Below are 121,649 nucleotides of genomic sequence, written 5' to 3'. Positions count from 1 at the left end.
AAGCCCACAACCCAGGCATGTGCCCTGACCAGGAATTGAACCATGACCTCCTGGTTCATATAGGTCAATGCTCAACCACTGAGCCACATTGTCTGGGCTAGACCGTTTTATTTAAAAACATTTGTTTGTATGATACATTATATTTTTGGAATTATCTGGTTCTCAAAAAATATTTGGAGAAATAGTTTTTGCCTATTTAAATTCTAATTAAAACTAATATTAATACTTTCTTCCCTATGTCAAGTGAGAACTGTGGTGCAGACACACCCAAATAATTTACTTTTTATTTAGAAATGTATAATGTAACTTTTGTAGCATTATAACCTACTTTCTAAAGCTTATTTTCTTTTTTTTTAATAAAACTTTATTGTTCAGATTATTACAGATGTTCCTCTTTTTTCCCCCCACAGCTCCCCTCCACCTGATTCCCCACCCCACCCCATGCCCTTACCCCCCGCCACTGTCTTCATCCATAGGTGTAAGATTTTTGTCCAATCTCTTCCCGCACCCCTCACACCCCCTTCCCCCTGAGAATTGTCAGTCCACTCCCTTTCTATGTCCCTGATTCTATTATATTCACCAGTCCATTCTGTTCTTCAGATTTTTTATTCACTTGATTTTTAGATTCACTTGTTGGTAGGTATGTATTTGATGTCATTTTGTTGTTCATAATTTTTATCTTTACCTTTTTCTTCTTCTTCCTCTTCTTAAAGAATACCCTTCAGCATTTCATGTAATCCTGGTTTGGTGGTGATGAACTCCTTTAGCTTTTTCTTTTCTGTGAAGCTCTTTATCTGACCTTCAACTCTGAATGATAGCTTTGCTGGGTAGAGTAATCTTGGTTGTAGGTTCTTGCTGTTCATCACTTTGAATATTTCTTGCCACTCCCTTCTGGCCTGCATAGGCTTCTTCGTCTTCTGGCCACGTGGCTTCTTCATCTCCCAGGCCGCAGCCAGCCTCAGGCGCTGGCACCCGACTTCTTTGTATCCCCCAACTTCTCCATCTCCCACAGGCCCAGAGCGGCTGGGGCGGGGATGCTTGCGTCTCGGCTCTGGCCGCCGCCTTCTTTGTTGCATTAATTTGCATATTCCCTCCTGATTGGCTGTGGGTGTCATGGAGTTACGGTCAGTTTGCATATTCCCTCTTTATTATATAGGACTAGAGGCCTGGTACATGGATTTGTGCACTGGTGGGGTCCCTCGGCCTTGCCTGCAGGGATTGGGCAAAAACTGGTTCTCTGACATCCCCCAAGGGGTCCCAGGTTGCAAGAGGGTGCAAGCCAGGCTGAGAGACCCCTCTGGTGCACAATCGGGGCTGGGGAGGGACTATGGGAGGTTGGCCAGCAGGGAGAGACCACGGGAGGGCTCCAGGGCATGTCCGGCCCATCTCGCCCAGTCCCGATCAGCCAGAACCCAGCAGCAAGCTAACCTACCGATAAGAGCATCTGCTCCCTGGTGGTCAGTGCACATCATAGCGACTGGTTGAATGGTCGGACACTTAGCATATTAGGCTTTTATATATATTAGGTATCTATATATATAAAGGTTATTTATTAATTAATTTATCATAATTAATAAATAACCTGAGAGGATGCAATGAGACCATATGAATATCCTGTTTCTCAACAAATTTACACCCAATGGTTTTAACATGCATTGATAATCCTTGCTCAAGTTAATTATTATGCTAAGAATTTCAAAATACTATTTCCTAATTTATCATTTTTTTTACTTATATTAGATGGCATTTTTCTGCCAAAAATAAAAAAAAAGCCTTTTTCCTGATTCTTCTTTCTCCCCCAGCATCGAGTGGTAGTCTTTTGAAATTTAGTGTGGGATTCAGTTTCCATCATTACTCTTCTTGGTGCTCAGTTTGTTCCAAATTCTAAGTTTAGTGTTCCAGACTAAACTCCTGTCGCATATCTGAAAGCACTAATTTCTCCAAGGAATTCTGACTTCTTTTATTGGGTAATGGTTTTAAGAACCAAGTATAAGATATAGTCACTGCTACTGAGTTGTCATTATTTTCACGTTGTTTAAGTAAACAGAACTAAGAAATACATCTTATAAAGCAAGCATGTCAAACTTGTGGCCATGGGCTACATGCAGCCCACAATGAATATGTTTGCAGCCCAGCCAATATAATGATATGTAAGAAGTGTTTTAATAAAAATTTTGTAACTTAATTTTTACAATATCCTGTTATACATAATTATTAATAACGAACTACAATGTTCGCTAATGACTGATTACTATAATCGTGTTACATACATTTCCCTTACGTGCCTTATGCACAGGCACACCATTTCTCTCCACTAATACTAGCAGCAAATATTTTAGCAGCCGATTGCCATGTCATTAGTCTTGGACTGACTTGTTTGGAGTGTGCTATAGGAAATATTTCGCTTTCGGAGAACAAGCAAGATAGGTTTATTTGCATTACGCTTATAAATTCGTGCAGTTGTTCAGTGTCTGGTAAGTTAATGTCCAAGAAAAAAAGTTAATTTTTATTAAAATGTTCTATTATTTCATATTAATGATTACTCATTTATTTCAGCCCTTTGTATTCAGCATGTCTCTATCGAAATAAACCTACGTTTCTATGAAAATTGAAGCTTTTGTTTTTTTGCGGCCCACAGAAACTTAAACCTTGTTCATTTGGTCCGGGTCAGTCTTTGAGTTTGACATGCTTGTTTTAAAGCATGATTTCATACTAATACCTCCGATTCAAATATGAAATCAAAAGGTTATTTGATACCTTTCCCCATTTCAATTATTTGCATCTCGCTTCCTTTGCAAGAATTGCCAACAACATTTATTTACTCATTTTCTCTCATAATACACACAAAATAGTCTCAGAGTCACTATATCAGAACACCTGTTGGCAAGGAACACACCTAATTGATGAAGGTCAAGATTTCATTGCATCTCTTTTGTCCGTAGAATATGCCCCACTATGATTAAAATCAGAGTACTATGTTGAAAGTTTCATTAAATAATTTTATGTGTAGTAACTTTATCAGCTGATTATTCCCATTTGCGTTTGATTTTAGGGTTTCTTTTTTTAAAACTAAGGCATGATTATTTTATTTTTATTGACTTTATTGAGATATACATTATATACAACAAAATACACGCATTTTAAGTGTACAATTTGATGAATTTTGAAAAATGTGTACATTTGTGTGTAACTAATCATCATAATCAAGACACAGAACCTCAAAAAGTTCCCTTGAACCCTGGCTGGTGTGGTTCAGTGGGTTAGGGCATTGTTCTTTCTGGCCCCAGTTTGGGGCACACGCAGGAGAAAACCAACCGGTATTTCTCTCTCATATCGATGTTTCTTCCCCTCTCCCCCTCCCTCCCTACCTTCCTCCCTCCCATTCTCTAAAACCAATAAAAAAATATCCTTGGGTGAGAATTAAGGAAAAAAAGTTCCTTGTGCCCCTTCTCAATAAATCATACCCTTGTACCAGGAACCACTGATCAGCTTCCAATCACTATAGACACCTGTCCTTTTAGAGTTTCACATTAGTGTAATCATATAGCACCTAACAGTTCTTAATTCCTAATATAGCAACACTACACAATATCCCAGAATCGATTCCTGATCAGAGCACATGCCTGGGTTGTGGGCTCCATCCCTAGTAAGGGGTGTGCAGGAGGCAGCCAATCAATGATTCTCATCATTGATGTTTCTAATCTCCCTGTTCCTTACTCTCTGAAATCAAAAATAAATAAGTAAATAAACATTAAAATAGTTTGAAATTTAAAAGTTGGAAAGAGTTAAGCATAAAAAAGCATAAGTAATTGCTAAATGTATAGCAGACAAACATCAGAACAAAAAGAAACACTAAAAACAGTGATACTTAATAATGATAACAGCGCAAATATATCAGGCAGCTATAACTATGACAAATATATTTGTGCCAAATAATGGAGCCTCAAAATAAATGAAGCAAAAACTGAAACAACTAAAGGGAGAAAAAATTCACAATCATGATTGTAGGTGTAATACATCTCTCTCAATAACTGATAGAGAACCTAAGTAGTTAATAAGGACACAATATCTGAATGACATTTTAAACTACATTAACCTGACATTTAGAGAACACTAGAGGCCTAATGCACGAAATTTGTGCAAGGGGCTCGGCCCTCGCAGCCCTGGCTTTGTCCGGAAGATCGTCCAGAAGGAACGCCCAGAAGGTCATTCGGCTGTCCGGTCTAATTAGCATATTATGCTTTTATTATTATAGATTATACCTTACAATTTCAGGATACATATTCTTTTCAATGAACATCAACCACTTCCCGAGAAAAAATATATTTTGGTTATAAAATAAGTTTCAATACATTTTAAAAGACTGAAATTTCACATGTCCTGTGACCACAACAGAATTAAATTAGAAATTAATGTCAGTAGATATCCATGAAAGCCCAAAACATTTAAACAACTTCTAAATAACCCATGGTGTTGCTAAGCGAAATAAGCCAGAGAAAGACAGTATCACATGACCTCACTATTATGTAGAATCTGATGAACAAAATAGATACAGAGACATAGAAGCATGGAACAGACTGATGAATTTCAGAAGGAGGGTGAGGGAGGGTGAGGGGGGGATACATTAACCAAAGAACATATATGCATATATGTATATCCCATGAACACAGACAATAGCATGGTGAAGGACTGGGAGGGGGTGGAAGCAGGATGGAGTGGGTCAATGGGGAAAACAAGGGGACATCTGTAATACTTTCAACAATAAAGATAAATAAATGACTCACAGTGTCAAATAAAGAAACCACAAGGTAAATTAGAAAATATTTAAAATTGAATAAAAATGAAAACGCAGCCCATCAAACTTTGTGTATCCACTTACAACAGTGCTATAAGAAAAAAATTATGGTTTCAAATTCTTCCATTAGAAGAAAAAAATGGGCTAATGTCAATGATCAAAGCTTTCAACTTAAAAGAAGATCAAATTAAAGTCAATGTAATTAGAAGGAGAAAATAAAAACCAGAAAATAATGAAATAGAAAACAAACACTAGAGAAGAATCAACAAAAGCTAATTCTACGACAAGGTCCATAAAAATTATAAATCTTTAATTAGGTGAAAAAAAAGAGATAAACTATCAATATCAGTAATGAAGAGAGGACATGTCTATAGATCCTACAGATATTAAAAGAACAATAACAGAATATTATAATTCTATGCCAATAAATTCAACAATTTAGATTTAATAGGTGGCAAATTTCTGAATTACCATAATAGACATAAGAAGAACTAGAAAATCTAAATATTCTTGTGGTAACTAAAGAAATTAAATTTGCAATTAAAAATATGAAATAGTCATATTTATATACCTACATAATTTAAACTTTTATAAATTTTGTATAAAAATGCAATGTACCGCCGAAACCGGTTTGGCTCAGTGGATAGAGTGTCGGCCTGCGGACTGAAGGGTCCCGGGTTCGATTTCGGTCAAGGGCATGTACCTTGGTTGCGGGCACATCCCCAGTGGGAGGTGTGCAGGAGGCAGCTGATCAATGTCTCTCTCTCATTGATGTTTCTAGCTCTCTATCCCTCTCCCTTCCTCTCTGTAAAATATCAATAAAATATATTTTTTAAAAAAAATGCAATGTACCTAGAACAGTCAAAGCAATTCTGAAAAGAAAAAGTCAGAGGATTTAAACTACCTGATTTCAAGATTTGCTATAAAGCTCCAGTAATCACAACAGTGTGGTACCCTGTGGATGAACATATCCTATATAATAAAACCCTAATATGCAAATTGACCAAATGGCAGAATGACCGGTCACTATGACATGCACTGACCACCAGGGGGCAGACACTCAATTCAGGAGCTGCCCCCTGGTGGTTAGTGCGCTCCCACAGGAGCCGGGCTCATGGCTGGCGAGCGCAGCGGCGGTGGCAGGAGCCTCCCACCTCCACAGCAGCACTAAGGATCCTTTGGGGGATGTCTGACTGCCAGCTTAGACCCACTCCCTGGGGAGGGCGCAGGCCAGGCTGAGGGACCCCCCCGCCAGTGCATGAATGTCATGCATCGAGCCTCTAGTAGATCAATAAAACAGATAGCAATTCCCAAATTAGACCCACATATATATGACCAATTGATTTTCAACAAAGGTGCCAAGCTAACTCAATGAGGAAAGGACAGTCCTTCCAACAAATTGTGCTGGAACAACTAGATATCTGTATAGAAAAAAAAAAATATGAGCCCTGGCTAGATGGCTCAGTTGGTTGGAGCATCAACCCATACACCAAGAAGGTTGTAGGTTTGATCCCTAGTCCGAGTATGGGAGGCAACAGATAGATGTTTCTCCCTCTTTCCCCTGTTCCCACCCTCCCTCCCACTCTCAAATCAATAAAAACATATCCTCGGATGAGGATTAAAAAGAATAAGAAATATGAGACTCTTCCATAATGTGAGCTAGATGCGAGCCAGAACAGACATTGCTTCCCCATAAGCCCACTCAGAAACTATCATTTCAACCTCTCCCCTACTCCCTTCACCCACCCCACCCCCACATTACATGCTGATTCCTGGAACAGGCCTGCAAGGCATCTTCCCTTATCTGGGATGAATCATGCCCTAGTGCCCCATCCATCTTGCCCTGTTCTCCATAATTTTTTGGCGATTGCCAAGCTGCACGAAGGATATCCATTTGTCTTGCCTTTTAGGTAAATTTCTCTTAATAAACACTGTTAATTGCCTGACTCGAGTAGTCTGCCTCTTTCTTTGGTTTTTCCCTGCCCTCTGCTTACAGAGGTAAATTTTCAGTCATGGGGCTTTTCTCTGGGTCTGCATGTCATAATGGTTGTGTACCTTAAACTTATACATCTACAGTACTGTATGCCAATTATATCTCAATAAAAGTGGAAGAATATAACCTTGCTCCTTACTTCATATCCTATATAAAGTATAACTTAAAATGAATCATTGACCTAAACATAAAAAACTAAAAATATAAAACATGTAGAAAAAAATACAAGAGAAAGTTTTTTTGCAACAATAGAATAGGCAAGGATTACTAAAGCAAAACAAAAAACAAAAGAACAAGACAACATGGACTATAAGAAAAAATGTATAATTTGGACTTTATCAAAATAAAAGAAACACCTAAGAAAATGACAAGTTAGTCATAGACTGGGGACAAATATCTGACACATATAAAGGGTGTCCCAAAAAATGTATACACACTCTGAATGATGATAAAGTTAGTGTTTACTTACATACAGTTCATTTTCAAAACTTAAAAGCATCTACAAAAATGAGTAATTTTTTTTGTCAATGACCATTTTCAAACTGATGACCTTTCTGGTCCAGGCACTGCTGATAACCCGAAGCAATGGAATTGCAAACATCAAGAATCAGTTCGTGCCCTAACGGGTTTGGCTCAGTGGATAGAGCATCGGCCTGAGGACTGAAGGGTCCCAGGTTCGATTCCAGTCAAGGGCATGTACCTTGGTTGCAGGCACATCCCCAGTTGGGGATGTGCAGGAGGCAGCTGATCGATGTTTCTCTCTCATCGATGTTTCTAACTCTCTATCCCTTTCCCTTCCTCTCTGTAAAAAAATCAATAAAGTATATAAAAAAAAATCAGTTCGTTCAGTATTTGTGTGCTCTCAATTTGTCAACTGTTGCCAGTTTTGTGCCATAACTTTATCTTTTATGTATCCCCATTAAAAAGTCTAGTGGATAATTTTTCTTTGTTCAAAAATTAGTCTTGCTTCACCCATCATTTCAAATCAGTTAAACCTAAAAAGAAAGAAACATCAATTGAGCTATCCACTGTTAAAGTGTGTATACATGTTTTTGGGACATCCTGTATATGTCCTTTATACTAAATGTGTTCTTTATATATCCTGCATATCAGTACTTTGTCAGATAAAAAAGAAACTGTGGTTGTTTTTGATCAGTGAAAACTGGATTCTACAGTAAGTTACAGTTAACAAGATAATCTATATATATAAAAGGCTAATATGCTAAGTGTCTGTCTGACTGGTCACTATAATGCGCACTGACCACCAGGGGGCAGATTCTCAACACAGGAGCTGCTGTGACACACACTGGCCATTTACAGAGAAATGGCACCACGGACCTGGTGCCCACAAAGCAACACTTGGCTTCCCCCAAGTGGGACACAGGCCCGCCACTACCCCGGAGTGACACCCCACCAAATCGCAGCTGATGCTGCCAAGACCCCACCGTGCAAAATGCAGTCCTCAGCCCAGCCCAACCCGGAAAGAGTGGCTGTGGGCGCTGGGTAATGATGTCACATAGCAACACCTGGCTTCCTCTCCCTAGCAACTAGCCTCCTTGCAGTTTCTTCAGCCCAGAAACACGACTTGCTTTATAGCCAGGTCCAAACAGTATACACTTTAACCAAATGTCTGTGAAGCATTTTCCCATGCCTCATCTCATTTGATCCTTATAGAAGTCCTGGAGTCAGTAGATAGGAGACTTGATAGAATCCTATTTTCTTTTCATTAGCTGGAAGACGGGAATTTAGAAAGCTTAGAAACTTGACCTGACTAAAAAGAAGTAAGAAATGGTGGACCTTAAAAATGACTTCAGGTTTTCTCACTGCGCAGAATATACTGCTGCAGTTAAATATTTTACCCTTTGTTCTCCTTACATGATCTACAATAATAATCTGCTTTGTGTTGATATTTACTGCTGTGTTGCTGATAATTACCTGAAAGAGAAGTTGGGGTGCTTCACTGGGCTGGAAAAAGTTTAGCTACATCAGAAAGCAGTTCTAATTAAACAAGTTTATCTATCCTATATAATAAAAGCCTAATATGCTAAGTGTCCAGTCATCCAGTCGTCCGTTCAACCAATCAAAGTGTAATATGATAATGATACGCTAAAGCTGCTCAACTACTTGCTATGACATGCACTGACCACTGGGGGCAGGTGCTCTGACCAGTAAGTAAGCTTGCTGCTGGGATCCAGCTGATTGGAACTGAGTGAGATGGGTCAGACATGCCCTGGAGCCCTCCCACGGTCCCTCCCTGGCTGGCCATCCTCCCGCATCCCTCCTTGGCCCCAATTGTACACCAGTGGGATCCCTCGGCCTGGCCTGTGCCCTCTCACAATCCAGGACCCCTCAGGGGATGTTGGAGAGCCATTTCAGCCCGATCCCGCAGGCCAGGCTGAGGGACTCCACTGGTGCACGAACTCATGCACCGGGCCTCTAGTATATGTATAAAGCTGGCACCAATCGCACAAGTGTGTTTTCATCTGTCATTGTCAATCATGAATTTGGTTGACACTTCTATTATAGAGAAAGGGCGAATAGCGATATTAAAATATTTCTTTAATTAATTTCCTTTCCGTGTGCACGAATCCATGCACTGGGCCACTAGTATTTATATAATCCTTTACATTCACAAATACAGTATAAATCTGGAAATTTTAAGACAAAGAGTACTTGTTCTTCATAATTGTTTTTAATTTAATAATTTTTTATTGTTCAGATTATTACAATTGTTCCTCTTCCCCACCCCCCATAGCTCCCCTCCACCAGGTTCCCACCCCACGCTCTGCCCTTACCTCCCTGCTACTGTCCTCATCCATAGGTGTACGAATTTTGTCCAGTCTCTTCCTGCACCCCCACACCCCTTTTCCCTTGAGAATTGTCAGTCCACTCCCGTTCTATGCCCCTGATTCTATTATATTCACCAGTTTATTCTGTCATCAGATTTTTTTTATTCACTTGATTTTTAGATTCACTTGATAGATATGTATTTGTTGTCCATAATTTTTATCTTTATCTTTTTCTTCTTCTTCCTCTTCTTAAAGAATATCTTTCAGCATTTCATATAATACTGGTTTGGTGCTGATGAACTCCTATAGCTTTTTCTTATCTGTGAAGCTCTTTTTTTTATTTTATTAATTTTTTAGAGAGAGGAAGGGAGAGGGATAGAGTGTTAGAAATATTGATCAACTGCCTCCTGCACACCTCCCACTGGGGATGTGCCCGCAACCAACGTACATGCCCTTGACCGGAATCGAACCTGGGACCTTCCAGTCTGCAGGCTGACTCTCTATCCACTGAGCCAAAACAGTTAGGGCATCTGTGAAGCTCTTTTTCTGACCTTCAATTCTGAATGATAGCTTTGCTGGGTAGAGTAATCTTGGTTGTAGGTTCTTGCTATTCATCACTTTGAATATTTCTTGCCACTCCCATCTGGCCTGCATAGTTTCTGCTGAGAAATCAGTTGATAGTCGTATGGGTGCTCCCTTGTAGGTAACTAACGGTTTTTCTCTTGCTGCTTTCAAGATTCTTTGTCTTTTGCTCTTGGCATTTTAATTATGATGTGTCTTGGTGTGGTCCTCTTTGGATTCCTTTTGTTTGGGGTTCTGTGCGCTTCCTGGACTTGTAAGTCTATTTCTTTCACCAGGTGGGGGAAGTTTTCTGTCATTATTTCTTCAAATAGGTTTTCAGTATCTTGTTCTCTCTCTTCTTCTGGCACCCCCATAATTCGGATGTTGGTACGCTTGAGGTTGTCCCAGAGGCTCCTTACACTATCTTCAAATTTTTGGATTCTTTTTGCTTTTTTTTGCTTTTCTGGTTGAGTGTTTTTTGCTTCTTTGTATTTCAAATCTTTGACTTGATTCTTGCGGTCCTCTAGTCTGCTGTTAGGTCTCTGTATAATATTTTTTATTTCAGTCAGTGTATGTTTAATTTCTAGTTGCTCTTTTTTCATGTCCTCGAGGGTCTCGCTAAATTTATTGGCCTTTTCTAGGAAATTCTTGAAAAACCTTATAACCGTGATTTTGAACACTATATCCAGTCATTTGCTTTCCTCCATTTCTTTCATTTGTGATCTGTTTCTTTGTCTCCGCATTTTTGCTGCTACCCTGAGTTGGTAGAGTAGCTTTGTGTGGTAGGTGTTCTCTAGGGCCCAGTGGCTCAGCCTCCCCAGTTACCTGAGGTGGACACTCTTGGTGCACCCCTTTGCGGACTGTGTGCACAGCCTTGTTGTATTTAAGTCTTGATTGTTGTTGGTATCACTGGGAGGAACTGACCTCCAGGCCAATTGGCTGTGAGGTTCAGCTATGTCTACACTGGGAGAACTTCTGTGCTGGAGACACCCTTATGAGACAAGACTTGCAAAATTACAAAAGCCTCTGTGCTCAGCTTGGATGGGGCGGAGTCTCAGGGCAGAGCAGACAGTCTTGGTTTCCCATCAGCCCTGCCCTATGAGACCTCTGGGTCTCAGTGTCCCTCGGTAATCGCTGCAAGCACCTCTGAGAGAAAGCCGCCCTGGAGTTTCGCCCGCTGCCAGACAGTCCAGTTTCTCCCCGAATGAGTCTGGGTTCCCAAAGTCTCACCCAGAACTGGAGTTCAGTGAAGTTGGGAGCTTCCGTCTCCCTCCCGCTTTAGAAAGCCAGCCATGCACTCAGCCGCCAGTCCTCTCCACGTGCATCTCAATACCTCTGCCTTCTGCAGCTCCTCTGAGTCTCAGAGTGCTTTTCTCTTTCCTTCTAGTTATAGAATTTCCACTCAGCCAGCCTTCCTGTGGTTCTGGATGATGTCCATTTTGTCTTTTAGATGTAGTTTTGAAATTGTTGTGCGAGGCAGCAGTTTAGGTGTTCACCTATGCCGCCATCTTGGTTTCTCTGTTCTTCATAATTGCCTTTAGATATAATTGAGACTACACTACTATATATAATTAGGTATGCTGTTGTGTGTAGTTAATTCTAGTTGTATTTTATACCTACTGGTCATTACCAATATTTTATATTTACTGGTCATTAAGCTCCTAAAGAAATATCAAGCCAACAAACTGGTTGCATTTAATGTCCTTTAAAGGCAGATAAGCTGAAGAAAGAGTTAGCCTCTCTTGATATTTCATTTTCAAATTACTGACACAAATTTACCAGAGAAATAATTACATACCTTGTGAAATACCAGAATATCTGTAAGAAGTTTCCAAGGTTCTTTGAATATCCAAAAATAAAGCCTTTCTAATAAAAGCACTTACATTCCTAAGCTAAGTTAATATTAAAAATACAGTTTAGCTTGCAAGTGTGGCTCAGTAGTTGAGCTTTGACTTATGAACCAGGAGGTCACGGTTCCATTCCCGGTCAGGGCACATGCCCGGGTTGGAGGCTCGGTCCCCAGTGTGGAGCAAGCAAGAGGCAGCCAACCAATGATTCTCTCTCATCATTGATGTTTCTTTTTTTTTTTTTTAATATATTTTATTGATTTTTTTACAGAGAGGAAGGGAGAGGGATAGAGAGCCAGAAACATCGATGAGAGAGAAACATCGACCAGCTGCCTCCTGCACACCCCCCACTGGGGATGTGCCCGCAACCAAGGTACATGCCCTTGACTGGAATCGAACCCGGGACCCTTCAGTCCACAGGCCGATGCTCTACCCACTGAGCCAAACCGGTTTCGGCTCATCATTGATGTTTCTATCTCTCTCTCCCTTCCTCTCTGAAATCCATAAAAATATATTTTTTTAAAAGTTAGACATATACCTATAGTCTACTCATAGGAATTTATTCAGAAGAAATGAAAAATTGTTTACTGTAGCTTAATTTGTAACAGCCCCAAACCAGAAACAACCCAACGATCCAGGTGAATGGATAAACAAACTGTTAAACAGCCATACAATGAACATTACTGAGCAACCAAGTCAATGGATACATGCAACATTGGACAACTCTCAAAATATGCTGAGTGAAAGAAGCCAGACAAAAGAAGCACATATTCTGTGGCTCCATTTACATAACGTCTAGGAAATGCAAACTAATCTCTAGGTATGGAGAACAGATCAGTGGCGGCCTTGGGAGAGGGAGGGGCAAGAAAACAATTGAGGGGGGCGGTGATGGATATGTTCATTATCTTGGTTGAAATGATGGTTTCATAGGTGTATACACAATATGTCAAAACTTATTAAGCTGTCACTAAACATAGTTATTGCAATATTGACTATATCCCCTATGCTTTACTTTACATCCCTGTGACTATTCTATAACTACCAACTTGTACTGTCCCTTCACCTTTTCACCCAGCTCCCTTAACCCCTTCCCTCTGGCAATCATCAGTCTGTTCTCTGTATCCATGCGTCTAAATATGTAGTACAATTTATTGTATGTCAATTCCACCGCGGAAAAGCTGTTAAAAATGGAATAGAGCATGGCTGGTGTGGTTCAGTGGTTGAGCTTCGACCTGTGAACCAGGTGAACCAGGAGGTCATGGTTCCATTCCAGGTCAGGGCACATGCGGGGGTTGCAGGCATGATCCCTAGTGAGGGGCGTGCAGGAGGCAGCCATCAATTATTCTCATCATTGATGTTTGCCTCTCTCCCTCTCCCTTCCTCTCTGAAATCAATAAAAATATATTTAACAAAAAAAAAAAAAAGGAACAGATAGCTCTGGTCAGGCAGCTCAGTTAGAGCATTGTCCTGATATGCCAAGGCTATGGGTTTGATTCCCAGTCAGGACAAATACAAGACTCAATCAGTGAACACATAAATAAATGAAAAGCAAATCTCTCTCTCTCTCATATCAATAAATTTTAAAAATGGAAGATATACTATTTATAAAATATGTGTAGGGTATAACAAATAATGAAATAATAGCACATTATCTGTATCCATCGCCCAGTTTTTTAAAAATTAAGGTAGTCATTATTTTAAAAAATTGCTATGTTCCCCAACCAGCCTAAAGCTGGGGCTTTTCTTGTTAAAAATAGAAGGATGTTTGAAAATATATCTGAATGCTTGAGGTTTCCAAATGTGAATATTCTGGGGAACTATTTTTATCTAAGTTAGCTGAATAATGTGGTGCACAATTTGAAACTGAAACTTGCCCTTTAAAAGATGGTCAGCCCAAAACAGTGACTTAAAAATAACTTGGTTGAGTTAGGAACCTCTGCGAGTCTCAGCCCAGAATGCGAAAGGGAAATTTCTTGTTAACTGTGGCGGGTAGGCACGTCCTTCCAATTTCCTTTAAACAACGCAGTGCGGGCCGGGGTACGGAGGGCGGAGGGGGTGCTGGCCGCAGGCTTCCGGCAGAGATTAAGCAGGCTCCACCCACGGGTTCTGTCTTCTTGGCGAGGTCATTGGGAGACTGGGCCCACCGTGAGCGCACCGTGCGGGGAAAGCCTGGGCTGGGAACCAGCAGCAGTCTCCCACCAGAGAGGGGGAAGCGGGAGCAGACTCGGAACAAGGGGCTGTAAGCCCCTTTCCTTCGAAGGAGAAGCCGGGAACCTTCTCATTTGCTTCATAAAAACTAAGCTGAGTCAACTGTCGCCCACGTCTGTTGATTGGGTGACACTGGCCTCTTGCCCAGGATCCCAGCTCGGCTCCCTCGGAGGCTGATTGGCTCTGGAATGTGGCCAGAAGCCACCTCCTGCCCTTAAAGGAGTCAGCGCTCTAAACCGTGTGGGGTCTTTTCCTCTTCCGAGTGATGGCGCTTACCGTCTTCATCCTGCAGCTGGCCGTCCGCATCCTGGCATTCCCCCTGTACCTGCTGCACTTTCTGGGCTTGTGGAACGCGATATGCAAAAAATGCTTCCCCTACTTCTTGGTGAGGTTCACCTCAGTGTACAACAAACAGATGGCGAGCACGAAGCGGGAGCTCTTCAGCAGCCTGCAGGAGCATGTGAGCCCCTCGGGGAAGCTCTGCCTGCTGGAGGTGGGCTGTGGCACCGGGGCCAACTTCAAGTTCTATCCGCCTGGATGCAGGGTGACCTGTGTTGACCCCAACCTCAACTTCGAGAAGTTCTTGATCAAGAGCATCGCTGAGAACCGACACCTGCAGCTTGAGCGCTTCGTGGTGGCTGCCGGGGAGAACATGCACCCGGTGGCGGATGGCTCCATGGACGTGGTGGTCTGCACCCTGGTCCTGTGCTCCGTGGAGAACCAGGAGCGCATCCTCCAGGAGGTGTGCAGAGTGCTGAGGCCGGTGAGTGTCAGCATGTGAGGAGGGCTGGTTAGTAGCAACCACCATTACCAAGAGCGGTCCTGTCAATTTCAGCTGAATCAAACATCCTAATGTAAAAAGTAAAACTACTAGAGAAGACACTATTGATTTTTTTTTTTTAATCTTAGAGTGGGAAGAAGCTATAAAGGGAGAGACTGGTAAATCTGAATACACAAAATTTTTAAACTGCAGGGAGGACTGAAGGGTCCCGGGTTCGATTCAGGTCAAGGGCACATGCCCAGGTTGTGGGCTCGATCCCCAGTGCAGGAGGCAGCCATTCAATGGTTCTCTCTCATCATTGATCTTTCTATCCCTCTCTCCCTCTCCCTTCCTCTCTGAAATCAATAAAATCATATTTTTTTAAAAAAGAAATTAAACTGCATGGGAAAAAGTACTATAAACAAGAGCAAACTTAGAAAAAATATTTGCCAGGGACGATAGACAAAGAGTTAACTTTCTTCCTATTAAATGACATTACTAGTCAAAGGTCAGTAGGATTTTTTACAATATGTTTTTATTGATTTCAGAGAGAGGAAGGGAGAGGAGAGGTAGAAATATCAGTGAGAGAGAAACATTGATTGGCTGCCTCCTGCACACCCCCTTCTGGGGATCGAGCCCACAACTTGGGCACGTACCCTGACAGGGAATAGAACCAGTGACCTTCTGGTGCAGGGGCTGGTCCTCAACCAACTGAGCCACACCTGCCAGGTGGTAGGATTATTTTAAATCAATAAGAAAAACACAAGGAAAAAAATAGGCAAAGAGCAGGAACAGAAATATAAATAAAAACAGCCAATAATATGATTTAAATGCTCAACCTTACAATTAAAGAACAAATTAAAGCAAGATACTATTATACTGTCAGAGACTTTTAAGGTCAGTATGGTGTTGGGGTGCATTTGGGAGATTGGACACCCCATGCGCATTGGAGGAAGTGCTCTCCTTGGAGGGCAATTTGATAATATCAAATTATTTTACTTAAATTTATTGGAGTGACATTGGTTAATAAAATTATATAGGTTTCAAGTGTACAGTTCTATAATACATCATACATATTGCATTGTATGCTTGCCGCCCAAAGTCAAATCTCCTCCCATCACCATACATTTGACCCTCTTTACCCTTTACTACCGCCCCAACCCTTTCCTCTCTGGAAACTACCATACTGTGGTCTATGTCTATGAGTTGTTGTTTGTTTGCTCATTGTTGTTTTCAGTTTTATATCCCACATATGAGTGAAATCATACAGTTCTCGACTTTTCCTGTCTGATTTATTTCACTTAGCATGATAGTCTCAAGATCCATCCATGTTGTTGCAAATGGCAGTATTTCATATTTTCTTATGGCTGAGTAGTATTCCATTGTACAAATGTACTATATCTTCTTTATCCAATCATCTATCAAAGGACACTTCGGCCCTAGCTGGTTTGGCTCAGTGGATAGAGCGTCAGACTGCTGACTGAAGGGTCCTGAGTTCGATTCCAGTCAAGGGCACATGCCCGGGTTGTAGGCTTGATTACCAGTAGGGAGTGTGCAGAAGGCAGCCGATCAGTGATTCCCTCTCATCAATGATGTTTCTATCTCTATCTCCCAATTCCTCTCTGAAATCAATTGAAATATGTATATATATATATATATATATATATATATATATATATATATATCTTTTTTTTTTTTAAAGAACATTTTGGTTACTTCCACTGTGAATAATGCTGCAGTGAACATAAGAGTACATATATCTTTACAAACAAATGTTTTCAAAATTTTCTGGTAGATACCCAAAAGAGGAGTTGCTGGGTCATATGGTTATTCTTAATTTTTTGAGGATTCTCCGTACTGCTTTCCATAGTGTCGGTACCAATTTACATTCCCACCAGCAGTGAATGAGAGTTCATTTTTCTCTACAACTTCTCTAATATAGAAGAAAATATAGGTACTAAACTAAAGGACTTTGGTCTTAGAGAGGATTTTATGAACTTGACCTCAAAGGCAAGGGAAGCAAAAGCAAATATATAAAAATTTAAGGTGAACACACTATTTTACCCAGTATGAATTTATCCTGTATCTATACTGCACAAATGTGCAAATACTCATCCATTATAGTTTTTGTAATAGCACAAATTGGAAATAACCTAGGAGTCTTAAAAGCCAACAAGGAGGAGGTACCTATGTGGACATGAACAAATTCCCAAGAGATAATGTTAAATGAAAAAAATCGAAGTGTAGAATATGATGTAGAGTATAAACCTACATCAAAGTGTGTGAGGCAGGAAAGAATATACCTAAATATGTATATATGTTAATGGGAATGACAGACAAGAAAATATTAGCAGTGGTACCTCTTGGGAATGGGATAGAGGTGGGGAAGAATTTCTTTTCATTTTATACCTTTCTGCATAGCTTGAAATTCTTAATACCTGTATGTAATTTCCACATTTACCTTTATTTTTTAAAAACTAGTTTAAAATAGTTTTACTCTAAATATAGTTGAACACAAATATAGTATTGATATCTTAATATTTTAATTTACTTTTCTAGGAGAAAAGGGTGTCTATAATCCCCCATTTTATTTTCTAACTAAAGGCCCAGCTGGTGTGGTTCAGTGGTTGAGTGTGTCAACCTATGAACCAGGAGGTCACAGTTCGATTCCCGGTCAGGGCACATGCCCGGGTTGTGGGCTCGGTCCCAGTAGGGGTTGTGCAGGGGGCAGCCAATCAATGATTCTCTTTCATCATTGATGTTTCTATCTCTCTCTCCCTCTCCCTTCCTCTCTAAAATAAAAATTTTTAAAGTAATTAAATGGCAAACTGGGGAAAACGTTTGTCCCTACTAATTAGTAAGAAAAAAAACCCAACACCCTAGTAGAAAACTGTAAAGGCCATTAACAAACAAATTAGAAAATAAAAAATCCAAATCATCAGTAAGGTTTCATAAAAGATGTTATATCTATTAAAAATGTTAAAAACATGCATAGTATTGAAAATATAATACCATTTTGCCCATCAAATTAACAAAGATGTGGGGTAGGGGGTACTGATGAGAGTTTATTGGAAATGGGCACTCAGATCCACTGCTAGTATGAGTGTAAATTTGCTACATCTTTTCCAAAGGGCAGTATGACAACCTGCACCAACAGCTTTAAAAAGGCAAAGACTTTTTATTTCAATCCTCACCCGAGGATTATGTTGTTGTTTTTTATTGATTTTAGAGAGAAGAAGGGAGAGAGAGAAACATCTATCAGTTGCCTCCCATATGTGCCCCGACTGGGGATCGAACCCACAACCTGGGTATGTGCTTTGACCGGGAATTGAACCCACCACCTTTCGGTGTACACGGCAATGCTCCAACCAATTGAGCCACCCACCAGGGCAAACAGCAGAGACTTTTGGCTCAGCAATTCCACTTTTTAGCAAGTTATTTATTTGGAAAGAATTAGAGATGGTCACAAAGATTTATGGATTAGGATAGTCACTGTAACCATATTCATAATAGTGAAAAATTAGAAATAACCTAAATGAGAATAGTTAAATACCAGATGGTACCTACAGTGGTGTGAAATATTATGTAAAGATTTTTTAAAATTATGTTTTAGAATAATATTCAAATACATAAATAAATCAAGTGAGTTACAAAACAGAACATACATTCCAATCCTAGTTTTTGGAAAAAATACATATTCATATAAAAATGCACACAAAACCTTAACTGTAGTTATCACGAGGTGGTGGAATGATAGTTGATTTTTTAAAATATATATATATATTTTTAAATATATTTTATTGATTTTTTACAGAGAGGAAGGGAGAGGGATAGAGAGTTAGAAACATCGATGAGAGAGAAACATCGATCAGCTGCATCCTACACACTCCCCACTGGGGATGTGCCTGCAACCAAGATACATGCCCTTGACCGGAATCGAACCTGGGACCCTTGAGTCCGCAAGCCGACGCTCTATCCACTGAGCCAAACCGGTTAGGGCAAAATATATTTTTATTGATTTCAGAGAGGAAGGGAGAGGGATAGAGAGAAACATCAATGATGAGAGAGAATCATTGATCCGCTGCTTCCTGCACGCCCCCTACTGGGGACCGAGCCCACAACCCAGGCATAGGACCTGGACTGGAATCAAACCCAAGACCCTTCACTCCACAGGCTGATGCTCTATCCACTGAGCCAAACCAGCTAGGGCAATAGTTGATTTTTGTTTGTTTGTTTGTTTTACTTTTCTGAATTTGCTAAAATTTTTTAAATAAACATATTGGTGAGATAGTATTGCCAGCCTCTGGAGCCAAACCAGATTCCGACCTTTATAACCTGAGGGACCTTGGGCAAGTTGCTTATTTTCTGTGCTTACTTTCTCAGTTTCCTCATCTGTAAAAATAAGAATGATAATACTTCACGAAATAAATTTATTGTGCAGATTAACACGTGGTAGGCATTAAGGAAATAGTATCGCCCAGCCAGCGTGACTCAGTGGTTGAGTGTCAACTTATGAACCAGGAGGTCACGGTTCGATTCCTAGGCAGGCACATGCCTGGCTTTTGGGCTCAATCCCCCGTGTGGGGTGTGCAGGAGGCAGCTGATCAATGATTCTCTCTCATTGATGTTTCGATCTTTTGTTCCCTCCTCCCTTCCTTTCTGAAATTAAAAAAAAAAAAATGTGTGTATACATATATATATGTATTTCTTTAAAATATATATATTTTTGTACACAGTAACTGCTTTAAGTTTTAGCTATTATTATGTATTGCTTTTATGATCAGAAAATAGAAGTGTTAATAATTGCTTTAGCCGAAACCGGTTTGGCTCAGTGGATAGAGCGTCGGCCTGCGGACTGAAGGGTCCCGGGTTCGGTTCCGGTCAAGGGCATGTACCTTGGTTGCGGGCACATCCCCAATGGAAGGTGTGCAGGAGGCAGCTGATCGATGTTTCTCTCTCATTGATGTTTCTAGCTCTCTATCCCTCTCCCTTCCTCTCTGTAAAGTATCAATAAAATATATTTTAAAAAATAAATAAATAATTGCTTTAGAGTGGAAGCTCCGTGTAAAATTTGACAGATGAAACTATTGACCAAAATGATGTCTTAGTAACTTATCCATGTTTTCTCACGAAGTTGATCTCTGGGGCCACTGATATCTGACGCTTCAATCATCTTATAAATCTGTTTTCCCCAAACTAAAATCCTTAAAATGGGTTTTCTTTTCTTTTCCAGGGAGGGGCTTTTTATTTCCTGGAGCATGTAGCAGCTGAGCGTTCAACCTGGAGTTACTTCTGGCAACAGGTCCTGGAGCCTGTCTGGTACCTACTGTTTGATGGGTGCAACCTGACCAGAGAGAGCTGGAAGGCAGTGGAGCGGGCCGGCTTCTCCAAGCTACAGCTGCAGCACTTACAGGCCCCGCTGTCTTTGGTGCTGGTGCGCCCGCACATCTATGGATATGCTGTGAAATAGCGCCAGTGGGGAGCAGAGAGCTGAATGAATGGCTCAAATAACCTAAGGCTTCCGTTTTACACTTAAATACTAATTGGGAAAAGAGAAATCCTTTTTCAGGTGAAGCTGAATTTCATCCTAAAGTTTACCTTATACCCTGTTTAGCCATTTTCCATTGTCCCCTGAAGAATCTGTCCACGTTAGGTTGCATCGCTGTTTTCTTTTTTTTTTTTTTTTTTTTTTTTATATATATATTTTATTGATTTTTTACAGAGAGGAAGGGAGAGGGATAGAGAGCCAGAAACATCGATGAGAGAGAAACATCCATCAGCCGCCTCCTGCACACGCCCCACCGGGGACGCGCCCGCAACCAAGGCACATGCCCCCGACCGGAATCGAACCCGGGACCCCTCAGTCCGCAGGCCTACGCTCTATCCACTGAGCCAAACCGGCCTCGGCGCATTGCTGTTTTCTAGTTTTATTTAGGCTGCACTTGGATTTGAGTTTACTTCTACACATGTTATTTTCTTTTATAACACCATCATTTGTAAATATGTATTTCTATGAGCACTTTTTAAGTGCTGTTTGTTCTCCCATCATTGTATTCCCTATGCCTGGCATATAATAAGTGCTTAAGAGATATCTGTTGAATAAATTAGCTAAAGAAAACAAAACAAATACAAAATAGCTTTGAAATCTCCTTTAAAAGGAAACAATGAGCCCTAACTGGTGTGGCTCAGTGGATAGAGCGTTGGCCTGCGGAGTCCTGGGTTCGATTCCGGTCAAGGGCATGTACCTTGGTTGTGGGCACATCCCCAGAGGAGGGTGTGCAGGAGGCAGTTGATTGATGTTTCTCTCTCATCGATGTTTCTAACTCTCTATCCCTCTCCCTTCCTCTCTGTAAAAAAAAAAAAAAAAATCAATAAAATATATTTTTTAAAAAATAAAAGGAAACAGTGAGGCCAGCCAACAGTGACTCGGTGATTGGGTGTTGACCTATCTGTGAACCCGGAGGTAACGGTTAGATTCTGGTCAGGCACATGCCCAGGTTGTGGGCTCAGTCCCCAGTGGGGGGCATACAGGAGGCATGATTCTCTCTCATCATTGATGTTTCTGTCTCTCCCTCCCTCTCCCTTCTTCTCTAAAGTCAATAAAATCATATTTTAAAAAAATAAAAGGAAACAATGAGCTTTTGTAATTGAAGTCTACCATTTTCCGCAAACCTTAGTTTATTCAGTAACTTCAACTATCTTATTTAAGTTGTTACCCAACAGATTTGAATTTCACCCCCTCTTTGATTTGAGAGCTTGGTGAAATAAGTAGTTAAATCACTCAAAAGAAAACTTTGAGAAAGGAGAAATGAAAATACCTCAATGATTCGCAAACTGAATAAAGGAAGACTAGTTGAAAATTATACTTGACACTTTAGTATTTTCATGAAACTGTCTGAGGCAGTTAAGGTTCTTGGGTTCATTTTCCTTATTATCTAGCTAGCATATACTTTCCTGAATGCAGTCAATTGCAGGCAAGGAAGAGGCCCACTCACTGCTATTAGGAAAGCCTTGTATAATTAGGTACACTTTGTAAGAGCCCCTAAAACCAGACCATTTGTGAGCGTGGAAAGAAGTGGATGAGTATTTATTGGATTATGATGATCAAATTTCCACCGCCTCTCAAGATGATTTCTTAGTTTCTTGCAACCATGAAAACCTCTGAAAATCATCACAAGTGTGTTGAAAACAAGGGTTGGGCTGATCAGTCAGAGGGTTTAAGAGTAGAATTTTCAGAAATAGTTTGCATGTATTTTAATAAATTTAGTATATTTTCTGAGATGATTTTGCAAAAGGCCTATTTTAAATAGCAACTCAATAAATTCATATGCATTTTAGGAATGGAAATAAATAGTTTATATGTTTACTGGCTTGCTTTCTTTTTTCTTAATGTCTCTGGGAGGGCTTTCCTTCCTCGTGGAAAGTTAAGCTGTTTAAACATACAGAGTTTTCTTTCTCCAGCCAGGTAACTATACTCGTAAACACAGCTAGCAGATTTTAGAAAAAGCAGTTTTGGAAGGATCAGAATGTGCTTTGAAAAATTCAAGTCCGGAGACCCGGTGTGTGAAATCCAGAGAGCAGAAAGGAGGGAAGCTCAGCCGTCTGTGTGGGACATGAAAACAGTTACTGTTACGGTGAGGTTTGGACACTCACCTAGGCCTCCTGCGCAATGGAGCGTGACTCTCCTCCCACTACAGTCTCCCCAAAGTAGGAACCTTCCTCTACCCACCTCCCTACTGGCTGGGCCAGTCTAGTGAGGGAGAACTATGAAAAGCCACAGGGTGACATGGTGAAATGTTATTGCATGTTGGAAGGTAAATAACAGCCAAGTACAAAGTACTAGGCACATTCTTACCAATTCCTTCTTGTCTTAAGTGGCTTGGCAAATATTATCCTCACTTTTTCTTTCTTAATCCTCACCTGAGGATATGTTTTTCATTGATTCGAGAGCAAGAAAGAGGGAGAGAGCAAGAGAAAAACATCAATCAGTTGCCTCACACACCCCGACCAGGGATTGAACCTGCAACCTGGGCCTATGCCCTGACCAGGAATAGAACCTGGGACCCTTCAGTGTATGGGACAGCACTCTAACCACTGAACAACACCAGCCAGGCCTATCCTCACTTTCTACAGACAACACTAAGGTGTAGAGAAAGAAATAAATGAAGTTTCTTACATTCCACAAGTTAAAGAGGAAGTCTTATAAGCCCTGATTCCCAAAACCACAAAGCCTGTTTTGACTACAGCAGCCATATTATTTTCTCACTGCCTTCCTCCTCAGGCCCAGAATGACACATATTTATGATCATTCCAACAGCCTGAGGACTGAGTCTCAATAGGCTCCTATTGACAATACTGGGTCACAGCCCTTTCCTGAACCAATCATGTTTAGATGGGATGGGTTATGCAGATTGGCTCAAGTGTAGGTCCCCGTGTTCCATCCCTGGGGTTGAGCACACCCAGATCATGTGGACTGAGACAGAGGACTTGTGGATTATCCAGATGAAAACAGAGCCTGTGACTGGGGTGAGGGGGAATGGATGCTGGGAAGGCACACCACAAATGCCCAGGATAAGCTCATTGCTGCATTTAAAATTTTTTTTAAAAGAGAGAGTGGAAGGGAGGGGCAGGAGAGGAAGAGAGAGAGAGAGAGAGAGAGAGAGAGATGAGAGGAACACATCGATTGGTTGCCTCCCACACAGGCCTGATCAGGGCCATGTGTGGGAGGCAGGGTCATGTGTAACCTGCAACCCAGGTATGTACTCTTGCCTGGGAGCTGAATCTGGGACCCTTTGGTGCTCAGGCCGATGCTCTAACCATTGAGCACACCAGCCAGGGCTCATTGCTGCATTTTGATCAGACCCTCTGTCTGCTTTCCTGCGGTAGATCACACAGTACTGTGCTTACAACACTGGCTTTTCAGTGGGATAATTGCATACAATGAGAAAAATAAAAGTCAAATGACACTGGCTTTGGCATCAAAGTGACCGAGGTCAAGTCCTGGCTGTGTCATTTTCATTAACTGTGTGACCTTGAGCAAGTTTCTTCTCTTGTCTCACTTTCCTCACCTGCTAATGGGGATAATATCTATCTACAGAGATATTGTGAGGAGTTAATGAAGTGAAGCACTTGGTGCTTAATAAATGTTGAACTTCATTCAACAAATGTGAGTACCTACTGTGTACTCTGCTCTTGGTGCTTGGCTTAGAGTCCTGAATAAGCTAGACCTGGTCCCTCTCTCCTGAAGCATACAATTGTGATGATGCTATCTACGAGGGAGAAGCTCAGGAAGAGAACAGAATATGGTTTATCCAGGAGGAAGAGGATCAGAGGCGTTCTTGAGGAAATGACATCTGAGCGGAATTCTAGAAGATGAATAAGCAGTATTTCAGCCAGCCCTGGCCAATGTGGCTCAACTGGTTGGGGATCAACCTGTGCACTGAGGGGGTTGCTGACTCGATTCCTGGTCAGGTCACATGCCCGGTGGGGGCGGGTATGGAGGTGCTGATCGATGTTTTTTGTTTTTGTTTTTTTAAATATATTTTATTGATTTTTTACAGAGAGGAAGGGAGAGGGATAGAGAGTTAGAAACATCGATGAGAGAGAAACATCGATCAGCTGCCTCCTGCATGCTCCCCACTGGGGATGTGCCCGCAACCGAGGTACATGCCCTTGACCGGAATCAAACCCGGGACCCTTCAGTCCGCAGGCTGACGCTCTATCCACTGAGCCAAACCAATTTTGGCAACTGATTGATGTTTTGCTCTCACATCGATGTTTCTCTCTCTCTCCCTTCCTCTCTCTCTAACCAATAAAAATCTTTAGGAAAAAAAAAAGAGTATTTCAGTCTAATGTAACAGCTTGTGCCACTGACTAATGAAAAGAGGAAACACAGTATGTTCGTTAGGGGCAGGAATATTAATCGTGCTCTGTTTTTTTGTTGTTGTTTTTTAAAATATATTTTATTTATTTTTTATAGAGAGGAAGGGAGAGGGATAGAGAGAAACATCGATGAGAGAGAAACATTGATCAGCTGCCTCCTGCACACCCCCTCCTGGGGATGTGCCCACAACCAAGGTACATGCCCTTGACCGGAATTGAACCTGGGACCTTTCAGTCCGCAGGCCGACGCTCTTTCCACTGAGCCACACCGGTCAGGGCTAATTGTGCTCTGTTAACCATGATTGTTAGCTATAGTTATAAGAAATATTAATGATGCTCTGTTAACCATGATTGTTCTGTTCTGATTAGAGAAAGCATATTCTAACCTGGCTGATTTGTACACCCTGGGACATGGGAGTTAACCTGGGAATGTGGTCCATTCTCCTTATCCAAGAACTGCCTATTATCATGAAAGGTGAACAACTTTTGTTGCCAAAACAACAGAGTCCCAGAGGCGCCAACCCTTTGCAACATCCCCCCATACCCCTCACTCCAGCCTACATTGCCTGTAACCTGTAACCATTATACCCATTCTTTTTTTTTTCTTTTAATAAATCTTTATTCAGATTATTACAATTGTTTCTCCTTTTTCCCCCCATAGCTCCCCTCCACCCGGTTCCCACCCCACCTTCTGCCCTTACCTCTCCCCAACTGTCCTCATCCATAGGTGTATGATTTTTGTCCAGTCTCTTCATGTACCCCCTGAGAATTATCAGTCCACTCCCTTTCTATGCCCCTGATTCTATTATATTCACCAGTTTATTCTGTTCCTCAGGTTTTTAATTCACTTGATTTTTAGGTTCACTTGTTGATAGATATGTATTTGTTGTTCATAATTTTTATCTTTACTTTTTTCTTCTTCCTCTTCTTTAAGAATACCTTTCAGCATTTCATATAATACTGGTTTGGCAGTGATGAACTCCTTTAGCTTTTTCTTATCTGTGAAGCTCTTTATCTGACCTTCAATTCTGAATGATAGCTTTGCTGGGTAGAGTAATCTTGGTTGTAGGTTCTTGCTATTCATCACTTTGAAAATTTCTTGCCACTCCCGTCTGGCCTGCATAGTTTCTGTTGAGAAATCAACTGACAGTCATATGGGTGCTCCCTTGTAGGTAACTAACAGTTTTTCTCTTGCTGCTTTTAATATTCTCTCTTTGTCTTTTGCTCTTGGCATTTTAATTATGATGTGTCTTGGTGTGGTCCTCTTTGGATTCCTTTTGTTTGGGGTTCTCTGCGCTTCCTGGACTTATAAGTCTATTTCTTTCACCGGGGGGGAAGTTTTCGGTCATTATTTCTTCAAATAGGTTTTCAGTACCTTGCTCTCTCTCTTCTTCTGGCACCCCCATAATTCGGATGTTGGTACGCTTGAGGTTGTCCCAGAGTCTTCATACACTATCTTCAACTTTTTGGATTTTTTTTTTTTTGCTTTTTGCTTTTTCGGTTGAGTGTTTTTTGCTTCTTTGTATTTCAAATCTTTGACTTGATTCTTGTGTTCCTCTAATCTGTTGTTGGGTCTCTGTATAATATTTTTTATTTCAGTCAGTGTATGTTTAATTTCTAGTTGGTCCTTTTTCATATCTTTGAGGGTCTCGTTATATTTATCGGCCTTTTCTAGGACATTCTTGAAAAGCCTTATAACCGTGGTTTTGAATTCTATATCTAGTCATTTGTTTTCCTCCATTTCTTTCGTTTGTGATCTGTTTCTTTGACGCCACATTTTCATTGCTTCCCTGAGTTGGTAGGGTAGATTTGTGTGCTAGGTTTCCTATATGGCCCAGTGGGTCAGCCTCCCCAGTTAACCTGAGGTGGACACTCTTGGTGCACCCCTTTGTGGACTGTGTGTACAGCCTTGTTGTAATTAAGTCTTGATTGTTGTTGGTATCACTGGGAGGAAATGACCTCCAGGCCAGTTGACTGTAAGGATCAGCTGTGTCTATGCTGGGAGAAGTTCGGTGCTGGAGACAGCCTTATAGGATTAGACTTGCCAAATTGCAATAGCTTCTGTGCTCAGCTTGTATGGGGTGGGGTCTCAGGGCAGAGCAGACAGTCTTGGCTTCCTGTCAGCCTTGCCCTTGCGTGCATGCGCACGCCTTCAGACCTCTGCCTTCCCCGGCTCCCGAGTCTCCGCCCGAGAGTCCAGATTTCCCCCGTAAGAGCATGGGTCCCCAGGGGCTCGCCTGGAACTGGGGTTCAGTGCAGTCAGAACTGGGGCCCAGTGCAGTCAGGAGCCTCTGACTCCCTTCCATTAGGGAAAGCCTGTGCAACTTCCGCAGCCTTTGTGCGCACTGGCATGTGCGCGCCCCCAGACCTCTGCCTTCCCCGGCTCCCGAGTCTCTGCCCGAGAGTCCAGATTCCCCCCACAAGAGCATGGGTCCCCAGGGGCTCGCCTGGAACTGGGGTTCAGTGCAGTCAGAACTGGGGTTCAGTGCGTTCGGGGGCTTCCTTCCCCCTTCCGCCAGAGAAAGTCAGCCAGGCTCTCAGCCGCCCTTCCTCTCTGCGCGCACAAAGACCCTTTGCCGTACCTCCAATTCTCTGTGAGCTTTTCTCTTTCCTTCTAGTTGTAGAATTTCCACTCAGCCAGCTTTCCTGTGGTTCTGGATGGTGTCTGTTCTGCCTTTTAGTTGTAGTTTTGAAATTGTTGTGCGAGGCAGCAGTTTAGGTGTTTACCTATGCCGCCATCTTGGTTTCCTCCCCATTATACCCATTCTTATTCCTTTTGCCTACTTCCCCATGTCCGTAACTCCTTTTGCCCACTTCCTCATGTAATCTTTGTCCTTCTACCCAATATAAGCATCTGGCTATGGGGGAGGGGAGATTGAGCAGATTTTCTTGGATAACATGCTACTCTCCCATACTGGAAGCATTATTGGAATAAACACTCACATATGATTCAACCCTGTCTCTGCTTAATTGGCTCAAGTAGTGACAGGCAGCCTGGACCCATTGTTTGTCCAGTTTCATGTTCAAGGAACTGAAAAAAAGCAGGCACAGCTGGGTACCAAAGCCTGAAAGGTGGGTTTTGGCATGGCCACTATTTCCATCAGCTTCTAGTTAATTTTGTTCAGAACCTTGGCCCATGCCCTAACCCAGTGGTCGGCAAACTCATTAGTCAACAGAGCCAAATATCAACAGTACAACGATTGAAATTTCTTTTGAGAGCCAAATTTTTTAACCTTAAACTTCTTCTAACGCCACTTCTTCAAAATAGACTCGCCCAGGCCATGGTATTTTGTGGAAGAGCCACGCTCAAGGGGCCAAAGAGCCGCATGTGGCTCACAAGCCGCAGTTTGCTGACCATGGCCCTAACCAGTTTGGCTCAGTGGATAGAGCATCGGCCTGTAAACTGAGAGGTCCCGGGTTTGATTCCGGTCAAGGGCATGTACCTTGGTTGCAGGCACATCCCCAGTAGGGGGTGTGCGGGAGGCAGCTGATCGATGTTTCTCTCTCATCGATGTTTTAACTCTCTATCTCTCTCCCTTCCTCTCTGTAAAAAATCAATAAAATATATATTTTTTAAAAAGAGCTAATATGCAAATCGACCGAATGGCAGAACGACTGGTCGCTAAGACGCGCACTGACCACCAGGGGGCAGATGCTCAACACAGGAGCTGCCCCCTGGTGGTCAGTGCGCTCCCACAGGGGGAGTGCCACTCAGCCAGAAGCCGGGCTCATGGCTGGCGAGCACAGCGGTGGTGGCGGGAGCCTTTCCTGCCTTCATGGCAGCGCTAAGGATGTCTGACTGTCCCAAGGGCTCCGGACTGCAAGAGGGCACAGGCCGGGCTGAGGGATCCCACCCCCCAAGTGCACGAATCTCACGCACTGGGCCTCTAGTATATATATAAAAGCTTAAGCAACCTTTTGACAGTTCAACCATTTGACCGGTCGCTATGACGGGCACTGCCCACCAGGGGGCAGACGCTCAATGCAGGAGCTGCCCCCTGGTGGTCAGTGCATTCCCACAGTGGGAGCGCTGCTCAGCTGACCAATGGGCACCAGACGCCGGGCTCACGGCTGGTGAGCACAGCTGCGGAAGTGTAAGCCTCTCCCGTGGACACTCCCCCTGCGCACCCTCCCCCATCTGGACCGGTACAAGATCGGGACTAGCATCAGGACTGACTGGGCATGAGCCCGTGGCCAATTCTCGGTCATGGGCACACCGGTATCACCCTAGGATGGGTGCATGCGCGGAGACTACAGCAGAGTGGCAGTGAGCCTACTGAGCAGCAGCAGCAGCAGGCACAGTGGGGCCGGGATGAGCGGGAGTGGTGCAGCACCTGGCCCGGGCTCAGGATCCTCCCCGGTCACCTGCTGCTTCACACACTACTACATCCCTCGGGGGGTGTTGGACTGCCGGTTTTGGCCTGATCCCCACAGGCCACACCGAGGGACCCCACTGGTGCACGGATTGGTGCACCGGGCCTCTAGTATTATCTATAAACCAAGAGCTGTTGCAGTAGAACTGCTGTTTCCCTCTGTGACAGGAGGGTGCTTGAGGCAAGACCCTATAGAGGTCAGGGGTCACAATTACAGTGAGGGTAAAATAAATCCCACCCCAAAGCAGTATGGCTGTGTTGTCTTATGAAAGCCATAGAGGTTCAAGATTGGGAAATCACAGAGCTAAAAAACCTTGCAGTTCAGCACCATCTACTAGAAAATACCTCTTCAGACAAAGCTCCTATCAAACATACTTATAGGGAGAGAAGTGAGTAGGCAAAGAAGAACAGCATACCATGAATAATGACAGAAACAAGGATGACCAGAAAGAACATGAAAACTCCCCAGAAAACAAGCTGAAACAGATGGAAATATGTGATATAAATGACAGAAATTTCAAGATTGCAGTTCTGAAAATCAACGAGATACATGAAAATACGGACAGGCAATTCAATGCACTCAGAAAACAAATCAATGAACAAAATGAGTATTCTATCAAAGAGATTGAAATTTTAAAAAATAACCAATCAGAAATCCTGGAAATGAAGCATGCAATTAAGGAGATTACAAGTCAACTACTGAGTAGGGAAACCAAGATGGCGGTATAGGTAAGCACCTAAACTGCTGCCTCACACAACAATTTCAAAACTACAACTAAAAGACAAAATGGACACCATCCAGAACCACAGGAAGGCTGGCTGAGTGGAAATTCTACAACTAGAAGGAAAGAGAAGCACATTGAGACTCAAGGGAGCTGCGGAAGGCAGAGGTCCGGAGGCACGCGTGTGAGGAGAGGACTGACTGCTGAGTGTGCGGCTGGCTTTCTCAAGCGGGAGGGAGACAGAAGCCCCCAACTGCACTGAACTCCAGTTCCAGGCGAGACTCTGGGGACCCAGACTCATTCGGGGAGAAACTGGACTGTCTGGCAGCAGGCAAAACTTCAGGGCGGCTTTCTCTCAGAGGTGCTTGCAGGGATTACTGAGGGACACTGAGACCCAGGGGCCTCATAGGGCAGGGCTGACGGGAAGCCAAGGCTGTCTGCTCCACCCTGAGACTCCGCCCCACCCAAGCTGAGCACAGAGGCTTTTGCAATTTTCCAAGTCTTGTCTCATAAGGGTGTCTCTAGCACAGAAGTTCTCCCAGCGTAGACACAGCTGATCCTCACAGCCAATTGGCCTGGAGGTCAATTCCTCCCAATGATACCAACAACAATCAAGACTTAACTACAACAAGGCTGTACACACAGTCCACAAAGGGGTGCACCAAGAGTGTCCACCTCAGGTTAACTGGGGAGGCCGACCCACTGGGCCATATAGGACACCTAGCACACAAAGCTACTCTACCAACTCAGGGTAGCAGCAAAAAAGCGGAGACAAAGAAACAGGTCACAAATGAAAGAAATGGAGGAAAGCAAATGACTGGATAGAGAGTTCAAAACCACGGTTATAAGGTTTTTCAAGAATTTCCTAGAAAAGGCCAATAAATTTAGCGAGACCCTCGAGGATATGAAAAAGGACCAACTAGAAATTAAACATACACTGACTGAAATAAAAAATATTATACAGAGACCTAACAGCAGACTAGAGGAACGCAGGAATCAAGTCAAAGATTTGAAATACAAATAAGCAAAAAACACTCAACCAGAAAAGCAAAAAGAATCCAAAAATTTGAAGATAGTGTAAGGAGCCTCTGGGACAACCTCAAGCATATCAACATCCAAATTATGGGGGTGCCAGAAGAAGAGAGAGAGCAAGGTACTGAAAACCTATTTGAAGAAATAATGACCAAAAACTTCCCCCACCTGGTGAAAGAAATAGACTTACAAGTCCAGGAATCCCACAGAACCCCAAACAAAAGGAATCCAAAGAGGACCACACCAAGACACATCATAATTAAAATGCCAAGGGCAAAAGACAAAGAGAGAATATTAAAAGAAGCAAGAGAAAAACAGTTAATTACCTACAAGGGAGCACCCATACAATTGTCAGCTGATTTCTCAACAGAAACTATGCAGGCCAGACGGGAGTGGCAAGAAATATTCAAAGTGATGAATAGCAAGAATCTACAACCAAGATTACTCTACCCAGCAAAGCTATCATTCAGAATTGAAGGTCAGATAAAGAGCTTCACAGATAAGAAAAAGTTAAAGGAGTTCATCACTGCCAAACCAGTATTCTATGAAATGCTGAAAGGTATTCTTTAAGAAGAGGAAGAAGAAGAAAAAGGTAAAGATAAAAATTATGAACTAATACATGTCTATCAACAAGTGAATCTAAAAATCAAGTGAATAAAAAATCTGAGGAACAGAATAAACTGGTGAATATAATAGAATCAGGGGCATAGAAAGGGAGTGGACTGACAATTCTCGGGGGAAAGAGGTGTGGGGGGGTGTTCAGGAAGAGACTGGACAAAAATCATACACCTATGGATGAGGACAGTGTGGGGGAGTTAAGGGCAGAGGGTGGAGTGGGAACCAGGTGGAGGAGAGCTATGGGGGGAAAAAAGAGGAACAATTGTAATAATCTGAACAATAAAAATTTATTAAATTTAAAAAACAAAACAACAACAACAACAAAACAAAAAAACAAGTAAACACTGAGTGCCTGGCCAGTCTGGCTTAGTTGTTGAGCATTGACTTATGAACCAGGAGGTAATGGTTTGACTCTCCAGTGAAGGCACATGCCCAGGTTGCAGGCTCAGTCCCCAGTGAGGGCATGCAGGAGGCAGCTAATCAATGATTATCTCTCATCATTGATGTTTCAATTTCTCTCCCTTCCTAAAATCAATAAAAAAATTAATTTAATTTTTTTAAAAAGGGTGAACTACTGAGCATAGAAAACAAAGCCAACCTGAACCGCATCCAGCATGGCCAGGGGTGAACCTGAGGAGGGGTGGTGAAGGATTAAAGAAAACAGACAAGAGAATACAGTTGGGGCCAGGTGGATCACTGTGCCTGGATGAGGAAACAGTGACACAGCCTGTAAGCCGAAGCTTTATTTTATAGTCAGATCACACAAAGCAAAACAAGGGCAAGATGTTTACAATGTTCTTGCGAGTTTCAAATCTGCTTCTTTCCTGTTGTTGCCATTCTCTGAACTCTATTAAGCTTTGTTTAGGCAGCACTTGCTGCACACCCTGTAGCCCATAATCCCTTAGCTACCTAGGACTGCAGGGTCAGACTATAAGGTCAAGCTTACAACCATAGCCTTTGGCTATACTTGTGCTGGGAGGGCTTTGTCCTCCAAGCTGGGACTTGCATGTGGCTTTGCCACAAGTTAGTCTGAGGCTTGATCCTGTCTGAATGCTGTAGCCACTCTCCACACCAACCAGCCTAGCCAGTGTGGCTCAGTGGTTGAGTGTCAATCCATGAACCAGGATGTCACGATTTAATTCCTGCTCAGGGCATATGCCCGGGTTCCGAACTCAATCCCCACTGTGGGGCATGCAGGAGGCAGCTGATTAGTGATTCTCTCTCATCATCTATGTTTCTATCTCTCCCTCTTCCTTCCTCTCTCTTTAATCAATAAAAACATATATATACACACACATATATATAATATAAATATATATAAAGAAAAGAGTGATTCATGCTTAGAGGCACTGACTATTAAAACAAAAACAAAAAACAGAGCCAACCAGATGTTGCAAAGTATTAGTGATATTAAAGATAGGAATCTAGGAGAAGAAAGGAAGATGGCAGCATAGGTAAATGCCTATACTTGCCACCTCCCATAACCACATCAAAATTACAACTAAAATACAGAACAACCATCATCCAGAACCACAGGAAAGCTGGCTGAATGGAAGTCCCACAACTAGAGAATAAAAGAAGAAAGCACACTGAGACTGGTAGGAGGTGTGGAGGCACAGAATGGGGTGGTCTGGTACCCACGTGTGCTGCTTTTTTAATCAGGATGGAGATTGTCTCTGCAGAGACTGCCAGGAGGATCAAGGGGTCTCAGCCCCACACCAAACCCCCAGCCCAGGGTCCCAGAGCTGGGAAAAGAAGTCCCAATGAGTGGTAAGAACTACAGGCCGTAAAAACCAGTGCAGATTGGGGTTCAGTGACACAGAGGCTGCTGGAGACCCAGCTGTTCCTCATAAAAGGCTGGCACCACAAACTGAACTTACAAGGTCCCACTTCCTCTGAGCTCCAGTACCAGGGCGAGACTCTGGGGGACACAGACACATACGAGGAGGAACTGGATTATCTGGCATTGGGGCAGGAACTCGGGGACAGCTTTCTCCCAGATGGAGGTGCTCACAGAGATCATAGTTCCTATGCTGGGACCTCCCTGGTTGCAGGGCTGACTAGCAGCCATTTTGTTTGCTCCACCCTGGTGATTCCCTAAAACCCCACCTCATCCAATTTATAACCCCACCCATGCTCTGTGCAGCAGCTTTTGCATATGAATGGCCTGTCCTTGCTCAGGCTAAAATCTCTCAAACAAGTTGCAGCTAGGTCAGGGAGCTCCAAACCTATCAATAAAAGGCCCAAGACCTGGCACCAGCACCAGCCTGCCTTGCTTCATAGCTGGGCCTCATCTGGGCACTTCCAAACCCAATACAAAGAGGAAGAATCTGCAGATCTCTCTGTAGCTCCTGCTTGGTGGCCACAGGCAGTGGCTGATTTTGCACCTACCTGGAGACCCAAGAGCCAGTGTACCCAATGGTCAATGTCAGACCATACCAGATTACACTCCACATATACATAAACAACACACTCAAGGGGAATACTCAGTGAGCACCAAAACCCCACTGAAGCAAGTCCTGCTCCATAGGGGTGTCTCCTGCACAGCAGCTCTCCCACTGTAGTCTCAGCTGGTCCCCACAGCCAATGGGCCTGGAGGTCAATTACTCCCAGTGACACCAACAGCAATCAAAGGTCAACTACAACAAGACTGTGCTCACAGTCCACAAAGGGGTGCACCTAGAGGGCCCAGCTCAGGTGACTGGCTAAGCCACTGGGCCCTACAGGACATCTACTACACAAGGCCACTCTACCAGCTCAAGGAGACATAGCAGCTCTACCCAAAACAGAAACACAGGGAAGCAGCCAAAAGGCCAAGACAGAGAAACATGTCACAAATGAAAGAAATGGAAAAAAGCAAATACTGGATATAGAGTTCAAAACCACTGTTATAAGGTTACTCAAGTATCTTCTAGAAGCCTCCAGAAAACCTCCGTTGTAGGAAATACTCAAGGGAGTTATTCTACCTGAAACAAAGAACGTAAGTCACAACACTACAAGTAAGATCACCAAAAAACTTACAGCATAAACAGGGATAATTTGTGACAACAAAAACATAAAAGGGGAGAGGGGAAAAGTCTGAACTGGCAAAGGAAGATGAAGCTCAGATGTACTAAAAGAAAAAAAACTACAGTATATATGCAACTACATTTTTTTTATAAACCTAATGGTAACCACATACAAAAATCCCCAAACCAGGACACATAACTTAAAAAAAGAGCAAACAGGGCTTCTTCACAATGGGGTTGCCACCAGAACACAGGTGTCGTGAAAAGCACCACTAAGTCAAATCCAAACTGGGAAAGGAAAAGACTCACATCAACAGCATCGTCATTGGACACGTGGGTTCCAGCAAGTCTAAAACTTCTGGCCATCTGATCCACAAATGTGGTGGGATCAACAAAAGAACCATCAAGAAATATGAGAAGGAGGCCACTCAGATGGAGAAGGGCTCCTTCCAGTATGCCTGGGTATTGGATAAACTGAAAGCTGAACGGGAGCGAGGTATCACCATTGATATCTCCCTGTGGAAATTTGAGCCCAGCAAGTATTATGTGACCATCATTGATGCCCCAGGACACCGAGACTTCATCAAAAACGTGATTACAGGCACATCTCAGGCTGACGGTGTTGTCCTGATTGTTGCTGCTGGTGCTGGTGAATTTGAAGCAGGCATCTCCAAGAATGGACAGACCCGTGAGCATGCCCTTCTGGCCTACACACTGGGTGGGAAACAGCTGGTTGTTGGTGTTAACAAAATGGATTCCACTGAGCCAGAAAAGATACGAGGAAATTGTTAAAGAAGTCAGAACCTACATTAAGAAAATTGGCTGCAACCCTGACACAGTAGCATTTGTGCCAATTTCTGGTTGGAATGGTGACAACATGCTGGAGCCAAGTGCTAGTAGGCCTTGGTTCAAGGGATGGAAGGCCACCTGTAAAGATGGCAATGCCAGAGGAACCACACTGCTTGAAGCTCTGGATTGCAACCTGCCACCTACTGGGCCAGCTGACAAGCCCCTGCGTCTGCCCCTCCAGGATGTCTACACAATTGGTGGTATTAATACTGTCCTTGTGGGCCAAGTAGAGACTGGAGCTCTCAAACCCGGCAGGTGGTCACCTTTGCTCCAGTCAGTGTTACAACTGAAGTAAAGTCTATTGAAATGCACCATGAAGCTGTGAGTGAAGCTCTTCCTGGGGACAGTGTGGGCTTCCACGTCAAGAACGTGTCTGTCAAAGATGTTCGCTATGCAATGTGGCTGGTGACAGCAAAAATGACACACCAATGGAAGCAGCTGGCTTCACAGCTCAGGTGATCATCCTGAACCACCAGGCCAGACCACTGCTGGATGTGCACCTGTGCTGGATGGTCACACCGCTCACATTGCTTGCAGATTTGCTGAGCTGAAGGAGAAAGTTGATCATCGTTCTGGAAAATGCTGAAAGATGGCCCTAAGTTTCTGAAATCTGGGGATGCCGGCATCGTTGATATGATTCCTGGCAAGCCCATGTGTGTTGAGAGCTTCTCTCACTACCCACCTCTGGGCCGTTTCGCTGTTCGTGACATGAGACAGACAGTTGCTGTGGGTGTCATCAAAGCAGTGGACGAGAAGGCAGCTGCAGCTGGCAAAGTCACCAGGTCTTCCCAGAAAGCTCAGAAACTAAATGAATATTATCCCCAACACCTGCCACCCTGTCTTACTCGGTGGTGGAAGAACTCTCAGAACTGTGTGTCTCAGTTGGCCATTTAGGTTTAATAGTAAAAGACTGGTGAATGGTTACAATGCATCGTAAAACCTTCAGAGGGAAGGAGGATGTTCTGTGGGCCATTTGGTTCTTTTGTGTGTGGCAGCTTTTAACTTATTAGTTTTTAAAATCAGCACTTTTTAATGGAAACAACAGGACCAAAAATCTGTCAGAATTTTGAGACCCATTAAAATAACAAAGTTTAATGAGAGAAAAAAAAAGAGGAAACAGGAAAGAAGTATGAAATACCACCAAACAAAAACAAGTCAGAAATACAAAAGAAAATAACCAATTAAGGCACAGAGCTACCAGAAAACAAAAGATAAAATGGCTATAGAAAATCCTCATACATCAATAATTACCCTAAGTGTAAGTGGCCTGAATTCACCAATAAAGAGGCACAGGTAGCAGAGTGGATCAAAAAAACAAACCCAACTATATGCTGCCTACAAGAGATACATCTAAACTGCAAAGACAAAGGTAGATTCAAAGTAAAAGGGTGGAAATGAGTCTCCAAGCAAATAACATCCACAGAAAAGCAGGTACAGCCATACTTATATCTGACAAAATAGATTTCAAGATAACAAGAGACAAAGATGGACACTTTATAATGATAAAGGGGACGCTACATCAAGAAAACATAACACTTCTTAATATATATGCACGCAACCAGGGAACAGGGAAATATATAAAACAATTGTTCACAGAACTAAAGGGAGAAACAGATCAAAACGCAGTCGTAGTTGGGGACCGTAATACTCCACTGACAGCTCTACACAGACCAACCAAACAGAAAATCAATGAAGAAATATTGGCCTTAAATGAAACAGTGACTAAACCAAATGGACATAATTGACATTTACAGAACATTTCACCCCAGAACATCAGATCATACATTCTTCTCCAGTGCACATGGAACATTCTCAAGGATACACTATACATTGGGTCACAAAATTAGCATCAACAAATTCAAGAAAATTGAAATTATACCAAGCACATTCTCTGACCACGATGCCTTGAAATTAGAAATCAACTGCAAAAAAGGAAGTAATGAAACCCACAAATACATGAAGATTAAACAACATACTACTAAAAAATGGCTGAGTCAAAGAAGATATAAAGATGAGATCAAAAGATATATAGAGACAAATGAGAATGACAATACAACATATCAAAACCTCTGGGATGCAGCGAAAGCAGTAATAAGAGGGAAGTTTGTATCACTACAGGCCTAGCTCAAAAAACAAGAGAAATCCCAAGTAAACAACCTAACATCACATCTTAAAGTACTAGAAAAGGAAGAACTAAAGCAACCCAAAGTCAACAGAAGAAAGAAAATAACAACAATTAGAGCAGAACTGAATGAAATAGAGAACAAAATGTCTATACAAAAAAATTAATAAAACAAAAAGCTGGTTCTTGGAAAAGATTAATAAAATTGACAAACCCCTGGCTATACTCACTAAAGAAAAAAGGGGAAAGACCCATTATTAGTAGAATCAGAAATGGAGAAGTCTATACTGAGTAGGTAGAAAAAGAGGAGAAATAAAGGGAAGAGAGAAGTGACATGTTTTGAAATATATCCTTTGTATAGTTTTGATTTTTGGAACCACATCTTACACAACATATATAAAAGAATGTCTTACAGTCCTGGCTGGTGTAATGGTTAGAATGGTTAGAATGAGCAATGGTTAGAATGTTGGTCCACGCACCAAAGGGTCTCTGATCCAATTCCTGGTCAAGGACACATACCTGGGTTGTGGGTTGCAGGTTCAATCCCAACCCTGGTAGGGCACTTATGGGAGGCAACTAATTGATATGTCTTTCTCACACGGATCTTCCTCTTCCTCGTTCTCTCTCTCTCTCCCCTCCCTCCATCCCTTCCACGCTAAAAAAAAAAAAAAAAAAAAAAAAAAAAAAAAAAAAAAAAAAAAAAAATCAACAGGAAAAATATCCTCAGGTGAGGATTAACAACAACAAAAAATGTCTTATGTAAAATAAAATTTTTAAAGAGGGGATCCTAAAACGGAAAAATAGAAAACACCTAGCTGTATTCCAAATGAATACGAACCGCATTAAAGCAGACAGTAAAAAAATCAACCCAAGTAGCTTTTTTCCAAACAGCTTTATGGAGATATAATTCACATATCATAAAATGATACCCATTAATGTTTCCATGTACCTGAAGTATACAATTCAGTCGTTTTTGGTATATTCAAAATTTTACAACCATCACGACAACCTGTGGTAGGCTGAGAGACATGAGCGAAATAAGGATGGTGAGCCAGGTACAGAGGTCATCAGGCGGGACCTTGTCCCAGGGTGACTTTTCTCCCCTAGCATATTGCTGGTAATGGGGTTTGGACCAGGACCTCCTGACCTTTCCTCCCTAGAGATAACATCTAGGCCTCAAGTTGTATTTCAGCTCTAGACCCAGAGAAGCAACAGAACCAGCCTCAGGACCAGCTGCATCGAATGATGACCCGCTGTCCTGGTGCCAGCCAATCAATTAGTGGAGACCACTACCCTGAAATGAGACACCTGGAAAACTGCTGATTATTCTATTGAGATCTTCTCCTGGGACCTCCCCTAAAATCTCCACCCTTAAAACCCTTAGGAAGGAGGACCCAGCGCAAATTCCCGTGCCTTTCCCTCTTCCCTCTATTCCTTTCCCCTCCCCTCTCCTCCCCTCCCCAGGCACATTACCATTAGCTTCCTCACTCCCAAGCTCCAAGGGCCCTTCCTTTACCTCAATAACTGATTTCCTAAGCCCATTTTCTTCTAGGAATTACTTTTCCTACCTCTGTAATTTTATAAATAAATGTTCTCTTACAGTTTGGGTCTTGGCTCTGAATTCTTTCCTAGCCAGAACCCAAGTACTGAGGTTGTTGGACTCAGGTTTGGTCTGACCCCACCAGTGAGATACCTGGTGCCATTCCCACCACCTACAACAAATCTATTTTTAGTACATTTTTCATCACCCACCCTTAAAAGACTCTGTGCCCATTCGCAATTGGCCTATTTCCCCCCACTGCCTTGCAGCCCTAGGCAAACACTAATCTACTTTCTGTCTCTATAGATTTACCTATTCTGGACATTTCATATAAATGGAATCACACAATATGTGTTATTTTGTGACAGGCTTCTTTCACTTAGCATGGTTTTCAACATTCATCTGTGGTGTAGCATGCATCAGTACTTCATTTATCTTTTTAGCCAAATAAGATTCCATTGTATGGATATATCACATTTCTCCATTCATCAAATGATGAATGCTCGGGTAGTTTACACTTATTGGCTATTGTGAATAATGATGCTGCAAACATTTGTGTACAAGTTTTGGGGTAGACATGTCTCCTTTTCTATTTATTTTATTTATTGATTTGAGAGAGAGAGGAAAGGAGAAAGAGAAACATCGATTTGTTCTTCCATTTATTTATGCATCCATTGGTTGATTCTTGTATGTGCCCTGATTGGGGATCAAACCCGAAATCTTGGTGTATCAGGATGATGCTCTAACCAACTGAGCTACCCGGCCAGGGCCTACACATATGTTTTCATTCCAAGTGATTTTTGAAGACAGTATTTTGATTGTATTCCCGCTGACAAAAAGAATTATAAAAATATTTAATAGGTTTGTTTTTCACACAGGTATGGGTTAGAAATTCTGAAACTAATTTTTGTGTACTCTGCAATTAGCAAACACAGTCATACACCACGTAACATCAGGGATGCATTCTGAGAAATGCATCGTTAGGCGATTTCATTGTTGTGAGGACATCACAGATTGCACTCACACAGACCTAGATGCTATAACCTGCTGCTCCTAGGCTACACGCCCGTACAGCATGTTGCTGTACAAAATACCACAAGATTAAATCAAGCACAAGAGAAAATGACACAACCAAGAGACACGGTAAACATGAGATGTGTGAGGTAACCAGCTGTAATGCAGCTCACTGGTTTTTTGTTTGTTTTTAACATATTTTGTTGAGTTTTTACAGAGAGGACGGGAGAGGTATAGAGAGTTAGAAACATCGATGAGAGAGAAACATCGATCAGCTGCCTCCTGCACACTCCCTACTGGGGATGTGCCTGCAACCAAGGTACATGCTTGACCAGAATCGAACCTGAGACCCTTCAGTCCGTAGGCCGACGCTCCATCCACTGAGCCAAACCAGCCAGGGCAGCTTACTGTTTTACAGCAAACTTTTTTTGTGAGTAGAAAGAGACACTCTAAGATAATGAGTGTACTGACTCTATGTACTGACTCACCCCAACTCAAGAGAGGCACACCCCTTCCCAATTTTGTGTTCAGTAATGACATGACTGTAATGGGAATACTTGCACTGAAATCCGCAAGAGTTACAAATCCAGGCTTTTTACCCCTGGAGAACCAATTGTTAGTCATTTATAAGCATAATACTGCATCAAAATTACTACCACTGACAGTGCAGTCGGTTATTTTTTAAACCAGCATCGCCACAAACATGTGAGTAATGCATTGCACTATGACCTTAGGACAGCTATAATGTCACCAGGTGACAGGAATTTTTCAGCTCCATTATAATCTTACTAGTGGCCCGGTGCACGAAATTTGTGCACATTAAAAGGGGATTAATTAGAGGAAATAATTTAATATTGCTATTTGCCCTTTTTCTGTAATAGAAGTGTCAGAGATGAAAGAAAATTAGTAAAAATGTATATGAAAACCTTCCTCCTGTCAGAGTTTGGGGCACACCACGGGACCCAGAGTCAAGTCCCCGCTCACCCACATGTGCCTCAAAATCACATGAGACCCAGACCCGGCCGCTCCCTCACCCATTGGGCTAGATCCAGACCGGGCCAGTCCCACCCTTGTCAAGCCCTGCTGGGCAGGGGCGTAGCCTCAGGTCCCCTGGCCCAGTGCCAGGATGGGGGCATGGCCTGAGGTCTCCCAGCCCAGACCAGGGCAGGGAGCGTGCCTTGAGATCCCCCGTCAAGCCCTGCTGAGCGGGGGGCGCAGCCTGAGTTCCCCGGACCCAGCACTGGGGGTGCACCTTGAGGTCCCCCGTCCAGCCCCGCCGAGTGGGGGACACGGCCTGAGGTACCCTGTCAAGCCCCGCCAGGCAGGGGGGCGCAGCCTCAGATCCCCCGGCCTGGTCTCCGGGTGGGGGGCACGGCCTGAAGTCCCCTGTCAAGCCCCACCTGGTGGGGGGCATAGCCTTAGGTCCCCTAGCCCAGCACCAGGACGGGAAGCGCACTTTGAGGTCCCTGTCAAGCCCCGAAGGGCGGGGGGCATGGCCTCAGGTTCCCTGGCCTGGCACTGGGGCAGAAGTCGCGGACTGAGGTCCCCAGCCTGGTGCCGGGGAAGGGGGCGAGGCCTGAGATCCCTGTCAAGCCCCACCGGGTGGGGGGCGTGGCCTGAGGTCCCCAGCCTGGTGCCAAGGGCAAGGGACACAGCCTGAGGTCCCCTGTCAAGCCCTGCTGGGTGGGGTAGTGGCCTGAGGTCCCCCAGCCTGATGCCAGGGCGGGAGACACAGCCTGAGGTCCCCTGTCAAGCCCTGCTGGGTGGGGGGCAGGGCCTGAGGTCCCCTGTCAAGACCCAGGGGGCAGGGGAGGGCTTAGCCTCAGGTCCCTGCTGATTGCTCATTAAGGCTCTTTACAGGAACTTGGCCTCAGCTGTGGGTGCAGCCATCTTTGTGACAGAATAATGGTCAATTTGCATATTACTCTTTTATTAGATAGGATGGGACCGCCATCACATATGCGGTCTGTCCTTGACCAAAATGTCATTCTGCAACACATGACTGTAAATCAATATACTGAGGAAAATGGGGGTCAGGTCTCTCACAGTCAGAGAAAGAAATCACAGATATGAAAAGGAGAAGATCAGAATGAACCCTGTGGACTTGGACTGAAATTGGAGATATTATTATGAACTCATGGTTTTAATATAGATAGATATTGAGAAATAGAAATAGACACAGATATAAATCCTAACTCTGTCTGCTGAGAAGGCTACAAGTAATGATACTGCACTAACAATGAACACCTCTAGGGCCAAGAACTTGGCTTCTAAATACCATTCTACACTAAAATGAATCAGGGCTCCTTGAAGAAATAGCTGGGTGGGGGGTGGGGTTGGGGGTGGGGGATTTCAGCCTGCAACAGCATGTTATGTCAGGACATAAAAAGTGTTCGAAGAATGATGGAGCCATATGAATAGGACATAAGAGCCAGCTTGAAGGGACTCAGACTAGCCAAACCTGGGACCATTTGACCATCAAAATAAATAATTATAGTAATGGATAACCTACTGAATTAAATAGAAATTCATGAGTCCAAAGTGATATAAATAAATAGGAAATAAAAGAAAGCAATTCCTCATAGTAGAATGCCAACTGAAAAAATACAAAAGAAATTATGGCTTTAAAAAATGACCCTTTATTAATTGATTCAGGCAAGAATCATCAACGGATGCTGAAATTAATGGGTAAAAAGTCTGATAAATAACAGGATATTTGTACAATATTAAAGTATCTCATCACAAAAGACAGAAACTATAAAGGGGGAAATAGTAACCTTACTAAAAACGTGCACACACCACCTTAATCCAGGTGACAATGCAGCCGTGTGCTATTGCTGACTCACCCCAACTCAAGAGAGGCACACCCCTTCCCAATTTTGTGTTCAGTGAGGACATGACCGTGATGGGTGTATTTGCACCGAAATCTGCAGGTGTTACAAATCCAGGCTTTTTACCCCTGAAGAACCAACTATTATAAGCATAATAACCAGATCAAAGTTACTTCCCCAAACAAGCTGACTTTATGTGCTTTGTGATAGCACACACTCCGGACACAACATCCCTTTTGTGGTATTCTGCCCAAAATGCATACCCTCCTTCTAAGGATGAGAAAGCATCAGAAAGAATCTAAATTGAAAGACGTTCTACAAAATAACTGGACGAAAGGAAGAAATCACGTCTAGAGAAAAATGATCAAGCAAATGTGACTAAATGTTAACCATGGAGAACCTGGGTGCGGGGCATACAACTCATTGTACTGTTCCCGGAACTTTTCTGTAAGTCTGACATTTAAAAAAAAAAAATTAGTTATAAGGAAAAAACCGCCAACGCTACCTGGCCCTCTGCCCTCATCCTGCAGTCGAGGCGGTGAGCCGAGGCATGAGGCCTCAAGGTGCCCAAGGGCGCGGTCACAACAGGAGCGAAGCAGCGTCCACCAGCCACGGGCCCTGGAGCCACAGGAGGCGGCTCCCCACGCAGGCGCAGGAGGGCGGCCGGGCCACAGCACCTTGTTGCGGGCCCTCCCCGCCCTGCCGCGCAGGTGCAGTTTGATCCTCTGCAGGGACTGCAGGTGCGACGGCCTGGCCGCCAGATGACTGTGGGCAAGCTGCCCGCGCCTCGGCCTGGGGTTCCGGCCACAGTGGGCTGCCCCTCTGACAAGCACATATTCCTAAAAGACAGGAACCTTAGCCCTCAGATGGCTGACCCCAGCCCTACCACAAACCCGGTGTTGTCCTCTGCGCCCACTTTCCTCTTTATTTTGGGCCTTGGAGCCGGGTAACAGCACTCACAGCCACAGAGGGAAGTGGGGAGTTCCCTTGTGAAGACAGAATTAAGTAATGGCACCTCCAAAAGCCTTAATGTCTCCTTACTGTTGCCTTTGAAAGCCTAATGCTTGTGGTCCAGGTGCTGCTGCTGCTTTCCAGTGTGGCTGTGAAAACTTTGGCCAATACCAGCTCGCCACGCCCCCTGGGAGGAGGGGTGTTGATGGGCTTTCCCACTATCTATCCATCAGCTGGAAATTGAGCGGAGTGTGTTCCAGCCTTACAAAGCTGTTCTAATCTACTGCTCTCTGCTCAGGGGTCACCAGGAGACAGCAGGTGGTGGGATACGCCAAAGGTATTGTGCTTCTCCACTTACCCGTTACATTTTCTAATGAAAGCTGATTCACAGGATGAAGCCATCGTATTTGAAATTTTGAGATGAAAGTAGTAAGTTGCAGGGATAACAGACTGAGGTGCTGTTAAACCACGTTGGTAGTGACTATAGCTGCTCTTCCAAGTTCCCTCATCCATCCTGGGTACACGAGGAAGATTATTTCCATTGTCTAGTATAGCACCTGGCACATGGCAGGTGTTTGGTAAATATCAATGACTTATAATGCTCTGCACATTCTGTAGAACTGGAGTGCTCATTCTTCCATCCCCTGTAAATCTGAATGTATTGTTGCCTATATTGGCACTGCTGTCATTCTTTAAAATGGTATTTTGTAAAATAAACTCTGTGTTCTTACTGTTTGTGGGAGAGTTCTGAGGTTCCCAATGATCTCAAATGCTGAGCAGTGAAAAAGAGACTGAAAACATAATCATAAACTGTTTCACACTGTATTCATGGAATCTGATTATGTTTATGTCTCTTTATATATTTTCCTTTTACCCACTCCACACAAAATGAAAGGATCCCCTGATGAAAAGGGTGAAGAAAAGATGACTTTATTTCAATTGAGCAGACAGGCATGACAAACAAATGAAGACAGAACACATAATCAAGAGTATATTGGGAGCCCGGCCAGTGTTGCTCATTGGTTGAGTGTAGACCTATGAACCAGGAGGTCACAATTCGATTCCCGGTCAGGACACATGCCTGGGTTATGGGCTTGATCCTCAGAGGGGGATGTGCAGGAGGCAGCTGATCAATGATTCTCTCTCATCATTGACGTTTCTATCTCTCTCTCTCCCTTCCTCTCTGAAATCAATATATATAGTATATTAAAGTATACTGGGAGAAGATAAATGGACTCTTTTTAATGATTCACAGCAATCTCATTTATCCCCTACTGTTACTAGAGAGAAAAATGTCATCAGATAACCAGTGGTCAGCAGATGAGGACGAAGGTCAATTATCCCGACTGATCAGGAAATCTAGAGACTCCCCCTTTGTGCCTGTAGGTAAGTACAAGCCTTGACTGGATGCTGGAAAACTGTCCGTAATCGTACAATAATGCTTTACCTAGTATCTTGGAGGATTGAAATGTTTCGTGTAACTGATTTTTTTCAGATAATTGAAGCTAACCCCTTCTAAACATAAGCTACACTTTCAGAAGTTTCTAGTATATGGTGAATCACCAATAATGGTTAACTATTATTATTATGGAGCACCAGATTTTATTCTAATCCATCTTCATTAGAGGGTTAAATAAAATGATTAGATCCCAGCCAGTCTAAATGGAATTGATTGAATGGACTTTAATTTTCTGTGATGACTCAGTAGCACACTAAACGTCTATTGGGACTATGAAGATGGATATGTCTCTCTGTCCTTTAAGTAATGCCAACCTTTAAATTCTTGTGTCTGATGTTTACAGATTTTTTTGTTTCTTCCATATTATTGGGTACCACAAAAAACTTCTGCCTCTGATGTTCTCTGGCACTAGACCTAGATACCTAAACTTAAAAGAACTATGAGTCAATTCAGAGAAAAGAAGCTCTGAATGAAAGCCTGGGCCTTCCTGTACACCTGAGAGCTTGAACTTTGTGGTATTCATGCTCAGTGGCCCTTTTTCCTGGCTTCCTGATCTACTCCAGATGGTGAGGTTGATGGTTAAGTAATCTCTAGATTAAACAAGTGCTATTATAATTAGACCTGGAGTCTTGGCCTCTTTATCCTTTCCCAACACATATTTAGTATGTTTACATTTTCAACAAATACTACATGTATGTGGGCTTTAAAAAAAATCTAGGCACCAATATTGTGTTTTAAAATCTAAGCTTTCTCATGCCCGGCTGGTGTTGCTCAGTGGTTGAGCATCGACCTATGTGCCAGGAGGTTGCTGGTTCGATTCCTGGTCAGGGCACATGCCTGGGTTTCGGGCTTGATCCCCAGTGTGGGGCGAACAGGAGGCAGCCGATCAGTGATTCTCTCTCATCATTGATGTTTCTAGCTCTCTCCCTCTCCCTTCCTCTCTGAAATCAATAAAAATATATATATATTTTTAAATCTAAGCTTTCTCTTCTCTTTTGGATGCTTCAGCTGCCTTAAGCATTATTATTGTATAATGCAGCCATGCCTCTTTCCTTATAACTTTGAAAACTATTAAAATAACCTGTATAAATTAGATTTACATAAGTTTGTGATTAATTCCATAAATCCTTCTAAGTAGGTATGTCATATGTTTCCATTGTCACTGTAAGTCTAGCAACTTCATGTCATTATTCACATATCAACAAGAATTAAAGTTTTGCTTTATAGTAATATTGTGTTTAGAAGTTTCATTAACTTGAATGACTTGTAATAGCACCCATAACAAATCTAAGCAAATAAATTTATAGTGATTTATTCACCTTCCTTAGCATTTTTAACTGGAAAAACAATTCAAGACCTTGATGCCACCTGCACAGATCACTGTAATGAGCAGAGATTAATCACTGTGCCTGCCGTAAATTAAATTATTTTCCAGACACATTTAAGGTGATTAAAGCAGAAAGATTAAAGTGTTTCCAGCCAAATTCAATTATATACAAACTACAGAGACACTATATGGAAAACAGTAAAGGTTCTGACTTTAATCTCTAAACGAAACAAAACCAATTTAAGTAAGAACAGAACCTTGATTTGATAAGGGAAGAGAACCAAGTTTTTGCTAGAAAAATAATTAATGATAAAATTGGGGTATATATTATTGAGTAGTTTGTTTAGCTATTGTTATTTTAATAATATGTATTTCCTGCTATAGGATGGAGTGTCCAGTGCAAATAATTCATAAAACATTTTTTGTTATCTTCAACAACTTCCATCATTATAATCTATCTATATTGTTTAGAATGGTCCTATGATCACTGTTAAGACCTGTATATATAATATGTGCATTTAAACTGTGTTGATATATTGTTTTTGCTTCTTTCACTTAACATTTCATATGTACATTTCCATGTATTAGTACTTTCTATACTTACAATTTTTTTTATAGCTATGACAGATTTTCCTTTGTTTGAGCCATTGGGGCTGTTTAGTTTTTCCTTATACATAATGTAGCCATAAAATCTTGTGTCAACTTCTTAAATTTTCTTTTGCTTATTCCCTTGGAGCATGTTCCCAAAGGTAGAATTTCCAGAGCAGGAAGCATGTTTAATGTCACTTATTACATATTTCCAGAGTTCTTTCCAGAAAGATTTAGCTAAACTTACAGAGCTTTCAGCATGGTACCATCTCTCAATGTGCCTACCATCATCATTTTATTAGTATTTGCTTTTTGCTGATTTTATATATTTGTCATTTTTATTTCAATTTCTTCTTATTTTTATACTAGAGGCCCAGAGCACGAAATTCGTGCACGGGGCGGGGGGTGTGTGTGTCCCTCAGCCCAGCCTGTACCCTCTCCAATCTGGGACCCCTAGAGGGATGTCCAACTGCCCATTTAGGCCCGATCCTACCGATCGGGCCTAAACAGGCAGTCGGACATCCTTCTCACAATCCAGGACTGCTGGCTCCCAACTGCTCACCTGCCTGCCAGCCTGATCACCCCCTAACCACTCCCCTGACAGCCTGATTGATGCCTAACTGCTCCCCTGCCAGCCTGATTGCCCCTAACTGCCCTCCCATGCAGGCCTGGTCCCCCGCAACTGCTCTCCCCTGCAGGCCTGGGTCCCCCCCAACTGCCCTCCCTTGCAGGCCTGGTCCCTCCCAACTGCCCTCCCCTGCTGGTCATCTTGTGGTGGCCATCTTGTGTCCACATGGGGGCAGCCATCTTTGACCACATGGGGGCAGCCTCTTGTGTGTTGGAGTGAAGGTCAATTTGCATATTACTCTTTTATTAGATAGGATTTTGCTTTATCTTTACTGTTGAGAATATTACAGATGTCTCCCTTCTTTCCCCCATTGCTCCCCTCCACCCGGTTCCCGCCCCACACAACCTTCACCACACTATTGTCTGTGTCCATGGGTTATGCATATATGCTCAACCACTGAGCCACACTGGCCTGGCAGAATAGCAAGTTTTGATTAACCAAATTCTTGGTTAATCTCTGCCCATTCCCCATTCCCCCCTCCGCCCAGAAATCCATCAGTCTGTGCCATGCTTCCATGCCTTTGGACCTGTTTTGTTTGGCGTTTTATTTTGTTCTTTAGATTCCACGTGAATGAGATCACGTGATATTTCTCTAACTGGCTTATTTCCCTTAGCATAATGCTCTCCCATGTCCCTCCATGCTGTCTCAATGGGTCAAAGATCCTTCTTTTTTATAGCTGCATAGTATCCCATTGTGTAATGTACCACGGCTTTTTTATCCACTCATCTACTGAAGGGCACTTGGGCTGTTTCCAGATCTTAGCTATTGTAAATTGTGTTGCTATGAACATAGGGGTGCATATATTCTTTCTGATTGGTGTTTCGGAATTCTTAGGATATGTTTCTAGAAGTGGGATCACTGGGTCAAACAGCAGTTCAATTTTTTATTTTTTAAGAAAATTTCATACTGTTCTCCATAATGGCTTCACCAGTTTGCATTCCCACCAGCAGTGTACTAGGGTTCAATTTTATTTATTGCTAATAAGCCTATAAAATATACATGTTTTTATTTACTCTGGTCCTTACTTCCATTTGTTAAGTGGATCCTAAAAGAATAAATATAACCTTGCTTACCTATAAAGATACACATGTGCCAACACAATTAATCAAAACTTGCTATTCTGCCCAGCCAGTGTGGCTCAATGGTTGAGCATCTATCTACCTATGAACAGAGGTGGTCATGGTTCGATTCCTGGTCAGGCTTGATCCCCAATGTGGGGCATGCAGGAAGCAGCCAATCAATGATTCTCTCTTATCATTGATGTTTCTATCTCTCTCCCACTCCCTTCCTCTCTGAAATCAATAAAAAATATTTTTTAAAAAACCTTGCTATTCTGCATAAATATCAATTGCATTGCCCTGCTGGTGTGGCTCAGTGGTTGAGTGTCAACCTATGAACCAGGCAGTTAGGGTTCAATTCCCGGCCAAGGGAATTGAAATAAAATATCAATTGCATTTTTATGTACTAACAATGAACACATGGAAACCAAACTTAAAAACTTAACACCCTTTCTCAAAGTAGAAGAAATGACTTTTTAAAGCACATAATTTGTAAATTTGCCAAATTTTTTATTTAAATAGTATCACATAGTTGAAGTGGTATTGGAAATAATTTTGTGAAATAAAGTCCACTTAGGAATATTTGAGCAATGTCCAAAAAAAACACATAATACCATTTACAATCACTCCAAAGAAAATTGCTTAGGTATCAGCTTAAGAAAACATGTACAGAATCTGTATGCTGAAAATTACAAAATGCTAATGAAAGAAATTAAAGAAGACCTAAATAAATGTAGAGACTATTGTGTTCATGGATTAGAAGACTCAATATAAAGATGTCAATTCTCCCCAAACTGATTTATAGGTTTAGCGTAATTCCTATCAAAATCCCAGCAAGTTTTAAGTTCTAGAATGGTTAAAATGATACTAAGACATATAGCTACAGTAAACAAGATGGTGTGATACAGATGGAGGGATAAATGCATATATCAACAGGATAAAGGAAAAAACTCAAAATATAGACCCACACTTTTATCCAAGTTTTCTTCATTCTTATGTTAAAATATTACATCTGTCCTTGTCGTTTTAAGTCTACCTTACCCTCTTTTGGATGTTATAAGCATGCTAGCCTATTTTCTTCTATTTTTTGTTGTTGATATTTTTGTTTTATTTTTACATTTAATTCTAATCCATCCAGGATTTTTTTGTAGTGTCTGGTGTGAGATAGAAATCCAAGTTAGTTCTCTATACCAATAAATTGTACTCATTATGTTTATTAAATAATTATTCCTTTATCTGTTACTTGATTATTTTGATTTGTCATGGCTTATCACAGTGTTTTAAATCTCTTTTCAGGATCTTTCTTATTCAGTTGATCAGTTTTCTGTTTTAGAGCCAATTACATAGTATATTGATTGCCACAGAAATAACTTCACCCTTATTAATAACATTTGTAGAGAATACAGAAATATTTGTAGGGATTTCTGGAGTTTTCTAGAATCACAGTTCTTCCTGGAATCACATACTTCCTGTGCATCTCTCATTCGCTTAATGTCTCAATTTTACAGAAGATTCAAGTTTTATCACTTTACTCCATTTGCCCCTTATTTGATAACAAGTAGACAGGAATAAAGCCAAACACTCAAAAGCTATAGGACGTTTGGTAGGTCTACTCACTAAGGACTTGCCCAAAAGTAAGCCTTGCAGCATGCACAATTTAAAATCATACCTCAGGAAAATTAGAAATTACTAAACAAATTACTACACTATATGGTTCTGGTTTTCCTGGGAAAAGGCTAAACTGCAAATATTAAATCCATGAGTTATGAGTCCATTTTAAAATCTGGTGAATCAGCCCTAGCTGGTTTGACTCACTGGCAGGGATCCTCAAACTTTTTAAACGGGGGGCCAGTTCACTGTCCCTCAGACCAGACTATAGTTTAAAAAAAAACTATGAACAAATTCCTATGTGCACTGCGGGCCCGGGACGAGTTTGCTGCTAAGCAAGACAGGCAGCAGCACCCTGGAGAGCATCAGCCTGTGGACTGAAGGGTACAGGGTTCGATTCCCATTAAGGGCACATGCCCAGGTTGCAGGCTCGATCCCCAGTAGGGGGCGTGCAGGAGGCAGCTGATCAATGATTCTCTCTCATCATTGATGTTTCTAACTCTCTCCCCTTCTCCCTTTCTCTCTGAAATCAGTAAAAATATTTTTTAAAAATAAAATAAAATCTGGTGCATCAAATCCAGCAAGGTTCCTTTGCTATCTTGGCTCCTTATCCTCTAAGCACTAATCCTTTGGACAGTCCTTTATTCAACTCTCTAAGCTCATGCCAACCTGGCCTGCTACTTACATAAGCTTTTTTATTTCACAGGGATAGCGGGCTTTATGGCTGTGGTGTCCTATGGTCTTTACAAGTTAAAGTACAGAAGAAATCAGAAAATATCCATTCATCTGATTCACATGAGAGTTGCTGCCCAAGGATTTGTTGTAGGAGCTGTGACTCTAGGTAACCTGCTTAATTTGTGGCTTGTGTTCAGTTATCTTTGAGAGCATTTTTATTTATTTTATTCATTCATAGCTGAAGATGAATATTGGGTCAAAATGACATAATTGTGGAAGACTGGTAAGAAAAACAGTTCTTTACTTGGTTGAGGCTTAATTTCTTAAAATTTTAAACACTGAAAAAAAACCACCACCACAGTAGGCAGAAGGTACACATTTCCAGTTATAAAATAAACTAGAAGCCCGATGCACGAAGATTCATGCTAGAATGGGCCTTTCTTTCCCTGGCTACTGGCACCGCCTTTCTACTCTGGCACAGCCCCGGAGCCGGCTCTTTCCGCTCTGGCCCCGCCTTCCCACGCTGCCCGGAGGCCCTGAGAGACCGGGGGTGGGGCGGAACGCCTGCATCGTCGCCATGGCAACAATGCAAGCATCCCGCCCGCCCCATCGCTTGGTGCCGGTGTATGCAAATTAACCTCCATCTTTGTTGGGTTAATTTGCATATCACTCCTAATTGGCTGGTGGGCGTAGTGGAGCTGAGGTCAATTTACATGTTTGTCTGTCATTAGGTAAGATAAGTCATGGAATGGAATGTACAGATTGGTAACTATAGTTAACTAGAGGCCCGGTGCACGAAATTCGTGCACGGGGGATTGTGTCCCTCAGCCCAGCCTGCACCCTCTCCAATCTGGGACCCCGAGAGGGATGTCCGACTGCCCGTTTAGGCCCAATCCTTCCGATAGGATCGGGCCTAAACGGGCAGTCAGACATCCCTCTCACAATCCAGGACTGCTGGCTCCCAACTGCTCGCCTGCCTGCCTTCCTGATTGCCCCTAACCGCTTCTGCCTGCCAGCCTGATCACCCCCTAACCACTCCCCTGCCAGCCTGATTGGCACCTAACTGCTCCCCTGCCAGCCTGTTTGCCCTAACTGCCCTCCCCTGCAGGCCTGGTCCCCCCCCCAACTGCCTTTCCCTGCAGGCCCGGTTGCCCCCAACTTCTCTCCTCTGCTTGCCTGGTCACCCCTAACTGCCCTCCCCTGCAGGCTTGATTGCCCCCAACTGCCCTCCCTTGCAGGCCTGGTCCCTCCCAACTGCCCTCCCCTGCTGGCCTGATCGCCCACAACTGCTCTCCTCTGCTGGCCGACTTGTGGTGGCCATCTTGTGTCCACATGGGGGCAGTCATCTTTGACCACATGGGGGCAGCCATCTTGTGTGTTGGAATGATGGTCAATTTGCATATTATTCTTTTATTAGATAGGATTAGATAGGATAGAGGCCTGGTGCACGGGTGGGGGCCAGCTGGTTTTCCCTGAAGGGTGTCCTGGATCAGGGTGGGGGTTCCCTTGGGGCATGGGGCGGCCTGGGCAAGGGGCCTGTGGTGGTTTTCAGGCTGGCCACGCCCCCGGCGACCAAAGCAGAGGCCCTGGTATCTGGGGTTTATTTATCTTCTATAATTGAAACTTTGTAGCCTCGAGCGGAGCCAAGCTTCCTGCTTGCTCCGTAGCTGCAGCCATTTTTGTTGGGATTTATTTATCTTCTATAATTGAAACTTTGTAGCCTTAAGCGGAGGCCAGGGCAGGCTAGGGCTGAGGAAACTTGGCTTCCTCCATCGCCGGGGGCAACTCAAGCCTCCTGCTCTCTCCAGCTCCGTGGCTGCCGCCATTTTTGTTGGGATTTATTTATCTCCTATAATTGAAACTTTGTAGCCTTTAGCAGAGGCCAAGGCAGGCCAGGGCTGAGGTATGTTGGCTTCCTCCATTGCTGGGAGCAACTCAAGCCTTCTGCTTTCTCCAGCTCCATGGCTACCGCCATTTTTGTTGGGATTTATTGATCTTCTCTAATTGAAACTTTGTAGCCTTGAGTGCAGGCCTGGGCCGGCCAGGGTGTGCGGGAAGCTTGGCTTCCTCCATTGCTGGGGAAACCCAAGCCTCCTGCTTGCTCCGTAGCCGCAGCCATCTTGGTTGGGTTAATTTGCATACTCACTCCTGATTGGCTGGTGGGCGTGGCTTGTGGGTTTAGCGGTAGTGCAGTCAATTTGCATATTACTCCTTTTTATTAGATAGGATTATTAGATAGGATAGTACTGTATTGCATATTTGAAAGTTGCTAAGAGAGTAGATCTTAAAAGTTCTCATCACAAGGGGAAAAAAAAGTATGTAACTATGTATGGTGATGGATGTTAACTAGACTTATGGTGGTGATCATTTCACAATAAATACAAATACTAAATCATTATTTGGCACACCTGAAGTTAAGTAATGTTGTATGGCACAATTATACATCAACTTTTAAAAACCCAGTGAAGAACTAAGTTATAGGCCCTGTTAGCCTCTATTATGAAAGCAGTGAATAGTTCATACCTACAACAGCTGAAAGCAGTAGTTATACACCTGCCTTTATTGCTCAGTTAAGAGCAGCAGTCATAGTTCCCAGCCGATTTGAACAACAGATATAATTATTAAAGTTTAACTGGGATGGCGTTTTTAGAGTCCACAAGCCTTAATATGCTTGTTTTCCTTTTATTCCAAGTTTGAGCAATAGGAAATCTTTTTTATTAGTCTATAAATTAAGCAAAAAAGTCCATTTTGGAACCTAAATTATCTTGATTTTTTTGGGTCTGTATTCATGAGACCACGGCACAATGTTCTTAGCTTCCCCCTGCCCCTCCCCTCGGCTGTACAGAGTAGAATCAGCCTAAGAGAAAGTCTAGGACTATGGAGATAGGTGTGGGGCTTGCACACAGGGAGTTAAATGGTAATTATCTTATTACTGTGAACTGTGATAAGGGAGTCTTGAACAAAGTACAAAAAGAAACTTTACAAAGTTATAGTCCTCGTTTTTGTCATTCAGCAAATATTTACTAGGCATTTTCTATTTGCAAGGCGCGGAGCTGGTCTATAGATGTGGAGGTAGGACTTGGTTCCTACCCTCAAATACTGTTAGTCTCCTCAGGGAAAGAGACCAAGAACAGCAGGAGAAAATACAAAGTCAAAGGTGCTACGGCAGGGGTAACACGGGGGCTTTGGGAGCACAGGCACAAAGGAGGGGCATTTGACTGGCGCTGAGAGTCCAAGAGGCTCCTGTAAGGGTGTAAACTGTGTAATGAGCAGAGAAATGGAGGAATTAACTTGGCAGAGAAGGAGATCAGGAATTAACGAGGCAGAGGAAAAAGCAATGGCACTGGAGCATGGCACATCAGTGGAACTTAGGGCTTGGTGTGTAGGCGAATCAGTGTTTGATGAGAGAAGCAGGACAACTTGTATTAATATATGTATCAGGAGCTGGGCCCACAAGATGAGCAAAATCATGCTGTGGCCGTGCCTTCCTAGCAGAAAGAGACTGTGGCTGCTGCTCTACTTCTGCCTTCTGAATCTCCTGCAAAATGCCTCTGGGCAACAGAGCATGAAAGGAAAGGAATTCTTTCCTGGACGTCAGGCAGCTTTCAGGCCCCTCACAGGACCAGGAACTAGGAATTAAAAGCCCTGAGCCCACCATTTTGTTTTCCAGCACACTTAGAAGTAACCAGCCTTATACTCCTCACTCCTGCTTCCACGAAGTGCTCTATGGAAGCAAACACTTGATCAGCAAACGCCTTGCCTTTTATAGGCATCTGTTTAAGGGTATCTACAGGCGATAATTTCACAAAATGTTCTGCTGATGCATGCTAGCACCCTCTTTACCACTGAAAGAAATGGCCATTAATACCTTTAAGTCTACTCAGACCAGAGAACCAATTCCAGATAACCTGGAACCAACACAAAGAACCTATCCTCATGGTTATGTCTCTCTGGAAGCTCCTGCTACCAACTTCTGTTTCAATCCAGGTTCAACCAGAGAAGGAAAACTATTAGAGATGATATATAAGAAGGGATTTATTATAGAGAGATGATCTTAAGCAAATTTGGGAGCTGGTTAAACAGTCCATGTTAGGCTAGTTGCTTGTGTTTCTAATGCGGGGGCCCGCGGTTAACAAGGCAGTCGTTGGGAAGGCAAAATAAACTGGAATCTGTAAGGATGAACTGGAGCCCACCAAGACAGAGGGGAACTCGCGTCAGTCTCTTACTGACTCCAACCCTGATCGCGGTGTGAGCTGTAGGAGAAGCGGCACCTCTATCATGGAGCTCATCCACACCTAGCCTAGAGGCCAGATAAGATAGGGAGGCGACCCAGGTGAGCTGAAGGCACGGTGGGCCTGCTGCCCAACAACAGCGAGGTGAGCCAGCGGACAAGCAAGTGCACCTGGTGCCTGCACCAAGCCCTCCAAGTATAAACCGGACGTGGCAGCTGCTGCTTCAACGTTCACCTTCATGCCTCAAGGTCGCACGAGCCAAACTACCCCACAACTATGCAGGGAAGGGAACTCTGGAAAATATAGCGAGAGCTTAGTTAAATCTATATAAAACAAACCCCCAACAGATTTTTACGGTTGCGAGATGCGGAGTAACACGATAAAGTGAGCCAGTAAAGGGTTTAAACAGGGGAGTAACATGGACAGAATAGCCGATTAGAAAGATGCCTGCCTTATAGAAAGATCAGAAACAGGCAATACGGAACTGTTTGTGTAGGGCTACCAAATAAACAGTACCACTGTAAAGACAAGGAAGAAAACCATATCATAAACCTGTGGAAAAGAGGACAATATGGTCGGAAAGGGAGACCTGAGAGGCTTCTAGGATGCCTGCAATATTGTATTTCTTGACCCGTAACTACAGGTGTTCACTCTACAACTACTTGTTTATCTGGTCACTTAAGCTGTATATAGTGTTTTCTGTGTTTGTATATTTCAACATGAAAAAAGATGTTAAGAGGAAAATGATTAGAGATGATTTGCAATGGAGGGGAGGAAGCAAAGACAGTGAAGGCGGATGATGACTTGGCTCTGCATTAAGTGCAGTGGAAACAGAGAGGAGATGGCTCCTAGAAATACTGAGGACTCGGCAACGAAGTGACTGGAGAAAGAAAGGAAAGAGGAATCACAGTCGATTCCTAGGTTTCTGGATTGAGCAACCAGAAGTAAGGGTTGCCTTTCATTAATATAAAGAGCAAAGAAGAAGGAACTAGTTTGGTGGGAGGATGAGTGCGTATTGGACAAAACAATAATAGCAATACCTAATGACTGCTTATGATGTGCAAGTCACTCTGCTTTATATATTGTACTCTCATTTAATTTTAATAATACCTATTGACACCACCCTGTATGCTGCAATACAATTCAATACTGACGCTCACCACCTGGAACTCAGATCAGATGCCAGAGGGTAAAGGGCTAGTTCCCAAAAATAGTGCCCTTACTTCAGACACCAGCCTTTGGGGGTCCCCAGGGAATCTGCACTTCTGATAAACTGGCTACAAATTCAGGGGTCTCCAAGACTCCCTCAGGTTTATTTCACTACAACAACTTACAGAACTCGGGAAAGCAACATACTTACGATTATAGTTTTACTATAAAGTATACAAATCAGGACCAGCCAAATAGGGTAAGGTCTGGGAGGACCACAAGCTCAAAGCTTCGGTGCCCTCTCCCTATGGAATCAGGGCTTGTCACACTCCCAGAGTATCAATGTGCTTATCAATCAAGGAACCCCACTGAACTTCAGTGTGGAGGGCTTTTATTGGAGCATCATTATATAGGCACTAGAGGCCCGGTGCATGAAATTCGTGCAAGGGGCTCGGCCCTCGCAGCCCTGGCCAGCCCTCCCAGCCCCTCGGAGCCCCAGCTTCATCCGGAAGGTCGTCCAGACAATCGTTCTGCTGTTTGGTCTAATTAGCATATTAGCTCTTTATTATATAGGATGGTTGATTGAATCACTGGCCACGTGACTGAGCCCAATCTCCAGTCCTACTCCCCTCCCGGATGGTCACATGGTTGGTCTGTCTGACTAGCCACATCTTGAAGCTATTGAGGAGCCCATTGTGAATCACTTAATTAGCATAAATTAAAGTATGATCCAAGGGGCTCATGAATAACAGAGGCAATCCTGTTCCTTGGGAAATTCCAAGCATTTTAGATCTATACCAGGAATTCTGAGCAAAGACCAAAGTCTTTATTAAACAACAATACTCTCTGAGGTAGGTACTGTTATTATTCCATTTTACAGATAAGGAAACTGAGGTTTAGAGAGGGTAAGTCACTTGTTCACAATCACATGGACAATCTACTCCAGAGCCTGAACTCTTAATTTTATATTATACTGACTGAGATGCCTATGACCTATGTTTCCAAATTAGAGTACTCATACCCTACGAGATATATAAGGAGATCCATGGGGATATGCGAAGAAAATATTTCTAACTTAAAAATAAAAACTTTACCAATACATAGGCTGACCATGGGACATTTATACTGCTTATAAACAAATGTGCATCTTGAGGGGCATGCTCAACATATTTACTTACGCACAATTTAAGTTTGGAGACCACCTTCCTATGAAATGTAGAAATAACACGTATGGTACACTGAATATACATGGGGTCTCACACTCAGAAGAGAAATCTTAGCTCTAACTTGCTGACCAGTGAGGCAACAGGTGTGGAAAGAGTTGAGGTCAGAACCCCAGGGAACACAACATTTAAGAGGTAAGAACTCTGTGTGCCTAAAAAGCACAGGGAGCAAACAGGGAGAGAACGCCATGTAACGATGGAGGCAGAGGCTGGAGTGTGCATCAACAAGCCACAGAGCACAGCCGCTGTCAGAGCCAGGAGAGGTGTGGAGTAGCTTCTCCCTCGTGTCCTTCAGAAAGTAACAAGTCTGCTGATACCCTGGCTTCAGACTTCCAGTCTCCAGAATTGAGACAACGTATTTCTGCTGTTTTAAGCCAAAAAAGACGAGAGAGACAGAGAGAGAGAGAGAGAGAGAGAGAGAGAGAGAGAGAGAATTAGAAGCAGCAGCAGCACAGGGAAATGAAATGTCTTTTTTTTTTTTTTATATGTGTTTTATTGATTTTTTACAGAGAAGAAGGGAGAGGGATAGAGAGTTAGAAACATCGATGAGAGAGAAACATAGATCAGCTGCCTCCTGCACGCTCCCCACTGGGGATGTGCCCGCAACCAAGGTACATGCCCTTGACCAGAATCGAACCTGGGACCCCTCAGTCCGCAAGCCGACGCTGTATCCACTGAGCCAAACTGGTCAGGGCTGAACCTGAGAATGTTATTTCCATCGATACCACGATAATTCAAGTTAAAAATCTTTGTCTTGAGTTTTATGCATCTATGATAGCTATCATACTATTTCTTTAGAAAATGGTGCAGACATCTGCCTCACCTAGCTATCATGTTGAGATGAGAACAACTAGCTTCCTGACCCTTTATCTTCTGTGCACTCTTTAAAGATATTAACAAGCAGGGTCAGAAAGAACGGGGAAGGAAACTGCCGTCAAGGATTTAGTGTAGACAATCTACTAGAGAGGTGATGCCTTGATATTGCTATGGACAAGAGGGGGATGCGTTGTAGTTTAAATCTGACTCCTTAACTTGCTTTGGGTATAAACAGCTGCTGACACCCCTGGAATTCACTGGAGCATGTCCTCTGTTCCTCACCCTGTCCTACTTCGGCCTTTCTGCATGACCCGAGGACCTCATATTATGGAAGATACACACCTATCTCATCTGCCTAACTCACAGCTAGTTCACCCCTTAGACGGTAAATCCCTAGAAGCAGAGATTAGATCTATTCACCTTTGTTTTCCTCAGGATACTGAGCAAAGCAGACACTGAACAGATGTTTGCTATATTGAGGTGCCCATTATTTTTAAGTTTAATACCTAGCCAGATATTTTCACTTTCCTAATTTTTTCACCAATATTTTAAAATTCAAACTTTAGGGTGGCATAACATCCTAAATTCAGACTTACACTAATCTCAAATGGCTCTTAGTTTTGTGTGTGTGTGTGTGTGTTCTGGAGCTACTTGTATAACCCAAGCCAAAACTTTATAAGATGGGAAGTGTTGTCTGTGGATTTGTTTGTTTTAGATTGTGGGCTAGCTGTGAAAAAGATGCAGGTGGAAGAAATTCAGTGTTTGTTCCCATGGACGCTCTACTGATACACATCTTTTTGTTTCTAGGTGTTCTCTATTCTATGTATAAGGATTACATTAGACCTCGATTCTTCAATGTGTCCAAAAAATGAAGCTGCATACCGAAAAATACAAGAAGGCTTCTGAAAACTATTAGGAAGAATGAATTTTCAATATATAGCAAATTGTACTGCAGAAGTATTAGAGTTTTCACAGCCTGGTATAGTAAGTCTCAATTGTTTAAGAAGTTGACTTCCAACGTAATAATCATAGTCAACTCAAAAATATCCTTGATGATGTCTTTCAGAACCTAGAGCATGACTTTCTGACTTAAAATTTTTTATTTTTTAGTTAGTGACAGAAAATAATCTATCTTATGACAAACCAACCTTAAAATTAGGAGTCAGCTATACATAGTGGCTACAGAAATTTTCTATATCCATATCAAATGTGACAATCTATTCATTGCTTAATTCTCCCCAAATAATTAAGGCTTTCATAAACTCGTTTTTAGAATGGGCAACAATTACATCAGAAGAGAATGGTCATGTTATTTAAATTTGGTTCACCACTGTGCACCTCGCCCTTATATAGAAACTTGACTATTCTAAAAAGATGTATTAGACTGTGTTGAACTCATAACTGTCATGACTCAGATTTACTCCCTTCAGACTCCTAGCCTGGAAAAGAAAACAAACAGCCTGACTGGCATGGTTCAGTGGTTGAGTGTTGACCTATGAACCAGGAGGTCATGGTTCGATTTCCAGTCAGGGCATGGTCAGGGCACGTAGTCCACAGCCCAGGTTGTGGGCTCGATCCCCAGTGAGGGGGCATGAGGGAGGTAGCCAATCAACAATTCTCTCTCACCATTGATGTTTTTATCTCTCTCTCCCTCTCCCTCCCTCTCTTAAAATCAATAAAAAAATATTTTTTAAAAAAGAGATTAACTGAAATAAAATCAAGAATGCATTGTAAGTCCTGCCAGTGTTGCTTAGTGGTTGAGCATCAACCTATGAACCAGGAGGTCATGGTTCAATTCCCGGTCAAGGGCAAATGCCAGACTGCCAAACCTCAGAGGGAAGATAGGGGAGGGTGGGGGAAAGGAGAGATCAACCAAAGGACTTATATGCATGAATATAAGCCTAACTAATGGACACGAACACCAGGCGGGTGAGGGCATGAGTTGGGGGGGGGGGGTTTGGGGGGTTAATGGAGGGATGAGGACACATATGTAATACCTTAATCAATAAAGAAATTTTTTTTAAAAAAGGGCACATGCCAGAATTGCAGACTTGATCCCCAGTAGGGGGCATGAGGGAGGCAGCTGATCAATGATTCTCTCTCATCATTGATGTTTCTCTCTCTCCCTCTTCCTTCTTCTCTGGAATCAATAAAAAAAATATTTTTTTTAAAGGCCCTAGCTGGTTTGGTTCAGTGGATAGAGCAGATACAAACACTGCAGGGGAGGGCAGTTGGGAGGGCCAGTCCAAGACCCTTCAGTCTGCAAGCCCCTAAGTTAAGAACATTCAATCATTCTCTGATTTATGATTTAAAAATCTGGATTTCTATATTATGTGCGTATACAGATAATATATTTAATTTGAAGAACAGCCTAGATGTATACACTCACTCAGTCCCTGGGGTTTGAAGGGTCTCAGACTGGTCCCCCTCAGCTGAAAGGTCTCAGGTTCGATTCTGGTTAAGGGCACATGCCCAGGTTGTGAGCTCGATCCCCAATAGGGGGCAAGAAGGAGATAGCCAATTAATGATTCTCTCATCATTGATGTTTCTCTCTCTCTCCCTCTCCCTTCTCTCTGAAATCAATAAAAATATATTTAAAAAAAAAGAAAAACAGAATGCACTGTAAGACTTTCTGTGGTGCTGATTTCCTCTTCCTTGCTGTTTCCTGTAGTGGAGGGTTATTCTGACAGGAAGGTGAAGTCTAGTATTTGAGGAAGTGAAATGTAGGGATATCTGAAAATATGTCTGCATTCTAGGTATTAGCCCGCTGTTCTGTGTATTATATACACTTTTCTCCATTGGCACAAGTAATTATTTTAAAAGTTGTCATTTGTATCTATCATGAAGCTCTTCTAGTGCCACCAACAAATACACATATTTTGGTCAACACTGTCCTCATTGGAAAATGGGCAAGGAAAGAATTCAACTACTTTATTCCATTGAAGAATATATTCCAGCAACTATATCTAATATGTTCCATGAAGGTCAGGAAACTTGAAGGCAGCTGACACAGAATGCCATGCTGCAAAGACCCGCTTTAAAAAAAGAAATGTTATTCTTCATGTTGATTGCACATGAAAAGATAAGGCTACTGGAAAGATTCCACTCTCTCAATAAATACTCAGCATTAAAAATAGATTAGCTCAGCAGGCATGGCTCAGTGGTTGAGCGACCTATGAACCAGGAGGTCATGGTTTGATTCCAGGTCCAGGCATATGCCTGGGTTTCAGACTCCATCCCCAGTGGGGGGCGTGCAGGAGGCAACCAATCAATGATTCTCTCTCATCATTGATGTTTCTATCTCTTTCTCCCTCTCCCCTTGTCTCTGAAATCAATAAAAAAAATATTTAAAAAAAAATAAATGAACTGAAGTGTTTAATTAGAAATGTTTTTTCCCCCCACAAAACCCAGAAGGTTCCAAAATTAATCTTATTGAATTAAAGTAATATATTTATGCTTGAAAAAAGCAATGCAAAGTATTTATTTGAGTAGCCATACATGAGAACTCACCAATTATGTTATCACACATGGAAAAAAGTATGCAGGATACTGATTTACCACATAAGCTTGGGTAAAAAGGGAGGGCCATTGCAGGAAGACCCTATGAAGAGATGATATACAGTACCTGAATTTGTACAATACTTCTGGGGCAAAGCTTTGGTGGCTTAATATCATAATATTTACAACTGAGAAGGCTATTTTCACTGGCTACTGTAAACCTTAATGCCTCACTTATGAACGCCTTTTGTATTAAGTGACACACAGTTATGGAGCAGCAGCTGCTCTGTAACAACTACAGACAGTCCTCGGGTTACGTTGGACTTGTCATATGTCGTTCCTGGTTACGTCGCCATCTCCCATTTATTTATTAAAAAAAAAAAAAGTTCCGTCATTTCGATGTATGTACGTATGTTCTTTATAGTTTTTATTATTTACCACAAGTAAAGGTCAGGAATTGTTACCTTGCTTTTAATTTTTTTTCAGTTTCACTTCATTACTGCTGTGTATGTGCTCCATGTGAGTGACGTAGGTGCTTATGTAGGTGGGTTCCGACTTACGGTGAAAATTGCGTTATGTCGCGCAGTAGAAACGGATCTCTGACATAACCCGAGGACCTACTGTATTTAATCGCATTTTTTTTTGACATTCTGGGCACACAATGCCAGAGCATCATTTTACAAATTGACTTAAACCCCAGGGACTGAGTGAGTGTATACATCTAGGCTATTCTTCAAATTAAAAATATTATCTGTATATGCACATAATATAGAAATCCAGATTTTTTTAAATCAGAAATTAGAGAATGATTGAATGTTCTTAACTTAGCAAAAAAGTTGACCCAAGCCGAAACCGGTTTGGCTCAGTGGATAGAGCGTCGGCCTGCGAACTGAAGGGTCCCGGGTTCGATTCCGGTCAAGGGCATGTACCTTGGTTGCGGGCACATCCCCAGTGGGAGGTGTGCAGGAGGCAGCTGATGGATGTCTCTAGCTCTCTATCCCTCTCCCTTCCTCTCTGTAAAATATCAATAAAATATATTTTTAAAAAAAAGTTTACCCAAGACTCATCCTTTAGACATCAATCTCTTCAACTGGTTTTAGCATGATTCAGTTTGCTTTACTATTAAACTAGAGGCCCGGTGCACAAAATTCATGCAAGGGAGGGTGTCCCTCAGCCCAGCCTGCACCCTTTCCAATCTGGGAAATCCCTCTCACAATCCAGGACTGCTGGCTCCCAACCAATTGCCTGCCTGCCTGCCTGATTGCCCTTAACCGCTTCTGCCTGCCAGCTTGATCACCCCCTAACCACTCCCCTGCCAGCCTGATCGACGCCTAACTGCTCCCCTGCTGGCCCGATTGCCCCTAACTGCCCTCCCCTGCTGGCCTGGTCGCCCCTAACTGTCCTCCCCTATAGGCCTGGTCACCCCCAACTGCCCTCCCCTGCTGGCCCAGTCACCCCTAACTGCCCTCCCTGCTGGCCTGGTCCCCCCCAACTGCCTTCCCCTGCAGGCCTGATCGCCCCCAACTGCCCTTCCTTGCAGGCCTGGTCCCTCCCAACTGCCCTCCCCTGTTGGCCTGATCACCCCCCACTGCCCTCCCCTGCTGGCCATCTTGTGTCCACATGGGGGCTGCCATCTTGTATGTTGGAGTGATGGTCAATTTGTATATTACCTCTTTATTATATAGGATTTTCTAATTACAGGAGTCATAGGACCTGAAGGGTATATTTATAAATTTTTATAAACTCTAGTCTGTTCCTAGTAATATAGAGTTAAAGAACGAAGAGCTACAGAAACCCCCAAGTATATAATCTCTGTTTAACCACCTCATCCTTTTATGAGTTGCAAAACAAAAAAAAAATTTATTTGGCTTTTCTTTTCTTTTCCCAAACATGCTTGGGGAATGTTTCTACTGGGAAATGAAATTGTCCAGGGAGGAAAGAAAATGCAACCAATTGTTTCGAGTTGCTGTCTGTGCATAAAGAAACCAAAACCGTGAAACTCATTTTAAGTCTTTTTTTAAAGTGAAAGTTGCTAATTGATGTTAACTCAGTTTCATTTTTAAAATCAGAAGGACTCTAACTTGGGTTACAAGGCTGCTGCTCTTATCAGAAGTTGTAAGGCCCCTGAAGCAGATTTTAAAGTACCATCTTAGATGGCCAAATCATTATAAATGAAGATAGGCAATTATTTAGATTTTTAAAAAGTCTTATTGAAAGGAACTAAGTTTCAAAATAAGAGAGAAGTCAGAAATTTAACTTTTATGTTGAAGAAAATGATGCTTAAAGTCACTCAAAGGCTGCGGGGTTTACAAACGCAATGCCTTTGGGGCTGGAAGGAAATGAGTGAAGGGGTGTATCCACCCTGAAGCATATCCCACTAAAAGGGATAGCTCCTCATGGCCGGTGTATGCAGTAGTTAGCTTAGAGCATCGGCCAGCACACGGAATTGTCTCAGGTTTGATTCCCGGTCAAGGGCACGTACCTGAGCTTGCAGGTCCGATCCCCAGCCACAAATGGGCGTGTGTAGGAGGCAACCAATCTATGTGTCTTTCTCACACCTCTCTCCCTCTCCCTCTCTCTCGCTTCCTCCCTCTTTCCTTCCCTTCCACTCCCTCTAAAAATCAATGGAAAATACATCCTCAGGTGAGGATTAACAACAACAAACAAAGGACAGCTGTGCTCTGGCTGGTGTGGCTCAGTTGAGTGTCATCCCAGCATTAAAAATGTTGCCAGTTTCACCCGGCCAGTGTGGCTCAGTGGTTGAGCTTGACCTATGAACCAGGAGGTCACGGTTTGATTCCTGGTCTGGCCACATGCCTAGGTTGTGGGCTCAATCCCCAGTGTGGGGCATGCAGCAGGCAGCATATTAACGATTCTCTCTTATCATTGACTTTACTATCTCTCTCTCCCTTCCTCTCTGAAATCAATAAAAATATATTTTTTAAATGTTGCCCATTTGATCCCCAGAGGTCGTGCAGTGCCAGAAGCCAGTTCCAGCCTGTCATAATTGCAAGAGTTTCATCAAAAGGTTGATGGAACTTGGGGACTCAACAAGGGCTGAGTCATATATGTTATCGCCTGCTGGAATGGCTAAAGGCATTTCCCCAAACCTGAAAAGGATGATTGCTTGCTGCCAGACAGCTCAGGGCATCTTCGTCTGCATGTTATTGCCTCCTGCTGGCCAAACACCTAAACAGCCGAAGGCAATTCCCCAATCTGACAATGCTTCTGTACAAAACCCTACCCTTTGAAGTGTATATCTCCACCTTGCCTTAGGACAGTTTGCATTAATAAAAAGCAAGGGGTCCTGAGACAAGGAAAACTTGGTTTCTTTAGCCAGGCTCCTCTGCCCCCATATGCCTTCAAAATTATGTTTTGTCTCTGGACTCTTATTTAATTTACGCACAGCCCCTTCTCCAGATTCCAGAACCCTTCTAGATGCCGGATCAAGACCCACCAGCGTTAGTGAAGGAGGCCGCCAATAGATGTTTCTTTCCCTCTCTTCCTCCTTCCCTCTCCCTCTCTCTCACTAAAGTCGATAAAAACATATATATATGTATATTTTTAAATGAACAGCTGCCATTCCGTTCCAGCCAACTGCACTCCCAGTCAGGAATGTGAGCCCAGTGTTGAAAATCTTCTGATTTTACACATAATCATGCAAAAACTTTCCATTTTTAAATATTACAGGTTTATTATAAAAATTTTAAGGAAAACAATCCTGGTTAGGAAGAGGGGTCAAAAAAATCTATAAGCCACACATAGGCTGGCAGTTTGTGACATGTGGACTAATCTTCCAAGTGCCAGCCTAGTTCTAATCTCATATTATTACTTGGTATAAATATATTGAAATAAAATGCTTAGCATTCCCTAGGAGATTCAACATTAGAAATATAAGCCACTCCTGGAAATAAGCTTTGGACCTAGAAATGATGTTGGACTGTTAATGGGAAAAGTGGGAAGGAAAGACATAGTGGGACTATACAAATTTTAGAAAGAAAGTGAATACCTCCATTATATCTTGTTGGGACTTGCAAAGTTAAATATTAGACGGTCCTTATTTTTATACCTAAACCTTGAATGTTAGAATGCGCTGCATTAAATAATGCAGCATGGAAAAATGATCATTGGTCAAAGTATGGTTTCTGGCCCTGGCCAGTGTGGTTCAGTTGATTGGAGCATTGTCCTGTAGACCAAGAGGTAGTGGGTTCGATTTCCAGTCAGGGCACATACCCAGGTTGCAGGTTCAATCCCCATTTGGGGTGGGTGCAAAGGCAACCGCTCGATGTTTTTCTCTCATATTGATGTTTTTCTCTCAAATCAATTTTTTTTTAAATATGGTTTCTGGATCTTGTTACTAGATATTAAGCTCTTTGGAAAATACCATCATACTTCTGAAAAAAAATTCAAGAAAAGCAACAAGAAAATAATAAAGCATACTGATAATTAGGATTAAATATGGTTGCCAAACATAAGAAATATTTTCTTTAGAAATGATGTGCTAGTACCATTAGTTACTAAGGGTCTGGTTGATTAAAACTGAAATGAAATTTAACTGGCCACAGTCAAGCACCACTTTAAAAGGTAAGTCATTTGGACCAGTTCATTATGAAAAAGAGTGTTACTCCCTTTCCTTTCTCACTTGTAATTGAGAGAAAACAGATATCTGATTTGTCTGAACAATGTGTGTTTTTAAATACAAAAAACCTATTTTTATAACCTTAAAACTCTACCCAAACTGTTATGTTCAGGTCCACTTAAATACATACACTTTTTAATTCCAGGAGTTAAGACACAAACCCATGGGTGTGTGGCCATCACAGGCTAATCAATCAACTCCCGGCTATTGTAGGACTGTTGTGAGGTGGGTGGGTCTCTGACCTACACTTAACAGCTGTCAGCTTTTAACAGTCTTCCCATGAGGAAATCCTTGCATTTTGTTCAAAACATTTGAACAAAACTCACCTCTGAACTAACAGAGATACGTTAAGGGGCACTTGGACTACGAGAAAATGGCTCTTATACAGTCTTCACAGGCTGTCGGTCATCTAGACACAATTGAGTCGGCATCCACGGCGTTGAGAAGGTAGAGTTCAGGCTGAACTGTCAATCCCACGTGGTACTAAGGACAAAAAGATGGAAAGGGTTAGACTGACTTGTATTTAAATATTAAAACTGGCACTTAAGTATCTATAAATAGCATATCGATATAGGCCTTTTTTTTCAGTACTGCTACGTTGATTTTTATTCCGGAAAAGAAATGGCTTACCGATACATAGTTTATAGTATATAAAAAAATAGCTAGGAGCTGAAATAGTTAAGGATTGAGATAGCGCCAAATGCCCTTAGCACAGTTTGCACTTGACCGTTCTTATAACATACTTTGCCTAAGGATGGGTGCTTCTGATCAGGATATGAAGGGCAAATGCACCGGCTACTTTTCTGTTTTAGTGCTGTGTGTCAGAAATCAATTTTCAAATGGTCTGAAGCCTAAGCCCCATTACCCTTTGGCACCCGAGCAAAGTCTTTCATTAAAAAAACACACACACACACACAAAACGGCTGAGTGAGAGGGAGATGACCTATGTTCCCAACTGTTTGTCAGTCTGAATCAGAATCACTTCAGCTGCTTTCAAAACACATGGCAGACCCTTCTCCTGGAGACCTGAATCCAGATGGTTTGTGTTGGGATCTGTGACGCTGCATGAACTTTTTCTCTCCTCTCCATACACTGCGGGATAATCACCGAGTCTCATTTTAGCCCTCCTGTCCTTGCTCGGGGCCTTAGAAATGTTCTTGCCCCTTGGCACTAGCAGCCTGTGAATGAATGCAGAATGCAGACTGTAAATCCGCAGGAAGAAAATATTCCTGTGATAGTGGAAAAGGCACTGGCGTTGGGTTCAAGCTCCAACTCCGCCACTTCCCATGACCTGTGCAAGTCAGGTAGCCTTTCGGAGCCTTATCCTACGTATTTGTACAACGGAAATAAATGCTACCTTTGCAAATTCCAAGTACATAACATGCCATCTCATGTTAGTGTTCAATAAGCATCATTTCTTTTAACACGTTACAAATTGCCCTGTGTACCTCACAGGCTTGTGGTGACTGCCTAGAGGTGAGTCCAAATGGAGCCCAAGATAAAACTAGTCTCAACTAATGGGCTAGGAAATACTGAGTCACACTGGCCTTGGGGCAGGAAAACAGCTCTTCAGAGATAGCTTGTTTATTCACTTTAGGGTTTTACATCTCAGGGTTTCCTAATCCAGAGCAATTGCCAGATATATTGACAATTCACTGCACCCTATTCTCAATGAGCTAAGGTGGTGGGCCTCCTATGGAGTAAGCAAGGATTGCATTATTAGTCCTATGATCCCAGAGTGTATCGCGTACAGAACTTCTTCGCTAGATGTTTGTCATATTGCTCTGCGACATTGAGAAATGGGGCTAAATGGCACGGACAAAGTCTGAAATATTCTCTCAGGGGCAGAGAGGTGATGCAAATGAGTAAACTTACTATTAGTTCTGAGCTACTGCTGGGGTCGGATCACAGAGGGACCGCCCACTTTCTACACCTGCCAAAAACATTCCTTTTTTTTTTTTTACTTAGCGCAGGCCAAACAAAATTAGTCTACCAGTTGGCAACTTCTGAGCTAAAACATATTTTAATACTAATCAGAGTATCAAGCAAATGCTTCCATGTGCTGATGTTTCTGGTGCTTTTACCCACCAAAGCATGGTGTCTTGAACTCACATGAAGAGTGTACTACATATCATGTAGGATGGTTTGGTCATGATAATGTAGGCCCTGCAGTTAAGCCATTCAAGTTCAAATGCCAATTGCCCTTTAGCAATTGTAACTTGGGGAAGTTATTTTTTGCCTTTCAGTTGCCTCACCTATATAGAAGTTGATCCTCTTGTTTTAAGAATTAAATGAGATTATGAGTGCTTGGACCAGGACTAGCACATAGTAATGTGTTAGCCGCTTTAAACATTCAGAAGCTAAGGTGTCAAGAGAGGCTGACACATTCTGATTCACAGTCCTACCCAATGAAGGAGCAGAGAGTAGAGTTCTAGAGGGCAGTGTTAAAGGTTCTTGGGTCAACTGAGGATCTTCAGATTGTTATGCATCCTATTTTAGTTCTGAAATTAAACCCAAATTAAGAAGAGAGAGCTAAATGAGGTAGGACAACAGAGAGAACAAAACTCCCAGATTACTTCTACAGCATAACCTAAGTGTTTAGCTCTTGTAAGACAGGGAAAACTTGCAAAATAAGGGAAAATGAAGTTCTGGTGACCCTCTTGGGACAAATGAAATGCTGACTTAGATTTTCCCATCATGCGTCTGGTGACAGGGCAGGTAGTTCACTGTGCCTGCACTTGTCTTTGTTTTCACTAAATGGTGCCTATATTCTTATTTATATGGGGTCTGCCAAAATGCTCACTTTTTTTTTTTTTAATGTTTTTACTGATTTTTTTTGCAAGGGAGAGGGATAGAGATAGAAACATCAAAAGAGAAACATGATGGATTGGCTGCCTCGTCCACAACCCCTATTGGGAATTGAGCCTAAAACCCAGGCATGTGCCCTGACTAGGAATCGAACCAGTGACCTCTTGGTTCTTGGGTCGACGCTCAACCACTGAGCCACACTAGCCAGGATCACTCATTTTTTTAAGATAAATAATTTTGGTTTCTCTTTTCAAATACTCCTACTTTTTATTGGCAGTGTACACAAAATATAAATGCCTATTTCAATGGTGAACCAAGACTACAGTTAGAAAAATGTTCAGTTGAGAGCAGAATAACAAGTTTCTTATTATTTAAATACTAGAGGCCTGGTGCATGAAAATCGTGCACTGGGGGGCGGAGGGCGCAACCTGCGGGGGGTGGGGGGGGTATCCCCCTCAGCCCGGCCTGTGCCCTCTCGCAGTCCAAGAGCCGTCAGTAGGACATCCTTAGTGCTGCTGTGGAGGCGGGAGAGACTCCTGCCACCGCCACTGCACTCACCAGCCGTGAGCCTGGCTTCTGGCTGAGCGGCACTCCCCCTATGGGAGTGCACTGACCACCAAGGGGCAGCACCTGCGTTGAGTGTTTGCCCCCTGGTGGTCAGTGCACGTCATAGCGACCGGTCGTTCCACTGTTCGATTTGCATGTTAGCCTTTTATTATATAGGATGGTAGTGATGTGACCTTTAGCAATAGCAAAAATATTTGAATAAGTGTGCAAACAGAAATTAGTGTTTGGTGTCTGCAATTCATCAAGTCTAAGGATTAAACCTACTAGTATTTATTTCTCTATCCCTTTTAAAGAGGGAATAAGAACAGAGTGGGCATAATACGTCATTCCAGGGGGTGGATGAAGTTTCGATATTTCAAAGTTCTTGAGACCCTTATTAATAAAGTATTTTTAAGGTTAAAAAAATACCCAGGAAACCAAATTGAAAAAAGAAAAATGTTTTTAATTACAAACCAAGTTTACATATTGTGAAATGGTCACTGAAAGCTCAGTTGTAAGCACTAACAGCACTAACACCTCTCAGGAGCCAAACTACAGCTCTGCCCCATCCCTGTTAATTCCTCGTAGGCTGGAGCAGCACAATTATTTCATGTCACATTTATGGAGAACAAGGACCGATTGACATAAAGTATAACTGTATACCCTTAAACATTCCACACAGACACTGCCGAGACAATGCATGTGCTGGCACTGGAAAACGTCAAAGGTCTGAACGCCGTGCACTGCACCCAGATTGCTGGTTGAGGCACACTACCTGAGAGGATCAAATGGAACACAGTATGGGAGTTTTTAACCCTGTGACATATTCCATACACGTGTTATAAAGTACCATTTAATTGGGAGGAAATTTTCCATCACTGCAAGTCATAAACACAACTTTGAAAGGAAAACTGCCAGTTTTTACCTGGACTTGTAAATATTTGTGCACCTGAGACTGGCTGGGCCCACCCAGATTCAGGGAAAAGGTAAATGTTTCTGTACTGTTTTTACAAAGAATTTTTTCGTCAATTTGGCCCTCACCTACTATAGCCAGACCTACTGCAGCTTAAGGTGTCATTCTTCGATATCTTCTCAGAGGAACAGGATGGATATGTGGAGGAACGGTTAGGGAAATTTGTCTTTCATGATACTGAGCAGCTAAGATAAAGGTATGGTCAGTGAAACAGTTTACCCTTAGTGACTTACAAAAGACAATCTATCCAGTCTACTTTTGACTGTGCAAAGTATCAGCAATAATGCCTTTAGTGTTCAAATGAAGAGAACATCAATCCACCATATCTCCAGAAGGAAAGCCCCCACCTCCCAAATAAGAAGTCATTCAATGCCATTCCCATTGCTGTCCTCACCAAGTCAACAGCTATAAACGACTTGATTATTTATCTGCATCACACAGATGTGATCTGATTGAGATCATCACATAGTCTCGGTCTCCACGTGTAAAAATGTCGCAAGTGGCTGATGAGCAGCAGCTTCATGCTGAAGGGACCCATTTCCTCTGACTCCAGAGCTCCACCATCTGGTCTCAAAAAGTTTTTCTCTCTGAGGGGAATGGCTGAAGAGAACTGTGCAACCATAGTGATACCCTACTGACTTGCTGAGAGAGCGCTTTGCATCGGTTAGTTCCACAGCTCCGAGGCTGCCTTGCAAGCCGTCCTGGGCACACTTCGGGAAAACGTGATGGTGCTGGTAGGAGGTGGCTCTTAGGAGTACAACAGATGCTTCTTCTTCTCCTTTCAAGTCTTTTCTCCTTACCCCAAAGTCTCATGAGAACTTCAGTTTATAAACGCTACCATCTTTCTCCATCACCACCCTCCTGGAGGAGGGAGTGAAGGTTTTACAACTATATGTGCTTGAGAGTAAGTATCAAGAAAGCTCTGTGTATTAACATAAAAGTGATTAAACTCAGGACTCCCAAGAAAATTCTGGTAAGTGTTTAATCTCTGAGGATAACCTTTTAAGTGATTTTCGAGGTGATTAGTAACCACCACCTACAGGTGAGTTTTGCTATTTGTCCATTTATCACCTTTATGTGTTCTCACCCCTCTTAACTTCCACTGAGAAATTGAAAGTAGAAATAAATTGAAAGAATTCTAAACCTGACAAAGGTGACGGTCTCACAATTCTACATTTAATATGGATAAAACCACTCTAGTTGAGATTTTACTTTTTTATAATTAAAATAATTGAAAGGGTAGGCACAAGTATTTCTCAGCCTTTTAAAATCCATTATCTTTTAATAAACAAATCTGCATACCCATTGTGTACTTCTGTTATGAAATGTACTGCATTTTCCAATTCTTTTCTAACATACAGCCTCGTTAAGAATCATGCATAGAGATTTCTCTCTCAAAAGGATAAAATAAGCTGGCTCTTCAGCAGCTCAAGAGTTTAGTGTTAAAATGACAGCAGCAAATAGTCAGCTTGTCAAAGACCCAGTTCCCACGTTAGGAGGTCAGGAAGAAAAATCCATCTTTCATACATATGTGAAGGTCTTTCACAACAAACATTTGAATCCTAAATGCAGTCTGTGCAACAGCACATACTTTTGGCTCTGTTCACACAGTAAACCATAGAAACACACTGGCTCTGATGGCTGCCTGGATCAAACAGACTGATCCAGGGTCTACTTAGTATAGTCATCGGCGGCTTCCTCAGTCAGGACTTTAGAGGTGCTTACCGTGCGCCCACAATCCAGGAAGGACATGCCCAAAGCAATCAGACATTGCCAAATCTGCAAGAGAAAACAGCCATCATTCACCAACCTCTCTGAAGAGCCCTCTTACCCACCGTGGCCTCAAAACCGGGCTCCTCAGATGCAAACCTGCTCTCTTCCGTGAACATCCAGCTTTGCCTATCTTCTATCACCAGGTCACTCTCCAACCCCACACCCCCTTCAGAACATCCTGGAATCTCCTTCTTCGGCCAGGCTTTCCACACTAGTGACCTTGCTCAGCTCCTTCTGCTCCTACTGCGTGGTGCTTGCCGTTTGTTTCTTTTATCGGACTCGGAGTTCCCTGAAGACCACTTTTCTTCATGAGGAGGGGCAAGAATGACAGACTAATACAACTGAACAGTCTCCGAAACTGCTCTATGAAGCAATGTTTGGGAGCTAACTCACAGTAACCCATTCTAGCCTTAAAAAACAGTCTTCAACAATCTCAAAAGTCTCGGGCTGCCTGAGGACAACTCGGCACCTTCATGACCAATTTGCATGAAGGAAGGATTCCCTTACCTTCTACAGCAAATTTTAAAAACAATTCCTGTCAAGGACATATTCAGCTGCTTGGATTTCCTTAGAGTAAGTCCCTATAATATATATAGGGTCAGCATGATTTTAGTGTGCCTAAGGTTTACTGGAGAGCAAAAGAAAGGGGATATATCAATTCAGGACATCGGTTTTCAACATTCACTAAAGTGATTTTTCTCCATCAAGTACCTAACCTGTGGCAGACACTGGCATGGGGACTAGGTTAACTGTTACAAAGATCAGCCTCTGTCCTTAACCATTCTCTTCAGCAGATATGGTATGAATTCTGCCGTCCCTGATCCTCAACCCTTGTGTGTTTCAGAGAAACCTGTATAGAACAGGGAGGTGGATTTGATGTTGCTGCTATAGTCATTTTTCATTAATATAAATAACACTACAGAAGACTTGAAAAATAAAGAAAAGAACATATCCATAATCCCATCATTTTAAGACAAGTACTATTACCATTTTTATATAATTGACTCTAGAATTTTGAAAATTTTTTTATTATCTGGGTACACATAATTCTGCATTCCTTTCCTATGTGATTTTATAACCATCACTTTTTAATAATTCTAAAATAATTCAAGTGAGATATAACTTTTTATTTATTTCCTTACTAGACAGCTATTAAGTAGCAGAGCTGAGCAGGGCTGTAAACCCACATGATCCACCCCAAAGCTCTGAAATCACACCGCACAGCCCCCTTCTCCAACCCCATTCTGTTCCACTCTCTGCTTTCCAGACTGATCCTCTGTGTTTAGTTCCTACACTCTCCTGTTAGGAATTATTAAGAATGGAAACTAAACAGAAGTGACAGAAATAGAAAGATGATACCTCTTAGGAACCAAATTTTATGATTAAAAATAGTGTTTAACCAAAAAAGTGTGTATGTGTGTGTGTGTGTGTGTGTGTGTGTGTGTGTGTGTGTGTGTATATATATATATATATATATATATATATATATACCTATATATATATGTATATTCAGTTTAACCATAGTTGATTTAACAATTTCATGTAAATTATCTCAATAACCTGAAGATAGATTGCTAGGTGCTCCTTTGGGTGCTTCCTGGATGTTAGTCAGCCCTACGCTGCCATCTCCTAATACCTATGCCCCTGCCCCCTCCCAACTGGACTTACCAAGTAAAACACGAAGCTCAGGTAAGCCAAACTGACCACAGCAGCCACCACATACAGAATCACATGCCCAAGACTCTGGACATAAATCACGACAAAGTACATGTTGATTGAACAGATGACAAGGACCAAGATCCCGCCTGCAACCTTCCAGCCTCTGCAAAAGAATCAACACCGTCACTGGTGGAACAGCCCAACCTGTCCACAGCAGAGCAGAGCGCTGCTCTTGTGGGGCAGACAGGGCAGGAGTAAGCAGCGTTTCAAAACAGGTGTGCTCCCCGTCGTGGGAGCATGCCCACGCCTTTCCCGTCCCCTCAGCTTCCCCCGCAGGCGTGCATCTCCTACCTCTAAGGGTCCCCAAGAGACCTGCAACCAGGGGAGCAATGGGCAGCGGCAGCTCCTTCTAGACAAACCCCCTACACCTGTCTCCAAGGCCCCCTTTTCTGACTTCTAGTGAGTCAGAGCCACCCCGGCCTGGGTTCTCTCCTGTTGTTTCTTCCATCCTAAGCCCTCCCTTGTTTCACTGTCCCCAGCTTTAATAAATGTACTCTCAAAAAATAAAAATAAAAAAAATAAAGAACTAAAAATTACCCCAGATTTGGTTAAATAAGCCAAAATTAGACAAAGATAGAGACAAAGAGAGAAAAAAAAAATACTATCAAATAACCTCTATTATTCAAGTCCCTAAAAATGCAACAAGTCATGAGTGTCCCTTAGAGATCCAACAAGTAATTTCAACTACTCTCATATCTGTTAAAGATGTGTATATAAGGTATTAGCTTATACCGTTCTTATTCAGGTCATTAACATGGAATTAAGTCACTTTACACTTCAGCCCTGGCCAGTGTGGCTCAGGTGGTTGGGCATCGTCCTGTGCACTGAAAGATGGCTGCTCTGATTCCTGGTCTGGGTACATGCCTGAATTATAGGCTCAATCCCCAGTAGGGGTGTGCAGGAGGCAGCTAATTGATGTTACACTCTCACATTGATGTCTCTCTCTCTCTCTCTCGATCTCTCTCTCCCTTTTCCTTCCTTTTTCTCTAAAAATCAATAAAAAGTATTTATAAAAAAGATGCTTTAGCCCTGGCTGGTGTGCTTGGTGGTATCGTCCCATGCATCAAAGGGTCGGGGTTCGATTCCTGGTCAAGGGCACATACCTGAGTTGCAGGTTCGATCCCCATCCCCAGTCGGAGCATGAGGGAGGCAACCAATTGATGTGTCTCTCTCATATCCATGTTTCTCTCTCTCTCCCCTTCTCTCCCTCCCTTCCACTCTCTCTAAAAATCAATGGAAAAAAATATCCTCAGGTGAGGACTAACAAAAAAGGAAATAAAAAGATGCTTTATACTTCAGTGGCTGAAGCTAAAGAGTTAAAGCTCTAGCCCTAGCTGGTTTGGCTCAATGGATAGAGCGTTGGCCTGCGCACTGAAGGGTCCTGGGTTCGATTCCAGTCAAGGGCACATGCCTGGGTTGTGGGCTCAATCCCCAGTAGGGGGTGTGCAGGAGGCAGCCAATCAATGATTCACTCTCATCATTGATGTTTCTATCTCTCTCTCTCCCTTCCTCTTCTAAGCCAAAGATTGAGGAGGCAGTGCTAGCAACCACCCCCCAACCCCTATGACTCATTTTTTGACTGGCCTACTTAATGAAGATACCCTTCCCCCACACAGCTTTGGGGAACTGAGAGAAGCACACTCACATTCCATTGGCAAAGTCACTCATTACTGGCCGCAAGCTCGTAAACGTGAGGATGGGTATGAGAGCAAAGGGAAGCTGGAAAAGAAAAACCTAAGATCAGATGGGGCTGCTGGGGGGTCCCTGTAACACCCCAGAGAGTAGCACTACTACTGAAAGGGAAACACAGACCCTGTCTCATTTACTCTATGAAAAATTATTCCTATCATCACAAATGCTCAAGCATTATGTTGAAATCTGCACAGCTGTCATTAACCTAACATCAATTATGATCATAAGGTTCTTTACAAATATTTGTTTCTGCCTTGTCTTAACCTGCTTAGGACCTAGCAGTGTTCTGTATGTCAATTAATACTTTCTTGGCTTAATCAATAATAATTTTGTATCCTATATGAATTATAATTCCCATTCATTAGGCTTTAAAAAAAAACCAAGTCATTTCTAAAAGCCTTTTAGATGCCAGGGATTTCATACACGTTTACTGCAGACCCAAGACCATGCCTCTCTCTTCCTCTAAATTCTTCCTAGCACTTGGCACTAGGCTTGGTACCTAGGGCAGTCCATAATGCTACCTCACCTGTAAGCTCTGCAGAACATTGAGGAAGTCATTCATCCCAGTTAGATGTTCTACATCTTGGAAGACAGCAACCAACAGAGTCGGGATAATGGCAATAGAGCGGGTCAGAATCACTCGGGCAAAGCGTGACCATCTTAGGTTCAGGAATCCCTGGAAGAAAACACAGAAACAGGATGAGTGTCTGGAACAGGAAACTAAAAAGTTTTGGAGAGATTCAGGAAGACCTTAAAAGCATGGGATTAATAAGTAACAAAAGGCCAATTTCCCCTTCCTCTAGTCCAGTGGTCGCCAACCGGTGGTCCGCAGACCACTGGAGGTCCGTGGGGTCTGAAAGGTTGGCGACCACTGCTCTAGTCTATACCAGTCAAAGCAGCACCTACCTCCATGACAAACTGGCCAGAATAGGTTCCTGTCATGGTGGAGCTCTGCCCTGCAGCCAGGATCCCCACGGCCCAGATGTAGAGTGCAGCAGGCCCGAAGTAACATCCCAGCACAATACCCTGGGGGGGAGGGGGCAAGGGAGAAGCAGGTGTGTGTCAGTGAACTGCTTAGACAGTACCTGAGACAGCATGTCTCTCTTCTTTGCTATGCACCCAGCTAAATCAAGGGCTGTGCAGGGCACTGTCCCAGAAGCTCAACTCAGTCCTAACTTCATTCTAAAGCTTTCAACCTAAATTTTGCTGGATGGTCCTTCATTCCTTAGCCTAGTCCTTTCTCTTCTCCAAGCTCCTAAAGCCTTCATCCTCAACCTATACCTGAAATATTAATAAGATAAAAAAAGTCTACACTATATTTCCCAAATTATTCTGCTTAACACACTATTTTAGAAGATAATAGGAGTGAAAAGAAAGTTCAAATAAATTTGGGAAATGCTACATACATACACATTCTACCCCTGGAGGTTCACAATGTAACCAATATAAAAAGGACTGAGCCCCAGTGAAGACCACTTTCCTAGGCACACTTTCTCCAACTGCCCCAGTTAACATCGGTAGAACACTCCACTATCAGCACAAGTTTGGGAACTGCTGAAACAATTCATTTTTTTAGCCGATTCTTTATTCTTTCTATGTAGTCCAAAATGCTTGCCTAGCATCTGGACCTCTGAAATAAATGACACTCCACAGGGAGATATGCTTAGCTCTGAAGCAAACCTACAGAAAAGACCAGCTACTAGGCCAAGAATATTGACCCAGGGGCAAAGAACACAAATCTGAAATGTTTACCCCTTTGAAGATGTCCACAGCCAGTGTTGAGTTATCATCAGGAATAAGGCCAGTATGGGGACTGCTGCTATTTTTACAGACTTCAATCTGGAAAAGAAAGCAGTTTAGGAGCAACTTTTATTTTCGAGGCATGGGCCAGAGAAGAAGAGCTCTCCCGCAGATCACACACAAGTCATCTATGCGACACAGCCTGGAGGCAAGACCGGATGCTTCAGGCTGTGATGGGCAGACACCGGGCAAGTATCACTTGTGCTCTTCCTCCATAATCTTTCTGCACCCCCACGTCATCAACAAGATTTACTGAGTTAGAGTGTGCACTGTTGGGTCATTTTAAATCACAGGAAGGGAGGACCCTTAGGAAGGCTTCCAATACGAGAGGACACCCGGAACAGAGAGTCCTTAGTCCAAGCAGAGCCAGGCGTCTGAGGTCCTATACATGGGAAGCAAAGTGGTGACCTAAACTGGATAGGCAACCAGGACTGAGAAGACAGAATTCAAAATGACAAAACAGTCTGTCCTAGCAGCAGTTCCTGTTTTGTTTGTTGCCTCCTCCCAACCTGTCCTCAATCACCAAATGGCAGGACTGGCAAGCAGACTGGCATAAACAGGAAACAAAAGGCTAAAGAGAAACCACTAACAAAACAGCACGAGGCAATCTTTAGTCTGGGGCGATCTCCCTTCTGAGCCAAAAGCAGGGGGAAAGGAGTGCAGGCTTTCAGCCCCCAGGCTGCTCACCCTGACTAGTGCAGTGACTTAGGGGACAGTATTGAGGCCACAGATCTACTGTCATAGATCCAAGTCGTTGTTATATTTTCCTACCCCATTCCGGCTTTCACATTACCCTCACATTCACTACCACTCATAACCCTGGCTTACTCACCACCTGCTGGTTGGTTTTCTCAAAAAATGCTTCGGCAAAGACTGAGACGACGAAAACATTGATGATGAAGGAAACAAAGAGAGCAATGCAGGATTCGATGAAAAAGTACTTATTGGCTTCTCGAACTTCCTGCTTTTTGGCCCGGTTTACCTGTCTGGACTGGAGAGAAAATAGCACAGTCATTTTTTTTTTAACTATTTGGAACAAGTTTCCTTATAATATTTCATGAGTTTAGAGACAACTGAAAGATTTAGAGGGCAACAATTGACCAGATGAAATGTGAGAGGATCGCTTACATCCGTGTTCACTACGAACTTCGTGACCCTTGGATGACATTGCACATTCCTCATATAGGTAATGGAAACTAAGTGATTACTGCGCTCTGTTATTGCGGCTAGAAGAACCAAACACACAAGCAAAAAAACCCAAGCTGTCCTAACAAGTGCATAACCTTAATTATAAAGGTCTCTGAAATTTCTCAGAAAACTATTGTGTAAGACTGATGGGTAAAAGGTTAGTGGGACTCTTGACTCCTGACCTCCTCAAGGCCACTCAGGGCTTTGAGATTAAAACACAAGAGACTTGGTGTACTTTCAGACCTTTTATGAACAACTTTAGTTCCAGTTTCTGTGGGGTCAGTTATCTCTGGTCATAAAACAGAGTCCAAGTGCGGAGTTTGTAAGAGTCTAACCATGGAAAAATATCTCGCTCATTCAAGTTCTAACAGTTGTAAACTAAGTATGTGCCCCTTGCAACTAAAGGAAAACATCTCGTGACCTATCTAGGAGGCCAGTGAGGTAAAGGCCTTGCTCACCTTGACTAAGGCAGAATGCAGGTACATGTTGTGTGGCATGATGACAGCTCCCACGATGCCCACAGCCTGCTGGATCTGTGGGGTGCCGCAGCCTGAACAGGATGGCAGGAACATGCCCTTGAGTACCTCGCTCTGGTTGGGTCTCACTGTAACATACTACATACCAACATAACAACTATTAGCTTTTACTGGAATATGAGACCGAGGCAGTAATAGTACTAGGAAACACTCAGCATCCTTTCCTCCTTTCCTTATAACCCCTTCTTCTTCAACAACTACCTAGAATAACGAGGAATACAGAACCATCGAAAACCAAGCAGCATAAGGGGCTTGCTGCAAGAGATCAGAGAATTCAACTTTGGGGTACCTGGATATTTTACCTCATATTTTAGATACACAAAATAGATATGTAGAGAATGTAATTAATATGCTAAAGAAATGAAATAGCTGAGCCCTGGCCGGTTTGGCTCAGTGGGTAGAGCGTTGGCCTGCAGACTGAAGGGTTCCAGGTTCAATTCTGGTCAAGTGCATGTACCTCAGTTGCAGGCTCTCGGCTCTGGTCAGAGGCATGTGGGAGGCAACCAATCAATGTGTCTCTCTCACATCGGCGTTTCTCTCTGTCTCTCCCTCTCCCTTTCACTCTCTCTACAAATCAATGGAAAAAAATATCGAGTGATGATTAAAAAAAAAAGAAGAAGAAATGAAATGGCTGCTAAGGGCCTTATTGATATTAATTTCACAATAACGTCTATGAGACAGACCCAAGAATACAGTCAATTCTTAATTATCCACACTTAGGCCTCTGATCAGCTATATTCATCTAAAAATCAGTATTTGCCACGAGCATAAGCTGACTCATTCATAAAACACTTTCCACACATATTTTTTCCTGGTTCAGCATTTCTCTTGAAAGCCTTAGACCAAGCTGTATACCCTACTCATAGATTAGATATATTTTTAAAAGTCTAGCCAGGCCAATAAACAGCTATCAGTCAAACTGGATATAGAAAAGGGCTGTTAAGGCATATAATGGTACTGATTCCTAGGAGTGTCTGGGTTGGGACACAAACCAGGAAGCATCCACCACATCCCCTACAGTTGCAATGCAGAAAAGTTCAAGCTGCAGTTGGTATAAACCAGAATGAGCAAAAACAGACCCCTCTAAGTTAACAGCCAGGAAGCACCCTATAACATCCTCTCTAACCCTCTCCAAAGCTGTTCTATTGTCCAGATGGCCAATTTGGAACCAGGGGGTGTAGTCTGGGAAGTCCTAGAAAGTTTGTCACTTATTTTTTTCCATCACCACTTATTCCCTCTATGCCCTCTTCCACCTCCACCCACCCTCTAGTCATCCTATATAATAATCCTATATAATAAAAGCTTAATATGCAAATTGACCAAACGGCGGAACAACCGGTCACTATGACACACATTGATCACCAGGGGGAAGACGCTCAACGCAGGAGCTGCCCCCAGGCCAGCCAAGGCAGGTGCCAGTGGGCCCCCCCCTCCCCCGATCGCCCCGCCGGTCGCCAAGCAGAGGGAGGCGACCAGTGGTGGCGGTGGGGGGCAGGGCTGGTGAGCAGGTAGCGCCAGGCTGGCCAAGGCGGGTGCCAGCAGGGGCCCTTGATCACCCCACCAGTTGCACCACAGATCGGTCCTGATCACCAGCCAGGCCTAGGGACCCTACCAGTGCACGAATTTTGTGCACCAGGCCTCTAAGTTTTTAACATAGGAGTCCTGCAGACCTTCCTGGACACTAGTCTTTGCTATAGATAATATTCCTTCAAAATTGGCTCAAGACTTAACTGGCTTCTTTTTTTCTTTCTGCTTTTACTTTATTAACATTTTTTTTATTTTATGCTGAATTTACTCCTGGGCCATAAGTTTTGTTTCCTCAGTTTCTTCTGGGATATCTGGTTTCTTCTGTGCAACCTCCTCTTCTGGTTTAAAAACTATCTGCTTTTCAGAAAGAATCATCTGTGTGGCAGGGAGAGCTCATGTGTAGAATAATCTGTAAGTTCTGTGCCACATTTGGGAGCTTTGTTAACCTAGATGTGCTTAGTGTCCAGAGATTCCACATCTAAATCCTTAAGTTCAACATTACTCTCTGGCTTTTTAAGCACATGCAGCAAAAATTCAGCACTCTTTTTTGGGTCACCAACCCTATGTCCAGCCCTACTGTGTGGCCTGGGTACACCTACCAACTCCACCAATGTCACGACAGAATGCTTCGGTAAGGTGACACCCTTCAGAGACTTGATGAGTTTTTCAGATATGCGTACCCCAGATGGCCTGGGCAATTTCACAAATGTTCTTAGAGTGAACACAAAGATCTGAACCTCTTGATTTGCATGACTTTGCCTGATTTCTGGGTCAAGTAAATAGCAAACTATTTTCACAGGTCACCTCTGCTACTTACAAGAAGAGGAAGCAACTGTCTTTTTCTTAACACATGCAATACAATTGAACCATCCTAGCATTATTTTGTCTTTTATAATAAAAACAAAAAAATTATTTTTTTGTTTGTCTTAAAAAGCTAATTAATAGCACTTGCCTCATATCCAAAAGTGAGGGCCATAACAGTGATGAGAAAGCCAAAAAATGCTTCCAGCTTCCGCAAGCCTAAAGAGGAAAATGCAGCAGTGAGTTTACAGGAGACAGAGTTCCCCATCAGTCACATGATGGAAAAGTAGCTTCTTTGCCTAACCCCTCCATTCCCACTCTACTTACCATATTTGTCCAAAAAGAGAAATACAAAAGTATCTGCAATGGTGATGAGAACTCCACCCCACAGGGGAACCCTAGATCAGAGATAAGAAATGTAAATTAAAGGAAAGAAAGATTGAGAAGTACTTTCTTCCCAACAGCTCTCCATACATACAACTTCTGGAGAAGCAAGGACTTGGGGGGAGGGACAGTGGCAGGAGGCCAGGCCTTGGGTAGTTTAGGATCACATGAATAATATTCACTCAAATTTGACTGTCTACTACGTCAGACATTAGGATACAGTTGAAAAGAATGGGTCTTGCCCCTCAAGGAGCTCACTGTTTACTGGGATGATTTGACATACAAATAAATAACTGTAATGCACATAATACACACAAAAATACATACTGCATAACAGAGGTATATATAATCCAACATGAGAACATGGAAGATATAGAGTCTACATCTTCCAGGACGGAGGAAGGTGGTCCCAGATAGGTTCCACAGAAAATATAATAAACTTGAGTTGAATCTTGAAATATTACTTTCTAGAGGGAAACCCCCTCACCTTCCTACAGACAGGAGATTGATGGCAATGGCTGAGCCAATAACTTCTTGCATATCTGAGCCAATGATAGCCAACTCCACCATCAGCCACAGGACAATTCGTGGGACCTAAACACCAAACAGAAGAAAGACATGGTTCTAGTTAATAACTTCTAAGAATTTCCCCCATAATTTGGAATTCACATTTTGGAACTGACCCATCAACAGTCCTTTATAAGCCTTCAGTTTAGAGGTAAAGACCCATCATTGCACCGTGGGCCCTCGCAACAGAAGGCAAGTGTGCCTCTATGCAGCGGAGCTTATGAGTCAGGGCTAGGTAGCAGCTGGATCCTAATTTTTTTCTCTTTCCTTTCCATTCAAGAGAGGAATGGAATTTCCATTCATTAATTTCCACTTGATTTCATGCCTAAAAAAAACGATCCTAAGTCTTAGGGGGAAATGATGATGCTAATATGGTCAAAATATTGTTCAGGAGCAAATAAAAAATGTCTGCAGAAGAAAGTATCGGTCCTGATTGTAGCCGAAGAGACATAACAAATGTGAAAAGGCTGGGTCTTCCGTAACATAATAACAACACGGAAGTAAAAAAGGACAGATGCAAAAGGACTCAGGGCAAAGTGGTTGGAATTGGGTGGTGTATAACAAAATAGGGAACTAATCTGGTCAAACAATGCAGGTGAAAGACAAACCTAGTCAATGCTGGCTCACTGAGCACAGAAAAAGAACACCTCCATGTATCCACTACCCCAAAAAACAACTGCTAAAATACACGAAGAAAGAGAAGCTAAAAGAAATTATAAATTACCAGGATTTTCTTTTAAGAAGCATATAAGGAAAAAAAAAAGATAAGGGTACTTTCTCACAGCCAGGAAAGGAGATTAAACATTTAGGACAAACCAGAGGTAGATCTCCAGTATCTCATCTAAAGATGAAGCTAGCCGAAACCGGTTTGGCTCAGTTGATAGAGCGTCGGCCTGTGGACTGAAAGGTCCCAGGTTCGATTCTGGTCAAGGGCATGTACCTTGGTTGCGGGCACATCCCCGGTAGGGGGTGTGCAGGAGGCAGCTGATCGATGTTTCTAACTCTCTGTCCCTCTCTCTTCCTCTCTGTAAAAAATCAATAAAATATATTAAAAAAAAAAAAAAAAAAAAAAGATGAAGCTAAAGCCCAGCGGTGTGGCTCAGTGGTTGAGCATCAACCTATGAACCAGGAGGTCATGGTTCGATTCCTGGTCAGGGCATATGCCCAAGTTTGCAGGCTCGATCCCCAGTGTGCAGCGTGTAGGAGAGAACTGATCAATGATTCTCTCTCATCACTGATGTTTCTATTTCTCTCTCCCTCTCCCTTCTATTAAAAAAAGAAAAGGCTCTAGCTGGTTTTGCTCAGTGGATAGAGCATCAGCCTGCGGTCTGAAGGGTCCTGGCTTTGATTCCAGTCAAGAGCACATGCCCATGTGGTATGCTCGGTCCCCAGTGGAGGGCGTGCAGGAGGCAGCCGATCAATGATTCTCTCTCATCATTGATGTTTCTCTTTCTCTCTCCCTCTCCCTTCCTCTCTGAAATCAATGAAAAACAGAAAAAAAGATGAAGCTAGGGTAAAGTTATCTTCCAGACACAAGCTCCACTTCTACCTTAGGTGGCAGTAAGAAAGGCTCCAAGTGTCCAGAAGGAAGATGAAGAGAACAGTGTAACACCCAGGGTCAGGGTTAATTGAAAAATAATTAGTAGAAGATCCAAAGATCCTGCCACAAACAGTTTGTATTATAAGGAAGAAACTTACTTTTTTCTAATTGTTAGCAAAGTCAAACAAAAAGACAATACGTAGAATGCAAAGTGATTGAGTAATATGAATGCATGACTGAGTGCCTAGAGAGTAGCCCCCACCACGCCATGGGCTGGGCACCACTAGATGCCAGAAGGCAGAATGAATGGTAAATGTTTACTCAAACAGGATTTTTCTAAGGAAACTTTTTGAAGGAACGTAGAAATGTGGCTTGGCAGTAAGAGGGGCCTAGAGAATTTCCTTGGGACTCCCAGTCCTCAGGGCCACTGACCCCCAGGTCCTCCACTGTTTCAGTATACAGTAGTAGGGCCAGCACATACTGCCAGACACACAGATTCCTGTGATGTGAGTGACAGACAAACAGGACACTACACTGCTCACCTTGGGATACTGACGGTAACAGACTTCAGCAAGATGCAGCCCAGTGACCACTCCCAGTCTAGCCGCAAGGCGCTGCAGCAGGAGTCCCACGATGGTGGCCAACAGAAGAACCCAGAGCAACTAGAGAAGAACAAAATCGCACCGTAACACTCACAGACAGCAGAGGTTTTTCTGTTTGGTTGTTTGGCAATGTGAATGGGAAGCACTACATTCGGGAAAGAGCCCAGGTCAGGAACCAAATGACCCAAGTTCTGTATCAGGTTCTACACATAACCTGGTATGTCTCCTTGTACCTCTCTGAGTCTTAGTTTCTCCCATCTGCAGTTTCTCCTTTACTCAAGGGAAGTGCGTGGGTGAAATAAAAGACCAGCTATGTGGATAAAATAAAATAAAAAACCAGATGGAAAAGTACTTTTCACTTAAACGTCACCATAGGTTCAGAGGTTGATGCCCACCAGAGTAGAGGAAAAGGATGTGAGTGTGTTGTGTGTGTTTAAAAGGGACACAGGTAGAACTAGACATTTACCTTAAACCCAGCCACTGCTCCAGACTGCAAATCAGATTCGATGTTTCCTGGATCCAGGTAGGCAATGCTCATAAGAAAGCCTGGTCCCGTGAAAGCCCATAGTTTACGAAAGCTAAAACAAGAGTGCTATACAAGAGGAAAGAGATCAAACTGATTATCACCTCCAAACTACTGATCTGTTTTATCATATACAAAGCAACAATATCAGTGTCACAAAACAAAGGATTTAGGATGGTGGATATTGGGTGTGTCCAAGTTTCATCTCCATTTTATCCACTTACTATCAATAAGTTGGCCCCTTCTCCGTCCTTACTTTTCTCTTTTCCATCAGCCTCTCATTTTAAAACAAGAGTAACAATATCAGTACCTCTGTGCTCAACCACTACCCAAATGGGACAAAAGCTGTCGTAAAAGAGGAACATAAATCTCATACTTCTTTGATGTGAGCATTTCTCATTGGCAACCGTTTTCAAGGCCTTCATTTTCCTGAACAGTTTCTATTTATTCTGATTTTTTAAATTCGGTCTTCAGAGACTGTGTGCCAAACTTAGACCTGAGGCTGTTGATCTTGAGTTGTCCAGCAGACCTGTTACACACGTTTTCCTTACATAACAACTTTTTCTTCCAAGGACCTGTCACTGACCTCCTCCTCAGGAATGGGAATCTTCTCATCAAAGTAGGTGGTGAAGGGCTCCTCTTGGGTCCCGGTGGATTGCGGAAGAGAGGAGCTACTGTAGGCAGGGTTGATGGCACCGAGACTGGCAGAGTCCCCATAGTCTTCAGAAGCACCACCTGAATAAATAAATTTGAAAAGAATTTTTTAAAAAAATGAGCAAACTAACAATTCATCCATGGTAATACTGAAATTAAATCTTTAACACCCTAAAGGGACAAGAGTTACCTGACTGTATCTCAATTTATTTCTAATACTTTATTTTTATTTTAAATAAATTAATTTTTCAAATTATTTTCTTAATCCTCACCTGAGGATATGTTTTTATTGATTTAAGAGAGAGAGACAAACATCAACGTGAGAGAGAAACATCAATCAGTAGCCTACAGTATGCACCCCAACTGGGGATCGAACATGCAACCTTTTGTTGTATGGGACAATGCTCTAACCAACTGAGCCACCCAGCCAGGGAAATAAATTAATTTTTGAATAAGCAATACATTCACATGATTGAAAATTTGAGAAATAAAAAAAGGCTATGGCAAAAAAGCTTTTTCCTTCTGCCGTCATTCAGCTTTACATCAGTTTTTTTTTAAAATATCTTTTTATTGATTTCAGAGAGGAAGGGAGAGGGAGAGAGAGATAGAAACATCAATGCTGAGAGAGATTTATTAATCAGCTGCCTCCTGCAGGACCCCCACTGGGGATCGAGCCTACAACCCTGGCATGTGCCCTGCTCTCCTGGTTCATAGGTCGACACTCAACCACTGACCTACAACAGCTGGGCTCTGTATCAGTTTTACGACTACTTACATAGTCTCACAATGTTTTTCCTACTTTCATACTTCTATTCCCACTTGGCAACTTTTAGAACTATTTCATTTTCTTCTAAGAACACTGATGTCTAGGACTCAAAATATAACATTCCCAGACTAGCCTCTTTGGTAACCTAAAATCCTAACTTTTACAAGAAAAACTAGGTCAATCTAGTGGGGGACACACCACCACCACCCCTCCTAATATTTGGTAGGACTTACTCAAAGAAACTTCCTTGGACATTATACCTCCAGCAGGCTTCTCAAAAAATGTGGAAGTTGCAAAATCCTGCCACAGTTCGGGCTAAAATCTGAGGCTGCCGGAAAACCGCCAAGCAGGAACCCCTTTGCCTCCTGACTAAGGCCTGCAGTAAAGAGTTGCAGGTCACGGGGTGACCCTCGTGATAGGAGAACTCATCTAAGACTGATAGTGTTTCCCTGGCCCTGGCATTCTGCAGTTAATCGTAAATGCAGGGAGGGGTAGGGATTAGGGACTGGAAGATAAGGGCTAATCTGCCAAAAAGATACAAAACCAGGATTGCTGTAGCCACCAAATGGCTATTTTGAACCACAAAGCTCTAATCTCAGTGTTCCTAAGAAATCCTTATAACCTCCAATTAAAAAACAAAAGCTTTCTTTCTATATGGAAAGAAAGTGGCCCGGAACTTATTAAGAACTTTTTTTTTTAATTATAAAAAGGAATGGAAATTCTAAAGGGAAAACTTAGAATTAGGAAGGATTAGTCAAAGCAGTCAAGAAGGTCTAATCAAGTACAGTATAAGGTGCACACCCAGTACTTTACAGCTCCATACATATCTGAAATGCCATCAGCAGCCTAGGAGGGTTTTATGACTGGTCTGTGAATATTACTGCCTTTGCAGGCATTACTGCTATAGAAACCAAACTTGTTGCTAATCTTGGCTCATCTCAGAACTGGAAACAAGATGAGGCAGGTCTTGCCCTGACCGGTTTGGCTCAGTGGATAGAGCGTCGGCCTGCGGACTGAAGGGTCCCGGGTTCGATTCTGGTTAAGGGCATGTACCTTGGTTGCAGGCACATCCCCAGTGGGGGGTGTGCTGGAGGCAGTTGATCGATGTTTCTATCTCATCGATGTTTCTAACTATCTATCCTCTCCCTTTCCTCTCTGTAAGAAATCAATAAAATATATTTTAAAAAAAAAAAAAAAAGATGAGGCAGGTCTCTGTGGTTATAAACCCATTTTCATTTACAGCCCTAAGTCACGAGATGGTGACTTCTGAATGGAGCAGATCTCCATGAAGATATTATTGGCTGAAGGAGGGCAAATGGGAACATTTTTTGTTGGAATAGACAATGAGAAAGAAAATATAAATTTCTAAAACCAAATAACAATTCGACAATAACACAAAAACTGTAAATTACCATCTGGCATCTTCTGTTCAGGCCCCAACACCATGGTGTTCTTAGAATAGGATTCTGGAAAGTATAAAGAGAGGGAGAGGAATGAACAAGAGCAAACTAACAAGTTCAGCAACAGCATTTTGTACTCTGTACAACCAAATCCTTACTATATGAAAAGAATTATTTTCAAGGTTATCTAATTCAATAGAAGAAGTATTAGTTTTCTGAGTATGATTAAGGGATATTTAATAAAAATGTCTTAATCATGGTTTTGCTGGCAAGATTTCAAAACCAAATTGGAGCAGGCAAATGTTTTCTGTTTTTTTAGAAGCAGGTCCTCTAGAATAGTTTAGCACCATGTTCCCCATAAACATGTGTTGCATGACAGGTGAGGGGGCAGACCCCCTCCCAGGACCAGGGCTGCACCGACCAGTCTGATGCCAGAGGCAAAAGCTTCTGAATAAACCTCCACACACGGGCTTCTAGGCAATCACCCAGTCTCTGCTTATCTCCAGATAAATCCAGAAATCAAGGCTGATTTCTCCCATTTTTGAGTTAATATTTTTTAATTGATTGACTGAAATAGAGAGGAAGAGAGAGACACTGATTTGTTGTTCCACATAATTATGCATTCACTGGTTGATTCTTGTATGTGCCCTGACCAGGGATGGAACCCGCAACCTTAACCAATGGGGACCGGACGGTGCCCTAACCATCTACCATCTGAGTAACCTAGCCAGGCCTCATTTTTATGAGTTTTTAAGGGCAGAAATCTAAAACTCTCTCTGACCTAACAATTTAAACTTGAGAAACAGAGTGGAGAAATGAAAAAGAGTCACAGTGGTTATGCTGCTAAATTATTAACTTTAAGTAGGCTGAGGCATCAAAAAAATAATTATTCTTGTTTAAACTGACTCTGGGAACTTAAGCTTTTGAAATTTCCAGTCCTACCTGAATATCAGTGCATTGTGCCTTTGATGCCTCCAGTTAACCATCTGAATTACCTCAAAAAGAAAATGTTCCATTGTCTAAACCACCGGACATCTGAGGATTACCATCATGACCCAATGCGGGGACTAATAATGCAGAACTGATTCTCCTCAAAAACGGACTTTATACTATAAAACTCTCAGACTTTTCTTTCTCCTCGGGAACACTCTTAGTATTGCCTAGTAGTTGGGAGGCTTCGATTAGAAATAAATGATAAAGATTTATTTAAGGGCCCAGACAGTGTGGCTCAGTGGTTGAGCATCAACCTATGAACCAGGAGGTCACAGTTCGATTCCTGGTCAGGGCACATGCCTGGGTTGCAGGCTCGATCCCAAGTATATGTTGTGTGTGTGGGGAGGGGCGGGGGGGAGATTCAGGAGGCAGCCAATCAGTGATTCTCTCTCATCACTGATGTTCCTATCTCTCTCTTCCTCTCTCTGAAATCAATAAAAAAATATTTTTTAAAATATTTATTCAAGGGCCTTATGCTTCAATTTCTGGAGAGGGGAAAAGCACCTCACCAGCACACGGATAGTGGAGGGCCACTATTTCCTAGCTTCATGTTTCCCCGAGGAGAGACATCAGCTCCAATGTTTCAGGTCTCATTCCCCACCCCTTCAACAACTGGGAGAAGAAACTAATGACCATGCCCTCCGCTCCTGGACTGTCAGGGAGCGCTGAAGCAGGAGGGCTGGGCCTGGTTCTCGAGATGCCGGCACTCCTCTCAGTCCTGCAATAAGCAACCTGTGGGGACGAGGAGGTGTCCAAAATGTCCAGCATTCTGTTGGGTTAAGTTCAACTGGGTGTGAAGAGGTATTAATAAGCCCATTTGACCACAGATCTATGGTGTATTCTCCAGTCAACCCCGCCAACAGGCTTGATTTTTTAAATTTCTGATCTACTAATTAAGGAATCTACTTCTCAGTCAATTCAAATTCAGAAGGGGAAGATAGGGTAATAATAACTCTCCTTCTGAAAAAGGTATGAAGACTCCCCTTAGCTGTCTTTTACTGTTTAAATTGTCTTTTCCACTTATGTCCCTTTGTTCCTCCTAACTGAACAGTCCTCTACTTTCTGTTTTAGACCATCTATCTACCAACATATTCTATATCATACCTATCTTATAGAATTACAGAATTCAGACCCAGAGGGGGTTTTAGGTTTCATCTATTTTCTGGGGTATAAAACATACCACCACTGACTAATTTGGAAAACATTTTTCATCTCTGCAGTAACCAATATCAGGTATTTTGTTATAATGTCTGACCAGGCATATTCCTCCTATCAGGTTTTGAACTACCAGATGGCTCAACACCAGGCAAGAGATCCCAACCCCTCTTTCAGCCATAGCTCCTCACCAAATGGGATTTACATCTGATAACTCAAGAGTAGCAATAACCACTTGCTTCCAATCACAGTACAGCCCTTGGCACCACCCAGAACCTTTTTACTTCTAATTCTAAAAAGCCAGGTAATCAGGTTATCCTAGCCCCGTGGTCGGCAAACTGCGGCTCGCGAGCCACATGCGGCTCTTTGGCCCCTTGAGTGTGGCTCTTCCACAAAATACCACGGCCTGGGCGAGTCTATTTTGAAGAAGTGGCATTAGAAGAAGTTTAAGTTTAAAAAATTTGGCTCTCAAAAAATTTTAATCGCCAAAGCCGGTTTGGCTCAGTGGATAGAGCGTCGGCCTGCGGACTGAAGGGTCCCGGGTTCGATTCCGGTCAGGGGCACGTAACTTGGTTGCGGGCACATCCCCGGTGGGAGGTGTGCAGGAGGCGGCTGATTGATGTTTCTCTCTCATCGATGTTTCTAGCTCTCTGTCCCTCTTCCTTCCTCTCTGTAAAAAATCAATAAAATATATTTAAAAAAAAAAAATTTTAATCGTTGTACTGTTGATATTTGGCTCTGTTGACTAATGAGTTTGCCGACCACTGTCCTAGCCCACAATGAATTAGAAACCACAAATCCGATCCAGGATTAAGGCTGTCATAGAAAAACGTCTGGGGCCATTTGAGGCAGAGCCCTTCCTTATACTTCTATTAGCTCTGAGAACATTATTATTAAGAATAATAATTGCTCTAACGGGTTTGGCTCAGTGCATAGAGCGTCGGCCTGCGGACTGAAGAGACCCAGGTTCGATTCCAGTCAATGGCATGTACCTTGGTTGCGGGCACATCCCCAGTAGGGGGTGTGCGGGAGGCAGCTGATTGATGTTTCTCTCTCATCATTGTTTCTAACTCTCTATCTCTCTCCCTTCCTCTCTGTAAAAAAATCAATAAAATATATTTAAAAATAATTTTTTAAAAAAGAATAATAATTATCTTAATGATACTAGACAGGGCCAGTGCACCAAATTGTGCACAGGAAGGGTCCCTAGGCCTGGCCAGCAATCAGGGCTGGTCAGGTTCCCCGCCTCCAGCCTCCCTACCTCCTCCTTCCCTCACTCCCTCAGCGCCCCGCCACCGCTGCTGGTCATCCACCATGTTCCGTGCCACCCCCTGGTGGTCAGCGCATATCATAGCGAGCGATCGAACTCCCAAGGGAACAATTTGCATATTAGCCTTTCATTATATAGAATAATATATATTATTGTTATATCAAATTTCTTAACTGTGGCCTACTCACCAAGAACTGATTATTTTTGTAGTGATGCATGATATCCTATTTAAGAAGTCACAGAAGTGCTTTTATACATTTGAGGAAGAATCCAATTTAAAAAGCAATGAATTGAAGCACGCCACCCCTTCCAGGAGCACTCAGGCACCTTTCCCTTCCCTTCTTCTTCCCCCATAGGCATGCATCTCCTAAATTCCAAAGGACCCTACAAGACTTGCAACCAGGGACACAATGGGCAGCAGCTGCTCTTCCCAAGCTAATCCCCTGAACCTGTCTCGAAGGTCCCCTTTTCTCCGACTCTCCAGTGAGCTGACAGCAGCCCCGCCTGGGCTCACTTCTTTACTGGAGAGCCAAAGCAGCCTCACCTAAGCTCTCTCCTGTTGCGTCTTTTATCCCAAGTCCTTCCTGTTTCCTGTCCCAGCTTTCATAAACATACTCTCAAAATAAAAAAATAAAAGGCAAACAACTGAGATAGTGTGTTTTTCCCCAGGCCAGTAGTGTGAAGAAGTGATAAAGAATAACTTTAGACAGAAATATTTCATGATAAAAAATTTAATAAATACCACTATTCTAATGGATTATTCCTATACTAATTACATATAAAGCCATTAATATATAAGAAGTCTAGTCTTCTCTCTGAAATCTCAGGAATGTCTTATTCCAAGAGAGAAAACTGATTCTAGAGTCCAACGTTCTCATTAAAACTTTTCATTAACAAACTACAAGCTCCACTGTTCGCAGTGTATGTAGAACATAACTAGGACCGGAACGGAGAGGGTCAGTTATGCTCGGCGTGCTGCACCGTTTTTAAGTCTCCATGAGAGTTTAAGATACATGCGGAAGCTGTAAGTTAACATTAAGGTAGTTTTGCTCTCTAAGGCCATACCACCATTTTCAGTCGCTCAGTTACATTAAGGAAAAGACGAAGTTGAGATATAAGCAACCAGAATCAACTCAGCAATATTTTGATAATTATGATTAATATGCTTTGATATTCTGGATCACTCCAACCATAAAGTATCACCTTCTCTTGTAGCCAGTAAGATTCATCTTATTAAACAGCAATCAACAACAGAAAAATGGTTAAGTTGTAATATAACTATTTTATCTTATTCCTTATCAAAAGTTGTTAAGATTGTTTCACAGCCCTGACCGGTTTGGCTCAGTGGATAGAGCGTCAGCCTGCGGACTGAAGGGTCCCGGGTTTGATTCCAGTCAAGGGTATGTACTTGGTTGCAGGCACATCCCCAGTGGGGGGTGTGCAAGAGGCAGCTGATCGATGTTTCTCTCTCATCGATGTTTCTAGCTCTCTATCCCTCTCCCTTCCTCTCTGTAAAAAATCAATAAAATATTTTTTAAAAAAGGACTGTTTTACAGTATTAAAATGTTAATAAAATTACATTTTCTGTCCAAATGTCGTAAGTCTACATATCCTTTGACTCAGCAATTCTACTTCTAAGAATACATCCTAAACATTCACATAAGTATGTGCATGTTTCTCACAGCATTATTTGTAGTATCAAAAGACTGCAGTATCAAAAAAAAAACAACCAAGATATTAGCAGAGGACTGATTAAATAAACTATGAACATTCATACGATGGAATACCATGCAGCTATTATAAATAAGGCAGACCTACAGATACTGGTAGGAAATAATCTCCAACATATGATGTCAAGTAAAAAAAAAACCAATTTATAGAACAGTATGCTATCATTTGTGTAGGAAAATAAAAAGAATACACACATGTACACATATATACTATCTCCAAAAAACAATAAGTCAAAAACTGGTAATGCTGTCCCTAAGACGAAGAAGTGGGTGAGCCCAAATGAGATTAGGTAAAAGGAAGACGTCTCAATGAATATACACCATATACCATTTTGTTCTTTAAAAAATTTTTACCATGTGCATTTTCTATATTTTTTATTTTTAAAAAATATATAAATATAATATGAATTTGCTTCTTTTTTTCAATTAGTTTACTTTCCATATATTTTGTATTGGTTAGACAATCATGTACTTTACAAAGCATTCCCCCTGACATTTCCAGTACCCACCTGGCACCCTACATAGTTACCACAATATTGTTGACTATATTCCCTGTGCTGTACTTTACATTATCCCCATGACTATTTTGTAACTACCAATTTGTATTTCTTAATCCCTTCACCTCCTTCACCCAGCTATTAAGACTCCCTTCTAATAGCTGTCAGTCTGTTCTCTGTATCTATGAATCTGTTTCAATTTTGTTTGTTCATCTATTTTGTTCTTTAGAGTCCACATGTAAGTGAAATCATATGGTACTTGTCTTTCTCTGATTGACTTATTTCACTGAGCCTAATACCCTCTAGTCCCATCTATGCTGTGGCAAATGATTGGATTCACTTTCTTTTTTTTACAGGCTGAAGTAAAAGATTGTTTATTTAGCAAAAAACATGTATGAAACACCTCAAACTTGTATAAATGAATAACAAATAATCACAATTTCAAGTTTTTCTAATAATGTAGATATAAGAGAAACATTTTAAAGAAAAAAATTAATGCACATATATTAAAGAATCTCAAGAAAACAAGTAATAAACATTAAAAGGGGGGACAGATTCCAGTATCCGGATTTCAAGTGATTTTCTTGAAACATTTTAAAGTTCAAAACATATTTTCATTCCATCAGTGTAATCCAGATAGTTCAATCCAGCCTCCAGTCTCTCCAGTCTGAGACTTGAATGGAGTAATTGTCTCCTTGCTCCCAAGTAGGGGAAAGAGGAAAATCATGGCTTTAGAATCAGACTTGTTGAACCAGGTTCACTAACATCTCTGAGTCTTAGATTCCTCCTTTGATCCAATTCCTCCCCTCCCCCGCTCCCCCCCCCCCCATTCTTTTCTGTCATGCTCTCCCAGGCAGGTCTGCATTGCCTATAATGAATCTGGGTTCAGCCAAGTATTTGGCCTCAACCACCCACTGCTCTCTGGATTCATTTTTTAAAAAAAATATTTGTATTGATTTCAGAGAGGAAAGGAGAAGGAGGGAGAGATAGAAACATCCATGATGAGAATCATTGGTAGGCTGCCTCCTGCATGCCTCATACTGGGGATGGAGCCCACACCTCAGGCATGCGCCCTGACTGGAATTGAATCGTGACCTCCTGGTTCATAGGTCAATGCTCAACCACTGAGCCACACTAGCTGGGCTGGATTCACTTCTTAACAAATACTTTAGGGACTCTCTCTGATAAAGCTTATTTTTAATATATATATATGATTGATAGATTTTAGAGAGAAAGGGAGAGAGGTAAAGAGGGAGGAAGGGAGAGAGAGAGGGAAGAAGGGAGGGAGGGAGGGAGGGAGGGAGGGAGGGAGGGAGGGAGGGAGGGAAGGAGGGACATATACTTGTTGTTCCACTTATTTGTACAATATAGGTACCCTGACCAGGGATTGGACCCACAGCCTAGGTGTATTGGGATGACACTCTAACCCAGTGGTCGGCAAACTCATTAGTCAACAGAGCCAAATATCAACAGTACAACGATTGAAATTTCTTTTGAGAGCAAAATTTTTTAAACTTAAACTTCTTCTAACGCCACTTCTTCAAAATAGACTCGTCCAGGCCGTGGTATTTTGTGGAAGAGCGACACTCAAGAGGCCAAAGAGCCACATGTGGCTCGAGAGCCACGGTTTGCCGACCACTGCTCTAACCAATTGAGCTACCGGCCTGGGCTCTGAGAAAGCTTCTCAAATGGATAATGGGAGATCTGCAGCCCTCCACTTGGCTGGCATATATTGCCTTCAGTTTAACTTACTATCACTCTGTCTTAGCGCCCAAATAGCTATGCTGTGAAATTATGATCATGGAGTTTCAGAAGCCAAATCCTTAGGAAAGCATTTCCTGGCTCCTAATTTGGGTTAAATGGCCCTCCTTCGTGTTCTCCCAAGGTACCTGCTGGTTACCACTATCATTACTCTTACACTCTTACCATGTTATCTTGAAATCATTTATTCCCTGATACTATTTTGAAACTTTTCTGTAAATTTGAAATTATATCAAAATGAATAGTTATCTCCTCAAAACACAAACTAGCTATAATAAATTCCGAATATCTAGTTAATAATTCTGTGTTGCCCTAGTCGGTTTGGCACAGTGGATAGAGCGTAGGCCTGCGGACTAACGGGTCCTGGGTTCAATTCCCGGTCAGGGCACATGCCCCGGGCTCGATCCCCAGGAGGGGCGCGTGCAGGAGGCAGCTGATCAATGATTCTCACTCAAGGTTGATGTTTCTCTCTCTTCCTCTCCCTCTCTGAAATCAATAAAAATATATTTTTAAAAAATTCTGTGTTTCTTAGCATTTACAAGAACTCTGGAAGAACACTTTGTTGTTTTTTAAAAAATATATATTTTATTGATTTTTTTACAGAGAGGAAGGGAGAGGGATAGAGAGTTAGACACATCGATCAGCTGCCTACTGCACACCCCCTAGTGGGGATGTGCCCGCAACCAAGGTACATGCCCTTGACCAGAATCGAACCTGGGACCCTTCAGTCCAGAGGCCAATGCTCTATCCACTGAGCCAAACCAGTTAGGGCTGGAAGAACACTCTGAATAACCCAAACCTATTTAAAAATTGCCCCAAGAAATGAATATTAAAATACATACATAAACATTAATTTAAACTTTTCCCCCTATGGTTAAAAAATTTTTTTGAATTTGAAATATTTTTTTCTTGTAAAATTCCCCTGTAGAGGGCAAAGGCACTCAAAACTATTTCACTGATTTTAGAGCTGTATTCAACACTGCAAAGGTCTCCCTAAAACTGTAAGGTTTAGAGGAGTAGTTTTTTAACAGTCCTCCAATTCTTCCTCCCTTTTTTTCTCCCCTCCTATACATAAACAACATCAAAGGCAGCATTAGGACAGCAATTTTCAATCAGTGTGGCACAATAATTTTTTTTTAAATGCAATACCTAAAAAAAAAAGGAATACCTGAGGCTCTGGCTGGCGGGCTCAGTGTTTAGAACATTTGCCTATGCACCAGAGGGTCTGGGGTTCGATGCCCATCCCCAGTAGGGGCTTGTGTGGGAGACAACCATTCCATATATCTCTCTCACATTGATGTTCCCTCCCTTCCCCCCTTCCATTCTCTCTAATAATCAATGGAAAAAATATCCTCAATCCTTGGGTGAGAATTTTTAAAAAAGCAATACCTGATGATTTAGTCGGGGGCACTGACTTCTTTTCCCTTAGATTGTCAAATAAAAAAATGACAACAGCCAACACAATAGGTGTCCAGTGTGAATTAATCAAATTTTTGGTGAGATTGGCAAAAAATATATTTTTTGGTTTGCCACAGAATTTTAGTAATTAGTTTATGTATGCCATGAGATGAAAAAGGTTGAAAATCATTGAAGAAGGAAAATAAATTTCATAGAAGCAAACAAAAAACTGTTTGCATGGAAGCAACTGATTAAATAAATGTGAACAGGAATGTTTGAAGTTGACTCCCTCTTGACTCTTTTCTCAGACAAGATTCGGTGCCAGCAACATGCTGGTGACAAATAGCCAGAGGCACAGATTAAGGCTTTAAAAAGTAATATCCAAGGGTTTTAGGTATTAACAAGCAGCTATGACTTTTTAAAATTCATTTTGTGTCCTGAAGAAAATGTAAAGATTCTCAGATCCTTCTAAAATCCCTTTTCCCGAAAGTTCTACTTTAAGGCTAAAGTACTGGATATTCCTACAAAACCATTACTATTAATCTAACACCTATGTTGTACAAGATGTTCTTTATGAAGGTGAGTTCCTACCCCTGGATGAGAGTCAACAAAACTCTGAAATATTCAAGTGGTTCAAACAGAGCTCATTGTTTTCTGAACCCTATGTGTTTTAATAAGGAAGATTACTAGCTACTTTTTGAAAGAGTATTACTGTCTTTGTTTTTCCATTCCAGGTCAATAAAGACGCACCATTTTCTGAGTCTTTTCCATCTAGGACCGTGGTCGGCAAACTGCGGCTTGTGAGCCACATGTGGTTCTTCGGCCCCTTGAGTGTGGCTCTTCCACAAAATACCACGGCCTGGGCGAGTTTATTTTGAAGAAGTGGCGTTAGAAGAAGTTTAAGTTTAAAAAATTTGGCTCTCAAAAGAAATTTCAATCGTTGTACTGTTGATATTTGGCTCTGTTGACTAATGAGTTTGTCGACCACTGATCTAGGGCATGCATCTAATTAGTTCCAAAACTCAATGTGTCCCCACTGTGGGTGAGGGGAAAGAGCTTAGAAAAGCAATGTGAATTTCTAAATTATTCTTGAGAATGTAAAGTTTGAAATTATTTACTTTGGATAAGTGTATCCTATTTTTCTCTTAAGAAAATGAATTTGATGTAAAATGGGAAAAAGGGTTGAAGACTGATTACATCTACTTCCTGATAGTGAAAAGCCCCTCTGATGTTAGTTTAAGAAAAAGGCCTAGCCCTGACCGATTTGGCTCAGTGGATAGAGCGTCGGCCTGCAGACTGAAGGGTCCCAGGTTTGATTCCGGTCAAGGGCATGTACCTTGGTTGCGGGCACATCCCTGGTAGGGGGTGTGCGGGAGGCAGCTGATCAATGTTTCTCTCTCATCGATGTTTCTAACTCTCTATCCTTCTCCCTTCCTCTCTGTAAAAAAATCAATAAAATATATTTAAAAACAATAAAAAGGCCTAGAAACTCTATTCCTCTCTACCTAAGTGGGTAGGGTCAGAATGTCTTCAACCGAAAGCCACACAAGCACGCCCAGTTCATAAAGTTCAAACAGTGCTGCTATTGTACAATGTGCTTAATACGCATCAGGGCATCTGTGTATGTGTAAGTCTCGCTCTCCCTGGCACAATGGCCACTGAAATACCAGCTTAGCCCAGCCAGTGTGGCTCAGTGGTTGAGAGTCGGCCAGTGAGCCAGGAGGTCATGGTTTGATTTCCGGTCAGGGCCCATGTCCAGTTTGCAGGCTTGATCCCCAGTGGGGGGGCGTGCAGAAGGTAGCAGATCAATGAGTCTCTCTTATCGGTTTCTATTTCTTTCTCTCTCTCCCTTCCTCTCTCTAAAAATCAATAAAAATCTATTTTAAAAACAGAAACACCAGCTTAGACTGTTCTTCATTTTACTGATTTTGTGTGCCACAGTGTTAATCTTGCTTAGTCTATGGAGAACCACAATTTCAACTCAATATCAAGTTTACAGTTTCTCACCTAAGCTAGACTTTTGAGAATCTGTTTTATAGTTGAAAGAAAAACCTAACATTGAGAACATCTAATGATAAAGAAAGAGAAAATTAATTAGCAAAAGGAAAGAGGGAGTAAGACCCGGGAGAAAGAGTACAGCTGATAATGAAACCAGCTGCTTGGGTGTGAAAGACGATAACAGTTGGAAGAAATTTGGCCAAGCTGTCAAGAAGGATGTTTTAGACAAAAATATCACTCATCAACCAGAGACTTCAGAATTAGAAGGGCCTGACCCGCTAAATAGAACTCTTAACTTTATCTGCTCAGTGCTGAGGCTTAATCAGCTTCTTTACGGCTTTACCTTCTTCACTACCTTTACTTCTTTAATGTTTACTGCTCACTAAAATCTTACTTCTAGAGACCACAGCTTCGTCTTTGTTCCTCCCAACTCACACTGTGTGAGCTTCCTCTGATTTCCTCCTAACCAGAAATTTACAGCAGTGCATTTCCCTTTGGGGGACCAACCTGGCCTCCTGGCTTGACACATCTCTCCTGGAACACAACTCCAAGTTCTGAGAACAATTTCAAAGACCTCTTTTATACTGAAATAAGAAAGTCTATAAATCAGTCTCTACCTACTTCTAGCCTCAGGGGGGAAAAAATGTTTTGCCCTCATACTTGCTTAAGCAGTTTTTTCTCTGGCAAATATGAAAAATGATTATCATTAGATTACATTCAACTCATTTATTCTAGTGACAGTACTGGCCCCCCTGATGTAGACTGGACTTGACAATGTTTGTTTTCTTAAAGCAAAGAAAATTTATGTGTAAAGACAGACAATACATACTACAAGATTCTCCAACCTGATACATGCCTCTTTTTGCTCTTTGGAACCTGTTAAAATTTTAACTTGTAGGCTTCGTTCACTACCTTGGAGTTTTTTTGGTTTTGTTTTAAATATATTTGTATTGATTTCAGAGAGGAAGGGGGAGGGTGAGAGAGACAGAAACATCAATGATGAGAAAGAATCACTGATCAGCTGCCTTCTGCACAGCTGCCACTGGGGATCAAGCCTGCAACGCTGGCATGTGCCCTGACTGGGAATCAAACCGTGACTTCCTGGTTCATAGGTAGATGCTCAACCACTGGGCCATGCCAGCCGGGCATTACCTTGGAGTTTTAACATACACTTGAATATCAGCGATAAGTGGGGCTAAAACAAAGAAAACCCATTCAAAATGACCTACTAGCAACAGGCACAAAGACTGAAAAGCCCAACTTCCCAATTTGTCTTCACTGGAAACTGGTTCTTATACTAAAAAATATAAGTTACTCTGACCTTAAAAGTGGAAGAGGAATTAGACAATAAATATATTTGTATCATTCTTAGCCAACTCTTATATTCTACTAGAGGCCCAGTACACAAAATTCGTGCACTCGGGGTGGGAGTGGGGGAGTGGACCTAAACCAGCAGTCAGACATCCTTAGCGCTGCCGCAGACGCTGGAGAGACTCTTGCCAACGCCACTGGGCTCACCAGCCATGAGCCCAGCTTCTGGCTGAGCGGCGCTCCCCCTGTGGGAGCGCACTACCACCAGGGGGTGGCTCCTGGGTTGAGCATCTGCCCCCTGGTGGTCAGTGTGCATCATAGCAACTGGTCTTTCCACTGTTTGGTCGATTTGCATATTAGCCTTTTATTATATAGGATTCTAATTTTATTAAAATATAGCTTACCAGTATATGCCCTAGCAGGTGTGGCTCAGTCGTTGGGCATCAGCCTGTGCACCCAAAGGTTGCTGGTTTGATTTCCGGTCAGCCACATGCCCGGTTTCAGGCTCATCACTGGAAGGGGGCATGCAGGAGGCAACCTGTTATAAATCTCTCTCCCCCTCCCTTCCTCTCTCTCTAAAATCCATTTAAAAATCTTTTTAATAAATAAGTAAACAAATAAATAAAATATAGCCTATAAACACATATGTTGTTTTATTTTATCAATGATATTCCTGATGGTACCTGTAAGGGCTCTTTTTTTGTGTCTCCAGGGGTCAATAACTGTTAATTGTTCTAAATATGTGTGTTAAATTATTAAAAGAATAAATGGCATACAATGAGTGACACAAGGGTCTAGGTCTTCTAACTCCTTATATTCTTCTACACATTCAAATGCTACCAGCCTTCTTTTCCAAAATATTTTATTCAAACCACAGAGACTCAGATAATAAAGATGACAATATTGGGGCAAAAGGCTCCCCTTTCTACCTCAAAAACTCAACTCTTTAAAGATGTTCCTCCTTTTCCTCCTTATTCAAGTACAAATAAAGGGATTTTACAAAGACAATGTCCTCCATTCTCACCCCTCCAACATCGAACATTCAACCCTACAGGAATACTAAATTGTCTTATTGCAAAGCTAAATAACTAAACTTATAACACCTGCATTTTAGCCAAATCAGGCAAGCATACTGCTAGAGCAGTGGTCGGCAAGCTCATTAGTCAACAGAGCCAAATATCAACAGTACAACGATTGAAATTTCTTTTGAGAGCCAAATTTTTTAAACTTAAACTTCTTCTAACGCCACTTCTTCAAAATAGACTCGCCCAGGCCGTGGTGTTTTGTGGAAGAGCCACACTCAAGAGGCCAAAGAGCTGCATGTGGCTCCCGAGCCGCAGTTTGCCGACCGCGGTGCTAGAGTAAGTGATGTTCTTTTTTGTAAATTCAAAGTTTCTCATTTTGCATTAGTTTCCAGTAAGGCTACATGCACAAACAGCAGCTTCCTAGAAGAGGAGAATTAGAAGACAAGACAACCTTCCATTAGAGCCTTCCAGAGAGAATTTGAGAGGGACTTCGAAGCTCATAGAAAAGGCGTAACTCTGTCATCTCACATTTGTATTTAGGAACGTGGTGAGGAGACAGGGAATAAAGATGTCTTTGATTCCACAGCACCCGCACAAACTCTTAGCACTAACAGTCAAACAGAAAACCTATTGCTTTGTGGATATTATTCTCTAACCTCTCACTTACACTTCACTGAGTTAAAACTGAACCAAAGCTGCTTAGTAGCTCTATAGAGTAATCCGAGGAGCATTGCTGATTTCCTAACAGCAGAATAACATTAGATTCATACCAAACTTCCCTATTCATTAACAAGAAGTGCTGCCAGGCTGCCCAGAAATTCCCCTCCCCAGTCCCAACTTGGCCATACCAGAAACATGAGGAATCAAGTATGCTGCAATCATGGCCTGTTTGGTATTGGATCCAAAATAAACTGTGCCTAGCCCCAAGGCTGTAAATGCAATGTTATTCAATGAAAAACTGAACGGCCAAATAATTTCTCAGGTTTCATTTACCCAACACAGCTTATCACAGACAGACCTAGTCTAGTGATAGCTTCTAACCTTATTTAACGATAAGATAAACTTACCGGTAATTTATACTATATACTCAGATCAACATTAATGGCAAGAGTTCATTGGCAATAGGCTAACAGGGTTCTGAACAAAGGTTAAGTAATAAGGTCAGATTTGTTAAGTCTGGACTTTTTAAGGGGAAAGAAGGCACATGTAGGGAATAGTAAAAAAATAAAAACAACAACAAAAAACCAGGCTCTCTCCCAGGAGCACAACCATGACTTTCCCTTTTCCTCCCCCCCCCCCACCACTTATCCTTAGATGTGTTACCATTACCTTCTAAGCTCTAAGGGCCCTTCCTTTAGCTTTATAACTTGTTTCCTAACCCCATTTCTTCTAGGAATTGCTTTTTCTACCTCTGTAACTTATCCAATAAATGTTCTCTTACAAAAAAACAACCCCAACACTCCCACATGCCAGAAACAACTAGTTCTAAGCACCTCGTGTGTACTAACTCACTTCGTACTCACCAACACCTCCATAAAATTGGTATTATCAATTCCCATTTTACGTATGCGGAAACAAAAGGACAAAGAGGCTAAGCAACTTACGCCAAAAGGTGATGCAAACTGGTAGGGCTTCGGATTCCACAGGAGTCAAGGGAAACATAGTTTACCCTGGCCTCGCCCACAGCCACCAATACAATGGCCAGCAAAATCATGTCCCCTTGCCTCTCCTTTCATATCATGTTGCTTTTACTTTCCACTCTAAAGAGATGTCACGTCCCTTTAATTTCATAACACTCCTTAGAAAGCAGTGGGCAGCAGGAGAGGATCCTCTTTTCACACAGAAAACTGAAGCCCGGGTTCCTCGACCTTTCCCCTAGCGATGCTCTTGGAAACAGTCTGCTATGGAAGGCAGGGGATTTGGGAAAACCAGAAGTGAAGAGGAATCCAAAGGCGATATAACAAAAAGTAAGCGACAGCTTTGAAATTAGGTACATGTGAAACCGAACAGCTGGCGAGCGTCCACCCCACTTCCATACCATATGCAATAATGGCACAAACAGGCCCCAAACCAATCTACACACAAGGCGCAGCGGCCCAGCCAGCCCTTCCCAGGAAGGCGCTCTGCTTGTGGGCCGCACAAAAATGAACGGGTGTTGAAGTGGGGAGCCCAGGGAGCGGGCGGGGCCCAGGCTCCGCAGGTAAGGAGGCCACCAGGGGCCCGGCGGCCTGTTCCGCAGCGTGGAGCGGGTCACCGCACCCTCGGTGCCCGCGCGGGGGCAGGTCCAGCCAGGGGTTCGCCCATTTCTCCTAGGCCGTGGGAGGCCAGGGGCGAGGCCCCGAGAACGCTGGTATTCGCTCCCCGTCCACCCCCGCACTCCACTCCCGGCGCCGTCTTCTCCCTCGGAATAATGCGACTCCATCTAGACCCCGCGCTTCAGGCCCCCCCTCGCAGCCCCGCACGGCGTCCCGCGTGCCCCGCATTGGCCCCCGCGCCTTCTCCCCGGCGGGCCCTAGAGCCGCCCAGCCCTCCCGGCCCTTCAGGGGCAAACGGAGCGCCCGCTTGACCCCTGACCTCGCCTGCCCTTCGCCTTACCAGCTCCGCGGCCACCTAACAAGCTGTCCCCGCGCCTGGGGCTCCATAGCCCTGGGGCCAGCGCCAAGCAGCCCGACTCCTACACGCCCCGCCATTGGCCGACAGGATGGCAGCCGCATATTCTTATTGGCTGGATTCTCCCTCTTCCCGGTAGCGGCCTGCGCGCGTGGCAACCGGACCGCGGGTCCCGAGGCTCCGCCCACCCCGAGGTCAGGCTTGGGGCGGAGCCCAAGCGGTCTGGGCGGAGCTGCACCCTACCGAGCGGTCCAGCCCACAGAGCGTGCGTTTGGAGGCTCCCACCCAGCAGATAAGTTTCGTGCATTAGTTCGCTGTGGCCTCACGTTAGCTACTGACAATCAGCTTGTTTCTTCTGGAGACCCGGCTCGCCCTATAAAGTGCAGCTCCACCCTATAAAATATAGCCACCTGCAAAGACCATTTCCTCTCGCCCCCAGAGCCTCATCATAGTATCTGTGCCCTATCAAGAGCATCCCACACCTAGAAGGAACTGCGAAACATCAGCCAGTGCAACCAGTTCGACCGCATCAGGTGCCTTACTCCCAAGCCTTTGTAATGAATCCTTTCCCTCCATTCTACCCATCTCCTCGCTTCTTCCCCCAATATTTATCTCCACCTACCCCAAAGTAGCCCCAGCCTCATCCTCACACTCTAGAGTCTTTCTCTGAAGATGGCAGTCAGACCAGTGGTGCAACAGAGGGGAGAAAACAAGTGGTCTGACAAACCACCCTAATTTTCTTCTCGTTCAGAGCTATAGAAACATTCTTAGACACCCTTATATCAAAGATAACAAAGCTTATTTAACCAACCCACAGGACTAGATAGGTAAAGCAAAAACCCCTCCAATTTCTTTCTTCATGTAAAAACTGCTGGGAGAAAATTTTACTAGTTGTAAAAGAGTCCAACAGAAGAGAAAAAGGAGAGTGAATTGACAAAAGAAAAATCCAAATAAAGTAAGTACAAAGTAGAAAACGTGGGGACCGAACACTGGGCTGAGCATCGTCAGTTATCTGGTACAGGCCGGTTTGCACACAGACCTTCTCCTGGAGAGAAAAGAAAATGCACAAATTAGTCCTGAGGATCTCTCTGTAACACACCTGGGGAGTTTCAGAAAGTCTCTCCAGACCAGAACCTTTCCTTTGGGAACCTTTGCTGCAACCAGAAAATGAAATGGCTGTAGCCATTCTCGCGCCCTTCTGGTGGGCTCCGCTGGGCAACGTCCCCGGGTGTGGCATACTTGCTAGTTACTTACTTAGCTCACAGTGCGGTGCTGCCTCCGTCTTACGCTGCTTCTTCATGGTGCAGAACGGGTTTGACTCCCTCCAGTGCTAGCTCCAGTCTATAGAAGCAGACAAGTGTGCCTCCCTTGGTTAAATAAGGGCACTGAGGCTGCTCTGGGCAACGCAACACTGATAAAGACACAGCAAGGAATTTCAAGAGGCAACCCACATCCTTCAAAGCATAATCAAATTTCATCTTTGACCTGCCATGAAAAGGGAAGCACCATATATCTGCCACGCCTAGATACTAATGAACAATTAATTGAATTTGAAAACGTGTCATCTAAGATTTCCTCTGTTCTCTCTGACAGGAGATGGAGGCGGTGTATGAAAGGGTGAAGTAAAAGGAGTTGCTTTCCTTCAGGACGCCACTCCTCCTGGAGTCACGTTGGTTCCGGCACTTGTACCCGGGCTGCATGTGCATTAGGACTCTGCTCCCCTGAGATGTAAACTGAAACCAATTAACCCCAAGCTTGACAGTCCACAAGTATTTTCCACATAGGTACGTGAGCACTGATGCAATTAGGAGTCGTCTCCGGGTGTGGGTGAAAATGCCACCTGCCCATCCCTTGGGATTTTAAGGACCTGCTGGCATGAGTCCAATCAGTGATTCACAGGCAGACAACAAAGCCGCACAAACCCAGGACTCTGTGACTGATGAAGAAAAGAAAGGGAGAAAGGAAGGAAACAAGCAAGCAAGTATAATGAAGGCTTTTGAGAAAGAGGGGAAAAGGGAGGAAGGGAGGAAGAAAGGAAAAAAAGGAAGTACCTTGAGACTGGGGGGAAAAAACAAACAGAAAACAGAGGAAGTCCAGAATTTCTCAATCTGGGAGGAATTTAAAGGATGAGGAAAATTTGCCTCAGGCAAATAAATAGTAGATCAGCTGGAGAGGCAAAGCTGGACAGGAGAAGCTTTGGGGTGGGGTAAGGAGAATGGGATGGGAAACTGGAAGGAAGGAGTTGCTGCCTTCAGAAAGCTTTCTGGTAGTTTTAAAGGAAATCTGCTTAGGTGTGGAGACAAGAGGCTAGAGCAGTGTCCCAGCGTGCAAGGCCACACACAGGCAGCCAGTGGTGTGGTAGAAGTCCAGGAGGTTGGCTATGTCCTAGTTTTTGGTAACTTGAGTATGGTAATATTTACTTTACTAATGGTAATGGGGGAGTTGTGTACTTAAGCAGAAGGGTTTTATTATGAAATGTAGGCCAACTTCTAGGTAGTATAGGTTTCTCTTTTTCAGGCTTCTTTTTCTTTTTAAAAAAATATATTTTTATTGCCCTGGTCGGTTTGGCTCAGTGGATAGAGCATCGACCTGAGGACTGAAGAGTCATGGGTTTAATTCCGGTCGGGGGCACATGCCCAGGTTGCGGGCTCAATTGATTTCAGAGAGGAAGGAAGAGGGAGAGAGAAAGAGATAAGAAACATCAATGATGAGAATCATTGATCGGCTGCCTCCTGCACACCCCCTACTGGGGATCGAGCCCACAACCCGGGCATGTGCCCCTGACTGGAATGGAACCCAGGACACTTCAGTCCGCAGGCCATCGCTCTATCCACTGAGCCAAACCAGCCAGGGCCAGGCTTATTTTCTTTTTATTTATTTATTTATTTATTTATTTATTTATTTTATTTTTTTTAAAGATATATTTTATTGATATTTCACAGAGAGGAAGGGAGAGGGATAGAGAGCCAGAAACATCGATGAGAGAGAAATATCGATCAGCTGCCTCCTGCACACCTCCCACTGAGGATGTGCCCGCAACCAAGGCACATGCCCCTGACCGGAATCGAACCCGGGACCCTTCAGTCCGCAGGCCGACGCTCTATCCACTGAGCCAAACCGGTTTCGGCCTTATTTTCTTTTTAAAAATTTATTGATTTGATTTGATTTGAGAGAGAGAGGGAGAGACACACACAGAGAAATATCGATTTGTTGCTCCATCCATCCATGCACTCATTCACTGATCCTTGCATGTACCCTGACCCAATTGAACCCCCAACACTGGCACGTCCAGATGATGCTCCAAATGAGCTGCTTGGCCAGGGTCAGGCTTATTTTCTCATGCATCTTGTCTGAAGCTCCTTTTTTTTTTTTAATATATATTTTATTGATTTTTTACAGAGAGGAAGGGAGAGGGATAGAGAGTTAGAAACATCGATGATAGAGAAACATTGATCAGCTGCCTCCTGCACACCCCCTACTGAGGATGTGCCCGCAACCAAGGTACATGCCTTTGATCGGAATCGAACCTGGGACCCTTGAGTCTGCAGGCCGACGCTCTATCCACTGAGCCAAACCGGTCAGGGCTTGTCTGAAGCTTTTGAGGACAGATTTCCAATGCCCAGAGGAATAGTAAATGCCCAGAGGAATAGTAGATGGCAAGTTTTATGATTTTTATCTTTTAACCAATTTGAGGGAAACAAATTAATTTGAGACAAAATTAAGGCAAGTTTTGTAAGATGTTTTTATTTTTAGCTTGGGGTAATGAAGCATTTTAGTTTTGTGAATAAGTTGTGACTATCCAGTTTGGGTGTGTAACTGCGGGGGGGGGGGAATTTTTGTGGGGGGTGGAGAGCCAAATATGTTGAGTTCTTTTCTCCGTAGGTCTGAATCTCAAAGGCAAATTACACAAGGTAACAGAAAATCCAGTGTCAAGATAATCAGGACACCACAGGTTTATAGTTTCTAGAGACTAGAGCATGAGCAGTTCTCACTTTGAGGTCTGTGGTGGAGCTGTCCATTAGAGAATTGGTTAGTGGTTATTCTTTTTCCCAACCCTTAATCAGATTTTTAAAGTATGTAACCCCTTAACTTTACTTGAAGTATTTTGGGGTGGTCTTAAACAGGGAAGAAGGTGAAGGAGAAAAAAAAATCTGCTTAGTACCATAAAAATATATGCAAACAAATGTGATAGAAATAAATACCTTAGAATGGAAAAGAAAAGCAGTAATTAATTCATATTAATCAAGGTAGGTGTTGTGGAGCAAACGCGAGTAAACGACCACTGGAGTCCAGACCAAATTAAACTTTAGGGAGCCTTTTTTTTTTTTTTTTTTTAATATATTTTATTGATATTTTACAGAGAGGAAGGGAGAGGGATAGAGAGTTAGAAACATCAATGAGAGAGAAACATCGATCAGCTGCCTCCTGCACACCTCCTACTGGGGATGTGCCCGCAACAAAGGTACGTGCCCTTGACCGGAATCGAACCTGGGACCTTTCAGTCCGCAGGCCAACGCTCTATCCACTGAGCCAAACCGGTTTCGGCTAGGGAGCCTTTTAATAACCGGCCGGCTGACTGCTCTCTCCACGCGGCAAGCCCAGAGAGCAGCCCCGACCCTTTGTGTCTGACCGTATGTAAACCCATTCACTACATCCTGCTTTTTCAGAGCAAACAGTCTAAAACAATTTAAAACAAAGCAGTTCTATCCAATTAAAAAATACACCTGGCATGGCATTGAGATTATGGGCATATCTAGTCTCTGGCCTACAAGGTCAGACAGCTAAATTTATCTTCCTCATTATTCAAGCATGCTAAAGCAGGCTAGAAAGCAAAGTTATTTTTAGAATAGGAGTCCGTCTAAATAAACAGCAGAGAATTCCAAACAGTAGTTTTACAAAGTAGCGGTTAGCCTTCTCACTGGGAGGAAGCATGCTCAAAAATTCCCACTCTCCAACAGTAGGCTTCCAGCAAGTGGCTCTGGTTCCTACACACAACAGTCAGTAGAAGAAACTAGGATGAGATCTGCCAGGACCCCAGATTAAGATCTCTTAATCTTAAGAAGTGCCCTCAAGGACTAAAAGTCCTATCATAACAACTTGATCTATCCTTTTTGTCCTCGTTGGCCAAGTGTCCTAAGGCAAAACTGGGTTGGCCACCAATTTGTCCCCCTTCACAAGAGAGAAGTTAGATGAAATCATCCAAGTGAAGTGTTGGAGGAAAAAGCCCTACTTTAGTTTCGGAATTCCAAAAATTGGAATGGATTTTACAGTGAGTCTCTACCATAGCCCCACAGTTTGCTTTACTCAGCAGTTTCTCCCAACATACACACTCCACTCTTGCCTTCTGGGCCCCTGATTCTCACGTAGTAATGTTACCAGACCTTAAATGCCAGATTCTTGAATATCAATGTCCTAAAAATGAGCACTGAACTCAATACAAGTCAAGCAGATAGAATTTATTGAAAAGAACTTGTGCTAAATGGAGTTACCAGAAAAGAGAAGTCAAGCTCTCTAAGGGGTTCTTGTGGATGGCTTGCACAGGGGCCTTGGGGTGGGCTTGGAGCTTGGGAATGAGGATGAGGTCAGTTGTCCCATGATTCTTGTCTGTTGGTGGTTGATCCCAGGGTAGTCACAGGATGTTTTCCACGGTCAATGGACCACCCAAAGAGCCTGTAAAATAATGCTTGTGCAAACATTCTGGTTACCATTAATGGACTTAGAAAGAGGTTGGTGGGGAGTTTTCTTGAGGGATGGAGTCAGAGATTCAGAATAACCAAGTTTCTAAAGCTGAACAGAATTAGTTTATAAAGACATCTTGGGCCTCCAGGTAAGATGGCAATGTAGGTAAACGTGGTACTAGAATCCTCCCACAACCACATCAAAAATAAACTAATCGCCCAGCTGGCATAGCTCAGTGGTTAAGCATTGACCTATGAACCAGGAGGTCATGATTCGATTCCCAGTCAGGGCACATGCCCTGGTTGTGGGCTAAATCCCCAGTGTGGAGCATGCAGGAGGCAGCCAATCAATGATTCTCTCTTATCATTAATGTTTCTTTCTCCCTCTTCCTCTCCCTTCCGCTCTGAAATCAATAAAAATATATTTTAAAAAAAACACAACTAATCTTCAGAACAACCATCATTCAGAACCACCTGAAATCTAGGTGAATGGAAGTCCTAAGGAATTAAAGAAGAAGCCACATTGAGATTGGTAGGAGGGGCAGAGGCACAGAACCATTTGGTGTTTTTTAATTGGGAGAAATACCTTGGCTGTGGAGGTCCCCCCTGAGAAGCAAGTCATCTCTGCCCCACACCAGACCCCTCAGCCCAGGGTTCCAGTGCCAGGAAAAGTCCCCATAACTTTAGGCTGTAAAAACCAGTGGGAATCAGGCTGAGAAAGACAGAGGGTAGCAGGAGTCCCAGGCATTTCTTCTTAAAGGGCCATGCACAGACTTACTTGGACTCACTCCCTCTGAGCTCCAGCATTGAGCAGCAACTTGAAAGGAACCAGGGGTATACAGGAAGGAACTAAATTGTCTGGCACTAGGGCAAGAGTTGGGGGGCGGGCAGCTTTCTTCCAGACAGAAGTGCTGGCAGAGGCCATTGTTCCTTTGCTGAACCCTCCCCACCACAGGGCTGACAGGTGGGCAACATATCTGAGTCTCTATCAACCTGGCTCACACTGTTTGCCCCACCCTGATGATACCGAGACCCTGTCCACACCCAATTTGCAGGCTCACCGAAGCCATTTCCAGGGGCTTTTCTATACAACTCACCTCTCTTGCCGCATGCTTTGGACTTTCCTAAAATCTCTGAAACAAGCAGCAGCTGGCCTCGATGTGTTCTGTACCTCTCACTAAGTGGCCACAGGCCCAGCACTAGCGGCAGCCTACCTTGGTTCACAGCCTGGCATCTCCTGGGCACCTCCAAGCCCAACACAAGTAGCAGCCATCTATAGATCACTCAGTAGCTAGTGCTGGGTGGCCCCAGGCAGGGCACAGGCAGTGGTTGACTTTGCACCTCCTGGGAGGCCCCAGTACCAGTGCACCTGGTGGACAGCTTCAGACCATGCTCCATTACAACCCCATCACCTCCATGAGCAACACACTCAAGGGGTGGACTCCGTAAACACCAAAGGCCCATGGAAATCCTGCTCCCTAGGGTCAACTCCTGCACAGCAGCTCTTTTGCTATAGTAGTTGCAGCTGGTCCTCACAGCCATTTATCTTGGGAATCAATCCTTCCCAGTGATGCCAACAACAATCAAGGCTCAACTACAACAGGTCAGTGCACACAGCCCACACAGGGGCACACCTGAAACACCCACCTTGGGTGACTGGGGAGGTTGCACCACTAGGCCCTACAGGACACCTACTCACAAGGCCACTCTACCAAGTCCAGGAGACATAGAAGTTCTACCTAATACACAGAAACAAACACAGAGAAGTAGCCACAATGTGGAGGCAAAGACACATATTGCAAATGAAAGAACAGAAGAAATCTCCAGAAAAAGAACTAAATGAAATGGAATCAAGTAAACTAGCAGATACAGAGTTCAAAACAATGGTTATAGGGATGCTCAAGGAACTTACTGAGAACTTCAACAGCATGAAAAAGGACTTAGGAACCATAAAAAAGAACCAGTCATAAATGAAGGATACACTAACTGAAATGAAGAATAATTTACAGGAAATCAACAACAGAGTAAAGGATGCTGAGAAATCAGGGACTTGGAATAGGAGGAAGCAAAAACAAAACAAAACACCCAATCAGAACAGTAAAAATCAAAAAGAATAAAAAAATATAAAGATAGTGTAAGAAGCCTCTGGAACAACTTCAAGTGTACCAACATTCACATCATGGGGGTCCTGGAAGGAGAAAAGAAGGTGAAAGAAATTGAAAACCTATTTGAAAAAATAATGACAGAAAACTTTCCATATCTGATGAAAGAAATAGGCATACAAGTCCAGGAAGCACAGAGAGTCCCAAACAAGATAAATCTAAAGAGGCCCACACCAAGACACATCATAATTAAAAAGCCAAAGGTTAAAGACAAAGAGAACATCTTAAAAGCAGCAAGAGAAAAGCAGTTAGTAACCTACAAGGGAGCACCCATAGGACTGTCAGCTGATTTCTTAACAGAAACTTTGCAGGCCAGAAGGGAGTGGCAAGAAATATTCAAAGTGATGAAAAGCAAGAACCTACAACCAAAATTACTCTACCCAGCAAAGCTATCATTTAGAATTGAAGGTCAGATAAAAATCTTCCCAGACAAGAAAAAGCTAAAGAATTTCATCACCACCAAGCCAGCATTACATGAAATGTTAAAGGGTCTTTTTTAAGAAAAAGATTTAAAAATATGAACAATAAGGCAATACATATCTATCAACAATTGAATCTAAAAATCAAAATAAATGAATAAGCAGAAATAGACTCATAGATACAAAGAACAGTTTGACAGTTGCCAGATGGGAGGAGGGTTGGGGAAATGGGTGAAAAAGGCAAAGGGATTTAGAAGTACAAATTAGTAGTTATAGTATAGTCATGGGGGTGTAAAGTACAGCATAGGGAATATAGTCAATAATATTCTAATAACTAGGTACTGTGTCAGATGGGTATGAGATTTTTTGAGATTATCATTTAAGTTATATCTAATTACTGGGGTGTACACCTGAAACTGATAAAAAATTGTATGTCAAGTGTAATTGAGAAATAATAAATTATTTTAAAAAAAGACATCTTAGAATCTTCTATTTAACTTCATCATACATTAAGAATAAGAAGCCGAAACCGGTTTGGCTCAGTGGATAGAGCGTCGGCCTGCGGACTGAAAGGTCCCAGGTTCGATTCCGGTCAAGGGCACGTACCTTGGTTGCGGGCACATCCCCAGTGGGGGGTGTGCAGGAGGCAGCTGATCGGTGTTTCTCTCTCATTGATGTTTCTAGCTCTCTATCCCTCTCCTCTCTCTTCCTCTCTGTAAAAAATTAATAAAATATATTAAAAAAAAAAAGAATAAGAACACACGAACACCATATGTTTGTTCCATTTAATTTCACTCATTTAATAAATACAGCATTGAGCATCTACTGTATGCCAGGCTCTGTTCTAGGCACTGGAATATAGCAATGATCAAGGACATACAAAGTTCCTGCTCTTAGAGAACTGGTTCTGTGGGGGAGACAAATAATAAACAAGTCAATAAGTATATGTCAGGGGGTGATAAATTCTATTAAAAAATAAATTTAAGCCCTAGCCAGGTAGCTCAGTTGGTTAGAACATCGCCTGATATGCCAAGGTTACAGGTTTGACACCCAGTTAGGGCACATATAAGAATAAACAATGAATGTATGAATAAGTGGAATAATAGATTGATGTGTCTCTCCTATCACCGTCTCTCTCTAAAATCAATCAATAAATTAAAAATAAGCCCTGGCCCATTTGGCTCAGTAGTTAGAGGGTCAGCCTGTGGACCAAAGGGTCACGGGTTTGATTGCCGGGCAAGGACACCTACTTCGGTTGCAGGTTCATTCCCTGGCCCCAGTTGGAGAGCAAGCAGAGGCAACCAATCTATGTGTCTCTACCATATTGATGTTTCTCTGTTTCTCTCTCTCTCTACCTCACTGATGTTTCTGGGGTTTTTTTCCTCTCTCTCTCCTGCCCTTACCCCATCCCTTCCACTCTCCCTAAAAATCAATGGAAAAATATCCTCACTCCTCAGGTGAGGATTTTAAAAAATAAATAACAATAAGATAGATTTTTTAGTAAATAAGTAAATAAATAAATAAATTTGAAAAGCAAGATAAGGGCCAGCAAGAACCAGAGATGAGAGGTAAAGACTATTGCACAAGGGATGGTTAGGAAAGACCTCTTTTTAAAATATATATATATTTTATTGACTTCAGAGAGGAAGGGAGACGGAAGAGAGACTGAAACATCAATGATGAGAGAGAATCTTTGATCGGCTGCCTCTTGCACATCCCACACTGGGGATCGAGCCCCCAACCCAGGCATGTGCCTTTACTGGGAATCGAACCATGACCTCCTGTTTCATAGGTCGATGCTCACCCACTGAGCCACGCCAGCAGGGCAGGGAAGACCTCTCTTGGTGACTTTGAATCATAAATCTGACGGAAGTCAGAGAGCAAGTTGCATGAATAGTGTCTGGGGAAGAACTTCCAGCCAGAGGGAAAAGCCAATGCAAAGACCCTGAGACGTGACCCTGGAGGATAGCTCAGTTGGTTGGAGTGTCTTCCTGAAATGTCAAGGTTGCAGGTTCGGTCCCTGGACAGGGCACATACAGGAATCAACCAATAAATGCATAAATAAGTGGAACAGCAAATCGATGTTTCTCTCTTTCCTCCTTCCTCTCTAAATCAATAAAAAATTTTAAAAAACACCCTGAGACAAGGCCATTTGTATGTGTAAGTGAATATATTACTCCTTTGTCCTACATTAAATATATGATAGTAATTTTACGACAGTGACATTAAACTGCAAAATCACTTTTAAAAATTTTATAATTTTAGAGAGAGAAAAACATCAATTTGTTGTTCCACTTATTTATGCATTCATTGGTTGATTCTTGTATGACAGGGATTGGCATATGGGGACAATGCTCTAACTGTGCTACCCGGCCAGGGCAAACTGCAGAATCCTTGAAGTCTTTCGAATATTGACTCAGCTAGGTAAAACATTTATGAATCTTGCTGAATGTGCAAATGTGCCTAGAAGTCCAGTAAATGGTGCTGGCTAGATAATGAGCCGATGGAAGAGACCCTAGGTGACCCTGCCACAGCTGGGTGGGGAAACTTTCTCTCCAGGAGTTCCCTTACCTCTGTCCTCTAGCTCTAATTGCTGTGGACGTGCCAGGCAGCACAAAAGGGCTCCTGAGGGTGGATCCTACTGATGCTGGGTAAAGGTCCCCGTAGGCAGAGCCAGACACACAAAGTAAAAATTCCTCTGAACTCAAGCGCTGGCAAGGGTCATGTTGCCGGGAAGAGAAAAGGTTTGGGGTGGGGCGTGTGTATGGAGGGTGGAAAAAAGTGGAGGAAGTCAGAAAGCAAGAGACCTGCCCTCCCTAATCGGCTTCCCTGAACTTGGAACCCCTGTAACCAACCCGTTAGGCACTGCTCTGCACCCAGTGATGCCCTTATCCTTGAACTGCGCTGACTTCTGACGTGTTTGATGTTAATTCTTTACTGTCCACAGTAGCGAGATTGGTCTACCTTTTTATTATCATACAGATATGTCCTTTACTCATATATTTATATTAATTTTCATGGTGTAAATTATTAGACTTGTTCATGAATAATGCATTCTAAATTTGTGTCCTCCTTGATTGCCTATTGCAGACAGGCACTGATAAAGGCTTTTGATGTTGATTATGACTTCAATGATTACAGTAGAAATCAAAGGCTATTTCTTGTCATTTGGAATACTGCTCCTCTGAAAGTGATAACCTCTTCTCTCCCAGGTCTTCTCTCACAAACTGGCTTCAGCTGGCCTCACCAGAACCCTTTCAATTTTTTTTTTTTTTTTTGAGAGTACGTTTATTAAAGCTGGGGACAGTGAAACAAAGAAGGGCTTGGGATAGAAGAAGCAACAGGAGAGAGCCTAGGTGGGGCACCTGTGGCTCACTGAGAAGTCAGAGAAAAGGGGCCTTGGAGATAGGTTCAGCGGATTAGCTTGGGACCAGCTATTGCAGCCCTGATTATAAGTCTATTGGGGTCCCTTAGAGTTTAGGAGATGCATGCCTGTGTGGAAGAAGATGGGAAGGGCACTGACCCTTTCAATTTGAAGCAGAAGACCTGTGTTCTTATTTAGATTCACCAACTTCTGTATGACGCTATTGCACAATCTTTTAGTGCAATCCAGAAAAAGCTCACAGGGCTTGCAGATAGGGCAGAGAGGTAAAATTAAAAAGCAGATGTGTAAAAAAAAAGTAGATGTGTGCTCCCTCTCCCTCTCCGCCCCCCCCCCCCCCCTCTCATCAATGAAAAACATACCCTCAGGTGAGGATTTTAAAAAATCCTGTCAGAAGTCTACACCTCTTCCTTTTCAGGGCCAGCTCTGGGAAACACTTTTTCTCCCCACAAGGATAATTCTTCTAGGACCCTCAGGTTCTGGGTGTGATGGGTGAATAACCCTTGCATATCATATTTTGCAGAGATTCCTTCCAATTATTCCCTTTACCTCATCTTTGCCACCTGTTTCTTCTTCTTTTTTTTTAAAATATATTTTATTGATATTTTTACAGAGAGGAAGGGAGAGGGGTAGAGAGCTAGAAACATCGATGAGAGAGAAACATCGATCAGCCGCCTCCTGCACACCCCCCACTGGGGATGTGCCCGCAGCCAAGGCACATGCCCTTGACCGGAATCGAACCCGGGACCCTTCAGTCCGCAGGCCGACGCTCTATCCACTGAGCCAAACCGGTTTCGGCCCACCTGTTTCTTCTTACAGGCCTCCAAAGAGCTACTTTTCTAAGCCTTGGCCTTATCTATATTCCCATTCTGATATTTTTAAGAAAAAGACTCAAAGGGATGATGTAAAATGGCTAGAATGCCAAAGATAACCACTACAGAAAGAAATGTGAAAAGTCCAATAGTGGGCCCAGACATTCAGAAGATAGAAAAGGGATAGGCGAAAATATACTCCACGTGAATTAAAGACCTAAAGTTATAAAAGTACTTCAAAATTATCTGAAAAAATATAGAATATCTTTATGCTCTTTTAAAAAATATATTGAGCCCTAGCCAGTTTGGCTCAGTGGATAGAGCGTTGGCCTGCAGACTGAAGGGTCCCAGGTTCGATTCTAGCCAAGGACACATACCTGGGTTACAGGCTCGATCCCCAGTAGGGGGCATGCAAGAGGCAGCCAATCAATGATTCTCTCTCATCATTGATGTTTCTCTCTCTCTCTCTCTCTTTCTCTCTCTCTCTCCCTGCCTCTCTGAAATCAATAAAGAAATATATTTTAAAAAAATAAATAAAAAATATATTGAATTTTACAGAGAGGAGGGGAGAGTTAGAAACATCAATGAGAAACATCCATCAGCTGCCTCCTGCACACCCCCTACTGGGGATCGAGCCCACAACCAAGGTACATGCCCTGACCAGAATCAAACCTGGAACCCTTAGTCCGCTAGCCCAGTGGTCGGCAAACCGTGGCTCGTGAGCCACATGCGGCTCGTGAGCCGCGGTTTGCCACTCTGTTGACTAATGACTTTGCTGACCACTGACCTAAGCATTTAAAAGAGGAACACTGTGGCTCAGTAGTTGAACTTCGACCTATGAACTAGCCAACACTCCATCCACTAAGCCAAATCCGTCAGGGCTCCTTATGCTCTTAAGGCAGAATTTCTTAAAGCAAATTATGAAAAAGCAGAAGTCATAATGAACAATTTTGATAAAATTTAGCATAACAAATATTAAAAACTCCTACATGAGCTCTAGATGGTTTGGCTTAGTGGACAGAGCATCAGCCTGTGGACTGAAAGGTCCCAGGTTTGATTTCCAGTCAGGGGCACGTGCTGGGGTTGCAGACTCGATCCCCAGTAGGGGGCATGCAGGAGGCAGCCAATCAATGATTCTCTCTCATCATTGATGTTTCTATCTCTCTCTCCTTCTCCCTTCCTCTCTGAAATCAATAAAAATATTTTTAAAATAAAACTCCTACAAGAAAACATCTTAAACAAGGTTAAATTACAAGTGATAGATGGGAAGACAGGGAGTAGATATCTGCATCAAACAGGTTTATCATAAAAGGAGTGTTACCTGGCATCTATAAAGGAGTCCTACAAACTGATGATAATAAGGAAGATAAACAGCCCAATAGAAAAATGAACAAAAGGTATGAATTACCAGAAGAAATTAAAATAACCAATAATACATATAAAAATCAGCTTTCTCTCATAATCAGAGAAATACAGAGTAAATGGAAAATGAGATTCATTTCACTTTTATTGGGTTAGCAAGAAATTAAAAGTCTGACCACTTTAAGTGTTGGTGATGTCCACATAAGAAACATCCAAAACTGAGTTTGAGCCAAAGTGACCACAATTTCCAGGAAGCAAAGTTTTCAAATGCTTCAAAATATGTCAGTTTGCAGTTTCTTTTATGCACATTAAGGAGGGACCTTAAAGCCTGGTGGGTGTGGCTCAGTTGTTGAGTGTGGACCCATGAACCAGGAGGTCACGGTTAGATTATAGGTCAGGACACATGGCCGCGTTGTGAGCGTGATCCCCAGTAGGGGGCGTGCAGGGGGCAGCCAATCAATGATTCTCATCATTGATGTTTCTATAGCTCTCTCCCTCTCCTTTCGTTTCTGAAATCAATCAAAATATCTATATTTTTTAAAAAGGTTAACCTAGATACTTAAAAACCTTTCACTAAAGAAGTTATAGGCCTGGGGCAAAACTACCCACTATGACCTTCCCAGTTAGGAATTTATGATCAGATCACCCTGCGATGAGATTTTGGTGAGATTTATATCAGCACCCTTTTCTTCCAACATGAGGGTGTAGAGAAACTAGGACTCTCTTATCCTGTAAAACTGATACAACTGCTTTGGCGAGCAACTTATTTGCTCAAGGTGAACATACACACATCCTTTGTTCCAGAGTCTATCGCCTTAGAGCAGCATGTTTTTCAATCCATTGGTGGGTCCTGAAATCAATTAAGTGGGTCATGTACAGCATTTTACAAAAATGAAACAGAATGTAAAATATAAGAAGTGAGTTTTGATAAAAGTGTGTTTACTATGAGTTATGGTTAAGAAACAGTCTGAAAACACTGCTTAAGTTTCTTAAGAGAAACTCTTCTACCTAAGAACAAAGAGACACCTTTGAGGATGTTCCCTGCAATGTAGTGTTTGTAATAATGAAACATGAAAGCAATTGTACATGTCTATCAGTAGCAAATAGGTAAACTAATTGGTGTATTCTTTTTTTTTAAAGTACTTTTTAAATATTTTATTGATTTTTTACAGAGAGGAAGGCAGAGGGATAGAGAGTTAGAAACATCGATGAGAGAGAAACATCAATCAGCTGCCTCCTGCACACCTCCTACTGGGGATGTGCCCGAAACCAAGATACATGCCCTTGACCGGAATCGAACCTGGGACCTTTCAGTCCACAGGCCGACGCTCTATCCACTGAACCACACCGGTTAGGGCTGGAGTGTATTCTTGCGATGGAACACCACCACACAGCAGCTAAAATTAATGAACTTGGTCTATATCATCACATGGATGAATTCTGAAAATAAATTTGAGGGAAACAAAACACAAAAATGCTACATTGTTAGGGGCAGAAATAGAATATTGGGGACTAGCTGTAAGAAATAAAATAAGAAATATTAATCATGCTCTGTTAACCGGGATTGTTTTGTTTTGATTAAAGAAAGCACATTTGAACCTGGCTGGGAGTTGTACATCCCCAGGACCTGGGAGTCAACCTTGGATCTAGGAGTCAACCTTGGAATGAGGTCTATCAATGGCGTCCCGCCCCAGCTTCCCACAGCCCACCGTGCCTGGGATTCCTCTCCTCCATGTAATCTTTGTCCTACCCAATATAAGCAGCTGGCTTCTGGGGGGCCGGAGAGCAGATTTTTGTGGATGACCTGGTGCTCTTCCATACTGCCGGCAGTATTGGAATAAATGCTCATACATGATTCAACCCTGTCTCCGCTTAACTGGCTCAGGTAGTGACAGGCAGGCCGGACCCATTGGTTGTCCAGCTACAACATGAAACCAAATATATGATTTCTTATTTTGAGAGTATGTTTATTAAGTTTGGGGACAGTGAAACAAGGAAGGGCTTAGGATAGAAGCAACAGGAGAGAGACTAGGCCAGGCTGCTTTGGCTTTCTAGGAACATTACGGGAAAGAAATGAGCCACGGCGAGACTGCTGTCAGCTCACTGGAAAATCAGAGAAAAGGGGGCCTTGGTGACAGGTGCAGAGGGTTAGCCCAGGAGGAGCTGCCACTGCGCATTTTCCCCTGGCTGCAGATCTCATGGGGACCCTCAGCGTTTAGGAGAGGCATGGGGACCCTCAGCGTTTAGGAGAGGCATGGGGACCCTCAGCGTTTAGGAGGCATGGGGACCCTCAGCGTTTAGGAGAGGCATGGGGACCCTCAGCGTTTAGGAGAGGCATGGGGACCCTCAGCGTTTAGGAGAGGCATGGGGACCCTCAGCGTTTAGGAGAGGCATGGGGACCCTCAGCGTTTAGGAGAGGCATGGGGACCCTCAGCGTTTAGGAGAGGCATGGGGACCCTCAGCGTTTAGGAGAGGCATGGGGACCCTCAGCGTTTAGGAGAGGCATGGGGACCCTCAGCGTTTAGGAGAGGCATGGGGACCCTCAGCGTTTAGGAGGCATGGGGACCCTCAGCGTTTAGGAGAGGCATGGGGACCCTCAGCGTTTAGGAGAGGCATGGGGACCCTCAGCGTTTGGGAGAGGCATGGGGACCCTCAGCGTTTAGGAGGCATGGGGACCCTCAGCGTTTAGGAGAGGCATGGGGACCCTCAGCGTTTAGGAGAGGCACGGGGACCCTCAGCGTTTAGGAGAGGCACGGGGACCCTCAGCGTTTAGGAGAGGCATGGGGACCCTCAGCGTTTAGGAGAGGCACGGGGACCCTCAGCGTTTAGGAGAGGCACGGGGACCCTCAGCGTTTAGGAGAGGCACGGGGACCCTCAGCGTTTAGGAGAGGCACGGGGACCCTCAGCGTTTAGGAGAGGCACGGGGACCCTCAGCGTTTAGGAGAGGCACGGGGACCCTCAGCGTTTAGGAGAGGCACGGGGACCCTCAGCGTTTAGGAGAGGCACGGGGACCCTCAGCGTTTAGGAGAGGCACGGGGACCCTCAGCGTTTAGGAGAGGCACGGGGACCCTCAGCGTTTAGGAGAGGCATGGGGACCCTCAGCGTTTAGGAGAGGCATGGGGACCCTCAGCGTTTAGGAGAGGCATGGGGACCCTCAGCGTTTAGGAGAGGCATGGGGACCCTCAGCGTTTAGGAGAGGCATGGGGACCCTCAGCGTTTAGGAGAGGCATGGGGACCCTCAGCGTTTAGGAGAGGCATGGGGACCCTCAGCGTTTAGGAGAGGCATGGCTGTGGGAGAAGAGGAGGAAGGGAAAGGCTCAAACATGCTCTGGGAGGCAGAGTGCACCGGAATATTTAAAACATTAAAAAATACTATATACTACTTATTTATATACAAATATAAATTGTTATATAAATGCTCAAATACAGGGTATAAATGTACACACACTTTAACATCTGATAGTGTAATGTTCCTTTTTTTTCAGATTTAAA

General features: G+C 42.9%; 2 protein-coding genes and 1 pseudogene across 10 annotated transcripts; 2 read left to right on the top strand and 1 right to left on the bottom strand.

Moving 5' to 3' along the window:
• Window positions 1-14,331: 14,331 nt before the first annotated feature.
• Window positions 14,332-59,591, top strand: LOC308245396 (thiol S-methyltransferase TMT1A-like). Its single transcript, XM_080662619.1, has 4 exons — window positions 14,332-14,956; window positions 45,182-45,281; window positions 51,270-51,404; window positions 59,466-59,591. The coding sequence occupies exons 1-4, from the start codon at window positions 14,459-14,461 to the stop codon at window positions 59,528-59,530; spliced, it is 798 nt and encodes a 265-aa protein (XP_080518745.1). The 5' UTR covers window positions 14,332-14,458; the 3' UTR covers window positions 59,531-59,591.
• On the top strand, window positions 29,926-36,331 carry LOC308243322 (elongation factor 1-alpha 1-like; annotated as a pseudogene). Its single transcript has 2 exons — window positions 29,926-29,931; window positions 34,886-36,331. The product of its transcript is annotated as an elongation factor 1-alpha 1-like (transcript).
• On the bottom strand, window positions 56,998-105,722 carry SLC11A2 (solute carrier family 11 member 2). 8 transcript variants are annotated; one of them, XR_013960282.1, is made up of 18 exons: window positions 105,597-105,722; window positions 88,607-88,660; window positions 86,361-86,509; window positions 85,718-85,843; window positions 85,192-85,311; window positions 83,030-83,136; window positions 82,486-82,556; window positions 82,310-82,377; window positions 79,753-79,908; window positions 78,939-79,097; window positions 78,059-78,145; window positions 77,213-77,332; window positions 76,833-76,982; window positions 76,260-76,333; window positions 74,564-74,717; window positions 72,848-72,901; window positions 67,122-67,278; window positions 56,998-58,206 (listed from the first exon to the last, which is right to left on the bottom strand). XR_013960282.1 is itself a non-coding variant. In XM_080662607.1 (17 exons), exons 1-17 carry the CDS (start codon window positions 105,640-105,642, stop codon window positions 67,201-67,203), a joined length of 1,773 nt encoding a protein of 590 aa, XP_080518733.1. In that variant the 5' UTR covers window positions 105,643-105,722; the 3' UTR covers window positions 65,828-67,200. The 8 variants fall into 8 exon arrangements, 2 of the variants coding, with proteins under 2 accessions (XP_080518733.1, XP_080518734.1); XR_013960285.1 differs by lacking the exon at window positions 105,597-105,722 and adding an exon at window positions 104,328-104,550; XR_013960283.1 differs by having other exon boundaries at window positions 57,426-58,203.
• Window positions 105,723-121,649: the final 15,927 nt, after the last annotated feature.

Source organism: Plecotus auritus, assembly GCF_963455305.1.
Source record: "Plecotus auritus genome assembly, chromosome: 3".
Lineage (NCBI taxonomy): Eukaryota > Metazoa > Chordata > Mammalia > Chiroptera > Vespertilionidae > Plecotus > Plecotus auritus.
The sequence above is the reverse complement of the archived record's forward strand: the minus strand, read 5'-3'. Positions and strand labels throughout refer to the sequence as shown.

Bases quoted from the DNA above. Each gene is read 5' to 3' on its own strand.
- LOC308245396 (XM_080662619.1), top strand. From the start codon at position 14,459: ATGGCGCTTACCGTCTTCATCCTGCAGCTGGCCGTCCGCATCCTGGCA. The intron at 45,282-51,269 runs GTAAGTACAAGC...TTTATTTCACAG, and splicing joins CTCCCCCTTTGTGCCTGTAG to GGATAGCGGGCTTTATGGCT. The intron at 51,405-59,465 runs GTAACCTGCTTA...TTTTGTTTCTAG, and splicing joins TGTAGGAGCTGTGACTCTAG to GTGTTCTCTATTCTATGTAT.
- SLC11A2 (XM_080662607.1), bottom strand. From the start codon at position 105,642: ATGAAGAAGCAGCGTAAGACGGAGGCAGCACCGCACTGTGAGCTAA. The intron at 85,312-85,717 runs GTAAATGTCTAG...GTTCTTCTCTAG, and splicing joins GAGCAGTGGCTGGGTTTAAG to TTGCTCTGGGTTCTTCTGTT. The intron at 79,098-79,752 runs GTGAGCAAGGCC...TTTTCTCTCCAG, and splicing joins TGCATTCTGCCTTAGTCAAG to TCCAGACAGGTAAACCGGGC.